Source organism: Melospiza georgiana, chromosome 3, assembly GCF_028018845.1.
Source record: "Melospiza georgiana isolate bMelGeo1 chromosome 3, bMelGeo1.pri, whole genome shotgun sequence".
In the NCBI taxonomy this organism is placed as follows: domain Eukaryota; kingdom Metazoa; phylum Chordata; class Aves; order Passeriformes; family Passerellidae; genus Melospiza; species Melospiza georgiana.
The window spans coordinates 112,925,632-113,051,787 of NC_080432.1; the positions used below are offsets into that span (position 1 = coordinate 112,925,632).

The window sequence follows — 126,156 nt, forward strand, 5'->3', positions numbered from 1 at the left end:
TTTTGTTGAGTGAGTGAGAAGTAAAAATAACTCCCGTTTAACAGTCACCAGGCACATCAGGCAACATATGAGGGACAGGAGGTAGGGAGGAACCTTTCAAAAGTGACAGGGGCAAGCTTGGCTTTGATGTTCTCCATCAGACCTGATCTGCCTGGAGCACTGAGGCCCAAAGATAACCAAAGGCCTGGCTGTGGAGCCTTCTTTTGGGAAGAAAGGGGCTGTGCAGACTAGATCAGTCTTGGGGGCTATTCTAATACAAATCTACAATCTTATTTAAATTAGTCCCTAGACCCTCCTATATTATCAAACATCTTGAAAGGTAAGTTTTCTAAAGCTGCTACCTGACAGAGATCAGAATTTCTTCTATTGCTATGTCTCTTGATTAGATATTTCCTAGCTGCAGGCAGACATTGCTGGATTTGAGCTGATCCCAAAGTATTTTTGTTAAAAACCTATCACCAAGCCTTACAGTGAAAAGAGATGATTTATTCTCTAACCAAGAATAGTAAAGGAGAAACAAAATGTACACCAGTTATTTTCCTACTCTCAGAGTTTTGTTGTAATTTTATAACTATTTCTTCCTTGCTACGAGCACCAATGCTTGACAAACATTGCTACTGACAACAAGGAGGGAAATTATGCCCACCTGTACTCTTTTGTTTGAAACTTTGTTTAAAAGGAACAGGAGACAGATGGGGACAGAATAAATCTGCACTAAGAAATTAAGTGCAATAACAAATAAGATGACAACACTGAACTCCACTCTTCAGGGAGCACAGCTACATTCTTTCCTAACAGCATGTCCCTTTAATGATAATATACTGGAAACAGTTCAAAATCCCATTAATATAAAAAATAAGTTCTTGCCTTCAGTTTAAATGACAAAGCTCTCTATTAATGTGAAATCCTTACTATCTCCTTCCCTGGATGAGGATGTCTAATTTGCAACTCCATTATCCTGGGGATTTAAGCTATAAATGACCCCACCTGATGCTGCAGTACTTTTACCCCCAGAGGGGTGGGAGGGTGAGGAGCAGGTTCTCTTCTGAACCATTGCCAAACACCACAGCACAGCAACTTCAGTACCTGATCAGGCAAAACCTCTTTTAAAAGGCAATAGTTATTTACACAGACAGCAAAGAGCTGAAAGAACAGAGCTCTGTTGAGTGGCACAGCCACAAGAAATTACACTGTGTCTCTTTGCCCAAAGATGAAGAACAGCACTTACAGAAACCACAGCAAAACTGGTCAAGTCATCCTCTATCCATCACATCTGCAGCTACCTTTGCAAGGCAGCCAAGATGATGATAAATATGGTGCAAGGGCATTAAAGTGTGTCTTTTTCCTGAACCACAAATAAAGCTGCCTGCAGGTTCTGCCTTCCCAGAAATAAATGTCAAGGAGAAACCCAGGGAAAACAAAGGGAGCTGGTTAATTGAGCGATGCCCACATCACACACCAGACATGATCCTACAGAATGGAGCATGCAGTTCCAATCTGGCACTGTTTACAAACACGATGTAACTGGCATCATTTCAATGTTGTCACAGGTGAGAACTCATACAGCCTGGGGAGGAAATAGCATTTTTATTGACTGACAGATTGTGGGACTACATTACATTGAACATCCCTACGAAAAGAAGAGTGAGCCCTGCCTAAAATATGGCACTGCCCTGTGCAGAGGTTGGCAGTGCAGTGGTCACTTTATCGAGGTTCAGGTTGACCTGCAAAGCTTTGCTGGAAGAGCTGTGTTGGTTATGAATGTTAAATAAATAAGTAAATACAAATCATATCTCACAGCTTAGCTCTGCTAACCCCTGGAGCAGGTACAGACATGCTTTTATCAGATCAGCTGGGCTGCTGGAGGAAGCAGTGTAACAAAAGCAGAATCTCTCTGTGTGTGTCTGTGCCGCAGGGCTCAGCAAACACCTGGTGCCAGCACAGCTGCTGCCCCCACCATCAGCAGCCCCAGCACAAGCTGCCTGCACCTGTGCACCCACACACACAACGTGTGTCTGCAGGCACATTCCCTGCCCCTCAGGTGCGGGCACAGCCCTGCCCCTCACATGTTTCTGGAGCACACACAGTCCTTGGCAGTGCCAAGAGCCACCCCACTGCCCCTTCCCTCCAGGCTGCACCTCTGCCCTGCCTAAAGCCACATCGAAGAAGCTCAAAGCAGAGAAAAAGTTCTTAGGCACAAATTTGACACTTCAGATTTTTCAGAGGTCTGAATTGCATCTCTGCTAATTACACATCTAGTTTTTCTTACTCTGACAGCTTCATGGCTGACATTTCTTTGTCTCAGATTTCTGCACTGATCTTCCGCCCCTACAGCAGCCAGTGCTCAGGTATTCATTGAGAATCATTACTCATCAAATACCATTGAGAGTAAATGTATAAATCCTGTAGACTGGCCAAATAAGTCTGGATGGAATGACTTTCTGGTCTTGCAAGATTTCAAAGGTCTCAGGTTTGGCTTTTTTTCACGCACTCAGATGAAAAGTGATTTGGAAAAAACTAGAGATCACATATTTCTCAGAAATTACTACTGTACCAGTCAGGTAGTGTATCCCAGATCAGAAAGATGTAAACTAAATCCTCATTTTGCTTCTTTCAGAATAGGAATTTCCTTCTAAAACCATTCCATCTGAGAAAGATATTTCACAAATAATTTTATAAAAATAAATTTGGAAGTTTCTTATATTTCTGATAAAATTTTTTCCTCTGGACTATCAGACAAGAAGGAAAATTATAGCAATTTGCATTTGGCTTAGAAACATCTATATTTAAACTAATCTTTCACTGAAAGAAGACTCACCCTGAGGGCAGACAGAGCTGACCATTTCATCACCTGCCTGTGCTCATGTATATGTGAAGGTGGATGGCTGAAAACCTGTCCATTGCTGTCCCTCAAACAGCAGCACAAGAATGAAGCTCTTAAAATCCTCGACCTCCCCTCCCATGCCACTTGTGCCTTCCCTGAATCCAAAATCTCTCTGTGCCTCCCTGAATGACAAAGCTGATGTCAGCTTCTACTGCTGAGCAGCTCAGAGCCAGCCCTGACTCCCAACTGGCCAGGAATTTTCCTGAAACAATAATGAATGAAAAATTGGAGATATTTCTTGTCATGTCAGCAGCACGTATGTTGGCCTTGCATGTGCTAAGGAGCAATGAGGAAACATCATCAGAGTATTCACAAACCTGTCACTCCACCTCTTCACACGCTGCCAGCCACTGGTACAGCAAAAGCTTCACAGTCTCTCCTGGGTTCATAAACCTGAGGGCCTTTGTAACTCCCAGTATCCCTTAAACTCTGCCTCACATTTACACAGACCCAGCAGAGCATTTCTTTCATGAAATGCAGATTAGGCAGAGCCATAAGACTCCTTGGATGAAGCACAGCTGGAATGTATTCTGGGCAATGATACCACTGCTCAGGAGCAAGGACAGAGAACATCAATGCTTAGACAACTAAAAAAACAATATTTACTACACACGGACACCCTTGCTCAGTTATAGCCAGTAACTTCTCCTGAGCTTGGGGCTCTGATAGCAAATGGATGAGTGGAGAGTGGGATCTGAAAATAAATCCCTGTCTGGGAAGCTGCTCTCTTAGGCAGTGCACACTGATATTTCTTACAGGAGAGAGAAATGCTTTCTTGGCTTCCCCTTTGACACAGGTAAGCCTGGTGGGAACAAAGAGCAGAAGGAAAATCCTGCCCCAGGTGTCATGCTGTGCATGCAGCTCACACTCCATCCAGGGTCATCACTGCTCTTGGTTTGCAGAAGCCTGCACATTCTTGAAGAAACAGGCTGTTTCATTAATAAAATCCCTACAGTGTTGAAAAGATGGAAAGCATGAAAGCGTGCATGGAAAAGTAGGGGGGAGGACTACCAAAAGTGGTTTTCAGTCTTTAATTTCTTCCGTAGTCTGAAGAAAAGCTAACCTATATTAGCTTTATTAACTGTCTCTGCAGTTGCTTCAGCCAGTTCTTGTTCTTAAAATCCATGGAAATAATAATTTTCAAAAGTGCATTTAAAGGCCAGACAGGATTCCAAGCCTTTTCTAAATCATGAGACAAAAAAAAAAAAAAAAAAAAAAAAAAAAAAAAAAAAAAAAAAAAAAAAAAAAAATTCAGCAGATCACAGGAAATAAGCTAGAAGGAACCAAAACTCACTGAAGTTTTAAGATATCTCCAGTAGATCCAGAAGGATTTGGTCCAGAGTTTGCCTTGTAGTCTAATCATCCTAAAGGCTGTTTGCAATGACAGAATACAATTTCTCTTTTTTTCACAGTGAGAGTCACATGAATTGATGAATGCTGCCTCATTTGAAAGCTGGGTGCTTAGTCCCTGGCTCTAACAACACTCTGCAGACTTAGGACTGATTAATTGACAGGCATTTGGGATACCTAGGGATAAATATCAACAACAAAGAGAAATGTCAGCAAGTGAGTGAAATATATTGCAAGGCTTGTGTGGATTATGAGAAGCTGTATCATCAAACAAGAGAATTAAGTCAAGGGATAAGCAAGTGTAGAATCAGAGCATGCAGCAGGATAGTGATAATTAAGTCCACGGAGATAATTTTGTAAATGTAGATTTAACAGCTTTAGTCAGATGCTCATCTTTTCTTGTATAACCAGCAGGTTTATTCAAAGATCATGTTGGTAATCAACTCAAGTACAGGTAGCAACGTACCTGTTACAGGTAGCAACAGGAGAAAAGGGGTCGCACAGTGGAAGGGTTAGCTTGAAGAAAAGCAGAATTACAGTCTCCCTGCTGCCTGCTAATGACTTAACAACCTCAAATGTGATCCATAGAGGGCTGCAAAAGAAGCTGTCTTTTGAAATTCAGGAAGTTTCACATCTGTTATGCTCATTTCCAGACATAGTTGTCACCAAATTAATATATAAAAAAAAAATATTTTGTCTGTCACTTTGGACTCGAGATACAATCCTTTTCAGTAAATATATATATACATATATACTATATATATATACATACACGAGCAAGTAAGCAATAATGTCCCTTAGGTTAGAATTGTGACCTCAGTGTCACCCAGAAAACCAGCTGTGTTAATCGCCCAGCTGCAGTGCCATGAAAATAAACACATCCATTTGTGAGAACTGCCTGTTCTTACATACCTGGTACTGGGTGCCCCAGAGGCAGCATCTTACTTTGATAATGAGTCTGGCCAGAAAAGAAAGCAAAACAAAATGAAATGTTTTATATTTCATCACAGAGTTTTGCCTACTGCAAGCACAAGCTGGACCAACCGTGCATGGCTTTGGGAGAGGACAGGAGAAAAGCAATAACAAGATAATAAGTGCTTATTTTACAGTAGCTGCTGTGAATATCCAGTGTTAAACCACCATTCCTTGAGGTCCCTGGTTTCCCAGCAGCTCCTCAGGCCCAGTGCCATGTGATCATTGCTCCACACTGCATGCACAAATGAAATTATGGGCTTCCAGTCTGCAGCCTCCAAACCCATAAGGAGTCCATGGAGTGATTTTAAGATGTCCAAGAAAGGGGATTACAAAAGCAAGCTCCTATACTCTCTGTATAGGTTGGAGAGGGAGTTTTTTGGCCCACAATTGCTAGAAATTAAAATTCTCTGAGTAAACTCTTTAAACAGCCTATGGGAGTGATAACCACAATCACAAGGCATGAGCTGTGGTCTCATAAGAGCAGCACAACTGACTGTGCCATGAGAGGACCCCTCAGCCTTTCTGCTGCAAACACCAAGCCAGAACCTGAGAAGCCTTTGCAACAGACATCTTGCTAAAAGGTGTGCCCAAAACTTCAAAACTTGCAATTCCAACAGATGATAGTTTCCCTACATCCATAACTTGTAAATAGTAATAATAATAATAATAATAATAATAATAATAATAATAATAATAATAATAATAATAATAACAGAGACATAAGCAGTTTGCACAAAGCACTTCTGTCTTGGCTTTCATAAATTTAGAATCAACTAGAAAACTGGAAACAAACTTCAGTGTAGTGAGAGATTACAACCAGAATTATCATAAATTACAATGAGAATAAATGGGTATTTATTTTAAAAATTGCAAAGTCTGATTTTACGTTTAAGCTATTGTTTCATTATGATGAATTTTAAATACCTATAATTACATGTTAGTTACTATTGTTCAGACCATTTTCTAAGAACACATAGGGAAAATGCTCAGAAATAAATCCTGAGCACTGATTATTTTTAATAGTGTAATCCTTCTTCTATGGTAATTACTGGGGTACAATACTCATTAACCTACTCAGCATTCCTAGAGGAATTTAAGTCAAAAGCAATCTGATTAAGGTAAGGGCTTCCCATGTCTGCTTTCTCTCCCCCTTCTCTGCTCAAATAAATATAAATGTGTGTTAGCTATGCAGAGAATCAATGAAATTACATTCAATTTGCAATTCAGCCAAGTGTCTGCAAATTCAACTAATTATTTATATTTTGAGTCTTGTTGATGCTGCAGTTATTGTAAAGCTCAACAGTCCATCTCTTTATTGTAACCAGTACTTGAAGCTTTTACATGTCCATTTCATTAAATTTGAAACATTTTGTGACCTAGTTAAGTGCCATAGGCAGTTTTCTAATCATTTACCAGAAATTGTGAAAAATGGTTTAATCTCCTGAAATGCATTTTACAAAGTAGCATATTTTTAATATGTGCCAATAGCTTAGTACACACACTTTATAAAAATATTTGGATGTTTGGAAAATCATTTACTGACTGAGTTTACTTCCCATAGGACTTCTGTGAAAAGCTTTGGTCCTGAGAGCAGCAGGTCCTTTCAGACTCCATACAGCAGGCCCTGCTCCAGGAAACTGTGAAAATACCCAAAAAAAAAAAAAAAACCATCATTCTCCCTGTTCCAATGGTAAGAAAGCAATTAGCTTGATGTTAGCAAATCCTGACAGGGAAAAGGAAAGCCTGCCCAAAGACACTGGGCAGCCCTTTTCGATCTATAATATGACAAACATCGGTGCAAATAATTCAAACTTGATTTGAATCCACAAGGAATAGTTCACTGCAAAGACCTCCTGTCCGTGTTGCTGAACACCCTGCAACATTCATCAGAGGAGTAACAATCTCACTTTTCCTTGGGAGACATCCTGGCCCCCTGAACTGAGCTTTAAAAATGTCAGTCACATTACCCATTTCCAGCTTGAAAGTGTGCATTATTAGAAAAAATGACATTTTGGTAGAGAGAGAAACTATTTCAATGTAATCTACAAAATGATTTGCAGGGATTTTAGCAAAGCAATGAGGGGAATTTCTGGACTACAAACACTGCAGTGTGTAATGCGAGATTTCATCTTGACTGATAGACCTGTTAGGATTCCCATCCAAAAATACAGCTGTGTTCCCCTCCTTGCCACACCACCCTTTAATGAATTATATGTGAAATTGTTTCTTTCCTGTATTTTTTATTAGCACCTTACCCAACTTTAATCCATTTCAATCCTCCTGTTGTCCCACTGAGCAGAGCAGATGTCCAGCAGGACTGCAGAAAAAGGGAGAAACTGATGCCTACAGGGCCCAGGAGCCACCAAAGAGAAATGCAAACCAAATTAAACCTCTAAAACTTACCAAGTGCTCGTTGGGCAGGGGGAAGCAAGGTGAACCAATCTTAAGTTCATAAGCAATCATAGAATGGCCTGGGTTGGAAGGGTCCTTAAAGATCTTCTGGTTCCAACACCTTTGGCTGCACTGGGACACTTTTCACTGGACCAAGTTGCTCAGAGTTTAATCCAGCCCAGCCTTGAACATTCTCAGGCATGGGCATCCACAGCTTCTCTGACCAACCTGTTCCAGTGCCTCACCACCCTCACAGTAAAGAATTTCTCCCTAATGTCTAATCTAAACTGTCCTCCTTCAATTTAAACAGCTCCCCGTTGTCCTGGAACTATGTGTCCTTTAAAAAGTCTCTCTCCATCTTTTCTGTAGGCCCCCTTCAGACACAAAGGCCACAACTGGGTCACCCCAAAGCCTTCTCTTCTCCAGGCTGAACAAATCTGGTTTGCCTTTGCTCACAGGAGAGGTGCTCCAGCCCTCTGATCAGCTTGGTGGCCTCCTCTGGCCTCTCTCCAAGGAGCTCCATGTCCTGCCAGCTCTGGGCCCCCAGGGTGGGATGCAGAGCTCCAGTTCCTCCTGCCTGCACGGATGGTGCTGCTCTGTGTGAGCTCAGCCTTCTGCTCTGCTGTTGGCTGTGACAGCCAGCTCAGACACAGCCGTGCCAGCTGCACTGGGAGGGAACACAAGCACAGATAAACAGAGCTTTCAGAATAATTAGATACCCACAACACTGCAAATAATTTAAATAGGGGTTTTCACACGCTGAAGAGTGGGATGGAGCTGTTCATGGCACATTTTTAGTGGCTGCATCTGAACCTACTATTAAAGCAAACAGCAGAACAGAAGAGTGAACTCAAAGCAGGAGCAGCCTGCACCATCCATGCAGCCAGAAGGATTTCCCTTCCTGCCTTATGCATCCCGTGCTGCAGCCCTTACACACAGACCATGCCCAGCCCTGATGGCTGAAGAAGAGGTTATGTTGTGACAGAGGAGTGGGAACAGCTCCAGGTGCACTGCTGGAAGCACAAAGATTTGAAGGTAGTATCAAATGGCAGATTGAAAATCCAGTACTGCTGGATCAACATGAAATCCAGAACATGACAGAGTCAGGAGCTAGGAGTGTCCCAAACACCCAGAATGCTAGAAGAGGCTACCTGAAACATTTGTTCCCATTAAAATCCAAAGTTATTGTTCAAGTAAAACACCCCTTTACACATCATATGCCTGAAAAGAGAATTTTCATCATTGTTCATTGGCGTTGCAGGCAGATGAGACACGCTTCTCCAGATGTTACACAGGAGGAGAAACAATACCTGTGGTACAGACTGATGCAAATGGGCCAGAACTGGGGTAAGGAGGAATAGTTCTCTCTCCCTTGCAGGTGAGACAAGTAGACAATCTGCCACAAATCACCAGGGAAATTCAGGGCCACACCTCAAATTGAACATAAGCATTGACTGTTGTCCCAACATATAAGGGTATCCCCATAAAAAAGTGTCTCTGCCCACTGCTGGCATGTGACAGAGAGATTAAGAGATTAATGAAGCAGAAAAAGATGGTGTCAACAGCAAAATCTGTTACTGCAGCTGTACCCCTCCAGAGCATTAATTTGGGTATTTGCCCCCTTCCCCACAATTTCCCTGGGAGACCACACTAAGAATACAATGAGCAAAGTCCAGATACAGGCTCAGCCCTGGCAAAACTTCACTTAATGAAGAGAGAAGAGAGGGGTTTGCAATCAGCTTGTAAATCTGGAGACATTTGGCCTTAGGCTCATATCTGGCATTAAAATGTGGTAGTTTCTGATAAGCAGGCAAGACTATGTTTTTCTCATCATGACTTACTGGTCTTCCCATCATCTTGCAGTTCACTGAGTCAAAACCCTATTCTACCTACATCTGACAGCATTTTAACCTTCTCTTTCTGGCAGGATTGCCCAGCTAGTCCCTATTTACCTTCCTTCATAGTGCAAGCTGGACACTGCATCTGCTGGCACATCCTGAACGTGTGACTGCAGTTTTTCATTACTGCCTCTGAAAAACATCCTGCATCCTTTTGTGATGCAGGTAGATAAAACTGTTCTCTCCCTCAAGGCCCTATAATATTTTATTTTTTCATATCTTTAGTAAAGCCACTTAAAAATCCTATCAAGTGGCTTGTTTTGCTGCGACTGATACCTAAGGTATGCCATTTTGTGGTGCATTCATAAGAAATATGTATGCCAGAACAAAGAATTCCTAAGCTTCACCCACAGTGCATTGTGACCATGCATTTATTTCTGGCTGTATTCAGCCACCACCAGTGGCTCACAGTGCACCCTGACAGCTGCCACTGGTGTGTGACCTCCTGAGCAGTCCTCACTAGCACAGCTTCTCAGCCTATCATTTCACAAAAAAGAAATTACTATGGAACAGCTCCCAAATGAGCACCTCTCCCTGCAACTCAAATTCAAGGGATGAGACAAGAGACAGAACAGCTGCCAGAGAAGAGGATATTTTGTATGTTGATCAGCAGTGGAGAGCAAATAAAGCATCTTCTGAAAATAGAAAATTGACTTCCCCCAAATCAGGAGAGCATCTATGCTTACTCTGGAAAGGAACAGCAAGTGACTGACTCTGCAGAAAGGAGCACCCATAACCAAAGGGAAGGCAGCTCCCCAGCCTTGGGGGAACTGTTCAGGCAGAGGAAATGCTCCCTTTCCCACAGAGGCTGAGGTTTCTGGGTGATGGAAACACTAGCCCTTCAGCACAGGCATTACTTTAAGGAGAAAAATTTTAAAAAAATTAAAATAAAAAATTTACCTTTCTGACTTTTTTTTGGTTGGTATCTTTTAGACTCTTGTATGCCCCGTCCTTGGAACTAAAAGCTCAAATGCGACTGCAGAAACAGAATTTTTTTTCTTCTTCAGCCTTTTGTCAGGAACAAAAGCTTTTGCTTACTGATCTACCTGCAGAGAAACAAAGCACTACTTCAAATACCCATTCCAAAACGGAAGCAAAAGAGAAAAGCCAAATAAGTGGGCACCTGCTCAGGGTTCATAAATTTCTTTAATTGACGTTATTTCTACAACAAGCTTCTTATCCTGAAAGTACTATTTAAACCTGGAAAAAAAATTCTCTACTGTAAAGCAATTATGGAATGGCAGAAAATAATTAAGTGACCAGAATACTGTTTTGAACATGTTTCAAGTGCTCATCATGAAGTTTTTTGAATGTATTTGACTGGAAGCTCTGGAAATAAAAACTAGGGCTAGAAAGAGCAGAGCAGGTAAGAGAACATGCTGGTTGTTTCACCCCAGACACATCTCTTAAATCAAACACATTATGGGAACATATCTAGAGTGTGGAAGACAGCTCTGTCATCATGTCAAAGAGGACTAAATAATCAAATAATAAATTAAATTAAATTAAATCAAATAATAAAATAAATATTAAATAAGAAAAGGAATAAATTATCGTTACATTCTGGATATTCAAGTGTTGAAAAACTGTTGCTAATTATTAGGCTGCATGTAAAAAGATAAATTAACAGAAAAAAGAGTTCTCTTATTCCTTAGTCAACCAAATCTGTCAAACAAAAGATATTTTCATTTATTTTTTTGGCTGGGTAGTATTTTTGTATATTATAAATTGTTAACTGTTAGTTATGATTATAAAATAATTACTAAAATATTAGATCCGTTTTATGGCATCAGTCCAAAATCATTTGCTGCAGCACATAAGCTAGTATATGAAATTTGCTGAAGCCAGGGTTTCACTCCAGCTATAAAATCACAAGACTAGAATACAAAACAGACCGTTCAAATCCAAAGACATTTATGAACATTACCTGCCTGTATTTAGAGAAGGAGAGCAGCAACACTCAGAACAGGAGGAAGTGTTTACAAAGTACACACACAATCCTATTCTTTGGTCAATCTGTAATAACAAAAATAGTTTATTTTTGGGGCATTTATCCAATCTTCAAGATCTCTCAGAGAGGAGTACAATGATAAAACATGGGGCTGACTTTGGCTTTCACAACACTGAAATCAATCAAGTACCTGTATGCAGTCCAGAGGGATGATAAATCGTGTTTGTCACACCTAAAACCAATTTTCTGGGAAGAAAAAAAAAAATCTAACAATTTAGAGGAGCCTAGATGCCCTATATTCTTTCCCTGAAAGCCAGAAGTGAAGACAGAGCACATCTCTCCTATATATATATATATATATGTATATATATATATATATACACACACATTTATAAACATCTTTTTAAATAGAGCCTTTCTTTTTAGAGCTAGACTTCTTACTACAGCTGAAGCTTGTGCTTAAGGCAGAAGCTATTTGAACTGTTTGAAACAGCACTCTGGGCTCCATGTAGTAGCCTAGGCTATACTTCATAAAATGAAGTTATATTAATCTCAGCACTCATCAGGAACCATGAAAGAGGTTAAAATGCCTTGGATTTTTTATTAAAAATAATATAATGAAAAATCCTTTCTATTATATCTGTTTAATTTACTACCTCCTTCTACATATATATTCTAGTTACAAGACACATTTGTTTTCTTTATTGGTAAATATTAGGACAATATGAGATTTTAGATTAGAAAATATGTGCTGTTGTGAGCTCTTAGTTACAGAATTACTTGTTTCCAGTAGATCTCCTGGACACATCACTGATCTACATAACCCTGATAAATATTCGAGCAGGTCAGTCTCAAGCACAGTTGCTGACCAGGCAGATGATGTTTCTGGAGCCAAGAAAACACAGGAGAGTAATTTTCTCTGCAGCCTGTCCAGCCTCCTTTGGCTGTCCCCAGGCAGAACCAGCAGGAACACAGGGGTGTTCCTCAGGTTGGGTATGAGGGCTGATCCTGGCTCTGAGCCCCCTCAGCTGCCCTGCAACAGTGACCAGACAAACCCTGGAGCTCTGGGGCTGGAAACACAGCCTGCAGCCCAGCATGGAAACAAGCCACACACAGAAAAAGGCGCAAGAAGAAGAAATAGGAGAGACAGAAGAACATCCGTGTGCAGAAATATCAAACACAGTAAGACTCTTCTGTTTACAAAAACCAGGACAGCTAGAACCTGCTATTTTGAGAAGGTGAAAATTACATTTAACATAATACAAAATCATGCATTATGGTAATACAAGAATGCCAAGACTATAAGTGTAAGTAACTTTAAAAAATGGCCTTAAAATTCACGGATTACCCAGAGAAGGATCACTGCCCACTTGTTTCCTTCCTCTCCTAAGCATCCAATGAGTTGCAGCTGCCAGGAATGAGGTATGGACTAGAAAGATCTAGGACTCACTCAGCTCCATCAGGTAGCAAAAATTCATTTCAATTCAAATGCTGAGGGAGTACAAAGCAGCAGCAATAGCAATGAAAATTTAAGATTTCCCTATCAGAATAAACAATATACAGAATAGGCAATAAGAATATATCAAGCCTGTTATTGCCATTCTATGAGAATTAGAGCTGGGAATGAGACATGGCAAGTAGCTCCAGCAATCATCACCTGAGTTACAGAGCTACTTTCTAACCAAAGGTCTTTAAAAACAGAAGGTATCATGACTAGTTTGTATGCACAGTATTTATTTATTTTTATTTTGACTGAAAAAAGCAAAGAAACCCAGCTTTTAGATGCCCTTGAAAACATAAATGCGACTGAGTACACCAAACCCCAATATATTAAAATAATCTTTACCAATAATTATGACCTGACACCTAAGAGCTAACATGGCTGAAATGACAAATTGTCATCTCATGATGTGGATTAGCCTAGTGTCACTCAAAGCCAATGTATTTTAACCCATATCAAATTAGAATTGCCAGCTACTGTGGACTTTTCTTTCCTTGAACAAGGTACAGGTGAAAGGCCTGCCACATTTCTTTTGGAGCAATCTGCAAACCACCTGCATGTGCCACTAATGCTGGACATGGGAGCACAGCTGCTGCACGTCAAAATGCTTCTGTGGAGGAAGCACTGCTTTGGAAAAAAACCAGGCTAACAAAAATGTGTTTTATAAGCTGAAAAAAATATTACAAAGCTGAAGGAAAGAGACTTGGACAACATCAGAAACAAGATGTGGACTGCTCTGTCTCCAGAAGTCCCAGGCAAAGAAATAAGTAAAGCTTTCAGAACACTGAGAACAGCAGGATTAAAGACCTTGTCAGACACAAAAGCATCATCTCATAGACATACATGAGAAATAGGCACATTGCTGTGCCCTTTGTTGTCATTGCAATGCCACATCAATAATCCAGAATTAGGAGTCAGAAAGTGAAAGCTCGTGTTGATACAAGAACATCTGCATTGTCAAAGATCATGCAAACGTTTGTGGACAGCAAGAGAACACAGAGTAAGAGAGGTACAAACTTCATCTCAGGGTTATTTTGTATATTCTTTGTATTCATTGATTTAAAATGCTTCCTCAGTACCCAATTGCTCATACTGGATAGACAAGTGGCCAGGGAAGACTTTGGACGTAATTAACATTTTAACAACCCACCTCAAACCTCCAACAATACATAAATGTAAAAATATCACTGGTCACAGTGCTTGCCATTTTATATTTTAATCATCTGCCCCTCATATTTGTTACATTCACTCATTACCTCATGTCATAATTTAAACTGTAAACTGGGGACAAAAATTATTCTGTCTTCAATATTCTTGTGCAATGATACCACAATGAGACCTCGCCACAATAGCATCTTTGGAAATTAATACATGTAACAATATTGTTATATCCTTCCAACTTTTTCTCTATCATTTTGAAGTATGTTTTTTGCTTTATTTCTTTAGGAGCAGCAATGGAAGCTGCTGTCTGGTTTGCACCTCTTTGCATTTTGCACAATGTGCCCCTTCCAGCACGCATCTTCCATGGGGAAAGTGGGTGGTTGGAGCAGCAGAGTAAATGAATTCAGCAGGGTTTGTCCTTCAGGGGAGGATGCCTTGGTTTTGTGGTGCTCCAAAGCCACAGGACAGCAACAGCAGCCTTCTTTACACCGGCAAGTTAAGATTTTTACTAGTCACCTACAAACATCCCACTGAGACCAGTTCAGAAGTGTATCTTTAATTATTAGAGTTCAGTCTTCCACCTGGCAGAACAAACATGCAAAGTAACCCATGGCTTTAATAATTTACCCTCTGCAACCACAACTGGTCATACAGCTAATTCATGCTGTAGATTCTGTTCAATGAAGCACCACAAATTATCCACACAGGCAAAAAAAAACAAAAAAAAACCAAAAAAAACACCACTTTCAGGGTGTAGATTTAGGTTAAGCAACATTCAAGCATTCAAGGATTTGCATGCAAGACTCACCACAGTGAACCATGAAAAAACACCATGATACATTAGACACACCAAATGCATTCATTTACTCAGAGCACAGAAATAGTCAACTCTTCATTCCCAAAACAGTCATTCAGCAACTGTTAAAAATTAAGACTCTTCTAAAGTAACCAGGAATAGAATGTGTTGGTGTTGTTTGTTTGATTTTAATTGAAATATTTAGACATTTGGATTTTAAAGGAATGCCAGCAACCTTCAACTTACTGGTTGAAATAAGTCCAAACCAAGTTTCTTATCTCCTTATGCAGCTACAAACTGAGCATTCAACTTGTGAATGAATTCTCCCATGAATTCAGCATGTGAGATCTGAGTTTTCTAAGCAGTTGGTCAAGGCACAGAGCACAGCTCACCTGCCTGTCAGACCCAAATTCCTGTCCTCACATGAAAACAGTCACGAAGAACAGGTCAGTCTGATAGTAGGAATCTCAGCCCCGTTGAGACATAATACCAATTGCAGAATAAACCTTGCTCAGTAAAAGGGGTCTAATAATGCCAATTTAACAGCCGTTAAAAGTGGTTCTTATTAAAGCTTGGAGTGCCCTTATTTAGACAATTCTTCCAGATTTATGGACAGCATCAGCTCTTAGGAATTAAATGTTCACTATAGTTATGATGATTAAGAAGAGGAAGAATAACACTGTAATTCAATGTTATTCAGAAAGTAGAATAGCACTACTTTCTGTTCTAAGATTTTGTTGTTTCAAGCTACAGAAAGCTCCTCAGGTGATTATTTTTATTTTTTTTTTAGAGAAAATTATAGCAGTCACTCTCATTGAAGAAGACTCAGGCAGGTTTAGGTCTACCAACATGAGTAAAAAAACTAACTTATTAGGAACAAACATCTGGCAATAAGCTCCACTGAATTAAAAAAAAACTTCTGTAACAGACTGTAATTAACAAATGTAGCAATTTTTTTCAGTTTAAATGTATTAAAAACTTTTTTTAACAATCATTTCTTGTTAAGATTACCACAAAATACTGAATCACTACAGCTGAAGTGTGCAAGTGAAATTTTTGAAGCAGCATTAAATTCTATATGGAAAAAAACATTTCTAGAGTTTGCTACTTGGTGAAAAATAAGATCAACACCCCTAGAGAAACTGAATCTAAACTGTGAACTGAGAGTGCTGGCGGCTGACATTACTGCAGAGAACTGGGTTTAGTGCTCTAAATCTGCACAGCAGACAATTTAATAAATACTGAACTTATAAAGTTGTGAAATAATCATGTGCTAAGAACACTTCTTGCAAAAATATGACAAGGCTGTTACAGTACAGCTGTTGTTATTCAGACATAAAACCCATTTAGAGAAAGCACTTTAGCAGAGCCAGTTATGCAGCTGGGTGGCATACACAGAGATAGGATTTTTCCCTCCCAGATAAGCATTTCAGCACCTTCAGTAAGTGTCACACAGGCAAACTGGCTTAAATAAGTCCCAGCCACCTACAGGAGACAAGTGGCTCTCCTCTGCCATCTGATTTGATACATGCTGGGAGCACACACTGCAGTTAAAAAGAGTGAATATCCCATCAAACTTGCTTGACAGCCAATTTAGATATTCCAGCTTGATGGTTGTGCTTCAGATAATTTTGGCCTTCAGGTTGGAAGCAGTTCAGCAGGCTGAATATTCTACTATTTTCATTTCTGATAAGGATAGCGAGGTTGGTTTGGTTTTCCCTCACAAATGAAGTCCCATTTACATACGTTCCAAACCAATTCAGAAATCAAAAGAAAAGCTTTGCCTCAAGAACAGGCATAAAGGTGTCATAAGGCTTCCTCAGTGTGATTACAGCCCCTGTTTAGAAGAAAATTTACTTAATTTCTTTACTTATCATTTCTTTTGATGGAAACTTTAGAAGGTCAAAGGGAGGAGTTTATTTCATTTGGCCTATGAAGGTCATCAGAATTTTCATTGTGTAGGGACTTTTTTCCTAGGTGAGGCATGAAAAAAAAAATTAAATGAAGTCAGATTCTTTAATCCAAAACTACAAAATCCTGAGAATTCAAGGTAAGGCCTTACCTAGCTCATAAGAGGGAACTTAAACCAAAACATAGAGGCAAGAGACAGAAAATCTATAAATATCAGTGATGAATTCAAAAAGGATATTCCAATGTAGTTTTTCTACTGCATAACAAATCTGAAATTTTTGCAGAACAAAATTATAATGATCTTTAAATGAATGGTAAAAAAGGGAGAAATATACTTTTTGAGGCTCATTTCTAAACACACCAAGTAGAAATAATCTGGGAAAGCAGATTATTCTTTCACATATGCTTGCACTCACCAGATTACTGTGACTGCACTACCAACATATTTGACTATTGTAACTGATTACACACCCTACAACTGACATGACAAGTATATTTAAATCATTCTTTTTATTTTTCTTATTTGTATGTTGATTCAGATATTTGTACTTGTTATTCTTGAGGTACTAAAGTACTGATGAAACTGAGAAGAAGACCATAGGTAAATACCTAAATTCAAGTGAAAAAAACTGTATTTCTATTAATGCCAGGTCCTGGAAAAGGAAGTTTTACAACTACTCCTTAGGATATCATAATGGAGAGAAAAATTGGATCACTGTAGATAAAACCACTCTTTAACAGTGCCTCCAGATTTAACCAAGAGACAATGTAAGAAAAGTTTCATCTCCTTCCTAAGCCACAGTTGACAAGGATTCTCCTTTTCTCCCATTCAAAGTCATACAGTAACTGCAATATTTACTGGTTTTCACCTACAGCATGTTAAGAACTTCACATATTTTTAATTATGCTCCAATACCAAAGATCAGCTCAGAATCAAAGTAATTTAGCAGGTTCCCTGGTATTTTTCTACAGCCAACAATTTCTCTCTGAAAACTGAAGCTGGCCAAACCACTGACAATTCCAAGACCCGAACACTGAGTGGGTGAATCTCACATCTCTGACTCTTCCATCTCTCTTAGACTGCCTCTACATCCCACCAAAAGCACTACAGAAGCTGCCTGAAGCAGGGACACTTTCAGCTTATAAGATTAAATTTGTATTAAGCATAAAAATAAATCCACATGTCACAGACTTTAAGGGCCAAAAGGGCCAGCCAGGCCCATGAGAGACCATGACAGAGACCATGACATTTCATCCAGGGCATGCATCCATTGACTGGTTCACTTTGAGCAAAGACACTTCTGATCTAAATTATTTTTTACTACTTATGAAGTGAAGTTCAATTTATGAGTCTGGCCATTGAGCATGGCAGAGATTTTCTGTTTGCATAACATCTCCCATGATACAGCTCTGATCCTGAGTAGAATGCAATATTCTTCTGAAAAAATAAACATTGCACCACATCATCTTCCACTACACTGATTTCATTACCCCATTTTCACAAACCATCTTAATTAAAGCTTATGATTATATGACAAAACATCCTCAATTTGGCTGAAAACTTTCAGCTAGAAACACAGCTTCTCATGATGCTTCCATTGTGGTTGTAATTTTTATTCTAAGAGAAATTGAGAGTTCATACATCTTCCTTGTTTTTGCAGCCTAAACACCCATCCTGCTCTCCCCCAACAGACACACACTGATACCACCTTCAAGTCTCCAGCCATTGATCCACTTTTCACCCACCCTAACCCTCTTCTAAAGTCTTGCAGTGCTTCCTCTATTAATAAGTTAGTATTTAGGTATCTATTTGTAATATTTCACAGCTATAATTCATTCTTGACATTATCCCAACCATTTTTATACTTGTTTTTCAATCAATTTACCTATATAAACATTTCAGGTTCCTTGTGGGATTGAATTATACCCATTGATCATAACCTTTGTCCAAACACCGTAAATCCTTCAGCATTTGAGGGATTTAGACAAGTCTCAGCAAATGTGTTAAGGGGTGAAAGTCTTTATTTTTCTTTCTGTCAACTAGATACCACAGGTAGAAGTTTCAATGCTGAGATAATGCCATTACCAAGAGTAGCACATGAGTACAAGAAGAAAAAAAGTGATTCTTCTGTGGGTTTTTAAAGGACTCCAAATAAATATATATTTTAGAGTATGCTATATATGCTTTAAAAAAATAAATAACAACTGAAGTATCATGATGTGAAATACACCCAAAATAAATACACTTAAATATGGAGACCTTGAATACACACTTCCATCTGTAATTCATTGGATTTTCCTGATGTGTACTTGGGGAAAACAAGGAAGGCATCTCTAATTGCTTGCTATCAGTAAGCTTACCTGAAAGCTCACACAGACCACAAACTCCTGGAAAGGGATGATGGGAAGGGGTGAGAATCAAAGAGAAAAAAACAAAAAAAACCCCAAAAAACAAAAACAAACAAACAAACAAACACAAAAAAACCCCAAAAACCGCATGGGTTGAGATAAGAACTGCTTAATAACTGAAAACTTAAACTGCTTAATAACTTAAAACTTAAAAAACTTAACATATTATTATAATAATAGTAATGGACATAGAGGAATAAAACCCAAGAGGAAGAAGTGATATACAATACAAATGCTCACCACACACTGACTGGGAATTGGTGACTCCCAGTAACTCCCCTGAGTTCACACACTGACCATGACATTCTGCAGTATGGAATATCCCTTTGGCCAGCTTGGGTCAGCTGTCCCAACTGTGCTTCCTCCCAGCTCCTTGTGCAGCTGCTCCCTGGCAGAGCACAGAACACTGGAAAGTCCTTGATTTAGAGTACACCCTGCTCAGCAACATCTAAAACATCTGTGTGCCATCAACCTTATTCTGGGTCCAAAACACAGCACGGTAACAGCTACAGGAAGAAAATTGCCTCTATTCCAGCCAAAACCAGGATAAATTACATGGATTTAGGACTGTCTGAAATGTTCACATGTGCTAATAAGCTTTTAGCTTCTTCATAATGAGTCAGTTGCTAGAGTATCTTTTTTTTATTACTTTCTTACATACAGGTGTCTAAACTCTGATTAGGTTCTCTTCCAGCTATCAAAACCAGCTCTCTAAATTTAGCGCCAAGGTACAAATTAGGAAGCTGATTTCCCTCAGCTTCTCATACAGAAGAGCCAGATAGACTCCTCCAGAGGGTAATTTTGATCATAAGAACACCTACTTAATTACCATCCCAGTATAGCTAAAAAAATAACACAAAAAACTTTTGGTTTGCAATTTTTTTATTACGATGATTCACAGAAAACTGATCACAAAAGGGGATGAAAATAGTTGAAAATTTTGAAGAAAATAAAAAAAAGGTAAATCAGACAAAAATTACCTAATAATTGTGAAGAAAGTTTCATTTCCCACCCTTAAACACACCCTAAAAAACAGCTTCCTAAAGCAGTAAGAATAAATACTGGATGCAATTACAGCTTCAATATATATCTTTCATTTTTTCAGCCTTCTCAAAGCACTAAATGCTTCTGTCCTCCAGGTGGTGAAGTGCATATTCCTCAGTACAGGGACAAATCCAGCTAGAGAAGGGAAATAATAAAAGAAAGAAAAAATAACCCAAATAACTCAGCTGCTTAGTCTTCAGTGAAGTATGCTTCCAGTCCTTCCAGTTCAGTATCAGCTTTTTCATTTGAAGAGGCAGGAGTGGAACTTGAATTTATGCTTTCCTGACTATTATTTTTTTGTTGAAAGTTTCCTGAGTTATTGAATTCCTTCTTCGGTTCTCTACCACCATTTAACAACTTCTGACTCTCTGTGAAGTACTGATTAGGATGATTCAAAGAAAACCCAATGTCCTCAATCTGCACATAGAAGGAAAGGAATACCAAGTTATTACACTTACTTCTAAAAATCATCTTCATATTCAAGAACAGATTAATTAACAATTTAGTAAGTTCCAATTTTGTTGAAGAAAAAGGCATCAGTTTGTAAATAATGCTTCAGTAAATGTTAGCATAACACAAATCTAGTTTCATCAGAAATTTTCTTCCTTCATTGCAGAAATAAAATAACTTTGGCATATTCAAACATTACTTCACAGTCTTTACAATAGTAAAAAAATAACACCTCAAAGCATCTAAAAGCACACAAGTAAAATGGCATCTCTTTAGAGATGTAGGACTATTGAACCTACACCTTAAAATGGACTTTCACCATCCAAAAGAAGGAGTGGGAGAGGCTCAGAGTGCAAATGAAAGTGAAAAACACTGCTAGAAGTTGCAGCAATTGCACAGTATAAATCTAGATCTTAAGTATAAGAGTGAAAGTGCAAATGGAAAAGGGGAGCTTCATGTCTTTCCCTGGTTTCCCAAGAAGGCACAAATGCAATATTTACAAGGGAGTGAGCTAAGACAGAAGCCCCAGAGATCAAACTTATCCTTGCTCCATCAGTGCCACCATCAGCACCTGACTCTAGATGCACAACCAGTACCACTGAACATTTAGTCTTCAGTGCTAAAAATACAGAAAACTAGCAGCAGATGTATTACTACTTTTTACTTCAGCAGATGCATTCTTTCAACTCTGGAATTATTTGAAAAATGAACATTCACTTGATGCTCTTCAAATATTTCAAATCAAGAAAGCTTTCAGCTTTAATAGGAAGCTATTTTATGTAATGCCCAAGAAGCAGAGTTATATAACTTTTGTATTTCTTTTGGGAGGCCCAGAAGTTGGAAATGCTTACTTTAAAAGGTGCTTTCACCTCCTATTCAAGGCAACCTGCACCTTTCATCTGCCTGTCAGTTCATGTGAATTGTAGGAACATTTAAAAAAAAACACTGCTCTTAAAATACATTGGAAGACTTACCAAACATGGGGTACAACACACCATGGAACACTCAGAGTCATATACCTGTTAATTTCTGCTCCCACTGCATTGCTCTTTTCCCAGAAGGGAGTGGCCAATTCAGGCATAATAAGCAACTCTGCACACACACTGAGTCTCCTGAGGACATACTGTGGCTAATTTAATATGCCAAACCCCACCAATTTAAATTTCAGCTGCTTGTGAATAATCATAAAGCAGAGGATCAGTGTGTGCTCTAAATGGAACCCTGATTAAATGCATTACCACTGCCTAGCTTAGCTCCATTAGAAAATGGTGACATGGATAACAAAATCTAATTCAGACATGAATTAGCAACTGTAGTCAGTGACCTTGCTTGAAAAATCTTAAAAGTAACAGTCCTAGCACTCTAATTTGGTATTCAAAGGCATAATGAAACAAAAAACCCCAAAAAACCTAACCCAAAGTCATCACTGAATTTGATTTTAGTTTTATCTGGATGAGTTTCATCCAGCCAGCTTTCATCCATGCTCAAATTTTCATTAGATGGGAACTAAATTACCTCTTTACATGAAAAAAGCTTAAAAAGAAGTGATATAGTGAAAAACTGGCTTTCCCTTAGAAGTTGTTAATGAGCTCTGGTTGTTTTAACCTTAAAATCTCAGTTCTCATCAGACCAATTTAAGAGTTATTTTGTAACTTTTAATTTTATTCTAAACTCTTCTCTCCCCAACAGTCTGGAACAAGCTGTAGAAGCAGCTCATTGTATGAATGGAGCCTGCAACCATGTCTTTAGAGGTGATTGATGGTATTTGTGGGTTTTAATTTGTGTGTTTTTAAAAGTTATCTATGGGTTGTTAGTTAAAATTGTTGATTTGATGATTCCATGTACCATTTTTTCCTTTTCAAACTTGAATGCTACTTAAATAAAACTCTATCAGATGAAGCGTAGACAACTCTTAATTAAAAGTTTCAAACCATCAAGTTTTTCTGAGAGCTTTAAAAGAGAAGGGGGAAGATTTTTTCATTATCTTCGTGTATAGTGATATAGAAAAGTCTGTTCTCTGTAATTTTCAATAGGGTTCAGTAAGCATTTCTTTGAATAAAAATTTTCTGCTCTGCCTGGAAATTCACAAGAAATTTGAATACAGAAATTGAAGTATTTTTTTACATTAAACTGCCCATACAACTTTATGCAAGTGTTACAATGTTTTTAAGTAATATAGATCAAAGCATATTAATTTTAAAAGCCTCATCATTAACTTAGTTTGTAAGTTAGCTGAGACTTACTACAAGAAATAGAGAAAGCAGATTTCTCTAACAGCTTTGCCAATTCACACTGGTAAATCTATCTGGAATCCACCATAGCCAAAGTAAAATGCATGTTCTGTGCAGCCAAAACTTTAAGCTTTTAACATGCAAAATTTTAAACCTTTATGCTTTTAACCAAGCAAAAAGACATGGCACTTCAGACACAACTGTGTAATTCATCTAAGTAGGTGATACTAACACAAGACTTTGGATTCAGCACATTTTACACATACTGGCTCTCATACAAACTCCAGGTTAATATTCCTGCTATAGCAAATATTGTTTTGAAAATCCTGAAATAATCATTGTGAAGCTATAACATCTTAGAGTTTTAACCAAGAACTTTTAAAATGACAGCCAATAATGCTACAGCTGATATTAGAGAAAAACCAGTGGAGTGATGATGGTGCTAGAGCTTTCCTTTTGCACCCTTACTGAAGAGTTAACAAATTGTACCTTAGCTCCTGCCAGGTCCATGCACTGGGAGACACAAACAATGTTTGCTTTTGTTCTGTGGTTGTGAAAAAGGGCAACCAAAGCTCAGGAGAGGTGTAGCACTGAAGTTAAGGAGCCCAGGTTACACAGAATACCCAGAGCAGCAGTTTTTGTTAGCCCACGCTGCTCCAACACAGCACGGACGTGCAAGGACACAACCCCCATCACCACCCCCCAAAAATCCATCTCAGCATTCTCACTCTGGTCCAGCTGCCTGTGTTAGCACAGCCTTGGTGCCAAGCACTAAACTATTGAAGCTGACCCTGTGAACTTGGAGAAATAACATCTTCAACAAGTCTCCATTACAAAGTCATTCATAGTCAATCTTACCCACATAAACACCATAACTTATAAGAATAAGAATTGCAGGCAACACCAATAACTCTCCAACACTTTCTTTATAAAATTTTTACATAATTTAAATTAAATTTCTCCATGTGAGCAAGTCCATTACTTCCATGAAAATTTTACTTAAGATTGTTCCCTGGCTCAAAGAAACAATCTAAGTTATGCCACTTGATTCTTGTGAACTTTCCTTCAATGAAAAACTCTGCTAGTGATATACAGGAAAGGAAAGGTTTGATTTCAAGTAAAGGTCACCAGCTTCAGAGACATATCTTTTACCTCCCCATAGGAAAAAAAAAATAAAGCACAGAGTTGCAGAATAGAAAAATCAGTCCAAGCAGGCTGGTAACAAGTTAAGCAGCTAAATTCTGAAAAAACTGCCATCATAAGCATGTGCTACAAACTACAGTGTGTGTGTGTGTGTGTGTGTGTATTTTGCTTTCTCTTACTGAAATGATATCAAGGGCAAAGCAGAAAGATGATTGTGAATGCAAGCAGCAAAGACAGATATTTATATTACCACAAAATTGATAAAAATAATGCTTTTCTGGAATTTCCTATAGAAGAATGGAAAGACAGCTTCCCTAAAATGCAAAGTACTGATTTATCTTTTGATGAATGTTGACCTTGGGGTCCACAGTCGTCTTGAGAAATTATTATTTCTACTGACATGAGCTTACACAGAGCAAGTGTTACCTAAATTTAAAACTGTACATTATTTTGAATTTCCTTCCAGATTAGTAGAGTTTTTCTCACATTTTCCAAGACCATAAGACAAAGTGTTCCTCTCAAAATACAGCCAAAACAACAGTGGACACAGGCTCAGGCTACACCTTTGCTATACATTCATACATATGACATCTGGAAATATGTGAAGACAAACAGTTCCACTTAAATCAATTGTGAAAATCAGTTAAGAACAAAAAAATCAGTGGTAAATGCCTCTGGGTGGGTCATCTAATCCTCATCCATATTCTTAGTAAGGCTGTTCCCTAGTCTGCTGTTTGAAAGGGATGCTTCCATTTTTGGTTTGTGAAGAGAACAAAGCCGTAAGAAGAGCTGTGCTTCACTGGGGTTTTTTGATGACAAGGAATCTTGAACCAGTAAAAACACTGGTTCTTTGAATCAAGAAATCACACAGGAGATGGAGTGTGACCATTTATTATGTTAAAATTTTTTGGAGAAAATTTTAAGATAACTTTGCTTACAATTAAACAAATGGGAAAGCTCTGAGAATGCCCATCTTGATTTAAAAAAGTAATCACACACGACTACATATGTGAATAAACACCAAATAAAAATTAACAAAAGGTACCATGAAAATGCTGGGAGATTTAATTAAGAGGTTTTAGATACTTTCCCTTTATTTTTCTAAGGTTTTTATGTGTTCTATCTAAACACATCAAACTTGCTCGATGTATGAAAGCCTACACATTTGATTAAAAGCAGGATCTTGAAAAAGCTAAATTACTTGAAACAGATAAGATTCAACCATACTGACTTTTTCAGAAAGACAGCATAGTATTTTACAACACCTTGTAATACTGAGGGTATTAATAACATCAATATATAAATGCAGAAAATTACAAAGGAATATCTGAAATTACTGAAAGGATAACTAACAAGGTATTACCGTGCCTGTGTGGGTCGCAGCTGGTGAGAGAGAGATGGTGAATCTTGTATCTTGATCAGAAGGCTGATTTATTAAGATATTATATATAATACATTATGACTATACTAATAGAATATAGAGAGAGGTTTGCAGAGCTGCTAGCTAAGCTAAGAATAGAAAGAAAGAATCCATAACAAAGTTGTGGCCAAGGACTCAGTCCCCTAGCTTGCACTGGTGATTGGCCCTTAATTATAAACATAGAAAATGAGCCAATCAAGGTGTCCCTGTTGCATTCCACAGCAGCTGATAATAATTGTTTACCTTGTCTTCTGAAGCCTCTGGCCTCCAGAAGACGCAGAAATCCGAAAGAAAGGATTTCTGTGGAGAAATGTCTGCGACACAAGGCAAAACTAATGATGCATGGGCAAACTGAAAACAGCCTCTGGGCTTCATTCATGATTTCCAAGGCCTTCCTCAAGACTAAGTGGGTGAACAAAGAGGAGCAGCTACTCACATCATGGGTCAGCTCGAAGTACTTCTGGCAGGCCAGCTGGTAATGCATGCCCTTCACCAGCTCCAGCACCTGCACGGGAGAGACACGAGACACTCACAAGCAGCACACATAAAACTTACTGACACCTGCAGCAACAGGGAGCTCCAGGACAGCCCTGTACAACAGCCCATGGACATCTGCAGCAAGCCACACCTGAGAATCCTACAAACAGCTGACAGCATTTTAAAAATGCCCTGGCTACGTTAAAAACAAGATAAAACCACAGGAAGGTACGCCCGACCCTTAAAATGCAATTTCAATACTCTTAACTTCAAGAATAAGTTGAATCTATATTTTGGTAATATCATTGTGACAGTTATTGTCAAACTATCATACTGCAACATCTCTTCTATAATTGCAGACATAAATCTAGCAATTCAAGTGGTTGAAGCATGAAGCAATCAAGGACATGATTTGTATTTTTATTTTCCCCATTACCAGTTTATGCAGATGCACAGCAAAATACTACTGTGCTCCCATCAAGAAAATTTAATGCAAATCCTTTAGACAAGTATCTGTGAGAGGGGAATGCTTTTACCTTCAATCAGATTTGTCCTTTTAGAAATGAAGCTATTTCTAGTCAAGCTCAGCAGAATATGTGAGTGAATAGGCTGTTTTGAACACGCATTAGGAAAATCATGCCATCTTTTGTAAATACAATTTGCTTTCCAATTCTACTTCAGGTAATCTCTTCTGTGCTGCATGAAGTCCCATTCTTATCACCAGAATGCAATGCTGGTTGAAATATTTTGAAGTTTCATTACCTCCTCCCTCCTTTATATAATCAAAATGTATGCTCTCTCTGCTTATCAAACAGAGAAAATTGCTGGAATTAAGAGATAGCCTCTGTGGAAGGAAAAATAGTTTTCAAGAAATGTTAATTTCAAGCCATTTCCCAAGGCTGACCTTTGTGTCAAACACAGCAATATACAGCTTAAATCCCTGCTGTCCTCATTATTGGATGGTGCCTTGTATTTATTGACAGATATATAAATAAATTACATTTGCTGAATGGATAAAAACAGCAACACACTGCCAGGAAAGTACTTAGCCCCATTATTTCTCTGTAATAGCCCAACTGATTACATTTCTATCCTGCTTGCCACCTCCTGCTAAACCTTCTGTAAAACACAAAGGCCAAGGCCAGCTAGGCAATGAAGTCTGAAATCTGCCACTATCTGTGTATATAAATATATTTCCATTTTTCTCCTTTCCTCGTTGAAATTGACGGAAAAAATTAGTAGTTAAGGATTGAAAAACCTCATCTATTCTTAACACCTCAATTTCCTATTGTCCTACATTTGCTTGTTTGTTCTTTACAATATAATCTATGCCATACAAAAGAGCCATCTCTATTTTAAAGAAAATTCTAACCATGTTATATGTATATACTTTGTTAAAAAGTGTTTTACACCTAATATGAAATGATTATCAGAAGACCTATTTGTCTGTTGGTTAGATAAAAGAAACATTCATGATATTCTGTAGCATTCAGACCTGTCTAACCTCAATTTCCCAGTTGAAATAAGTCAACTAATTCAATCTAATTCATAAATATTCACAATTTTCCCCAAATTCCTCTTATTTAATCAAGATTACATGCAATAAAATGATATAAATAAAAAGTTTTCTAAATTTAGGTGTAAACATTTTAAATCTCAGAACCCTAATTGAGCAAACAAACTCAGGTATGCACTAATTCTTAGTGTAAACCCTAAAAGAGATAAAAAAGTTAGTGTATATATATATATCTAAGTTTCAACTGTACACATCATGGAGGTCCAGGTTCCACTTTGCACATATGAAAGGGAGGGGGAATTAAGGGCACATTTAACATATTTGAAGAAGAATAGCTTTAGTAGATTAACGTGCTTTATCAGGGGAGAAGCTGCTAAGAGGAAACAAAAAAGGTTAAACCCTGCAACAGAATGAAGCCCAGCTAGAAAGGAGTCTTCTGTATGAGAAAAACTATTAAAATAAAAAAGATTTACCATCCCTAATAAATATTATCTTTTCTGCTACATTTCTGTCCATAATGAAAGCAAGCTTGCAGCTGTTTTTGCCTAGTATTTCCCAGAAACAGACCTGCACTCAAAGCTTCATTCACAGCAATCTTTTGCCTCTACATACATTGAGCCATTTACACTTTATTTTTGCTTTATTTTGTAAGCAGAGGTACACACTCAAGGACTTTTCCTGTTAGTCCTTATGTGCCTTTTTCTTCCCTGCCATCTGCAACTTGCTTTTCTGATGTTGCTCTACAGACTGCTAATGAGGCTGAGATGATGTTTGGCAGATGTATGCAGCCACCTGCTCTTACAGATCCTCAGCACTCAAAGTGAAGATGTTGCAGAGCAGGACAGTTGGGGCTCTATAATTATCCACTGTTATTTTCAACTTACTCAAAGTGAGTTTGGGTTGGGGTTTTTTTTTTTTTACATTGCAGAATTAACTTATCATGAAAATCCTTCTACCATAGACTCAGTTGTGTGTGATTAATTTCTAACTTTTCCTGGAAACTTTCTTTAGCTGCAAGGAAAAATATTTTTACAGACAGCAATATCCTAAAACTTTTACAATATTAAATCAACAAGGAAAGTGTTATGTTTTCTTCCACCGTGGTGGTCTTGTGGTGGGTTTTTTTGCAGGTTTGGCAGTTCTTTTCTTTGATGTTTTGATGGGATTTTTTTCATTCATAGAAACGTACAGCTGTATCAGAGGCCTAGGCACAGACTGGTTTATTTATTTCCATCTCTGTGAAGAATCTCCAACCCACCAAAACCCTAAATCTGTTGAAAAATATTACACAAAATTCAGTGAGTGACTTTATCAAAACCTTTAATTTAACCCTGTTATGGGGGGAGGAAAAAGATTTTTAAATTAAGAGGAAAATTCTACTAGAAAGAACAAGCGTTCTTCTGAAGTTATCTGCTGTTCACCAACATAAGGATTTTTCCCTAAAATGCTTTTACTCCCAGTAGAAAAGCAAAAAGAACTAGTCTAGACTCTCTGTTTCTCCTGTTTGTAGAACCAGAAATTTTTACTACTTTTTGCTTTTGCTATTGTTATTGACATGATTTGGGAAGAAGGCAATTTCTGCAAGAAAACTTTCTGAAGCAAATAATAGATATTTTGAAATAACTAATTCAAAGCCTATCATTTCTATCTCTCTATATGTAAGATGTGCAGGCAACAAATTACAGTGCATTTAGTACAGCATCAGAACAGATGCATTAATCACAGAATCATAAAATGGTTTGAGTTGGAAGGAACATTAAAGGTCATCTAGTTCAGACCCACCTGCCATGGATGGAGACACCTTTCACTAGACCAGATTGCTCAATGCCCCATCCAACCTGGCCTTGAACACTTCCTGGGATGGGAAATCCACAAATTCTCTGGACAACCTGTCCCAGTGACTCATCATCCTCACAGTAAAGAATTTCTTCCTTTTATCTAATCTAAACCTCCCTTTCTTTCAGTCTGAAGTCCTTCCTCCTTGTCCTGTCACTACGTGCACTTGTTCATGTCTCATATGTAAAAACATATCTGAACATATTTTTAATCTTTATATTCTTCAAATTGATTAGCTGTTATCAAACCTGATTTCATGAGGATTTTACCTAATTAGCAGTATACCAGAGACAGAAATGAAAAATTATACACTATAAATTCAAATGCCATGCACTTACACATCCACACATCAGATGCTCAGCCAATGCTTCTTGTCCAAGAAGCATTAAAAAAAAAAATTACTATCACAAATACAGACTAACGTAAGGAAAATGTGAAATTAGTTAAATAATTCAGTTCTTGGAATAAACATCAGGATTAGCTCTCTGCCTCAAGCACTTAGATAACTAGACAAGACCTGTAAGTCATCTGCTCCATTACTTTGAGATGATTTCTTCAGCAGATACAATCCTAGACAAGATACAGCCTCAGAAAATATGGACTGGAACAACAGGTCAGATCCAAAAACTTAATAGTGAGGAGAGTCACATACTCAAATGCTTTGATCCCTTTTTTCATTACTGACAGCACTACAAAATGAATGCAATGTAAGCAGTCTAATGCTCAGACTGACTACTGAAGTCATGTGAGGTTTGGCAGTATTTGCTCTTTACCATCATCACATCATCCTTCCCTTTTCACACCCAGTCTTGTGAAAAAGCCCTTTAGGATGGGGTTTGTTCCTACCATGCAGCAATCAAATGCTTCATCTGAATTGGAAAAACTCAGAAATTCTTATGAACCTTAAAGGAAAGGGTGCATGGCAAGAGTATGGACAGCCCCAGAAACAGAAGGCTGAGAACAACACTAAAAAACTGATCACCTTGGGTAAAACCATAACCATTAGGGCTAGACACTAACCCCACTGTGGCTCACATCATAACAGCCATGAGGAACAAGCTGCCAAGACAAGGAAGGGCCTTGTTTGTGGGTTTGGAGGGCAGACATGGAGCACTCTAACCAAAAGATGAAAATCACATCGGGAGACCAATTCCCCAGTGCATGGCTAAATTCAAAATAGATGTTTGAAAAATTATGCATCATTCCCAGAATTCTGGAACAGAACAAGGAATGAGCATAAGAGGTCCTGAGCCCCAGAAAAAAACATACTTTTTATTGAAATACAAAGCTGAAAGGTCAAGCTCCAAGCCATTAATTAAAAATAGGTATCTACCAGTTTGTAAGGGAGCTTTTGTTGGACCTGGAGTTAACAGGCAGCCTAAGAGTCAGAGGGTATGGTTTGAGTGAATGCCAGGCTAGCTACATGAGACCATTGAAAAATTGGTAAACCATCCACTCCTAATGTCAATTCACAGAGCTAAAGGAAAAAAGCATTTCTGATACTCAGTAACCATCATCAACATCAGGGAAGACTCCTAAAAGCCCCATCTGGACTGAAGGATCCTGACCTGTTCTTAGTCACACAAACATTACTGGACCATGAAAACAGAACAGAAAGGAGAGGCAGCAATAATGACAACTTGGAGACTGATGGCAAATATTTTTCTTCTTCTTCTTCTTCTCCTACTGGATATCTCAAAGACTGTCTGATGTAAAAGATTAATTTCTCAGAAGCCAAGCACAGCCAACATTTTTTATTTTACATTATTTTATTTTGTTTTTATTAGGTTTTGCATGGAGGGTATTTAATTTGGCGGGGTTTTTTTTGTTTAAAACTAGGAGTGGACACTGAAGAGCACTTTACCCTAATTGCACTTAAACACCACAAAAGTCATGGAAAGGACAATATCCATTTCTGGGCAGACAAGATGTTGATGGAGACAGTTTTTCTTAGTCACTTTTGATAAAAAAATATAAGACTGCTAGTGAATTCAAATTCTACTTTACAAGAAAAAAGCAAAAAAAAACCCTAAACACATACACACACAAAAATAAAATCACAATTCACATTAAATAAGGAACTACATTAAATATGAAGATACTGTCTTACTGTGCAAATTCACTGAAGAAATAACCTTTACTAAATCTGACCCACACATACAGCAAGGGATCTAAGCCTGTAAATCCTCACCAATCTTTCCAATTATTAGCAGGATAAAAAATCCTAGACCAGCATCAATTCTTTAGAGATATATATATATATATATATATATATACATATATATATATGCACACATATATATATGGAAAAAAGCCAAAGGAAATGATCTCTAGGGCCAGTCAGATATACAGATGCTTATTGATATGAACCAGAAGAAAACATGGAAAAAAGAGAAAAAGGTAAAAATACTCCTACAAAAAATATGAGTATTTCAGGAATTTATCAAGAATTACTATCGTGAACAATAAACTCTTTAAAACTATTCTCTTTTAATTTGTATCTTAATTAGCCCTTCCAAGAGGGAATTCTTTAAGTGGAACTTTCACATTCTTTTCCATCTGGTACAACAGTCTGTTGATGCCTGACAAACAATGGTGACATTCCAAATGAACTAAATACGACAACTTTAAGCAGGTTTTTCCTAAGGATCTAAAGCAGGTTCCAGCCAGTAAATACACAGAACTGTTGGGTCTCAGCTTAAATCTCACCAGTACCTCTTCTTTCAATGAAAATGATGACATACTCGTACTGCCTTAAGATCTTGCTAGAGAATGCAGTGGGAGACACAGTTCTTCAGGACACATCTCAAAGTTCCAATTCCTACATTTTATTCTATCTACAAGACAGATTTTTCAATTTAAGTATACTGATAAAAACTGATAAAAACTTCTGCTTAATTTCATTAGGGGTTTTATATGCTTTTGTTGCTCAGAGGAAGTCAGCACAACTGATAATGAGGAATGTATGGATTTTAGAAGTTTATTACAGAAAAGAATTACATTTGTGTACTGGCTACATAATAGTCATCCACCAGTCACTGCAAGAATAAAAATAAATTCTCTAAAACACTGCCATAATTATTTAAACTTCTTTTCTAATCACAGTGCAGTAAAACAAAGTATAAAAAAATTCTGGATTGTATCCACTATTGGAATAAACCTCCTCATAATATTAAACAATATAAGGTAGTGACAATAATCATCACATCAGTGGGAGCACTGCAGCCAGAAAGTTAAAATTTGTGTATAAAACCTTTATAAGAAGAAATATTTCACAATACACAGTGACAAATTGCATATGGCATTCCTACACAAATAGAAAGTAAAATTGAAAAGCAGAGCCTTATTAATGGAAGTGTCACATGCCTTACCTGAGCTATTCCACTGGGAGGGATCTTGTATGACTGCAGCTTCTGCCTCAGCAGCTCGGGATCGCTGTGGCGGAATGGGCACCCTGACAGTAAAAAATAAGCAAGCTCACAAACAAGGCTGTTTACTCAGGAGTTAGTGCAGTAAGGCACTCAAGAGACCAGCTAAGCTGTTCCTAATTGTCTAACAGCTTATTAATAGGAAAGTTAATTACCCGTGTGTACAACTGCCTTTTTTTTTTTCTGTAAATAATTACTTTACTGCAGAGTTATCAGGGCACCACAGGCTCAAGAGTCACATAAAATATCCCACCATAAAGAGGTCACAATTCTTATTCACTGACAGGAAAAGAGTTTAAATTAGTTCCTTACTAACAGTGGCAGTGTTGGTACATTTAATAGCTGTGGAAAAAACCCAAGAAAATAAAAGTAATGAGGGTCAACTGGTCCTTAAAAGCATAGTCCATTGTAAAAATATCACCTCATAAGTAACTTAGAAAGTTCCACCACTTGAGTGGAGGAAAAAACTCCTAGAGTGAGTTTTGAGACACAACTGAATGACACACTCAGTTTTAGCATAACAGCAGTGAAGCAAATGTAGGTTTCCCATGTCTAGTCATACAGTTGTATGAGTTCTTAAAATACCCTAGCAAACTTCAGACTTCCTGTATGACTGAATTCATGTCTCAGAACACCTCTAATTGGTAATTTCTTAAAAAATCTGCACATTTAAAGTCTCCTTGAGCTACATGACACAATGTAGGTAAAAACAGCGGTTATCAAGTCTGATCTAAAGAGAATAGTTCAAGACCACTATGGTCTGGAAATTCAATACACAATTTAAAAGACTACAGGAGGGAGTAACTTCTCTAGCCAAGAGATTCTGTTGTTTGTAAATGCTTGGGGTTTTTCCCCTTAAGGAACTCACCATGATAATCCCCTTGGCTTGGTGGATTGGACATGATGATCTTCATGCAGCTGTATGGGGTATAATCAGTCCTCTTCCCTTCTTTCCCATAGTTGTGGCGAATGCTGTAAGCATATCCTTTGTCAAACTGAATAAAAACAGAAGAATAAATTCTTATATATTGGGTCAGGAATGCTACCTTCTCTGCAAATAGAAATATTGATTAACAAAATAATTTTTCCAAACATACTCAAACTGAGGAAAATAAAAACCTAGTTGCTTGCTGCCAGCTTTTTTACATTACACGAACACACATTTGTACATAAATGTGCTTTACAAACCCAACTCAAGAGAAGTGTGTAACTTCATTGATTTAAGGTCTTTTCAGCTGATTCTGTAATGGCTTTAAAGATAAGATGATATAAGGATCAAAGTTTTGGACCCCACAGTATTAGTAAATGGAGACAACATGGTAATTTGAAATATTTCACAAATATCCATCAATTGACTGCCTGATCAGGAAAAAAAAACAAACAGAAATTCAGATTTCTTTACTCAGGTTTATGTTCTTGTTCTCCCAAAGTATAATGCTGCACCTAGACTTTGCTTCAGCACTGAAGTTCAATTTTTCAGATTCTAAAATGAAGTATACTTTGCTTGTATAAAAAAAGATTTTCTCTTATGTCTACCAATAGACTACCAACTCCTCCAAAAAAATGAAATCTTCTAAAGTATATAGATGTAATCAAACATTTATCTTTACAGCTGAGCACAAAGTTATCAGTATATCATTTTAGATAAGTCATGTGGAAGCCATTCAATTACATGAGCTCATGTCATTTTTTATGTGGTAATAGGCGACATAAAATCTGTAGAGGAATTAATTACTTAATATACAGATTCCATTAAATTGCATTAGCTACTGTAAGGCATCAAGGAACATTTGTTCAAATAACATACTTTAAGTTCTAAAAACCACAAATATGATAAAATAATGAAGCATCATATTTAGAATTACACCTTTTCAGTATCTCTTTGCCTTAAAAAAGAACCATGACAATACATAAAAGGAACAACTCTGCTTTTGCTCAAGTCAAAATTATAGCATTAAACTCAAATTCCCCATCTAAATATAGACAATACCTATAAGAATTTAAGTTTTCTTCTCAAAAAACTTTTTAAATTAATTTTTTTTACTCTAACTCTGGTATTTTACTGATAGAAGACAATGTAATATACTGAGAAAAATCATTCAAACATACCACTGCTAACACTACTACTGCAAGGATATTCTCATTTCTACTGATAAAAATAGAACCCTATTTGGCCTATGGATGTCCAAAGAGTACTTCAGAATATTCATATACCTATGAAATCTCTTGACTGGTCTAAAGATGACAAAAACAAAATAGAAACATAAATGTACTTTTTTCATATAAAACACTACAATGATTTTGAAAATATAGCTACTTAAAACTCTATAACATAATATGCAAATATACATGATAAATGTGTATAAAATATACACAAACTTTGAGAATAAATCCTAAATTGCACCTGACTCAAAGAGTAAAAAAGAAACTTCTCCATCAAGATGCTGCTCATAATCAAGTCAATACAAGAAGACTAAAATTCAGCACTCATCCCTAGTAAGGCTTAAGACATCCAAAGCTCTGAACAAATATTGACTAATTAATCTATACTGTGCATTTGACAAAGTGACTTTACTTCAAAAGACTTTTTAAAAAGCAGGAAGGGGAAGAAAAGAGAGAAAATAGCATTTTGTTTTCCAGCATAGCCACAGGCAGGATCAAGCAGGTGCGAATACTCCTTCCTATCTAGTGAACATTTTGCTCAGGAGATAAAAGAACTGGATGGTTTAATAGCAAATGAACATCACTTTTTCCAGCAACAGAGTTGGGCTCACCAGCTCATCATTAGAAAGATTCCCTGGGTGTGTGCTCTCACTTGGAAGGGTCAGGGAACAGCTCCCCACCCTTCACAGGACACCAGCAGCTGCTGGCCAAGCCCTGCTGCTGCTCCTCCTGGAGCTGCAGATGCTCTGGTTACTCCTGAAAAGCAGCAAAGATCAAATACAAAGATGTCTGCATTTTAATTTCCAATCTCTGCATGAACCTGTTAAACTGAAGATGGAATCTGTGATCCCGCAGCCACCTGTTCTTCTACCCAGAAGCTCTGGAATATTTCCTCCTTTACAAAAGATGAATTAATGCACATTTCATCTTCCTAACAAAGGATATTTGAGCAAGCAATTAAGTTAGACTAATTTTTTTTCCCCAAGGGTAAAGCAAATCATGAATGCTTCAGGATGTACTGCTTAGTTTCCTAGAAAATTAACATCCCTCTTTAACAGCTCTGTACACTAAAATCTTGAGCTGTACTTTTCACATCACTTGCCTTAATGCCCACAGAAATTACTTTTAGTACCTAACTCATTGCTTTATGCTGAGAAGCAGCTCTTGCAGTAAATAGGAACAACAGCTACATAATAACACAACACAGCCTTGGGACAGGTTGGATATTTTCTTGCTGCTTTCTTGTAATCCTGTATGTTTCTCTCTTTTTGCAGTGGCAGATGGCAGAGAACAACACAGCTCCGTGGTGCAAGCTGGCACATGTACAGTTACACACATCACTGAGAGCTCCCTCATCCCTGTGATTCAGCTCTTCTTATCTTTGATCAAGGAAGCAGGATTTTAGCAGGGCCAGTATCTGACAGTCTGTGTGGTCATTCTCAGTGGGAAGAAGCCATGAATTGGGACATTTCATTACAGAAAACCATCCTGCAGAACAGCCTTCTTGTACACTGGGGAGTGAACTCCATGGTCAGCCTCATTGTTTCCTAATACCATTACTCTAGGATGTGCATAAAGAAAAAAAAAAAAAAACAAAAAAAACCCCCAAAACATAACGAGCAACCTGTTTTGCTAGAAAAAGTACCAAGGTAAAATTAGACATGTTTGAAATCTGCAGAAACAAGAAGGCAGAGGGATCTGTTTCTTCCTGTTTATTCTAATGCTCCAAATTGAAGCGGTTCAATTAAAGTTCATTGAACAAAATAAATTATAGACGGCACATATCACACAGGTAGATGCTTGCAGGATCATTCTAATTGCTTAGTTTTAAACTATTTTAGAGAAACAGCTTAAAACCCCACAAAACTATTACCATCCACTCTAATTGCAATCTATTAAAAGGGCATTATGGCAACAACCTGTAAAAGATCAGACTCAAATTAAGTGATTTGAAAAATCACCAAAAATTTTTTGTGATTTTTGTAAGAACTTTTGAGGGTCTTGTTGAACCCTGATATGAACTTGCTCAAGAGTAATGATGGTGCAGGAGCAAGTACATTTTCCTTGTACTGTGCTTGACAGTTTCCACAAAACAAAAAAATTATTCACAGAAAAGCTGAGTATTATCTATACATTCCACCAAAGTTGTTCTAAATATCAATAGAAATTGCCAAAGTTACTATGAAACAGTAATACTGAAGCAACATCATGACACCATTGAGATGACTTACCACTGGTCACACTTGACAGCAAGGATTCTCTCCAATTTTTTAACTGTATGGCACACATCAGGACTATCTCACTTACTTTGCCTCTATTCAGCTCTCTGAGCTTTCTAAAATCTACAACATTTATAATTTATGTGTGAGGTGAATTTATGTGCCATGGCTTTGGCAAGGGAGAAAGAGATCAAGAAATGTATCTTGTTTAAGCAATGAACTGATTCACACTGAGGCCAAAAAGTTGAGACAAAGGCAGCCCTACCAAAAATTGTGACTTGGATCTTGGAATGTGCAAGTCTAGGCATTAGCAGCAGTGTGAATTTTTGTTTTAAAAAAAACTGCAAGTCAACTCTCCAAGCTTTAACTCGATCACTAAAGACACAGTTTTTTAGGGACCTCTCTTTCCTTTAGGCATGGCTGTAGGATGCAGGTGATGTCACAAGTGGTCTGAAGTGAGGTTTCTGAGGTTTTCTGAGGTTTCATGCACCAGTGTCTGCTGTAATGAACTGACACATCCATTGTATGACACTGAATGTGCTAACAGTGATACTGGGTACTCTGGTGACACTGAGGCTTTCTTAGACAACTCCTCCCTATGAGAAACAAAACTCTGGGTAATGATAAGTGGGACAAAAACAATGGTCCAAAGCCAGAACCAAAGAGGCTTAGGAGACAGATCACTTGGTGTAGATGAGTGTACTGTAGCAAGGAACTTATCTTCTGCTTTTATGTGGTGCATTCACATGAGTATCTGGGTAATGCAGATTAATTTGTCTTATAAATGTTAGTTAAGACACACGTACTGTACTAGATAGCCTTCTCTAGAAGATATAAAAAGTTATAAATTATAGTAGAAATAAAAAGGGACAGATATAAATACAGACATCTAAAAGCTATAAATCTGCAACTGGTGAAGCCTAATACCAGATTCCCATATTCCAGATAGGAAGTTCCAGATAGGAAAAGCTTTTTTCAACAAGTTCTGATCACATAAACACATACAAGATCTTTAGCTATAGAATGAGGATGGACCTCAAAAGGACCATTTGGCAGGTGTCTGCTCTCCCTTGAAGGAAAGTTTTCAACAGACAGAGCAGGAAAGCATGGGTCATGTGTGCCCCATAATTATCAGTTTGATGTAACAGAATATACACTTTCAAAGCTACAAGAAATTATGTTCCCCAGCCACTCCAGTCACTGAACAATGGGCATCATGTCAGCACTGACAGAAACCGTCCTTATACCACCTGCCATATTTGCAGATTAGTATCTCTACATATAACTAGGAGCCCCATTAAATTTGTTATCAAATCTGATATTCAGCATTCATATTGGGATGGAAAATAATTTGCTAAAAGGTCTTGCAAGCCCTGTATGCTCAGGTTCACACTTCCACAAAACTTTCATATTTGAGTTAAAACTATTTTTATGTATTCTTTTAAGATTTTATGAATCTTTTCCTTTCAGTACTGAGAAATTTATTTATTTAAAGTCTATTACCTAAGCAAAATGGTGCACTAACTTTGTCTAGCTTCTTGACTGACCACCTGATTAGTTCCACATCTGCAAAATTCAAAGAAGTAATGGCTTAACACCTTTTTTTTCAAAAAGTCATTGGGTAATTTCCTGTCTAAAACTGTTGAGCCTGTGTAGATAACAGCTTCAGATTCATAAATTTATCACACACAGTCATGTATCTGCTGAAATAATTGGTTCTCTTTTTCATTCATTTCCTAGGCAGTCACTCAAATCATTACTATTGACACTGCTTAGTTGGCATATCTTTCTTTATCCAAGCAACCTTTTTTAAGCTCATTCTTAAAATAACCTCAACTTGAGATTATCGTTTTGCAAGCACAGTTGTATTTAGGAGCACAAATAAATATTTCTCTATCTGCCAACAACAAAAATTTGTCCTCAATTACCACCCTGTAGCCCAATTTCTACCTCAAAGGTACAAATCAGAGGCATCACCTAAAACCGAGCTGGAAAACGATTACATTGTGCAGCAGTCAGCACAGACCAAGCCACAGCAGTATAAAAAACCTTTTCCCCTCCAGTTCCAGGGTTACCAAAGTACATGAGGCAACAACCATTTAGTGCTGGAGAAGGTTTTATCTACTGTAAGAAAATCAGATAATTTTTATATCAGTCAAACACCTTGTGTACTAACTACCCATATGAGCATAACATGTGGGTCTGAGGAACTAAAATCTGGCATGTAGGATTTTAATTTCAGCAGTCAAAGCTTGCCTTCATATAATTTAGCTAAATACACAATTTATGTACACAATTTTTTCACACATTTACATGCACCAAGACTTGGAAAAGGAAAAGTAAAACATAAACCACAACAGGCTGTCTTCTGCCTCCAGACACTGCATCAAATTATGAGCACAGCATATTTTAAAGCCTCCTCTATAACAATTTAATTTTTCTTAGGCACATGCTTGGTCACCTACAAAAGATTTTATTAGCTACTACAAAACACTGCAATATTTCTTTCTGTATCTAAATTATTCTGATGGTTTCAGTTGGGATAAAGTTAATTTTCTTTCCAGTAGCTGGTACAGTGCTGTGTTTTGGATTTAGTATGAGAATGATGCTGTTAACACATTGATTAGGGCTTACTCTGAGTCAAGGACTTCTCAGTTTCCCATGCTGTGCCAGTGAGGAGGTGCTCCAGAACTGAAGTTAGCTTGGGGATATTCCAGACCACAGAAATCATGCTCAGTACACAAACTGCTCTAAGCTCTGTGGGTGCTGCTGGTCACTGCTTAGGGACTGGGGGGCATTGCTCAGCACATTTACTATGGATCACTTGTGGCTTGTTGGGGGGTGGGGATACAGGGAGGGGGTCCTCTCTCTATTTTTATTCACTAAGAAAGTTCAACAGAAGTAGAATAGTAACTAAGTGCACCTGAAGAAATAAGATTCCACTCCGAGCATCTAAATCCAGACATCTCTCATTATCATCAATGGTGGTCAATGCAATCAGAGGAGTCTGGGGAGCAATTCCATTTGCTCTGGAGGCTCATTAAATAAATCATTCTCTAGACACTATTGACTGTATAGGCTAGATTTCTATTGGTCAAAATGACAGCTTATAACCCAAGTGTAAAGAGAATGTATACCAAGGAGAAGTTTAGTTTGTCTGTATCAAAACTGAGAGAAATCCATACTTACATGTACACCACAGCACCGTGTGTTACAGATTTGCAGAGAAGAGGGATGAAGACTGGCCAGGGACCCAAAGTCCAAAACTAATTTCCTACTGCTAGTGCAAGCCCTATCAATTCCCTAAACAGGAATGCTCTCATATGATGTTCTATAATTTTATTTGAATGTTACCCTAAGCCTTAGACTTTTAAACATGGCATCATCACTCAAAGACATCCAGTGACTGAAAAATGAAAAACATCCCTTCAACCAAAGTGACACAGTTATCAAAATTTGATACAACTGTGACAAAAACCCCTGGCTTTTACTGAGACTTGGTTAAACCTTTTCGATCAGTGACAGAACAAAAGGATATTAAGTCCCAATCACATGTTTCAAGACATCAGCAAATCCTCAGTATAAGTGCAAATTTTAAAAAATTTACTTATTTTCTAGATTAATTGATCATTGGGGAAAAAATCAAATAATTCTTAAAATAAAATTACAAAGAGACTGAGTAATGAATGAATTTCCTCAGGCTGATATGTATGTTCCTTATGTCTACTCTAGAAACACATACACTTAGCTTTTTTGAGGCAGTCATAAAAGAATGACAAAAGCAAGGAAATGAAACACAAAACAGTACATGGATAGTTGATGTTTATTAACCCTCTTGAACATAGAGTAAACCAGATATTGGTGCTCTCCTAACAGCATCGTTTGGCTCAAGATCACTGGCATTCTCTCTCTAAAAACTCTGCTGCAAAACCAGATTTTTTTATTCATTAACAAGACAATAAAAGACAAAAATCACATTTTAAGATAATGATCAAACAGAAGTGCAGAAAACCAGGTATCAGCCCTTGCTGTCATAATGAAGAGAACTGCTTACATACAAAGAGCATTTTATATTTTATCTATGCAAAGTGCACTATAATCAAGATATATTTCAACTCTAGACTGCAATTTCAACAAGAGCCTTTCTGCTCTCAACAAAAGAAAGCTTGTTTCAAAAATACACAAGGCTATTTTCCTATCCTTTTAGGTTTTTTCTGACTAAAAGATTACCTGACTGGAGAGAAAATGGGAACAGAAGAATAAAGAAGCTCCTCTACAGACTGCTCTGAACTGTTTCAGAAGAAGTAACACACATCTCACTTTCAGTGCCTGCTGTAAACTTCTAAAAACAGGGAAATAACTGTGGTAACAAAGTACAAAAAGAAGCCCAACTATTGTAATTGATTTTTTTAAGTTTGTTAGAATTCACTAGTATTGCCCCAGTTCTCATGATCCAAATTCAAATCCATTAAGCACATGAAAAAAACCCAAAATAAATTGGAATTTAAACAGCAAAACTTGCCATAAAGACCACGTTTCCATTCCTACATGAATAGAAGGTGACCAAAAGAAAAACAGGGAAACAGAAAACAAATGAACAAACAAAAAACCCAAAACCACAAAAACTCCACAAAAAAAACCATATTTAAGGACATTTTGTTTTTCTTCTTTGTAAGTAGACTTAAGAGGGAATGCAAGGAGATGTAAAAGTCTAGCCTATAGAATTCAGTTTCACAACTAAATAGCATTATACATTTCATACAAAATTAGAATCCAATCTTTTTTCAAGAAGTAGTAACACCTTTAACGTTGAAATACTTGAGCCCTATAATCATTTCCCTTTCCTAAATCTTAATATATTAAATTTCCAAAACATAAATTGCACACAGAACAAATAATGCATGAAGAGCTGTTCTGTCTTTATTCATGAGATCCAACAGATTTCAAAAGACATGAGGCAGAGTGTTAAATCAACTCTGAAAGCAAAAGTACATTTTTATTTACATCATGCCTATTGTGATATATCAGCAGAGTGCACATTTGATACAATATGCTGCTTTTCTGGATGACTGAATATGAAACAGTCATGATTTATTGGCTGAGCATAGACTGAATATGACAGCTATATGATGTTACAGCAATTACATGGACATTATCAAAAAAAAGTATTCAGAATCCTGGGTTTTGTTTTTGTAAACAGTTTATACAATTCCAAGATACCTGAATTTTTGATAAAATTATTTTAAAGCATTGTTTCAACGAAGAGCACAGGAACAAAACTGGAAGACATCTGCTGTGTCATTCAGCTTTAGCAAAAAGATGTGGATGAAAAGATTTGCATCCCAAAAACCACTAACCCCTGTGTCAGAACTTGGGGTAAATAGCCAAAGAGCTTAAATACATTACCAGTGGTGTGTGCAGCAGGCATTTTTCAGCAACTGGTTAGAGTTGTATGGTTAAGAAGATATTCAAAAGAGGCTGTTGAAAGCTCTACATTTAGTGACACTCAGATACTTCTAAACTTAGAAATTTATCAGCCACATAGCCAAATCCATCTATTACTTTACTTAAAATGTCATGGAATGACTTTCTTGCTGCTGCTGCAAGGGCCAATAAAACAGAAAGCTCTTCTGACAAGTACAGTCCATCTGCACTGAAGATGAAGTGCAAGGACTGACAAGTGATTCAAAACTACAAAAGGAATCTTAGAAAATTAAAGGTCGGGCTTCACCATTCATTTTTCTACATGCAGTTCTAACAAGACACTACATCGAGCAATATCTACAGCAATGTGTGTTGTTGAGAATAAAACCAGTCATAAGAGAGCAGATTCTGATCTAAATTAGTTTTAGTACAGGAAAGATAATTATTGCTTTCACTCTTCACTGCAAGAACCTTATCACCAACCAGCTCATACAGTAGATGATTATATGCAGATTTCTGTGTCTAATATGTAATATGTAAAAAGTGATCCTCTTTCTTTTTATGGTAGCTAGCACATCACTAAAACTATGCCAGTACTGTTAATGTCCTGGAAGACAGATTATAGTCAGAGCTCTCCTCTACGCCTAAGACATGCCACAATCTGAAAGATTGCCCAAAATCTTCCCTTTTAACACAATTCAGAAGATGAAACCTGAAAATCATACATTTTTAACAGGTTAAAAAAACACTGAACAAATTAAAGCACATTAAAGTGCATCATCACTGCCAAATGTCAGCACAACTTCAGCGTTGCAACAAAGACTGCAGAGCTCCAGTTTCGACTAGAATAATTGGGAAAACTGAAAAGGGGATTGAGTTTGAAGTGAAAGAGTACTCATTTCTAGTATCATTTACTACTGTGTGTCCCCAAATATTTATGTGCACACTATAGCCTTCATGTATATTACAGTCTAATACTCTTCAATGAGGCACTTTTCTAGTGCCTCATCTTCAGTTCGGATTCATTGGAATACCACCAATGAAACAAAAATATGGTGAAAAATAATGGGTCTATACCAGATCCATTTCATTTAAGAAATACTGCTTTAAGACTTTTAATCTATTATGCAAAACGTAGTCATTTTTTAATTAGAAGTTTCTGTAACAAAAATACTTTCTTATGAAAAACAGTTACAAAATATTCCTAAACGTCAAAAGCTGTAAGACACTGATATGCTGGTTTTTGGCTTAAAAAAGGAAAGTTTCAGAGGAAAATACACAGAGATATGATTGAGTATAATCTGCATCTACATTAGCTACAGGGCATAATTAAAACATAATTATGTCCCAAAGACATTTCTTCCTTAGCATCCTTAACTTCACTGATAAACCTGTAAGCACCCTGGGTTTAAGAGGTCAGGCAAATCCGTTTAAAATAAATTCTTACAAGGAAAAGGTAAAAAAGGTTTTGCTTTGTTTTTATTCCTTCTAGTGCTCAGAACTTCCAGTGTATCAGTCAAAACACAAATTATATGCAAACTGAAAGAAAACAGTATCAAGTGAAGTTACAGATTATTCCCTTGCCAAAAGCCACTGGTGCAGCATCTACCCTTGGAAGGGGTATGCATGTGTATTTATGTATTTATGTTTACATAAAGTTGTAAGTTAACAGTACCTTTACAGTGTTGATTACATATATCCTATGTACATATATATTACCTTTCTGCATATGGGCAGAAATGATGAAAAAAATTACTTCCATGTTAATTTCCTGAAAAAAGTGGAATATGTACTCTTACATTCACATCTAATTTTTCATCATCTGACTTCTTATGTGTCAACTGAAATTATAATGTGCTCTAATTGTCTAATTTGGAACCACAAGTAAAACAAACTGTAGGAGAAATCCACAGAACAAGTCTGTGTTTTTTTGTTTAGTAAAGAGGTTAGAGCAGCAATACCTACAAACATATTTGTGTGAGAACTGTGAACAATATAGATGATACTGGTAAATCTCTTTGCAGCAAAGTCAGATGTTTTTATCCATCAGAAATGGTTATCAACTGCTTTGTAAAACTTGTATTATTAATCACATCAGGCAGCAACATCCACAAATGCAACATGGCATGTTATTTTAATGACAGCAATTCCACACCATTATTTATATCTAAGTCCTAATAAAAATCATTATCTGATACAAACAACTTTAAACAATTTTGATTTGATCTCACGATGCTTAATTAAACAGGAAAAAAGCAGCTATCTCTAGCTCTGATTAGATGAGCTAATTTTCTGCAGTCTTTCCAGAATCACTGTGTACACAAGACTAAACACAAGTAACACTGACAACCCTATCAGGGACTTCCCTCTAGGCACAGTTATATCTTTACAGGCATTGCTAATCATCTCTCCTTCTGATACTGCAAGGCAGGAATCTTGTCCCAGTTCTTTCCTATGATCTGGCAGAATTTAACACGACTCTGCAAGAAATTATTGAAGAATGTTCACAAAAACATGGAATCATTTATGTTAGAAAAGACCGTCAAGATTGAGTCCAACCATAAATTTAACACTGTCAAATCCAACACTAAGCCATGTCCCTAGGCTCTCTCCTCCTTGGAATGCAATCAAATGCAAGCCCTGTGAGCCTGTTTTCTCAGTCCTCTCACTTCCAGAATCCATTACAGATCTCCTTCCCGCTGCTGTAGTCAATAGGCGCACACAACAAATTGACAAAATCAAATCATGCAGACCAGTGTGGCAGTAATCCACCAACAGGACTGCAACGAGCTTTCACAATTCTGAAGCACTCCACAAGAAAGGGAAACAGAATGCTAGCAAGCATAAGCAAATGTGCCCAGGACACACAGGACATGAAGGAAACACAGGACAAACTCCCACCTATAAAACACAGCTTCAGATAATAGTATATGACAGCAAGAATCTTGCACAGACTTAACATACATACTGTGATAGTTATAAAGCCAAAACCAACCCACTTTTAATGGCAATTGAAGCTTATTTTCATTCAGCTAAGGAAGGATATTATGATTTTATGATTCTATGATTCTAAACTCAGTGGCCAGATGACAGAGGTTTTTCAAGAAAATCCTACTTGTCAGGCTCAGCTCCAACTATTCATGTGGAGCCAAATGGTGGAGAACAATAGTTGCCCACAAAATAAGTCCTCAGGATTTTCAGTTATTTTAGTCTTACTCCTCACTGCTAATTAGCAAATTACCATAGCCAAAGGAAAACAAAACAAACTCATTTTCCAAATACAACCAACAAGAATATTACTAATTCAGCTTGACTTAAATGTAACACCAGTAATCCATGTATTTATAGCTTGAAGTCATGCTTTTAAATCTCATGCCTGGTTGTATGAATTTTTACTATAAAACACATTCACTCAAAAGACCTCTTCTGCACATTGCTTATTAAAATACAAAAGGGACTCCAGCCTATCCTCTTAGCCAGGATCAAGGCAGCTCATCAAACTCAGCAGCCATCTGTCTTCATGTGAATATCACCTACAAAAACAGTTATGTCCCATTTGAACAACACACTCATTCTCCTCCAGGCTGCAATTTGCATGCAAAAAAAATCACTCAGGAATTATGTGAAAGGAGTAGATCTCCTGGTGTTTGACTTACTGATATTAAGCTGATTTCTGGAAATCAACATGAATAATTTTTTAACATATTAAGCTGATTTCTGGAAACCAACATGAATAATTTTTTAACTTGGTGTTCAGTGTGTCACTGTCTCAGAGGCCGTTCAATTCCTAACAAACATCTCAGAATATAACTCAATATCTTGGTCAAATCACTTTGCAGTTATGCCTAAATATCCTGATTTCATAGACTTGGCTTTCTTTTCTTTATCTAAGCTCTTTTCTTTAGCCTTTGGGGTTAAAATTCAAACTAAATATTAATTTTTAGTCAAGCCTACATGCCTAGTATGCAAGCTTTGGATGATCTACTTATTGTCTTGAGACCCCTAACAACTGCACATTACTGTATTTTTCTTTGAACTTGCATTGAAAGAAAAGACTTAATGTAAATTAAACATAATGTTTGGGAAAAAAATGAGTCATGCAAATGAAAAATGCATTTTCATGTTTCTTCTGACAATTAAATCACTTAAAGCCTGTTATTAAAGAAATTTCAAGAGCTAACTTTGTAGAATACAAAATGCATTTTGAAACATACTGTTTGAAACATACAGTTATACTACATAAGCACTGCCATTCAACATATAATAATGTTATGAATGGAATGCAATTTTGCCAAAACATAATAAAAATTATTCACTCAAAATCTATAAAATTAACTTGTTCTATTTCACTACAACTAGAGTATAAAATCGTAAATTCCAAATTTACGAAGACAAATACAGAAGTGGTTCTACTGAAGCTAATTTTTACAGTCATTGGTGGAAGGAAAAATACTTTGTGATTTTATGGTAAGTTTAACACAAACCCACAAGTTAAAAAATAATGTGAATATCTAGGCCCCTGATAACCAATGAAAGCAATAACAACATTCTTTACTATACTAATACTTGTTACCATGACATAGTCCTTCACTGCAGAATTCAGGAAATAAGATCTTACTGCCAATATATGCTGCACTTTTATTACAATTTTGTTTTAGATGTCCTAGAAGAGAAAACAAAACCTTCTTCAAGTTCTATTTCAGTCTTTATACATCTCAGGAGTATTCAAGCCTGGCCACCTATTTACATTACAGTACTACTGATGTACAATTTTTTTAAAAGGAGATTTTAATCCATATAGAGGCATTTCAATTTTACCTTTATCTCTTAAATGTTAAATATTGTGGCTTGCTGTCCAAAATGTCATTGTAGCCTGCAGATTTGTACAGTTTAAACAATTAAAGAATAAAAATAGCAGATAACATTCAATTAGAGAATTATAATTAAAAATATGAGATAAAGATCCTTTGCCGATTTACAAATCAAAACTTTCAAAAAATAGTAGCCAGCAATACCCAATATAAAGGGGGCGAGTAAGAAAAAAAATCTAAGAGCAAAACAACACAGAAATCTCTAAGAATTGAGAGATGAAAATATCAAACCCAAATGTAACCAACTGACTCATAGAGAAAACATTCCTGAGGATTTGAGCAGGTGGAGGTTGTTTTAAAGAACCATCCAAGCATTATAAATTGCACTGGGGATAGTTGTATGTGCTCAAAAGCACTGTCCCGAAGATTGCCAAGTGCCTACTTCTACTTGCATTTAAATACAAAGGGCTTTTTAAATAATTGTGTAGACTCACACACATTAGAGCAAGAACACTTCTAATTTACATCTATACGTTATATTTGTTTATTCCATACTATTTTGTCTCCCTCTAGTGGCTCACTCTCACAAACACGGGCTTCTACCCGGCTTCAGCCCTGCTGCAGAATCTCAGGGTAATTCAGGCTGGACAGGACCTCACGAGGTTCCCAGTCCAGGCTCCCCTCAAGGAATTTCTGGTTGGCCTGGGTAGAAACATTCATCACCAGCTCTCTGCAGTCAAGGTAAAAACTCACTCTTGAATTCAGACTCAAGAACCTCCTAAGATCATTTGGAAAAGAAATCATAGAGCCAGGAAAATAAAGTCACTGGAACTATCACTTGGGACGTATCATCATCCCAAAGTTTTTAACAGAGTAGGAGACATATGTCTTTGCGTACTGATGCAGTATATGGCTGTCTCATTATCTGTTCTCAGCTTCATACATGACCAGTGTGGAAGAAACATGTAGAATATATCAATGACCAACTCAAGTTCAAAAGCTTCACTGTGAAGGGTTTGCTTCTTTACCAATAACAGACCCTGAGGAAGGCTGAATTTGAGTGAACTCTCCTCTTTCTTCTTCCAGCAAAACATCCGTCATGAGGACCTTCACTGGCAAGAAGGGATGAAGAGGCTTACCTCAGACAACTAGAAAACAACCTGCTCCTTGCCACTTGCAATCACTGCAATAGAAAACAACATAATAGAAACAACATCATAACTTACTGCAATAGAAACTACAGTAAGTTAATCTGGAAGGCTGAGTCGGGATGAATAAGAGACTTTGCCAGCCTGAATGCCACCACATCTCTAAAGAGTGCTAAAACACAGGGGCTAAAGAGCCATAAGAAGTCACAACAGACAAGAAAGCTGTTCTATCACAAGGATAATTTTGTAAATATAGTAATACTTCAGTTTTGGAGATTTATTGAATAAATAAACCCCCACGCTCTTGCACAATTTTAAGATGTGCTTCAGTAGCTTATGCAACAATAATTAAAACTAGTGCAATGTCAAACTGCAGCACCAAAGGAATTACTTTTCAACAGGGAGTATACAACCAGCAACTGTTACTTCTGCACAAAGAGGTAAAAAATCAGAGTACTAGAAGAGGGCATTTTGTACCACCATGCACCAATAACTGCTGAGAAAAAAGAACATGCATCACAAGTATATGTAGCAATGGGAAGCAAAAAGTGAGGAGCTGCCTTAAAGCCTTCCATCTGTATAAAAATCTCAGATCCAGGCTGTTAACTAAAGAAGTAACTGGATAACACCTTAAAGAAACTGATTCTGCATTCCTTCTTTCCTTTGTTTGAAATACTGCATTAAATTTCAACTTCTCCTTTTCACATTCACAGGTTAATAATACAAAAATATCTGAAAACAGTAACAAACTCCACTACTGTGATATCTGTTAGAGGACTTATTTTCAACTATGAAAGCATTGTTACATCTGCACTCTAATTATTTAATTTGTCTTGTCATCTTACTACCTTTGTGCATTTTTATATCACACTGGAGTTACATCCCCCCACCAATTTTTGGTGGTCTTTTTTTGGACAAGGTTGGGAGTTACTTTTTAAGCAAGAATAGTGAAAGAATCTATGAGAATCAATATTTTTAGAGTAAGATTTCAATTTATAGAAAAAAACCCCAGTCTTAAAATAACATTGAAGTTATGAAGCCAACTGGCATAACCATTCATTCAGAAGTAACCCATCTACTCCTATCTGGCAGTTAATCCTTTCATCTGAAAAACAACAATTTACCATTTAGGCACTCTTAACCTAGCAATTTGCAGAGTAATTTTAATTGCAGTGCCTCAATTAGAAAATCTTTTATTTTGCATTCTGCTTTTATCCCTGTTGTGAACATGCCAATACATGACCATTCCCTCCCTCACTCCACCATCAGAGCATCTCCACCTTCCTTCTTTGCAGGTGTTACTTGATTTTTTCCCCACTGACTACATGATTTCACACTTCATTCATACTTCACGGATTCCTCTCTAAAGGCAAAACATAATTTCTTTAAAGCTTTTCTACAGTGTTTGTATCAATGAGGCCTGAGGTATGCCTGAATCAGTTTTTCAGAGCACAGGAGGAGTTCTTTTTGGTGCAAATTGTCCATATGCCTATGCTCAGCCTGGAGACCATGCTTAGCCAGTTTGTTGCTAATGCGTTCATGGTAACTTCCTTCCTGCTGAAGACTGAAGGTGTGTGCCAAGAATTCATAGGATTGAAAATTGCCATAGATGTTGCAGCTATTAAAGACAAAAATGAACAAACAATTTTGAAATCATAACCATTTTCAGCAAATTGAACGCTCTCTCTCTGCAATGTAAGAGTCAATAGGTAATACAACATTAACCTTAATCTTTATAAAGTATCATGCACATGTCTTCACAATGCTCCAGTAAAATGAAACAATGTAATTAATTATCTCCACTCTACAAGAAAGGAACAATGGCACAAATGCTAGAAAATAAAAATGTCAGAAGAAGAAAATAGCAATAAAAATTGCATTAATCTTCCTTTTTTCAGGACATTAAACACTGTATGACACTACTGTGAAAAATCACAGGCCACCAACCTCCATTAGAGACATGAAAAATTAGTTTTCTCTTTTATTCAAGATTGAAGCTGGTTATCTAGAACTTGAAAAGGACCAAAATTACATGGATGTAGCAGCTTGCTTGTGAGAAATGTAGTAAGCAAACTCTTTGTTTGATTAACAATGTGCTTTCTAACTCTTGAAGCTAAAACACAGGATCATAAAACTTCATTTATTTCTAGGGCCTATCAACTCAGATGCTATAATAGAAAGTCATAACTCTGTGATTGAAAACAGGATCCGAGGTGCATACAGGTCTTCATACATGTGCATGTACATATTTGGCCAAAGCACAAGTAGGTGGAATCAGATGTGTTACCCCAATATTTTTTGAAAACAGAAATAACTAATGTGATGCTATTGTTTCTAATAGTTTAATTCTTTCAGTTCTTTTACACACAGGATATGTCAATAGAAAATTCTGCATTTTCCTGAATTCAGGTAGTGTTGTGGGTTGATCCTGGCTGGATGTCAGGTGCCCACTCCCCTCCTCAGGTGGACAGGGCAGACAAAATACAACGAAGGACTCAAGCACACATTGGGATCATTCATCGGTTACTGTTACAGGCAAAACAGACTTCACTTGGGAAAAGTAATTTGTTACCAATCAAATCAGAAGAGGGAAATGAGAAATAAAAACAAATCTTACAACACCTTCCCCTCATCCAGGTTTGACTTTACGCCTGATTTTCCTCCCTCCTCCCACAGGTGGTGCAGGCTGACAGGAAATGGGAGGCCACCATACATTTCTGCCACTCCTTCCTTCTCAGGGGAGGATCTTTACACTCCTCCCCTGCTCCAGAGTGGGGTTCCTCCCACAGGAAACAATGAACTTCTCCAACGTTGAATCTTCCCACATGCTGCAGATTTTACAAACTGCTCCAGCACAGTCCTTTCCATGGTGTGCAGTCCTTCAGGAGCAGCCTGCTGCAGTGTGAGTCCCTGTGGGGTCCCAAATCCTGCCAGCAAACCTGCTCCAGAGTGGGCTCCTCTCTCCTTGGGGCCACAGGTCCTGCCAGGAGCCTGCTCCAGCATGGGCTTCCTACTGGGCCACAGCCTGCTCCAGGCATCCCTCTGCTCTGGCGTGGGGCCCTCCAAGGGCTGCAGGTGGATCTCTGTGTCCCCACGGCCTCCCTGGGCTGCAGGGGCACAGCTGCCTCACCAGGGCCTGCACCAGGGGCTGCAGGGGAATCTCAGCTCTGGCACCTGGAGCATCTCCTCCTCCTTCTTCTGTTGCACTGCCCTTGGTGTCTGCAGAGCTGTTCCTCTCTCATATCCCCACTCTCCTCTCACTGGCTGAAGCTGTTATTGTGAAGGGGAGTTTTACCCCCTTTTCTCAAATAAGTTATCCCAGAGATACTACCCACCACTGCTGATGGGCTCAGCCCTGGCCACAGGGCTCCCTCCCTCTTGGAGCCAGTTGGCTTTAGCTCTGTTGGACAATAGGGGAAGCTTCTGGCAACTTCTCACATAACCTAACCCTGCAGCCCCATACACTACCAAAACCTGCACATAAACCCAACACAACTAGTAATTAATTGGCATTCTACTGCAAGATTTACTGCCAGTCTTCTGAGATGTTCTAGAGACTTTTGTAAAAAAAATGCTTTTTGAAGTCTTTTTTAACAAATTACCTATCTCCTTTTGAATCAAGTTATATTTGAGGAACTGGATAAACAGAGGTTTAGATGCTCATTCAAATCATACCTTTAAATCACTTTCTCCTTTCAAAAAAAATTTGCAGACAAGTTGATCTATCTTCTGGGTCTTGGAAGAGGCATATGTACCATAATTCATTTTAGCCAAACTTGTTTTTTTCCCTGTATCTTCTATAAATAGCAATGGCCCAGACAACCTAAGGTAAGGAAAGATTGTCTACCAAGCACTCCAAAAATACTTCACGGTACTCTGGAAAGCTGAGATCTCACAATATTAAATACTAAGTACACTCCACCCAAAACAGATAAAGTCTGAAACTCTGCTCTAACACACACCACAGGCCAGGCAGAGCAGGATGAGGGAGGAAGCCTGCTTCATAGTACCTGATATGTTCAAGATAAGGAGCAGTCCACAATCCTCCAAAAATTAGACACTACTTCTTCCTCACCCACAATATTCCCAAAAATATTGGCAAGAGTGAGGCCAATGACTAATATGTCAGTAGTACCTCCCATGCACTGAATAGTATTTTCTCACTATTTCCTTAAACACATTCTTCTGTCTTCTGTCCCCAGTTTCTTCTTTCATTCTTCAACTGTAAATTTGCTAAGGCAAGACTACTTCACACAGAGCTATCCAACTAATATATTTTTTTAATAAACAACAAAAAAGTTTAACCTTGTCTTTCAGACAGTATTTGGTTTGGTCTCTGATCTGCTTGGTGAATTAATTTAGTCACATAGTACCTGTATTTCCTATAAGACACTGGCTTCCTAGAAATTTACTGGTAAGGTTTTTCTAGTCCACACTTATAAAAGCCTCTTTATGGTTTGCCTTTTTTCCCCATAGTTCAGGTCAATACCCAACAAAATGACTAAAACTATAAGCAAAGAGACCAAAAAAAAAACCCCTCCCATCTTTAAAAAGGTGTACATTTTGCCCAATTTTCTACTTCAAAAAGCATCTATTCAAATCACCAGCACAACGTACACAATGAACTACATCCCCACGTTTACATTTGGCTCAATTACCTTGTCAGCATCCACTTTTCCTCTGATAAACTCTTTCTTCCAGAACTCCAGGGCCTGCTCCAGCGTGAGGCCGATGCCCTTGAGGAAGAGCCCGTACTGCATGCGGCCGCCGTGGCGCAGGTGGTGGCTCTCGCGCAGGGCTCTGTGCAGCTGCCTCATGCACAGGGGGAACGACTTCACAGAGAGCTGACGGGAAAAGAGCTTCTGTTTAAGGCACACCGATCATTTAATTCACAGCTTATGTGTGTACTGCGATTAGTTAGCTCCATTTGAAAACACCAATGGCTGGAAGAAAAGATAGGCATGTACAGAGAGCCTTGGGACTGAATTCATAACACAAGTGAGTCCATAGACTATCCAATTCAACACCCATCTCAAGAACAAAATCCAGAGGACAGAGTAATATAGCTGGTACTATCAGACTGTCTCCAGCTACAAAGTTACACAGGTTTAATTGCTGTCAGGAAAAATATACCCACATTTGCATTACAGTATTTCTTGACTCTGGTTTTTTTCGCATCTGGAATGGCCAAATGACCTTTTACAGAATTTTGGGGGTAGGGAAGGGGAGGGGATTTTAATTCACTGCCAGAGAAACACTATCATGGTTAAGATGGATGCTGAAAACACTGGGTTCCTAAAATTCACATGAAGGAGCTGTAATATGTTTTGGATGGACTCTGTACAATTTATCCATGGTGTTTTACATCCCATGTTTTACTTCCATTTTATTTACTTCCTTGTTTTCAAAACCCTGCCTGTAAGTCAAAAATCAAAAACCAGCATTGGAAAGACTAATACTGCAACACAGTAATCATAAACTTCATGGTTTGCAAGATTGTTTAATAAGAAAATTTTGTTGTATTCTGCTTATAATTATGTTAAGTATTTGTAAAAGTACACAAAATTGAACAGCAAATTAAGTATTTCACTGCAACTGCACCCTGAGTCTGAATCCTGATTAGAAGCATTTTAGCTAATTCTGCTCCATCTTGAACTTCAACGCAATTTCCTTCAACAGTTACAAAGCAAACATGAATATAAAGGTTTTATATCTAGTTTGTACATAGAGTACTTGAATTTAAAAAGTTATACTTCAACATCGTATATGACTCCAGAAACACAACTTACAGCATCAATTTGCTCTAGAGAAATTTTTCCAGTGTTCTTTTGGATGCTGTAATCTGGGCCAACATAGGAATGGCTGAAAAAGAAAGCACATGGTATGGCATCACTTAAAGCAGTTCCAAAATATTTTTAAAGTTTAAAAATTCTGAAAGAAAAAATTTATCAATTATAGGCTGCAAATATTTCGTATCAGGCAAAAACTAGAAACCCGGTAATTAGGCCTCATAAAACATGAGTCATAAAATAATGTCCTAAATCATTAGAGCAAACATAGCAAAGAAACCCTCTTTGCCTTCATCTGAAAGGAGAGGTGAGGGATCATACAGGGTTTAGATCAGAGAGACCCCTGAAGATCATCTAGTCTGACCCCTCCTCAAAATGATGTTTGCTCAGGACCTCATAAAGCTTGCAGGTTGCTTAGGATCTCATAAAGCTGGATTTTGAGCATATCATGTGAGTCTTGCTGAGTACACACTCAATTCCATCACCCAAGGCAACAAAGTAGAGGCTAAGAAGACAGGACCCTAGGTACTCCACTATTACGGTACGTAATAGATTTTTTTTTTTCATCACACAAAAGGGATAAATAATTTAAAGTATTTTAAACCATGTGTGTCTATTATTACTAATTTTATTATAGAAGCATCTAAATTCTCTTTGGTCACCTGTCTGTTCACTGCCAGAGGTTGCTTTTCAAGTTGCAAGATCTGATATATTTTGTTAATTTTAAAGGAACTTCCAAAGGGGCAACTTGAAGCATTTGTATCATTTTTTTGGTTGGTGACAAAATAAACTGGAAACAGTCCCTCCATTTTCAAAAAAGCAAAATGGAAGTGATTTACCAGCTGTATAACACACATACCCAAGATAACATAAGAATGTACAAAAATACCAGTTGGCATAAATGTGGGGCATAGCGTCCCTGTTGAAGTACCTTCTTTTGGAACCTTTCCCTTTTTCCATATTAAAAAAAAAAAAAAAGCACAGACAGGACTGATGGTGATACTGAAGGACTGTTCCACTTACATAGAACAGAGCATACATCAAAAGAAATTTTCAATTTCTCAGTAATTACTCCTAGAAAGCAGAGTTTATAAAAACCTAACTTAATTGCTCTTGATCTTCAAATTAAGAAAGGAATACCACTGAGGCATATTTTTACAACCCCAGTAAGATGTAGGGTACTAAAATCATGGAAGGTTATTGGCAATCAGAAGTACCCCCAGCTATGTAACAGTAAAAATAACACTGCAATCTTTGTTTTCATTCATTGCTCGTGAACAAAGTTCAATCATATGTAAATAAGCAGAGGTATGAAAGCTATTTTTCCTGCTCTGATTTACACTAAAAACAACAAAACATAAAACTCTTCTGATATAATAAAAATTATGAGACTTTTAAAAATCAAAATAAAATGTCAGGGTTTGGGAACAGATAGCTCAAGTAGTAGAGCACTGTAGAAAATAAGGAGCAGGATCCAGCAAACTAGATCTGCATCCCAATTCCCCATGCAATGGTGCCATGATGGAGCCTCAACACTTCCATTTCTAATACATCCAACATAATTTCAATAATCTTAATGCTAAGGTGTGTGTGTTCAGAAACTGCTTTCATTGCTGACATCCCATATTTAAGTAAATTTCTATTCTTAGACATATTAAAAATTCCACAAAAAGAAACACCTGATCTAACCAGATCTGCATTGAACATGGGCTTGATTAAAGCATCTCCAGTTCAGTTCAAGCTAAATTATTCCATGATTCTAAACCAGCTCCCTCTAATTGTATGGACCTTGTCCTCCTGCATATGACCACAGTTAGAAAAGTCTCCCATATAAAGTGGTAAAAAGCAATCATATATAAATATATATATATATATATATATATAAGAAAGAGACCAGAGTTCTTTACCTACCAATAAAGTAGAAAGCTTATATACATATACATATATATATACACACACAACTAAGAGGGAGGCAAACTATTCACTCTAATGGCTTGCACTTTCAGCAATCTACATAAGTCCATTAAAATAACAAATTAGTACTCCATTCATCAGTGACAGCAAAATCTTCCAAAAAGAGCAGGGAGCACAGAATATTAGCAACAAGGAAGGCTCATGCTCTGAGCACTGTAATTTGGAATCTGTTTTTGTTGAAAAAGGAGCTTAACAATATTGCATTTGCTATTTAAAAAAAAATCAAATCAACCTTTATAAAATCAACAATTTTTTGTTACTTAAAACCAACATTACTTCTATAAACTATTTTCCATGTAATTTATAAAGCTTTTGTTAAGTTGAAGAATTACTTTTGGGGTTTTTTTCAAAGCAAATCACACAGATGAGGTCTGTAAAAAACCTGTACCTAAGGCATTCTACCAGACCCATTACTTTAATCTGTATGAAGGAATGTAGTCATGCTTTCACTTTATACTACCTGAGATGATTAAGCAGAGGTTGAAGTCTCTCATCAGACTGTATGGAAGGTAGTGATCGTGCTGTCAGCTGGAAGAAAAAATGAGTACAATTTAAAATATTAGCTTAAAAAATCTGATAGCACCAGGCAGGAATTATGTTGGAATTCATACTGCATTGTTACAACTTTATACAACATTGGGTAAGACGTAATTTCTCCTATTAAAAATAACTAAGCATGGCCTTCCAGAATCTGAAGCTAGCAGAAATATTTACAAGTTAACAAACAGTGAAAAATCATTTGTCTAAAATTAAAATGCTATTAGAATTAAATAGCAAGACATCATTTAAAGTGGAATATGTTTTTCCAAACATATTTGAATTAAAAGTGATGTTGTCCCTAGACAGACTTCTACCTATGTAAATATAAATCATGAAGTGATATTATATATAATTTACATATGTATAAAAGCAATTTTACACAGTTTTTAGCACTGTTTGACTTTTATATAAACATGCCTTTGTGTACTCTGTTTTATTTTAAATGGGCATAACATGTTTTACAATTTGATTGTTCTAAAACACTTTTTTTCTTCTAGCTCATATGACTAATTAAAAAATTCAACCTTTTCCACAAAAATAAACCCAGCAATCTGTATGTCACGCTAGTATAGAATATTAGTTGCATTAACTAAAATAACTGGAAAAATGCATGTATTAAATTTGCTTAGTATCTCTATATAAGGTGGCTACCTTCACCTATAAAAGCTACAAACATAGCTCTTTGGATAATTCTGACATACATCTAACTCAAAATACTGAACACAAACATGCATTTCAGGGTTCTGTGGCTGCCATGATTCTTCAGCTGTATTTTGAAAACTACCTCTGAACGAAGTAGAAATTTCAAGATATTTCACACTGTATAAACAAACATCAAGGTCTTAAGTATTTTACAGGTAACTCAAAAATAGCATGCAGTATTAATTAACTAAATTATTATGCATACTAATTAGAAATATCTAACTCCTGAAATACCACCCATTTGTTACACCCATTTCACAACGTTTGCTGCTGGCAGAAGTCAGACTGGGATCAAATTTGAAACGTGCACCCCAAGCTTGCAGCACCGAGTAAATGAGAGGGGGTTGGAAGCAGCCAGGGGGAGGCTGAAGCCACTGAACTCAGGGAGAGCAGGGAAGGAGGAAGGGGCCATTCCTGCTGCTGAGGGAGCCCTGGACTGCAGCAGCCAAGGTCACAGCACGGCTCTTCTCAGCCCCAGGTGTGCCAAATGCCCTCATCCAACCTGACTGCTGCAGGAAACACGAACCTGGCACACCCAGCAGCCCATTCACCCTCCTCTCAAAGAAGGCAGCTGTCTTGGCAAATACAGCGTGATCCACATTCCCTTGTTTTATGGAACTAGACTGAGATGCATATGATACACTAAAACTTCAGTAAACTCTGCATTTATTCAGAAGTTTCTTTTAATTGAAAAAAAAAAAAAACAAACTCATTTTCCTACTATGCAGTATTAAAGGTCAATATAAGTATTCTATATTCACATCTCTTGTAAAGTAACTCTCTAACTTTGCTTTCAACACAATCAGAAATTATTTCTGAAAAGAACTTGGAAGCCTTCTAAACACCAACCAAAGTTATCAGAACAAAGGCAAAACTGCCTGAAATACAATATGTTTCTTTCTCCATTATTATCTTAAGAGATACAGAAAACAGTATTTGTGTGCACACTCACAGAGCCACAAGGTTGGAAGAGACTTTCAAGATCACTGAGTCCAACCCATGCCCTAACACCTCAACCATGGCAGCAATTAGACTGAGGGGTAGTTTTTCCAAAGTTGCCATTGCTCAAGACCTGGCTGGGCATCAGTCTGTGGCTGGCAAGCATTGCTTGTGGGGTGTTTTGGTTTCCTTTTTCATTTAATAAACTGTTTTTACCTCAGTCCAGTCATGTCACTGGTCACAAGACTGAAGAGATCAGCATCTGCCCCTCCACTTGCCCTTATGAGGATGCTGAAGACTGCAGTGAGGTCTTGCTCAGTCTCCTCCAGGCTGAACAGACCAAGAGACCTCAGCTGCTCCTCACACAGCTTCCCCTCAAGGCCGTTTGCCATCCTTGCGGCCTCCTTTGGACCCTAACAGCTTCATGTGTTTCTAGAGGTGTTTCTTACATTGTGGCACCCAAAACTGCCCCCAGCACTGGAGGTGAGGCCGTCCCAGCCCAGAGCAGAGAGGGACAATCCCCTCCCTTGCCTGGCTGCCAATGCTGGCTCTGATGTCCCCAGGACAGGGTTGGCTGTTCTGGCTGCCAGGGCACTGCTGGCTCACATCTGACCTTCCACCATCCAGGACCTCCAAGTCCCATTCCATAGAGCTGCTCTCCAGCCTCTCATCCCCAGCCTATGCAACAACGAGGGTTGCACCATCCCAGGTGCAGAACCTGGCCCTTTCCCTTGTTAAAATTTCATGGTTGGTGACCACCCAGCCCTCTAATTTGTCAAGGTCTGTCTGCAGGGCCTGTGCCCAACTCACTGCCTGACCTATGTGTGCCCAACAAAGGCACTCTGTGGGCTATTTGTTCCCATTAAATGCATCACCCAGCTGAGTATGGGCCTGCACAGTAGCAAAGTGAAACAGGAAAAGAAGGTAGAAGCTTCTTTCCATAAAAATGGAAACTAAGACAAGAGTAAAATATGACATCACAGTAGTACCTGGCAGCAGTAACTCATCTAAAGGAATGGTATACAATTAGAAGTTATCTTTAGTGGAATGAAATAAAATTACTTTTGCTCTACTAATGCAGGACTACTTTACCTATTCAGGTCCTCCTCTTGAACTTTTTGAAACAGAGACTGCCTTTAGCGATAGCTATTTATAACAGGCACTACCCTTGTTCCAACTAACTCATCAGTACTAGATAAACTTTATTCAAAGATCTGTTTGGCCAGCATTTTAAGACGTTTTCTAAATGTAACCAATCTAACAGAATATCAAATTTTATGTAACCAAACAATTTATGGTTTTTTTTTACTGAGTATACTGTAGCCATGCCATATCTGAAAGTCAGAATTACAGATCCCAGTTCTTCCTTCACTGGGAGTAACTGAGAAACAAAAGAAGACAGTAAGATGCTTTCTGTGAAAGTTTTTACCTTAATTACAGATTTTGTCCTTAACTCTAGTTTATCTAGATTAGCTATCCTTCTGAAGCATACATTTGATCAAAAGAAAAAACAATCTTCAGGAGATGCTACAAATGCCTAGGGAAGCTTTCCTCTCTTCATTCCCATTTTAAGATATGGAGCAGGTTAAAAATAATGCTGTAGAAGCATTTTAGTTCTACTTACTTAAAGACTGTGTCATAACATTCACTATATTGTTATAAATACACTCCACACATCTCAGAGTACTCTTTACATATTTATGGGATCAACACAGAATCACAGGACAGTTTGGGCTGGAAGGGGCCTTAAAGCTCATCTAGCTCCAAACTCCCTGTCATGGGCAGTGACAGCTTTCACTAGACCAGAGCCCCATATAACCTGGTCTTGAACATGAATTCTGCAAATATCCAGCAAGATTATAATAAATAACTGGCCTTTAAGTATCAGTTCCACTTACACAGAGTCCAGGAGTCCATATATAAGGCCATGCCTTTTACAAAAATGGAAACTCTACCATACAATGACAATTGAAACATAAATCATTCATGTAAAATCTCTTCCCACTGCAATCTGCCTTCAGCAGCAATATAGTTTTCATGTACATTTTATTCTAGAATTCAGCCTATATAATCTAATAATCTAATAATCCGGAAGTAATAGTTACAAAAGACTTAATCATTTCTCTCTGATTAGAAGCATTGTTGATGAATAGAAAGTCTAAAATTTTAAAACAAAATCTGAATTTTAGCTCTCTATTCTCTAAAATGCAGTATTAAAGCATATGAATTCTCCAGTAAAGCATTTTAATGCACCAGGCACCAAAATACTTGCTTTAGATTAAATTTCAGACTCAATGTCTAGAAAGGTTTTGTACTTCTGAGAAAAACCTTAATATTACTTTAGCTTGCCTTTATTTATTTTTTTAAAAGACATTTCAGAATTATATTACCTGGTTTGTATGATTTTGCAGTAAGAAGTCATGAGATGCAGATATTGCCAGAACCCAAGAATTCAAGTTAATTATGCTCCAGAGAAACAACTTCAACATCCAACTAAGGGGCAGGCTGCCTCATACCCAGAGAAACTGATTGATTTTGAAACATCAGCTATGGTGCTAATGCTGTTAGAAAATGTCACAATGCAAATGCTATGCAGCTGGGGAACCTGGAATGAGAGAGCAGTGTTTGCATGCCAGTAAGCTGCTGTACCTGGACAGCTGACATTTTAACACTGATCAATTTTCTTTTGAAAAAAGTTGGGGTTTAACCTTTCACAGCATCCTACAAATCTCAAGCACTGTACAAAATTAATAAGTAATTTTTGCCAAGGCTTCTTCAGCTATTAAAAGTTATTTCAGCAGCACTTACACTGAAATATGCTCAATAAAAACTACACCAAACAATTCATGTTAGATCTATTCCACAACACACAACCTATATAACAGCAAATAACATTCTTCAAAATTAACAAAACTATGAAAAAAAATGCTTTCAACATTATGAAACTTTTCTTTTTAACTGGTCAATATAATTTAATACATAAAGCATTTAGATTATTTCCATCTAGTACCACCAGATTTATGAAAGGAAGGAAATAATATAGACTAGCATTACTTGGCTTCTAGTACAAATGTAACAATTCTGACATTTCTAAAGAACAGGAAAGAATTTCCCTCTTGAATCCCCAGTGGATGATATGAGTGTCAGTACAAGGCTGAAATTGGTTTGGTGGGTTTGCTTTTGTTTTGTTATTTGATTATATAAAATTCCTCACACACACACCCCCCTGTTCACAGTAACACAAGCTAGCCAAAAGAAAATAACACACAATACTAAGTGGCCTTCTATGCTTAAGGAAAGCAAAACAAAGGCAGTAACTAACTTTTTTAAAAAACAAACAAACAAAAGAATTAAAGTTATATTATTAGCACTCTCATTTTCTTTTTGGACTCTAAAAGGCAGGGCACAGTTGTTATCAATGTTGCTTAGATGCTGTATCTAAACACTTAAAACCTATACACAAGTATAATAAAATATAAATTACGTTGTAAAATATATATTCTAAATTATAAATATTATATATATTATGCCTTCTTTTCATTTTGCCAGGTAATTCAAGCTGTCAAATGAAAAATTTTCCATAAGAGAAGAAACAAATTAAGAGTTGTGAAAAATGTCCTTGCTAGCATGTCCTAGATATTTACCTAATGCTTTAAGAACTCTGAAGAAACTGAAGTCCACTAATTTCAGCTCAGCATTTGTCAAATGCACTCAGAATAATAATTAATGCTTTCCTGAGGCACTTGCTTCTGAAAGTAATTGATTTCTTTTTCCCATTTGCAAATGTCTAGGCTTTCATATTCACACTGAGATGTAAATAACACCTGGATTAGCGTTTGATATTTAGTCTTTAAAGCAAAATTTTTCAATCATTAAACCTTGTTTAATTGCCAAATGAGCTGTTGCTGGGTTTTGCAGCATTATTACTTCTGCATATAACCATTTCACTTGCATTTGAGGGTGACAGCATGCAAATGAACTCATCTCTTGTACTTTTTTGCATATTAAAATAAAGCTGAAGTTGACAGTTATGAAGATGCTCATTAGATATTTTCCCCCCAAAATAAGTTATTGATTCCACCTTTCTTACAATAGTGCATAGTGTGTTTCAGGCTTTAATTATATGTAGATTGAAGAAGACATTTAGGAAGCTACCTTGTCAGCAAACTCCAGATCTTCTGTTAAATAATGCTGCTTTCCACAGTTGTGAACGCTCTTCAGTGATTTTATCAACTGTTTCACCACTGACTCGGCCTTTACAGAGAGCTTTCTCAACTTTTAATTTAGTCCTGAGTCCTTTTTTAGCATCAGCTTCCAGATACCTAGTTATTTTCAAACCAAATAAACAGTGTCCTGGAACACTCGCCTTCACAGCAAGCATGGAAAATGAGATCGTTTCTTTTATTATTTCATTTTATTTCACCATGAACTTCTGATTCATGCAAACAGTTCTTCATCTCTTCATTACTGTTTACTATTCTTTGGCTGCCTGCAGATTTTTTGTTTCTTCTTCTGGCATAATTTATGAACAGTTTGCTGCTTTCCCAGTCCTTCTCCCAGATTCACAGACTAAATGGTGATACCAATATTCTAAAGTAACCTGGAATGTATTCCTCAGTCCAGCTATACAATGATGCTTTAATTAACTTGCATCCATGGAGCATTACTGATATGGGAGAAGGTAACTCAGACAGCAGTGATTTCCCCAGGGTGTTAATGTTATGATTTTCAAGTTTCACACATACACCCTGCCCCTTGCACTTCATTCGTGAGAAGGAAATTAAGAAAGCCAAAATCATCATAAAATCTCTTCTTGGTAGAAGCCACTAGCCAGTATCACATAAGAAGCAATTGGTTAGAACATATGAAAGATTATTATTTAAAGACCCTCAAAGTCACTGTCACAAACCATGGCAGGTGTTTCCCATCACAGACCTCATCAGTCCAGCACTGTGCTCCAAAACTGCCTTAAGAACAACCACGCTAGCAAAAGCTCTCTGATGCTGAAGACTGTATTGTCAAAAAGAGAAGAAACAACTCTCTACATACCCATCCAAAATACTTGATTAAAAGCTCATTTTCCATAGTCATCATTACTACTACAGGACTTCATCAATGTAGGCCTTCATAAAAACCTTCAGTTAAAAAATCTTACATGTTTTATCTTTACAAACCCCACCACTAAAGCCCCGTGCACTACAGGAAATAAATGTCTGCTACTACATAAAAATCAGATACTATAAATCAGTTTTATTACAGAGTTTCAGAAGAGATATTTAGATTTTATTAGCAATAGGATTTTACTACTGGGAATCAATTATGTGTCCAAGTTCTAGGCTCCCCTCTAACAGAGAGATGGACATACCAGAGATAGACCAGCACAGATGGAGGGACTGGAGCATTTGCTGTGAGGAAAGGCTGGGAGAGCTGGAACTGTTCAGCATGGAGGAAAGAAGGCTCTGGAGGGATCCATCAATGCATATAAATGCCTGAATGGAGGGTGCAAAGGAGCCAGGCTCTTCCCATGGGTTACCAGTGACAGGACCAGATGAAATGTGGACAACAAACTGAAACACAGGAGATCCCATCTGAACACCACAAAAGACTGTCTGTATTGTGTATTGTGCATTTGGTTTTCACCAGCTGGGATTCACAACGTGGCTGAGGTTTGAATGCACCTCTGAAGAGCATCTGGTGCCAGCCCTCAGACTGAGCAGGGCATCTGCAGCTGTCTGACCTGGACTGTCCAGGCAGGGTTTGATTATCTCCAAGGATGGGGACTCTGCAATCTCCCTGGGTAACCTGCTGAAAGTCAAATACATAATACAGCCCATAATACAGCACCAAGTATTCCTGAACTCCTAAGCCTTCCTGTTTTGCATGTAACAGTCTCCATTCTCTAAGCAGCCTCCAAAGTCCACATTTTCATCTGCATTGTAGGGAAATTTTAAAAATTAGTCATGATTTTCCTAACAAATTCTAAAAAGATTGTCAAGTCTTTTTTCAGGAGGATGAAATGAAGGGATTTTTTTTTGTTTTTATAAACAAGCCAGTTTTACTCTTAGATTTCCTTAAAGGAAAAATTATTAACAAAAGATCTTTAAAATCACTTGTTCCTAAAGACCAGGAGTACTTCCTGAAGTTGGCTCTTATCAAGGCTGTGCTCTTAATTCAGTCCTTGAACAATAAGATAGAGACACTAAAATCTAGGGAAAAAGGATGCTATTGTAAAACATTTTTCTGTGTTTAATGAGCTTCTCAAATCTCCATAAATATTTACTTCTTTCCCTTGACAAATTTACAATACAATTTCAAATAAGTTTAAATAATCATTTGGAATTCCATACCTGATCTTTAGAAACAAACAACATAGGAAAGATTTTATTACAACAGCCTGCATGACACCAATCTCTTACTTTCAAAACTCAGAAGGCAGCATTTGAATTTAAACTGTTTCATTCTCTCAATATGCAGCACTGCTTGAAAATTAATTGCTTTGTTCTTAAAACTTGGGAAAATATCCATCTTTTAAAAGCAAAAAGGTATTTGGACCACTTTTGCTCATTTGTGCATATTTTAAAATATTGATTATCTGTTATTAAGAAGCAAAATCAAATCTTGCCAGCCTTTGACAGGGTTTTAAGCCCCAGTTTCCCATATGTTCAAGTACCAGTGATTACATTCTTATCTTCAGTGAGTAGAGCTAAAAACATAACAGGCACTCATATTTCAAACAGCTAAAACCCAGCATTAATCTGAGCCTACTTATCAACATTTTCCAACATTTTACTTCATCTCAACTCTCAATTGCCAGTAACAACTCCTCAGACATGAGTAAGAGTTAATGTTTAAGTCTTTTCTTTCAAAAACAGAAAAAGACACTTGTATCAAGGAAAACTACTATCAACTCCAATGACATGCAATGCTCTAATTTTTTTAAATGGTTATTTGCATTTACAATTTTTACAAATTTTCTGAATAAAGAAATACACTCTGACACAAGAACACTTCCCCCCAGAAGTAAATTCCACAAAGCAGAAAACCAAGCCTTCAAAACAACTCCTTATTTATAAAACAGAAACATTGCTGCCTTAGAACTAAACTATGGGAGTGGGGCCTGCGTTTGACCCTCATGGAGGCCTGCGGCTCAGGGCCTTTGGGAGCAGAAGGGCACACAGAAAGCTGCTGAAGTGACACTGATGGCTTCAAGCCCCAAGGATGTCCTCCTTCCCAGCCCCTGACCACGTACTCCTCATACACACACACTGTGCAGGCACTGCTGGCCACCCCAGCAGCTCCACACACACAAAAACAGGCACCAAAGGCTGTGGGGTCCAGCAACCAAAAGCACAGGATTGAAAGACAGAAGTTGTTTGAAGCCAGATGAACGTGCAAAGGAAAACCGACCCAAACATACTGCAAGAGCATGTCAGAAGGTAAGGTAAGCTACTTTAAAGTAATGCCTTCAAATACAGGAAGTACTAAAAAAGAGTTTTTTAAGAATGTACTCTCCTAACATTACTCTTTGAACATATCTGGTATCCATTTTCTGAAGCAAGAACATATTGTTAAGCAAAACCTGTTACCAAATATCCTTTGTATTCTTGTATCACTCTAACATTCTTCAAACCACACTTTATGATCCACTGGGATCATACATGATAATATATCATCATCCATGAAAATATACAATGATATTGGCCACAGACTGCAGAAGTTTGGTTTCTCCTGAGTCACACCAGTTCAGCACCCTCAGGGCGGAGAAATGGAGGATGTAATTACTACTGGCAGAGGATCAGAGGCTGTAATCAGCAGTTCAAGTATTTATATTAGCCAAGGAACTCTTGCTGCTAGCATCAAATCTGTTTCACCATGGCTGCTGAGTAATTATAAAGCCCTAAAGGATCTCTAAGCTGCTCACAATTATTTGCAGCACGCTCCCATAACAGAAAATAACCCATGTAGAGAGAGTATACATAAAATAGATAAAAAGCTACTTCCTACATAGTTCAGCAAAGTCATTGTTAAATATAGTATAAAACAAGTAAGGTCTATACACAATTAAAAGTTAGAAGTTACTAGATCCAAATACATATCATACCAGTCATGTTCTGGGTAGTTTACCAACACAGCTACAGCAAATAAAAATTAAAACATCACTTACCAATGAGAGTCAGCATACTAATTTTTTTCCAGATTGGTTTGGCATAACCCTTGGACACCAAAATGGCTCCAAAGCTCTCACTAAACTGGGATCAGGTGAAGTGAGTGACACTTTTTTCATATATACCCATTAGCTATTTTCTTATTTCTAGAAACAGTGTTCACGAGTCCTGAGCATACTTCCTACAGCACTCACTATATTGCATCATGACCATAAAAACACAGATTCCAAACCTGTGCACTTCTTTAATTTTGCTTTTTACAACACTTTCTCTAATGGCTACTGAAAATGATGTGAAAGCCCACTGTCCATTTTGCATAAGAAAATTAGCTTCTTTTCATACAACTTGTGACTTTACCATGACTAAGCCTGTACAGAATACTCAAGCAAGAGGAAAATTATCTGGGACAATAAGGTTATGAAGGTTGGGAAAGTCATATTGTTTTCATCTATGTGCAAGAGATAATGGAAGAGGTTAGGAAAAAGCAGAAAACAATTCTCACAAAATGTCAGAGCAATCACACTCACTCCTCAGCCTACATAGAATATTGTTTTGGAAAGCAAAGTTAAAAGAGAAATTATCTAAAATATTATCTCTTTTCTTTAAGATCAATTCACTAAGTGAAAATAGAAGAACACATGCAACAAACCACCCTTATTTTCCTTTATTCAAACCTTCTGTTCCTAATGCCTTCAAGAAGCGACAGAAACAACAGTGTATTGTCCAAGTGTGCTTGGAAGTGTCACTCAGAAGACAGGAATTTGATTACATTTGTCCAGCTCTGCTTTTTAGATGATACCAGTCAGATGACTGGTGTAAGCTTGCCCAAAGAACAACATCTACCTCATTCTAATGGTTTAGGTCAGGCTGGGACAAGAAGAATGGATGGATGAACTCATAAGAGCTTTGCATTCTTACACTTGGACCAAAATGCAAACCAGTGACAGCACTACAGGTAACATCAGCAGATGGCTTTAGACATAGACAAGATCAAAAAGACCGCATCACCAAGGAGGCCACTGACAGCTTATGCCAAGTGCCTAAATTAGAATGCAACAAATAAATAAAAAATAATAACCCTGAACAGCAAGCAGGAGGTGACTCACCCATGAACACTGAGCCAAAGGCTGAGCCCAAGAAGGAACCACTATGCACAGAAGCCAAGGCACCAGCCAAGACCTGACCTTGCTGGGAGTGCCCTGCTCAGAGTCCATGGGACCAGCCACAGCTTGACAAGAGGAGATTTGTCTGATGCAACTCTCTTTTCTTCAAAGAATGTGAGAGCTGGTCATAGAACCATGTGGTGGGTAGACCTTGGCTAAGCACCTGACTCCCACCCAGGCATTCACACCCTTCCCCTCCTCAACAGGAAGGTGGGAGAAAATACATCTATAAGTCCATGGATTACTTATCAATTTCCATTATGGGCAAAACAGACTCGACCTGGGGAAATACTCATGCATTGATATCTATAAAAATAGATTTGGGTGGTGGGAAACAATGACAAAAATCCAAAATGCAACCTTGCTGTGACCCTCCTCTTCTTCCCAAGCTCAGTTTCACTCCTGCATTCCCAATTTCATTACCCAGCCCTACCAAGTATACGGAAAAAGGAAAATGAAGAGACTAAATCAAAACCAGAGTGCAGTGTTTTAAGAGACTGCAATGTTCTTAACAGTATGCTCTTAAAGACATACTACATTTTCATGCAGATTTTTCAACTGTATTTTTTTGTTTTAATTAGCCAATAATTTATCTTTTACTCTATTTTTCAATGATATAATCTATACATGAACAAAAAGTACAGAAAATTTACTACCAGTGAAGCAGTATTAAAGATGACTGGCTCTTCTGGAATACCTGGCAAGAAGCTGTTTTCTGCCAAGTAGGGCCAAATACCTCTTATTTTCAGAAAGAGCCACTTCAGCTCTGTCTCTGACATCTCCTGCCACTTCAGTTGTTCTTCACTGAATGTATTATCTATAAAGTACTCCAGATGAAGAATGCAATGAGTATATGAACTATATAATTTTGTATGCCTGAGACAGTCTGAAACTTAGATAAAGATCACAATTTTCACCAAACTAGGCCCCTTTCTCTACAGCACAAAATGATATTGTGTGGGAGCATTTGCCTTGCTCTCGAGCTGACCATTGCTAAAGCACTTTTCAACAGTGTGAAGCTACCATGGCCAGATCAATGTTTTTCAAGAATATTACCACTATGGAAATACAACTGGATAGCAAGATGTGCCAGCCTTGCACCAAACAAGCATCAAAGAGACCAAAAGAGATCAGAGACCAAAAGCAACACACAAAGAAACTCACAGAATTCCATCAGGGCTTCGGGGTAGAAACGGGTGATAGAACACAAGTTATACAAGGCTGAACAGTCAAGTCTAGATGCCACAAAATTTAAAATAAAAACCAAGAAAATCTCCATAAAACATCGTTGCTTAATTCAAATACTACAATTCAAATCCTAAAAACACCAAGTATTTTTTGAATCAAAACACAGCAAAGATGTTTAAAATAGCATGCTTAATTTTTGCATATCACCAAATAATCAGAAACAAGATTCTGTCAAGATTACGTGTTTTTAGTAAAAACACAAAACTATATTTTTCATACAGTCCTAATGGTCAACCAAGTACACTTAAACACACCCACCCGAAAAACCAACCAAACAAAAACCCCTCCACTCAAGAAAAAAAGAGCTTTACATAACAGTCTATTATGCACAAAAAAAACCCCCCCAGGAATCCCTATCAAAACCCCATAAATTTTAAGTTCACAGAATGAACTAGGTTGGAATGGTTGTTTGAAATAGTCTGTTTGGATTTAATCTTCCTTATGTGTTAAGAATTTTTAATGACTTAGTTGATATAACAAAGACTGAGTAAATCCTCACCTTTTCTGAGAAAAATACTCAGGACCAATGGGTAACATGAAAAGGTAAAACAAGCCAACAAAAACATAAACCCTTCTCACAATTCACCTTGGTTCATTAATGAGGCAAATCTTGCTTAAGGAATGACACTTCCAGAACTTCAATACTGAAACACTAAGTGAATATGTCTTCTCCATAATGACTGTCCGACCACAGCAGTTACACATATCTTCTATTTTAATTAACAGTGTACTAAATTCAGTGACAAAACTGATAGGTATGTTTTATTTTCCTAAACTTACATTATTACATATTGTTTTGATTCAAGTTTTAAATAATAAAACACAAGAATAAAAATATTATATTTGTATATATATATATCTATGCATATATATTAAAAACTCTGTTTGTTAGTCATTGCAAGCATTTAAGTTCACTGCAAGATACATCAACAAATAGCAATTAAATTTTTTTGTAAGAAAAATGTAATTTACTAGGACTAGGTTGAGAAACTTAGAATACCTGTTTTAACTCATAGTGTAGCTTTAAAGTTGGTTTAGAATCACTTCATATACCAAAGATCTTTTACTTCATCTTGCAGATAAATAAAGTCTTTTTAAAAAGAAAAGCAAGTAAGTAAGTATACCTGGCACTGCTCTTTATTACAGATCTGCAGTTTCATGGGTCCACGACCAGCAAGAGGCATGAAATAAATCTTTACAAGGGCTCAAAGTCTATTCAGCTGTGTTTTTTTAAACAGATGCCTGTTTCTAAATACTTGTGGGGTCTACTAATTTAATGCTGCATAACCAGATCATAAGAGCTGATTAAACTATATTTTAAATTCAACACAGCACACAAGCGTACACAGCACTGCTACTCTGACTGAAACTTCACAAACAAGGCTTAAAATGGCAAGTCCAGGAAAACACAGAAAACAATTTTTATTGTGAAGGTATCACTAACAGGATTAGGATTTATAAAGTCAGATCTCTACTACTCAGGAAGTACTATCCCTCTTATTAGTTTTATCTTTCTCTATTTTGAGAAAGACATTGCAAACTGCAGGAGGAAATGTTGTTACAGGAGGAAAACAGCAAAACTGAGCTATATAGGAATCACTGCTTACAGACAAATTACGTCAGAAAATGTGTCAAATATTTCTCAAAGCTACTTTATTGCTTTATCTTGCTGCAAGAGCAGACAACTGCAGCAGCATTTCAAACGGATATATTTTTTTACTCAAGCCTCTATTTCTTCATTGGTTTACCAGCTAGAACATAGACAGTAACAGGGTTTCAGCTTGTTCCTGATGTGTGAGACAACCTCAATTTATATTGCCATATAAATCAGGTAGACATGAGCTGAAGCAGAAGCAAATCTGAACCATGTTTGTGCTATATTAAAGTTCACATGCAGAAAATCTGTATTATGTGGAATCATTTTCAGAATGTACATGCCTCCACATGTGCTGAACACACAGAGCTTTTACTAGAAATACCACCACAAGTCCTAAGGATAAAATCATCATGTTAGCATGCTACTATGTCGTTACTTTCATCTACTTCTCAGTCTTAGCTTGGCATAACACAGATATGCTGTGCAAGGTAATAGAGCCACACGTCACTAATTCTGTTACCTCTGCAGTAAGCTGCACAGTTGCCACCTAGCATAACCATTTTTTAAGGCTGTGGCTCTACAAAGAATAAATAACATGGTTTGCTTATATGCTTTATTGCAGCCTATAGCAGAATTGTGGGTTGGTTTTTTTAAGCTTGCTGAAGAAGTGGATTTGTTGCCAGGCGGGGAACACACAACTCAACATAAGCTAGATTTGACAATGAAGAGAAGTCAACAAGAATACAAGTCTGGGAGAAATAAGATTGTAAGATGCTACATCCCCTCCTTGAAAAGTTTTAGACATAAGCTTAAGATATTAGCTAAAACCTGGAATATTTCTTTTCTACAAGGAATCAGATACACAATTTCATAGCTGACAAGAACAAAAATCTGTGACTGAACCCCTGTGCCACTGTGGCTCCAGAGTACCAGGAACAGGCTGTGCTCTTCTTACAATATTGAATGCAGGACAATGCTCTAAATATCCAGCTGGTAAAATGCCATCTATGGAGATCCAATACACAATATTTGCATGAAAAGATCAAACACAGAGATCTTAAACTAGAATACTAGTCACATTAAGGTTAGGTGTGATGAATATAACCATCACATTGAGGTGAAAAACAATGCTCTGAACAGAGGATGACTTTTACAGCCAGCTGTCCTCTGATGATTATACATCTGCAGTATTTCAGGTTATAGAGGACTTGAGGGAAAATGCTCAAGCAATGACCTCAGAAAGCTGAAAAGACAGGCAAACAGAAGCAGTTTTTGAAACAAATGAGTAGCCAGTTAAGTAGTAACAGTTTTCTGCTTTTTTGGTAAATCCATTGGTAAATGGTAAATCCAAAATAGCATTATTTTTCAGGATCAACACTAGTTGGTAAAAAAATATTCAGAGAGAAAGAACCACTCATCTTTTAAAGATGACAAAAAGCTTTTAATATAGATTATTAAAAAAGGAACATATGTCCATTTAGTAAAAAAACTATGACATCAGGAAGAAAATTAACTAAAACAAAAGAAAATAAGAACAAGGGAAAGAAAATAAGAACAAGGAATTGACCATAGAAATCAATGGCGAGCAGTCTCGACAATAATCAACAAGAAAAATATAATTGCTCATTTATGGCCAGATATTTCGTTTAGCTGATGCTAAGTCTTATGAAATGAAGTCCAACGACTGCAAGATTAACCTGTATAGTCCTAACATCACGGACAAAACAAAACATTACCTAGGACACCGCAAACTTTGAACGCCCCAGACGGAAGAGACGGAGCCGCCGCTTACGAACGCGCCGAGGCCCGGGGAGCGCCGCCCCGGCGCGCCCTCTGCCGGCCGCGCCCCGCACCTGCAGCCAGGCCGAGCCCCGCGGCGCTTCCCTGCTACGCGGCGAAAACGCGGCGAAAACGCGGCGAAAACGCGGCGAAAACGCGGCGAAAACGCGGCGAAAACGCGGCGAAAACGCGGCGAAAACGCGGCGAAAACGCGGCGAAAACGCGGCGAAAACGCGGCGAAAACGCGGCGAAAACGCGGCGAAAACGCGGCGAAAACGCGGCGAAAACGCGGCGAAAACGCCGCGAAAACGCCGCGAAAACGCCCGGGCAGGCTCTGCCGCAGCCACAGCGGGCTCACAGGCAGAGGCTCCCAGAGCGCACCCATCACCCGTGTGCTGACCAGAACTAAAGCTGCCGCCGAGGCTTATAAAGAGTCAGCTCACAAAACATGCAATGAGGAAGCCACTCCAAACTCCACGCGCCGTGGGTTAAAATGTCCGATTGGAACACATAATCTAAGTTGTGGAACTACGGCAGCCTGGAGACAAAATTCATACAAAGAATTTGATTTTTAGTATTTTGCCTGAGCTTGCTTTTCTGAAAGTTTCCATAAATTCCGGCCCGACACAGAAAACAGTACATTCACAGAGCTCACTTAAACAAGCTGAATAAAGACTTCAGAAGGCAATCTAACAATCTAACTTGAAAACAGAATCATCCAAAAAGTCTTTTGAAATTCCCACACTCTGCCTTTTGAATCCTGCAAATACAGGAAACTTTTGTGTCCAATTATGCAGCCACTGAAATTTAATTGCTATAGCATTTCCATGTAATATTTAAAGTGCATAGTTTAATTATGTTTGCTAAGTGACAGGACATAGTAAACAAAAAAAAGGAGTATTGCATATTGACTTTCCAAATTTCCAAAAGTAAACAAAAATCAATTAGATCTTAAGTATTTTAGCTTCTAAAAGTAATGCCACAAATTAGAGACATGCAAGTTGAAAGCAATTCTAACCTTCACATTTTTCACTCATCTTTATGATAAATTTCCAGACATTTACACCTTATAAAGATTATTTAAGGAAGCAAAGAACTACCAAGCAGTCAAAAAGGATTCAGTAAGTGATCTACCAAGAAATGTCCTCTAACGCCAAGTCTGTGAAAGCTGACAGGATGTACCTGGGGTACTGAGAGACCAAGTTATGAACCACTCTCCACCTTTGCTGGAAGGCCACTCTCGTCAGGAGAGGCTCCCAATGACTTGAGGGCAAGTCCTCCATCCACCTTCTGATGGAGCAGTAAGGATGAGTGGGGAACAACAGGCCAGGCAGACTCACTCGAGGCCCTGGGAACGTCACAGAGCTTACAATTCTTGAAATGCACTCACAATTGAATTTGGTTTTAACCAGCATGGTTGCCTTCTGTCACAAAAACAAGTACATGTGTGAGTAAGGAACAGTGGATCTCATTTCCCTTGGCTTTGACAAGACTTTTGATAATGGAACCCTGTATTTAAGCTGCAACTTTATAGTCTAGGTTAAATTAGATGGCTGAAAAGCTGTTGGAAGGCTGGAGTGATGCTAACCAGCTCACTGTAAAATGCAAGCAGCTAAGGATTCTATTTACAGTAAACCTGAGTAAGCCAAGCCTGGACTGTTCTGCACTGCATGTGTTGCCTGCGCTTGTGTTGTGCCAACCATATTCCTTGGCTGCAGGAGAAATTCAGGTGACTAATTGTGATTGAAATTCACCAAGCACAACTGAGAAGTCCCCTACACAGGATGATGGCCAACTCACTGGAGAACAGCTCTTCCAGAAAAGAGCTAAAAATCTGGTAAGCCGTAGGTTCAACTTTGGCAGTAAAGACAGGTAGAAAACACAGAGGGCAGAATTTTAAAAAACTTGCCCCAGTTTATCAACATCTTGTACTGCAAGCCCCCAGATTAGACATAATATTCTAGATGTGGTCTATTAAGTGTAAGGGAAAGGGGGAATCAGCTCTCTCTACCCACCTGCCACACTTCTGTCAATACCACCCAAGGTACTGCTGACCTTCTCTGCTGCCATACACTGAAACTCCTGTCTGCTTAGATGGGAGCTACACTCAATCCAAACTGCAACACTCGTACTAAAAGTTTAAACCACAGCATAACATAATCCCACTGTGGTTGCTTTTGCTATGCTATTTAAGAGGCTGAAGGAACACACATCAGTGACCAGTGAAAATCTTGGTGACGCTGACTTGGATTTCAATAGTGCTACCCAACATTCAGAAAAAAAACACATAAGGAAAAGAGTTGAAGAACTAATCCTGAGCTCAGAGTAATCACTTATCAGATGAGAGTACGTTACCATTTACTATATAAAGTATTATGTTTCTGTGGTGAGCCACATCTTAGAAATAAAAAAAAAACCAAAAGCTGCCTCTTTCCCAGAGACATTCTCTATGGCTTCTAGACACTGTCACAAAGGCAAAGGATGTTATGAAAGAAAATAGAATGTATTTCTTTTTTCAAATACCTCATATCCTTCTCCTGCTTGTAACAGCACTCATGCCTGGGGAAAGGTTGCCCACCTGAAGAAGTGCTCTCAATGACCCTCACACAGCCTTGGCACAGATTTGCCAGCAGTGCTGGCAGAGCACCCTGCACCGAGCAGGACAGGAGCTTTCATCCTCCACTATTACCGCACCTGAGTGGGCGCAGCTGGTGAGAGAGAGACGGTGAATCTTGTATCTTGATCAGAAGGCTGATTTATTAAGACATTATATATAATACATTATGACTATACTAAATAGAATATAGAGAGAGGTTTGCAGAGCTGCTAGCTAAGCTAAGAATAGAAAGAAAGAATCCATAACAAAGTTGTGTTCAAGGACTCAGTCCCCTAGCTTGCACTGGTGATTGGCCCTTAATTATAAACATAGAAAATGAGCCAATCAAGGTGTCCCTGTTGCATTCCACAGCAGCTGATAATAATTGTTTACCTTGTCTTCTGAAGCCTCTGGCCTCCAGAAGACGCAGAAATCCGAAAAAAGGATTTCTGTGGAGAAAAGTCTGCGACACTCCACTACTCCACATCTACTGCTGAACCCCTCAGCAGCAGAGCACAGGTTTGTGCCCACACCCTGTATGATGAATTCTCCTTGCACCAACTGAATTCAAGTGTCCCACATCTGTGCCTGAAAAAATCCAGCTCTCTTAAGAGCCGAGCACCAAGTTGTGGTGCTTCATTTCATAAGAATTACCCATTGTCTTGGAGCCATTATAAATTCCCAAAGCCACAGACCTAAACATGGTGCTGGTTTGAAGAACATGTAGCTTGAGGAATTTTTTATTATTGCCTCTCTAATTATTAGTTCAATCATCTCTGTTCTTATTGCAGGCTCTAACAGCAGTTATCCTATAACATAAAAAAATACATAGATTAAGAGAAGAGTCTAATAGTTTTCCTCTAGAAAGGGCACTAATGACAAAAACCAGGGATTATTATATAAACCAGCCTAAATTTTGGCAAAAGCACATCATCAGATGAACCACTACACTCCTCTCTTCATTCCTCCTGAAGTAACTTAAGATCAAAAGTCCAACTGGATTTGCTATTTAAAACTAGTTAGTCTAAAACTGGCTTGTTGTACTACGAGTGATGAAAGCACTGACAGGGAAGAAAGAAAGAGTAACTGTGGGCATCAAGATGCCTGCTCTCCAAAACCTTTTGCTTCTTAGACAGTAACATCAGAGATCATACCAAATTTAAAAGCAGATTCACCCCAAGGTATTTGTTCAGTAGCAACAATCTAGAGAAAGAATTTCAGTGAAGTTTAGAATCATGTTTCAAAAGAAATAGTGTAATTTGCATTTGAAATTATACATTAAAGTGTCTAACACAGCAAAATGTATTGTTTGTGACAAATAAGAGACTGATTTTATATTTAAATATATGCTAAATTAATTCATAGCTTTTATTTTTCCTATTACATTTCTTTTATTTACTTGCTCATGCAATATCATCAACTTTTATTTAAAAACAAGTATTTGCTTTCTGTCAACAAGGGGTGTCACATGCCTAGCATTCTACAATACTGCCTGGGAGACTCAACTCCTCCAAAAATTACTTTAAAAGCCTGTCATCTTGAGTAAGAAGTGATTAATAGTTTTATTCATTTACTCTGACAACTGGTGGCATTCTTCTCACTTTGAAAAAAAGTAATTCTACATTTCCACCATCCCCGAAGAAGATTCTCCTGATTCACGCTTCAGTTTTAAAGAGAGATGGTTGGGGGGCAGTGTGTTGGTATTTCCACATTTTGAAATTTTATTTTTACTGTCAATAAATCAAAAGGATGGAGTAAAAAGAAACATAAATAATGTTTGGGATTAAGAAATCTGGTAACAGAACAACCTTCACCTCACTTTGCCATCATAGCTACAAAAAAACAGGGAAAATGCATTGGTTTTTCTTAAAGCTTAAGCAGTACTTAAAGCTCTTAAGTACTTACTTAAAGCTCTAAGCAGTACATCCAAATTTAATCCTTTTTTTTAATGTGTACATACATAACAAAGGCTGCAGTCATTAATAAACCAAGTCATTTTGCTTAACTTGCAACAGATGGTAATAAAAAGACCTTTGCTTTCTGATATTTGTTCATGAATACAGATTATTTAAATTAAACATACTAGTAAATACTAGTATTTACATGAAAAGGAATTTGTTTACATAAATACAGAAAAAAAATCCAGCCAAAAAGATCTTTCACAAGCTACATGTAAATTGGAACTGAGTATCTTCACTGGACTGGTTTTCCCTGATACTTCACCTTATTTTCTGCATTCCTACAATCAGACACTGGACAGCGAATTCAGCACCCCTCAAAAATCTACAGAGCACATGCAAGATTTTACAAATTTTCACATAGAACTGGAGACTTTTAAATACATCATCACCTTCCAAAATCCAATCTATGTTACAGTACTTTGCTGTCTCCTCCCTCAGACAGATATCATCAGACCAATGAGATGACAGAAAACATTTATGTTTGTTGACACTACCAAATGAACATAACTCATGTAGGATCTGTGGAATAATCCAAAGGGAAACCCACTCAAAAGAAGCCCCAAATCAAAGATTACCCTACTTTAAAACATCCCTGCAGTCCAAACACGCAGGGATACAGCAGGACACCCCTGAACAGGTGAACAATGGCCACTGGAGGCAAAGTGATGATCCAGGAGGAGCCTGGCAGTGGTGCAGAGCACCTGGTGCTTTCCTGGAGACAAGGCATTACTCAGGCAGGGACCTGCTGCTTTTCAGGCCAGAGTGCAAAATGAAGCTGGCAAGGGAGAGGGGGGCAGGATTCCAATGCTACAGAGCCAAGTTTAACAACTCTAGCTCGTGTTTGCAGCCTAAATAAATCATGTTTCAGGAATATTTTCTGTTGTAAAAATTCTGTTCAATTATACAGCCTCTGAAACATTCCCTACTTTCCTACTATTAGGAAAAAGTTACTCTGAAAAATAATCTTCATTTATAAAAAGTATAAAAAAGTCCACTTCCTCTATAGCACAGGTATGTAAATTAGCAATTAACTGAAGAAGCAATTCATTAACAGATCAAATATCCTTTGGGAAACTGCAGTAAAATGGAAAGTCATACAATGAGGCCACCCAGAAATTAGCTGCAATAGCAATGACAGTGACAAGCATTTCTAAAAATACTCAATTCATCTATATTTAATGTCTGAAAATAAATATTCAGTAAGTTCAAAAACATATTGCTACTTTTTTCTTAAAAGACTTCAAAACACTTGAGTTGTGTAATCAGTAAAATTAGTGGGGCTTTTTAAAATTAGTTTACAGTAGAATTTCTTTTAAACACATCTTGGCAAAGGCATTGCTGAGATAAAACTTGTGCATACTTTATTCTGACACTCTCTGCTTTAAGGAGTGCTCCAGCCTCTAAAAAGATTCTCTAAGTTAATCTGCCAAGACCTGAGATGACTCCCAGGTGCTCAATTTATTTCAAGTCTGATTTTGATCTACTGACAGTCATTTCCAATTTTTCCTTCTGACTGAAAAAATTATTTAAAATTTAGCCCTTCCCCAAAGGTCAGCCAACCTTTATCATTAGTAGGAACGGCAATGAACATGTAAATGTCACATGTGCAATGTACATGGACATCATGTGTGTTAGGACAGCCTAACACTTTACTAAGGAGAACAGCCATTCTCCATATTTTATTGCAAAATATGTGAAAAAAAAATCATGTAATTGGAGAGGTAGTCATCACAGTTTTTAGTGATTCGACCCATTTCTTTTTGCCTGCTCCATAAACTTGCTAAGCCAAAGCACAGTGGATGAAATTAACTCCAGATAGATACTGCTACAGTTATCACATAGCCAATGGCTGTGGGTCACAGGCCACACAGAAAATAATCAGGAAAAATGCAAATTTGTAGCACAGTGTCAACCTGAGATACAAACTTTTGTTTACTCACCAACTGCATGTGCCATTGCAGTTCCTTCTCACTGACTAAAGTGCATCATTCACAAATTACTGTCACCAGCATATTAATAAATGACATTTAACAGTGCCACATTCACTGATGAGTTTTCAGGTTATCATACTACCACACAACATAGAAATAAAATTGCACTTGCAACTAATATATTCAATTCCAAATTTTTTCTGAAATTTGGGAAACAACTAACTTAGGCAAGCCTTCCACATGCTTCAAATACTGCAAATCTTGTTTTGTTAGCTTGACTATCATGAAATATCCATGTGGATTTGAAGATTGAAGAATTTTCATACACACCAAACAAGACAGGACTATGTAGAGACCACAGCAATTGTTTATGCTGCAAATTTTCTACTTAACAAACTCTTACACTCTGTATGAAAGATGCAAGAAGACAAAAGAAGAAATAGAGAGAAAAAATACTGAATACAGTCAAATTTAATTTAGCCTCCTAACATTATTTATAATTACTTTATGATAGCAATCTATGTGGTCTCTAGAAGCAACACATGTACTTCAATAAGTAGAGGAGATAAAACATTGAAGGATGCATTTCAAAAAATAGCAATGGGACAACAGCCAAAAGAAAAGCCACAAAGGAAAGTCCAGTAATGAGTCCACATCCAAGCTTCAGTCTTCTCTTGACACACACTCACTCTAAATAATATCCCTGAAGATCACTTCTCCCACTCCAAATATCACCATTCTATTCAGCTGACCTGTGCCTTAGACCATGACCTTGTAATACCCAGAAACCAAGGGCAGCTGCTTCTCTGCAAAATTGTCACTGCAAACTTTGCCTGAAAGTCACTGTAATCACGTTTTACCTTACACTGCCTAAGTTATTACCTTACTAACCTTGTATGTGCATATTATAAAAATCATCCATTTATGTTACAGTGAATTACTTTAAGTTAACAGTGGGAACACAACACCTGAAATGAATTTCAAGTGACAAGACCATCATCAATCATACTTTCTCAGCATTAATGCCACCACATAAAGCCTTCTGCTCCACTGCTTAAAAATATAGGTGTTTCAGGAAGAAAATGGTTTACAGATGGTTCTATGTATACTGATACTTCTCTGAATTAGGAGGGTTTTTGTAACTATAGCATAAGTCAATCAAAATAGAATCTTAAAATGACTAATATTTCATTTTAAAAGACAAATCATTACAAATATTAGTAATGCAACTTATCTGATTCCCATCTCCAACTGTTTAAAAGATTACATGCCAAATCAGGAACAGAATCAGGAAAAAATGTACAAAATTAGAAAACACCAGTGAGGTCTTCCTTTTGCAGCAAGTCCTCAAAACCCAGCAATTTTATTTGTAGACATTTTTTCAGATTACAAAAGATAGTAATTCAAAGTAAAAAAGTGCTGGTATTAAATTAATAAGAAAAATGCTCTATCAGGATTGTATGTATTAATATTGGAACAAATTTCTTATGGTGCCAATTAGTGCTATTTCTAGGTTCTATTTTAATTTGCAAACAGTAAGATGTTATATGATGTTCTGACAAAGAGTTCTCACAAAAGCAACTTTTCTGCAGTAATTTAGAGACCAGCCAAATTATTACTGCAATTGCTAGGCAAAAAAAGGGCAGTATTTAAAAACAAGTATGATAAATCTATGGCTCAGTTATGCTAGCACAGATAATTACAAGTCTTTGTAAAATAAACTCTTCAACACACCACAAAAGTACTCACACAGCAGGAATATTTACACAGTCTCAAGCATCAGTTTACAGCTTTAAAATATGTTTTTCAAAGACCACTAAAACTTTAGGACAAAGCATTTTCTGAATTAAGGTAAAACGACAAAGATTCTATCAATTTGATTCAAACACCACTGGGAGGCATCCCAGTCAGAGTCAGGTTTTTCAGTATCTAGGATCCTTACATCTTGAATTTATCAGGGAGCCGTTCCAGAGAAAGAGCCCAGGAAACACAAAAGCTAACATGGCTGTGTGAGCTGGAACCGGAGTGCTGAGCCTCCGTCTCTCCAGTATCCAACCCCAGATTGTAGCAGAACTACAAACATCACCACAAAACACCTCAACAGCCACAGATAACCCACCCCAACCTAAGGGCCAAATTCCCACACAGATAAAGACAGGGAGACTGATAAACAATTACCACTGCAAGTGAAACACTGCATGTGAGGGAAATAAATGTAATTTACTGTCAGTTAGACTCAGGTGGTGAGGAGCAGAGAGAACCGAGGCCGTTGCTGCCCTCTCTCCTCAGCTGCACTGTGCCCCTTCACCCACACCTGGCCCAGGGCAGCTGTGACAGGTCCAGCACAGCTCCTCTCCACAGCCCCTGCCTGCTCAGCATCCCCCTGCCCTGGCGTGGCTTTCCCCCATGGGATGCAGCCCTTCAGGAAAACAAAAATGCTTAAAAGCATGGCTTCTCCACAGGCTGTGGCTCCTCCAGGACTCTCCACCTGCTTCTGTGTGGGTTCCTTCTCCCATCCTTTGTCCGTGTGTCGGCCGCTTCTTCCATCCTCTCCCCCTTTTGTCTCACTTCAGATTTCTCTGGAGCAATCCTCTTTTATGCAGTACTGAGTCCAATACAACTCTGATATAGGTCTGTGATTAGTGTCTGAGCCATGACACGAAGCTGAATCTTCTGGTTTTTTTTTTTTAATCAAAATTTAAAACTACTTTCCTCAAATATGAGATGCATAATTCTGTATGTTAGTGTAAACGCAGTGAAACCCTCATGAATAAAACATTAAGCAAACTTCTATGAATTTAAATTGTGTTACATTATAAAACAATTGTTGAGCTAACATCACAGCTCACATGTTACAGAAAATGTTTCTACAGTTTAATCATCATTAATGGCACAAGGAAATTATTTACTATCAAATGGGTCAGAGAATACATAAAGAAGGCCTTTGCAGTATTGATTTCGCACATAAAATTAACATCTTCAGTTGTACTTGGAACTGCCAAGAAGGCTTGACTAATATCAACTCCTCTCATTATAAAGCCTCAAGAAATAGCCACAGCTGGGATGTCAAACTTGTTTTTAAATGATGAAAGAGAACATCTGAATGCTTCATGGGCTTGACCAGTAAGTGATTAAAGTGTAACTGACTGAACTGAATTTCTGCCAGTGTCAACATAAACCTTTTTTAAAAAGTCAGTGCTATGAATTATTTACTGTTCTTTCAAAGCTCAGTGTCAACACATCAATTCACTCCCATTCTATTCCTCCCTTACAACCCCAACTAGAATCACTCTAGTATGCAGGATGGTGACATACATCTGCAATGTAGCGAGCAATGTAACAAGGCTAGGCAAGGACCCAAATTATTCAATCCTTTGGAGACCTAAGAAGAGCATCTTTAGCACAAGCACATTCCCATAAGGTGTACAATTGCAGAACACCTTGGAAAAGACACAGCAGGGCATCATAATATCATTCCTGCATAGGCATAACTCCTTCCCAAAAACCTGTGCATGTAACTACTTAGAGTAGCACCAAATCAGCTCCACGAAGCAAAACATGGATCAAGTATCAATAATCAATAATATTGCACAAACAACCTATTCTGGAAAACTATGGTGCTTTAATATTGAAAATTTGTGCCACTAATGAGAGCTGTAAGAAACCACATGCTTGAAAAACCATCTCCCCAATATCTGTAACCAGGGTATTCTGTCCATTAGAAGTATACAGCAGACTGTCAAAACTAGAAGTTTTGCCCGAAGTCACAGAATCACAGAATCAATTACACTACAAAAGACCTGTGAGATGATCAAGTCTAACCCATGACCAAACACCACCCCATCAAACAGACCATGGCACCAAGTGCCATGTTCAGTCTTTCCTCAAACACCTCCAGGGACAGTGACTCCACAACCTCCCTGGGTAGCCCACTCCAATATCTAATCACCCCCTCAGTGAGGAAATTCCTCCTGCTATCCACCTGAACCTCCCCTGGTGCAGCTTGAGGCCGTGTCTTCTTGTCCTGTCACAATCACCTGGAAGCAGAGGTCAACCTTGCTACAACCTCCTTTCAGGCAGTTGAAGAGAACAATATGGTTTCCCCTGAGCTTCCATTTCTTCAGGTTAAACAATCCCAGCTCCTTCAGCCATTCCTCATGGGACTTGTGCTGCAGACTCTTCACCAGCTCTGTTGCCCTTCTCTGGACACACCTCAATGTCTTTTCTTGAATTGAGGGGCCCGGAACTGGGCACAGGACTCGAGGTGTGACCTCACCAGTGCTGAGTACAGGACAGGGACAATCACTGCCCTGGGCCTGCTGGCCACACTATTGGTGATACAAACCAGGATGCCCAAGGCCTTCATGGCCACCTGGGCACACGCTGGATCATGTTCAGCTGGCTGTAAAGCAGCACCTTCAGGGATGTCTGCAGGGCAGCTTTCCAGCCACTCTGTCCCCAGCCTGTGGCACTGCCTGGGGGTGTTGTGAGCCAAGTGTAGGATCCAGCACTTGGCTTTGTTGAGCCCCATACCACTCATCTCCACCCATCTATCCAGCCTGCCCAGATCTGCAGAGCCTTCCTACATCCCAGCAGATCACACTGCAACTCAACTTGATGCCATTCATGAATTTACTGATAGCATACTCGACTCCCTCATCTAGATCATCAGTAAAGATGTTAAACAGAACTGGGCCCAATACTGAGCCCTGGGGAACACCACTAGTGAGCAGACACCAATTGGATGTGGCTCCATTCACCACCACAGCTGGGACCTGGGAATCCAGGCAATTTTTAAGCCAGTGACATCAAAATATCTAACAAAAGATACAATTTTTTAATTTAATTTTACAAACCCATTCTTTAGAAATAGCATATGCCTAATTCAGATTATCACACCATTACAGTCTTAAATTCTCAAATTCTAATACAAGGACTGTCCACAAGAAAATGCTGAGAACAAAGCGTGAACACCTAGATGCTGCAAAACCACTAAAACAACTCCCAAAAGAACAAACAAGTAATGCTTACCAAAGTGGCAATGTTATCAGATATATTCATTAAGAGACAAATTAAACAACAAAACAGGTGATGATGTTCAAGGCTTTATTACTGCTTAATTAAGTCTGGCCATGATGCACAACTTCTGTGCAAAGTCATGAAGACCTCTGTATCACCAGAGTGCCTGAAATGAAACACATTTCCCTTGGCTGATTCCTCTTTTGCAGTGGACACCAAAAAGCACCCATGTCCTAAAAAACACAGCTAAACCAGCTGTACTTTTTAGTACTATTTGATCTAGGCAGAACTTGGGCCTAGATCAAATAGTATTTCAACGACTACTTTTCACAAACAATACTTGAATTGTGCTACTGTGTCATAACTTCTGCCTCTTCAGTCGAGATATGGCTGAGGAAAATCGTTAAGATTATTCTCTGGACTTATATATACACAATCCTTTCTTTAAAAGTGTATTCTTACAGTTTCACTAAAATGTAAATGATTTTTATAGCTTTGTTCCAGTGAAAACTACACTAAGCATCCAGCTACCAAGTATCCCACTTCAATTAAGCCTCTGAGGTAACAGAGTTAACATTAGACTGACCTCAGTAAAACATGCTGGAACTTCAGCCTTCATTTCCAAAGACTCAATAATATCCCTAGCATCTCTCAGCCATGCACTTTCCTGGCTAAAATTAGCTGAAACAACTTACTAAATACAGTTTCTAAATTAGTAATCAAAACCCCCCAAGTTCAATTCGGAGCTATGGAATAGGACAGAAATCACTAATCTTTTATCCCTTACCTAGAAAACATGGTGAACTTTAATAAACAAAGCTTATATATTAAAAGACTAATGTGAACCAAGAACAATGTGAAGCACCACAATAACTTCTAATACAGCAATTCTGTAGAAGATCATTTTCCTAGGTCATGAGTGTTCAAATTTCTAAACCATGACTACTAAGTATCACATAATAAAGAAGTACTTCTTTCCTATAATGCAGTTACTGCCTTTAAGGAAGCAATCTGGGTGAAATTAATAATATGTAAGATAGTGTGTGTGTTCTCAGATTTCTCCTCAAACTAAGTCAGGGCCTACTCATTGCAGTTCTTACTGGTTTTCACACTTCTCATCTATTCACACAACACACAAATTTCAGACGTTCACAAAGCTTCTCAAAAGCATTTTGAATAGATGCAGATAATGTGCATATTTAGCTATATTTCTGTGGAATACTTCCTTTCTTTTTAAATCCCACATAAGTGTTATCAGCTTTCAGCAAAAACATTATGCATCAACTCAAATACAGGCATCTCTAGTTGCAGTTCTGTTAAAGAGTTCTAATGAAAATGTTCACATACAACTATTACAATCTTCATTTTACATTAAATAATTCCACAAACTCCAGTTATATTCAAAATTGATAAGACTGCAGTATGCTAATTTTCTAATTTGGTAAAGGAATGCATTTTTGCTTCCCACTGTTTGTTTACTAAATGTTTGTGGTCAACATTGGCATTAATGTAACATAACAATACAAGGCTTTGAAAACATTTTTGAAAAGCATTCCAATCTGTCTTCATGTTATTCAATGCTGCATTTTCTATGACTAAAATTTTGTGTATTAGACATGATCATCCCCTTTTAAACCCTGTGGAGAGTCTCAGAGATATTGTAGAACAAGAAATTCCTGAACTGATCACTAAATTACTAACAGAAGGACATTCACATACAGTGTTTACCACAGACATCCTAACTAGATATAACTCAAATGTTCATGCAACAAAAACTTTACCTTTGCTTGACATATTCTGGCTTATCCTCATTTGAGTTCATAGAAAATTCAGTGTTAAAAGGGACCCACAAGGACCTCCAAGCCCAACCCTTAGGTGTGTGACCTGTACAGAGACTGAACTCATGACCTTGGCATTATTAGCACCATGCTCCAACCAAGTGAGCTAATCTCAGTCCTTACCAACAGAAAATAGAGTCAAAATCCACAACTATTTCACTTGTTCCAAAAAAAGCTGTTGGAAAATGTTTTGGGAGAAAAGATAGATACTAGCAGAAAAAAAAACAGTTGTGTGCATACAGCTAACATGCTGAATGAAAGGGCACATTACTATCTCTGAGCAAAACAATTGCTAAAATCATCTACGCAAATTTCTTTAGAATGCACATTATATGCTAAATACCATTTGAAATTAATGACACAGCTCACAACAAATGTTTTTAGTGCTACCAGTACTGGTAGTAAGGTTTCCATTCTCCAGATGGAAGCATATGCATTTTAAACCCAAAAAGGCTACTGTCCAGGAGTGTCACCAAATAATAGCACAAGAGTTGTGAAATTCAGACTTCATGTGACTTACCGCCAGTGCTTTGGATAATTTTGTTCTATAGTTATTCAAAACAATCACATCAATCTCCTTAAATGGCACAAAGGCAAAGCCATCTTTAATAAATACTCTTCTGGCTCTAAATAAATCCACAGCATCTGCAAGTCCAACCTGAAAAGAAGAAAAAGCCACATTGTGGAATAGCAAAATAACACAGTAACAATGTTTACAGCCCTAGGATTCAAGACGAGCCAGTAAAGCTCTAAAGTAATTTTCTGACTTTTAACAATGTCTCCAGGCAAAACTCACAAATCTGGGAAATTAAATCATAATTTAGGAATAGCTAATCATTATTTTGGTGGGAAAATATTGCTTGCTTACAGAAAGTCATGCAACTAGGCAAAATAAGGTACTTCAAAGTTTGTGTCTACAAGTATTGATCCAATTATGTAGCTTTGCATCACTTACTGATTTGATATTTGAAAATGGATTTCTGTTTCTAACATCTGGAAATATTTGATTCATGTAAACTACATACAAAATGTTTGCAAGCCCATCTGGAACCCAACCAGCTTCACTCCAAAGAATCAGTGGGCCACATTACAAACTTTTTCCTCTCCCGTTGCTCTCTTGCAAAATGAATTTCTGACTAATACAATCAGACCAAACCTAATTTCAGCAACAGATATTTGACAATGTCTTCATCCTGAACAATCTGACAGCCAGGTAAATTAAGTCATTTGTCTGGGAACATTAAAACTTAAGATCATTTTTGTGGCAAAAGTAAGGGATGGCAGAAGAGGACAGAAGGCATTATTAGTAGTTTGAAGCTTCCTTCATTTTCCTAGTCCCTCCCTCCACCCTTATAACTCACATGAAGCAGAGGAACTCTCATTAGTCTTTTAGATACTTGCATTTACTGTGGCTATTAGGTAAACTTAAAATTAGTATCTTTGCATTTAACTGAGAGAAAATGAATGCAGATCTGTGGGACTCAGCAATTTTTTACTTACCTTATAGAACATTTGTTCTTTTACTTTAGGCAGAGTGAAGCCAGGAGTTGACGCAATCAGCTCATTAGCCAATTGATTTTTCAGGTCTTCACCAATCTAAAATTAAGAATTTGTTTTAAAACGGTTAAAATACTTTAGGAAAAAGGCTTCTTTATGTTAGCATTATCTAAAATATTACTTAACTTGCAATATTATCAGTTTCGTTGAAAAGAGAAAAAGAGGTACATATTCAGTAAGTGATCACTAATAATTAAGCAGAAACCAGCAAAACATTAGTGGTCAATAATGTTAAGCAACCTTACCTCCAAAGTAGAAGGGCAGATTTTAAACTACAATAATTTTAGGCATTAACAAGAACTGTAAAATACACTTTTTAGAAGTCAACTTCTCTAAAATAAAACTTGTGACAATCTTTGCTCGTCTCTGGATATGCATTAAAACAAAGCACAGTGAATAAATAAATGGGAGTTCGTAAGGGCTTCATGAGATTTTAACAGAAAGAACAGTTTCAGCTTATTTTTAAATACAGATTTAACAAAACTATATCTAATCCTATATTCAGGAATTTAACTTTCCTTTTTCTAAGGAGTGAGAACAATGGTATCTTTATTGTCCTTTAAGCCTTATTGCTTTTGCAGTTCTTGAAATGAGTAAAGCAGCAATGCTTTAATTTAACAACTTGAAGTACTTGAAAATCACAATGTTACATTTCCTAATAAAAATGCTTAAATAGTGCATATACATAAATACACATAGAATCACAGAATACGCTGAGTTGGAAGGGACCCATCACAACCATGAAATTCACTTCCTGGCCCTGCACAGGACACCCCAAGAGTCACTCCATGTACCCAAGAGCATTGTCCAAACACTTCCTGAACTCTGTCAGGCTGTGCTGTGACCACTGTCCTGGGGAGCTGTCACCCTCTGGGTGAAGAACCTTTGTGTGATATCCAACCTAAACCTCCTCAACAGCCATTCCCTTGGGTCCTGCCACTGGTCACCACAGAGATCAGTGCCTGTCCCTCCTCTTCCCCTCAGGAGGAAGCTGCAGATCCCAATGAGGTCTCCCCTCAACCAAGTGACCTCAGCCACTCCTCAGACAGCTTCACCTCCAGACCTTTCACCATCCTTGTGCCCCTCCTTCAGACACTCCCTAAGAACTTTCTATCTTTCTTACATTGTGGCACCCAAACCCACGCACATTTGCATAACATGCTTTTGATGAAGTATAATGGGAGTAGTCCCTGAGTGCAAGCATTTGAAATGTTAAGGAAGGCAGAATGCCTTCTCAAAACGCAGACAGACAAAAGTGTCACCAAAGCATCGCACGCTGTGTGACACTGCTCTCCACAAGCTGGATGTGTGCTCCAACACCTACAGAGAGCTGATACAAGGCTGCAGTCAGGGCAGTTTTTAGATATGGATATTGGGAAATGTTTGTCAGGAACTTTGGTCAGGAACCAAGCCCAGGCCACCACATGCAATAGATGTGCAGACCCCAAATGTAAGATAAAGTCAACAATGTCTTTCCTCGCCATGGGAGGGGATGTGCTTAAGTAGTTTTATCTCCGAATGGAGCAGAAAAATTTGTTGACCAACACTGATAATACGGTTAAATGGGCATTTCAACAAAACTTTTTTCCTTCTCACTTGAAAAACCCAACAAAAAAAACCAAAAAAAACCCAAAACAAACAAACAAAACAAAACAAAAAAAAAAAAAAAAAGAAAGAAACACTTCTCTTGGAAGTCACAGGAAGGACCATTTAATTTCAAACTTGGACAAGTAGCTTAGTGAAAAACAGTGATTTGAGATATGCATATGAAATAGCCAAGGCAGCAATGTTGAGAAGGCTTATGGTTACCCTGTCTGCATCTTGATGCAATCTGCAGTGCTCTCCCAGGAAAACTAGCTTTAAAAAATAACAAAAGATGACAGCAAGGCAGAAGAATTGTAGCTGAAGAGAAAGGAAATACCCAACAGCATTATATTTCTGCATGTAAAAATGTAAAGCTCAGCAGCCTGTAAAGAAAGCATTATTCTTTAATGAAGCAGCTGTATCAAAACAATTACATGTGCTTCTGTAAATGAAACGAGAAAATACTTTCTACAAAATACTCCCATTAACAATCTTATTCTTGTTAGACTTTGAAATATTCCTGCTTTTCATGACACATCTAAACTATATACAAATTTCACACAGTGGTACCAGAACTCCATTATTCCTTCCAGATGATCTATTTCTTGTCTAAGTAAGGATAAATCTAAGTCACTGCATCAGCCTGCAGCCTGCCTTTCACCTACCAGAAACCTAAGTTTTCATTTCAATTCCAAAATAATGGCTTCCATTTTTTAATGTAACAGTTTTGTGCATTCTTATTAGATATCCCTTAGGAGAGCCTGTCCACCATGTCATTCCAAATCCTCACTGACTGTGTAAATACATTGATCAAATAAAAAGAGTATAACATGTTGTACATCAATAGTGGTTACAATTCCACTATTTCTCCTAGGATATCTTACTAAAAATAACTCCATCAAACAAACTAAGCCAAGGACAAAGCAGAGTTTTTTTCCAGAGAGCTATTAAAGGAGTCCAGAAACTGTTTTACAGACAGGCCAGCAATATTGAGGGGAGAACAAGAAGAGGGAAAGGCAAGGATTCCTTCTTTATTTGTTCTTCCAAAAAAAATCAGCTTAATTTCATCAACAAAACCGCTATTTTCTAGTATTACATTTTATTTCAAAGGGGATTTATTGCAAACTTCACAAGCTGTCTACATCCTTCTGCATCAGTAATTTGACCATACAAGTTTTGTATAGATGTAGTGACAATCTACAGTGACAATCATTTTAGATTTTCTTGCATGTCACTAGCAAATAATTTAACATTGTTGGGGTAAAACTGATCCTGGTGAACCCTCACAGAAAACAGGTTAATTGGCCATGACTAAAGATTTAGATAAGACTGTGGACAGTGTAACCAAAAATACAGCTTTATCTGAAATTTTTTTTAAACTAACACAAATATTGTTGCAAAGTTCTATTTATTATATACATAAATGATACACATAAAGCTGTTAAATAATTTGCTTCTTAAAGGCTCAAGTATGTTATAGGTTAGGCAAACATTCAGCAGCCCCACAACCACCTTGCTCCTTGCCTTTTCACCAAATTCACACTGCCTTCGTGTTTTCAGCTAATAGAGAGAAAGAGGAAGAAGAAACAAGGATAGACCTAGCTCCTACCTAAAGCTGGAAAATGACTCCAGAATGCATTCAAAAATAAGACTGAGTTCCCTAAAGACTGAAACATGAAAAATAACCTTCCATTTGCATTAATGATTTCATCATTTTCACATCAGATTGACTGAGGTGCAATGCAAAGAAATACACTACCTATAGTCTAAAATCAGACCCAAGCTTTCAGTGCAGCCTGTATTGCTGCATCCAGAGCATCATAAAACATGTATCCCAATTTTTCTTGGTTCAGAGAAGCCAGAAAAGCTTCTTTTTTACTGTTGCTTTTGGGGTTTTTACTTATTTAAATAAGAGCACTACAGTTTGTATATTTGATAATTTCATCCTAAAACAGCACCTGCAAATGCACATTCCAGTAATCATTAAAAAATTAGATATAATTAAATACAGCTTTTAGGATTCTAATCAAGATTAGAAAGATAAACAAGCTGCTTAACTTCTGACAGAACTTGGTGATCTTCACCAGATAAAACACTGTTGCTCAAAATATTAAAAAAAAAAAAAAATAGAGTCCTTCTGAGGGTCTCATCAGGTCATCATCTGAACCTTCCACAAGGAACTGATTAAACTCACCTCACAGAAAAGAGTTCACTAGTTTTGCCTTGTTCATCTGTAGCCAGTTTAAAAAGCTGCTTATCACTGTGTCAGACTCTGCTTTGCACAAGCAAAGAGCACCAGGAAAAGGACCTTCCCTTTTCAGTGACATGGGTCAGGGATCATAGCTTGAAACAATTCAACAATTCATTGCAAATCCCTGAGACTTCGGAAAAATAAAGACAGAAAAAGAGAGGAAGGAAAAGAAGCAAGCACCCAGGACAAGTTCCATTATTTCTAGTTTTCTTGCTTTCTACATGCAGTTTATTCATTGACTTTTAATCACAGAACTGTCCTGGAAACACAAAGACACATAAATTTAGATTAAAATATGAATAATTTAATATGCAGGGCTTGGTTAAACAAACACAATGAGGTAGTCCAAAAACTTCAAAATAAATTTGATATCACTACTCTGTTTTAATGAGCAGATAAAGATGCATGCACACATTATACTGCTATATATGTGCAACACTTAGTTTTACTAAGTCTCCCAGTAAGGAACAAGAACTCCATGCACAAAGTCCTTTCCTTTTCCAAGACTCAGCTTCAGGTATTTACGTGCACATGGCACCAGTGTCCTTAGAAAGTGAAGTTCCTGAAATTTGCTTTTAGTTACAAAGTACCTGATACTCAAGTGGCACAACACCCTTCCCAAAAACAAGTGTTGTCAATCCGTACTTTGCTGAATTGCAACTCTAGGCATGAAGGAGAAAAAAGAAAAATTTCCTAATCAATCTTCTCCATTGTCACACATTACAAAACAAAGTTAGCACTAGAATACCAAATTATGAACCTAGACACCATTAAATTTGAGAATATAAAGTGTAATCAGCCAGTTAATGAATTGCATGATTAGCAAAGGACAGTATTCCCACCTCTCCTACCAATTAAAAGAATGAAGAGCCTTAAAGAAAACATTCCAGAGGCTTGTAAATCTGTCATTCACAAACCTGATGATTTTCAATTTCATTTTGGCCAATCACAAATTAAGAAGAAAATTTTATCTTCCAAAATACTAAAACTTTGTATCTTAGCTAAAGTTCAGCTTGCTGGCATACCTAAAAATATCAAGGGCAGTACTTGGAATTATCTATTCTTATCCATCAACTGAAACATTGTTTGGGCTTTTTTTTTAGAGTCAAGAGTGGGCACAGAAAGAACATTTTATGATCTGCCTCACTATGCAGCTCATTCATGGTTACCACAATGACAGAGAAACTCAGTGATACAGGTTCAGTCTCCTACATTCCTGACAAACATTTCCCAATATCCATTTAAAGGACAGCTGAACAAAAGAATTACTACAGAATTACCTAGAAACACTACCACATACAAGCTAGAGTCACACATGGCTGTAGAGCTAACAGAAGACTCTTCTGATAAAAACATCAACAAGTTTTCTTTCATTTAAAAACCTGGATAGTAACATCAGATGCAATTTTAAAGAAACTTGTTAACAAATGTTTCTCTAGACTCAATCACAGGATTAGCCAGGAAGAGTGTTTCCAAGTTGGCAGACCATTTTCTGAAGCCTATCCCAAGCAGCAGCTAGTAAATTCTACTTGCAGAGTAATTACATCCTGCACAAACCATCCTGTCAGCTTTTATGCTGCTGTATTAAGGAACAATATAAACATCTCCAAAGCTACTGCATTCACCGCTATGTAAAAAATAAATTCATTTTTCAAACATTATGAACTTCAACCACTACAAAATAACACTTTGATTATTCAAAAAAAAAAAATTATTCTTGTACAACAGATGGGTATCATTTTTAAAAAATACAGGACTGATTTCCCAATTTTGTCTTTTCTCATTCCCCCAAAGAATCTCTAAAATATTTACAGAAAAAAGAGAAGACACTTGATGACACCTTTCTGCTAGTCTATACTAAGTTTCTTCCAAGAATCCAAAATTACCAACTGCTAAGAACTAAAAATCTGTAAGGATGAGGTTAGGATTTACTTTTTTTTCAGCTTTTCCAAGCCTTTAGATAAACGGCAGTCAAGTATGATCTGCTCAACTACTGAGGGCTAGAGCACATAATCCCACAAGTAGCGTGGTTCCCCTTTCTACTTCTTCTACCTTTAAGCTCAAGAGCCTGGTGTACAAGATCCTATTTTCCACGACATTTTTGGCACAGCTGCCATTTCAATTTTACTTTAGAAATCCAGAGTTACAGCAGAACTTCTGCCTCAGGATTCAGACTGTATTCCAAATGTTGTCTAGCTGCTTTCAGCTAGATTGAGAGGAAGAATGTTTTTTTCATTGTTATCTTTACTGCAGCCTTTCCTGCAACTTTGAATTAAAAGCACATAACTTTGTCAAAGCAGTTAGAGATGTACTTCACCCAGAAAGAGCATATACAGTATCTAGGGCAGAAGGATGCAGCCTTGCAGTGGACTGTAAAGTTCCTATGTAACTCAAATGATGAATTACACAAAGCTATTTAGTGAGAATCATAATGCCCCAGTGCTCTAAAGGGGCCCAAGTAACTGCACATTTTGTGGTGCAGTTTGACTTTACTTCAAGTCAATTTTAAGCAATAAGGAAGACCTTCTAAGGGTCCATTTAGGTTTCTGCAGATAATCAGCATCTGCTTCTAATCAAACTGAGATGATTAACAAATTAAAATTTTAATTAGCATTCTGCATCATTTACAAACTGTTGTTCATTAAGTTTATGAAGGTGAAAAAGGGCATCCCCAGTAGCTATATATTCTTTAATCACATCTATTACTCAATTCTACAATTTCATAGAGTATCACCAACATCATATGTGCAAATAAACTCATGCAACTAGAATTACTGCAGCAAAATGCACCAGTTTTCTCCATAACTAATAATAAAGTAATGCTTACAGCTCAAGGATCCATGAGAGAAGAGTAAAGCCCCCATACATCCTGCCAGTGCACCAAAAAAAAAATTAGTTTTTTTAATCAAGCTTTACTTTAAAAGTCTGTGAGAGAATATTACCACTTATTTTAAGCTTAAATATTTTAATAAAAACTCATCCCTTCTATCCATCACTCAAAATGTTAGCTCACTAGAATATCCAGGCTGCTTGGCAATCAACCCAATTACTTTCAGATGAGAATAACTCACAATGTTTGTTAAAGCACTAATAGTATATGTTTCACAGTCTTATTTAACAAACTCTAGCACTTAAAATCCACCCTACTCCTAAGCCTTTCCACATACAATTTTGTTTCTGTTATGACTCTAAGCATGAAGTTAAATGACAGAATACATACTTTTGGCAGTAAGGCACATTTCCCACTTAGGCATGCATCCCTTATGACTTTTGCTGTCAACTGTAAGATAGGCATCACTGGTTTTCAAGCAAAGGGACAAATACAAGATTTAAGTAGTGGAAAAGCAAGATACAATTCAGAACCATTTCCTAAGCAAATGTAAACCATAGCCTGCTTGCATAGTTATTGTCTTATCTTGGCATAAGTTTCCCCACAGCAGTACAGACTCCAGACAGTTTCCACTCTTCCCTTCCTGTAGTGAGAGTCCCTACAAAATCTATATATCATAACAAGAGTATGGGACTCGAGAAATATGAAATACAATATAATAATTGGTGACCCCGATGTGATGGAAGTATGCAGCCTGAAGAGCTGTGGAAAATAAGGACAGCCTGAGAGCTGTAGTAGCCTGAAGAGCTGTGGAAGATTGTGTGTATTGTACTTGTGTGAGGCCTTTGAGTCTTGGGATAAAACATGTATTGTAAAGGAAATGAATATATTTTACTTGAATATCTATATTGTATTTGAATAGAAAAAAAGGGGGAAATGTAGTGAGTCCCTACAAAATCTATATATCATAACAAGAGTATGGGACTCGAGAAATATGAAATACAATACAATAATTGGTGACCCCGACGTGATGGAAGTAGGCAGCCTGAAGAGCTGTGGAAAATAGGACAGCCTGAAGAGCTGTGGAGATGGAAGGAACTGCACAGCAGAGAGGAGCTGCATGGTAAAAAACCAGCTAGAAGGTATGGACTTTAAGAATATCATAACAAGAGTATGGGACACGGGAAATATGAAATACAATACAATACCTTCCTGTTTGGGAAAGGAAGAAATATTATTTGATGCCCCTGAAATGAAAAGCCATAAACCCTATCAGAAGAACATCCTGGATTAAACACCTGTTCCAAAATGGATATAGTCACCTTTAATGGTTAGACATGATACTGAGTATTCTCTCAAATGTATCTGTCCTTAATAGGGACACAAACTAGTCCCCATTCTCATGACAATAATCCACATCTGACTTTAGGATCTTCTGTACCAAATAAAGGCAGTCAGAAAACGTTTTCTCAAGAAGCTGAACTACGAGTATTTATACAACTGCCCTACTACCAAGATAAATATTTTTGAAGAAAGCATAATAGTGATATCAGAAAGTCTCTCACAGGACTACTCTGATCGTAAAAATGGAAATTAAAGAAGTTTAATTTCTACTGCTTAAAGCAGCTAAAAAAGCACTTCAACTGCATCAAAGAGCTACTGTAGAAAAAAAAAATCCATTGCTAATGCATTTTGCTCTTTCCATTTCATTTTGCAGTTCTTATTCCTTCCTCTCAAATGCCTGCAGATGCACTGAAGACCTTTAGCTCCCCCAGCTGACTATTCCCATCTGCCATTCCTTCCCCATTACTATAATCCAAAGCATTTCTTAAATTTAAAGCACCTAAAAATTAGGACATGTAATTTTTCTGATTCTGCAATAACTGGCTGTTACTCAAAAGATAAATAACTTCTAGTTTAGATGCCTTAAAAGGTCACAATATTTTTTAAATTTCAAGAGGCTATTCAGAAGTAAGAAAGTTCAATTTAAACATGAATTTTTTTCTGTTCTGTGGAGTGAAAACAGCAACGCAGATGTATCCAAGATGAAATATACTACACTTAGAAGTTTTTTTATTTTGCACAATGCAGAAAGATAACAGTGAACAGAAGCACTGCAGGAAATATAAATCCAATCATACAACATCCTTACACCACAGATTAAGACATGATAATGCCTATTAATTTTCATTTCTTCTGGAAGCAACAAAGAAGTACTAACAGTCTGAAGATAAAGAAACCTGAACATTCAATGACACAAAAAATAAATTCAAAATTAAAGTTTGCATTCTACTCCACTCCATATTCCAGTATGTAAGTTAAATTCCTGGAAAGGTGTAGCAACAAACCAAAGCATCCAATAATACTTAGGAAAAAACATGAGACAAGCAGCAACGCACCTGTGTCAAAAAATTCCAACTGTGATAAGCTGATTTCACAGCCTTTATCACAGTGCACAGACCTCAGGGGCCTTAAAGAAAGCAGGTGTCATGTTGTGTCAACACCCTTGAAGTCACCAGAACACACTTTCACATGCAAATGACCCAACAGTTTCAAACAGTTCCAGTGCATTTTCTACACCTGGGTTCAAAACCCATTGGAAAAGACAAGTGTAGAAGAATTTAACTGAAAAGAGAAAAAGGATGTCTTAAGCCAAGTTCCACAACCTAAGTAAAATTCAACACTTCAACTTCCTAACCTGTACATTAAACAGGAGCAGATCACATACCAAAATGCCATGAGGCTGGGGGCACTGCAAGAGCTCTAAAGAATGGGATCAGAGAAGAAAAATCTAAATCTAAAATTGAAGGCTGTAAAAATGGCAAAGGACACTCACAGAAATGACAAAACATCACACAAAGAAAGGCTTAAAGAAGAAACAAGAAAGAACAATGATAGATAGAAGGCAAATAAGAAGAGAAGGAAAAAAACAAACAAACTAGCAGGGAAAAAAAGCCCTACCCTTCTCAACTAGTGGATAGAACAAGAAGAAATATGTTAGGTTTGACATTATTTTAAAAAAGTTAAAAGGAAACTAAAGCAGCAGAATGATGACCACTACTGCGAGACGTGAATTTACAGACACAGGGAACTTTGCAAGCAAAGCTGTGACATTTTCATGGACACGGCAAACGGCACTACTGTCATTTTCAAAATGCTGTCAAAAGTGTTGAAGGGAAAAAAAAAAACAAACCAAACAACCTCCCCACCCCAACACAGCACTCTGAGAGTAAGCACTGAACATTTTGTCCACCTGAACAGAAGAGACCCTAAGACCCCGAGGGAGAAAGTGTGACTGCTGAACCCGAACAGGTTTTGTGGCAAGTTTTCACAAGAACCAAGCGGGATGGACCCAGAAGTTCATTAGATGCTCCAAATCAGCACAAGATGTATCACAGACCTACAGTTGCAGATGCTAAAAGGACAAATCTTCCATTTGATGTCTAAGAAGAAGTGGCAGGTCTTGGAGACTTAAAATTATGTGAGGCAAAGCAGACAAAAGGCTGAAACTCTGAGGGCTTCAAAGGAGATATTTATTACCATGCCAAAATCAGCTTTGTAGTTGAAGTCCAAGTATCAGTTACCTGTAAAACTATTTATTTTATATAATTCCTTCATATCCTGAACAACTTAATTGGAGATTAAAATATTTTCTTCAATGACTATATTATTTTAAATATTCACAAATTTCCCTTTAAATATCTTTAAATCTGTTAGTGCCTTTTACTGCCAGAAACTGTCAGGCATCATTGATGTAATTACTCATTTTTAGTAAGATTTTAATACTTTAATCTCCTAAATTGATGTAAATCTCAATTACACACCTGTGTTTGCATATTCTCTCTGATGTGCTCTGTCACCTGAAATGTCAGCATTTACTTCTCTTGAGTCCTGCTTAAGGATTTCTGATGTTCCCTGCGTGACTGACTTTGCACATAGAGTATTTAATATGCCTTGAGTGCTGCAAATTACATGCCATACATAAAAAGCTTCCGTATTTATCTGGATGATGGGAGTACTGTCCCTTAAACACCTTTTTCTTTCCTTTTTTTTATTATTTAAAGCATAGAACAGACTGAAACACCTTCAGAACCATTCCATTATTCTCCTTTTACTGTGATAGAAAACCAATCAACGTATCAGGGGAAAACACTCTTAAAGCGCAGATTTACTCTTGCCTTCCTTTTACCCTTCTTCTTTCTCGACATTTTATTCAATACCATGCACTCCACCTCTTGCTCATGCTGGCATACATTGGTAGGTATAAAAAATAATATTTCAGAGTACTGTAAAATTCTGAGCACCCAAGCAATGTCCCACTAGGCTGGGCAGCACCAGGCCAGGCATCTTCCACACCTGCCAGAGAACAGGCTGGCCAAAGCCGTTCCTACAAGTGATTAAAATGCAATCTACGTGTTACTAGCTCAAAAAAGTATCTCAACTACAAACTCAAACCAAGCTTCATTTTTTTCCCCAAGAAATCCAGGTCCCAGAAGCTTCCTACAGAATACTAAAGATGGACTAACTTAATCCAGTGCCAGCTTTGTAAAAACTTTCCAAGGAAGAACTTACATAACCTTCAAATTTCCATGATTTATATTAAATGTAGAGAGGCTTATTTTCACAAATATTGTAAAAATTTTGAATTGTAATAATCCTATGCATGTTCACACATAGTCATCATACTGAAGTCATCATGTTTAGCTTGTTTATCACAAAGCTTACAGCCAGCCTTCCTTTTTCAAGTGAAGGGCATCTTTATAATCAGGTAAAGCTCCCCAGAGCAGGCATTTACTAACTGTAATAAACACTGTGGCACATATTTTGCTCCATCAGCAATACAACTGTCAGCCACTAGACAAAAGAAATCCTATTAAAAAATTAAAACATTAGTTTTCCTTACATTCCATTTCTATTTTTAATTACAGAAAGCTCTTGCTCTTTGATTAAAATTTTCTTTTTAATCAAAAGTTTCTCATGAGATGAGAACTATTATCATACCAAACTCTCTACAGCTAACTATCATATAAAAAAAGCTTTGGAAATCTGGTATTTTTTTCTTCTAGTTGTTAACAATTTCACTCTTCCAAAATTTGCTAAATAAGACCTTTTTGTTAAGTATTCAAAGACCCTAGATACGGAAAGATCTTAACAACTTCTTAAGTATTATCCATAAGTGGGATTGAAGATGACTTGATTCTGTAAAGCAATAATTCTCAATCCACAGTTCAAAAAATCTCAGAAATTAGTCTGCAAAACATATATGCAAGTATCACTTTCACATGCATGTAAGCAAATAAGAAAAGGTGACAGGTGACAGTTATTGAATTCTCAATTTTAGGTTCATTTCGTTCATACTGTAAAAGATGACAATGGTGACAAAACTGTACAAGACAATCCATTTATTCCTTCTCCCCATAAAAGAGTTGATTCTTTTAATAAATAGTGAGAATCACTTCTTAGAATTGTTAACATTGCTATGCCAGACTACACCAAGGTCAAGCTTTAGCAGCTGTGACCTTTCTCAGATTACAGTTCTGAAACCAGAACCAGTATCTAGAAAATGCAAGGCACCTCTCTCTTCTGGTCAAAGAAATTTAACTACAAGTTTCTTAGTGCATCATAAGCAATAAAAAGATAGAAATATAATTTCTATCCATTTACCCATATAGAAAAGAGATTGTAACATCAAAACTTACTTCCTTTTTCTGAAGATCACCTTTTTTTTCTAACAGGTAGAGCACAAAGTTTGATTTCTGTCTTGTTTTATGCATAATAAGGCATGAAAACATTCTAACTTCTAACAGGGAAGCATGAGGAGAATAGTTCATCCTAATTCCCTTTTCAAAGGAAGTGTGTCCTTTTACAAATAGAACATTGAGAAAAATAATATTGCTTTTAGAGTGGCCTTACTTTTGTAGTGGCCTCTACATAGCTCCAAAGCATTTTGACCTGTTTCAAATACATATGGAACTCATTAGTAATATTCAAATGTTTTAGACATGATAGTGCAAGGAAGGATTAGTTTTGCCTAAATTTCCATGAGAATTGGTAGCAGAGGGTGAAAGCAGAAGCAGGGAAGTAGATTTTCAATGAAATGATGCTTTTTTTTTGCCTCAACAGGAGTAAGGAAATAACACCTTCCTAATAATTTTGACATATTGAAGGCACATTGAGCAGCACGGAATCAAGCCATACTCCCAGCTATTTCCAGCAACCTGCAAACATTTATTTATTTTTACAAGCCCAAATGCCAAAACTGTGACAGGAGAATATGAGGCTGGGGAATAAGCAACAAAAATACAGTTCCACAAAGACACCTTTCACTGAAAGGCCTGTTGAAGCAGAGAATGGCATTTCTAGTAGTCTCTCAAAGACACAGGAAAGCCTCTGTTACTCTTAACACTCCACAAATCCTATTTTACCGAGATGCACTGACACCAGATATTTCAGTCTAGAAACACATCAGCCACATATCTCAGAATATTTAAGTCATTCTAATAAGCAGTATTTTAAGAGAAAGGCTTTCTCAGTGGAGTGATGATTGCACGTCAATTTTTATTCACTCAAGTTTACAAGGAGAGCTACAGGCAAAGCTGGAGCTTCCCAACAAAACAGTTCACAGCTGAAGTGCAAAATACTATTAAAATCATTAATGAAGACACTGCAATAGACATTTTCCTTTAATCAACTCAGACAAACAAAACAGCATATAACAGCAGGAACTCTTTTGTAATATCCCTAAAATACCAACAACAGTTGTTTGTCTAAACAGACTTTGCATTTTCAAAGTTTTTCATCAAAAGAAATAGAACGAGTTTAAGTCAAAAGGGAAGAAGTTTTGAATCTAAGTTATAATGATAAAACAACTGTGGAATGAGAGCATTCACAGAATTTTGGACAACTTATATTCTGCATTGTCCATAGCATGTACTTAATGAGCAAAAATCAAATTGCCTATTAAAAGAAAATAGGATAATTCACATGTATATGCATGTATAAAGTCTAAGTTACAATGAAACTTATATAATTGTACATAATCTCTTTTAAAATTATAAATAATAAATAATCCTGATATAAATATAAATAATCCTTAGCCACAATTTGTAACTACTCTACTTAATACCAGCCTCTAATTTCGTGCTATTTAAGCCACGTCATGGTCTTGGTTATACATCTATAGCTCCAGTAACTCCATAATATGCACAAACAAGAAGAGTCACAATGGTTTTTAGCATGCACAAACATTGCGTGTCCCCATGGTGCCAGTAACACAGAAAACTACATTTCTGAGCAATCCAAACAGGATTTTCATACTTGGATTATTAAAATTTAAGTACATCCTCAACAGCTATCATAAGTATTCACTGAATGCACTTATTTTTCTCTTCCACACAGTTTTCCAGGAGTCAGTGTTCAGAAAAGGAACAATGCACAAAGTCCCCAGGTCACTGTAGTTTGCTGTGGTTTCTACAGCAAGAAGCCACATCTTAATAGTCAGAAGATTGTAAAGGTTCTAGAGCAAAGTTCATGAAAAAAAACATGTTTTGACCACAATTGCTTTTCAACCAAAGTCAATAATATAATGAGAACAGACTGCACATTCAATTCAAGCAAGAATCAAATGCAGTCACTGCTTTTCTTATTACTGAAACGTTTAGGGCGAATTATCACACAATTCACCAAGAAAACAAGGTATTATTAACATCAGTGTTATTTGGTCCAGATGGCCAGCTAAGGCAGATAAGACCTTATCTGAAGAACACAAACTAAGGACCTGATAAGATGCATCCCAGAGTCCTGAGAGACTTGGATGATGCAGTTGTCAAGCCACTCCCTGTGATATTTCAAAAGTCATGATAGTCAGAAGTCCCAGGTGAAGGGAAAAAGGCAAACATTGTACCCATCTATAAAAACCTTAGAGAAAACCGTGTGAACTACCACCCAGACTGCCTCACCCCTGTGCCTGGAAAGATCATGGAACAGATCCTCCTAGAAGCTGTGCTAAGGCACATGGGTAACAGGAGTGATTTGGGACAGCCAGCATGGCTTCACCAAGGGCAAGTCCTGCCTGACCAAACGAGTGTCCTTCTATGATGGAGTGACTACATCAGCAGACAAGAAAGGGGCTACAGATGACATTTATCTGCATTTCTGTAAAGCTTTGACACAGTCCCCCACAACATTCACCTCTCCAAACTGGAGAGAACTGGATGCAATGGGAGAACCATTCCATGGATAAGGAATTGGCTGGACATCTACATTCAAAGGGTAGCAGTCAATGGTGAACTAAAATGCAGGAAGTTTCTACATGAGGAAGAACTTAATGCTGAGGGCTGCAGACCACTGGAACAGGCTGTCCAGAAGGGTTGGGGACTCTCCCTCTCTGGAGACATTCAAAACTCCCCTGGTTCCTGTGTAACCTGCTCTAGGTGACTCTGCCTTGGCAGGGTGATTGGACTGGATGACCTCCAGAGGTGCCTTCCAACCCTAACAGTCCTGTGATCCTGCCCCTCTGCTGAGACCCCACCTGCAGGGCTGCATCCAGCTCTGGGGTCCTCAGCACAGAAAGGACATGGATTTGTTGGAATGAGTCGAGAGGAGGGACACAAAGATGACAGAGAGATAGAACACCTCTTATGTTAGGAAAGGCTGGGAGAATTGGAATTGTTCAGCCTGGAAAACAGACGGTTTTGGAGTGACCTAATTGTGGCCTCCAGTACTTGAAGGAAGCCTAAAAGAATGAGAGGGGCTTTTCACAAGGGCCATGTGGTCACAGGACAAGGGGGGGATGGATTCAAACTGAAGGAGAGTAGGTTTAGATTAGAAGTAAGTTTAGAGGAAGAAAAAATTCTTGACTGTGAGGGCAGTGATGTCCTAGAATAGGCTGCCCAGGGGAGCCACGGATGTCCCATTGCTGGAAGTGTTCAAGACAAGGCTGGATGGGACTCTGAGCAAACTGGTCTACTGGAAAGGGTCCCTGCCCACAGCAGGGAGTTAGATTATATTTAAGGGTCCCTTCCAACCCAAACCATTCCATGACCTGTGATCTAATCCACCCAAAATTTTGATTCAAAAATACTCAACAGCTTTAGTAAACCTTGTTAACTTACCTGTGTAATTTCACATTTTTTCAGCTCTGTTTGTAGACTGAAGCAGACTGAGCTTCTCTTGTTGCAGCACAAAATTACATCACTTAATCCTCACACACACTATTCCCCAAGTTTGGAAGTCCCGTGTGGTTAGGATTTTTAAAACTATAACTGCACTTTCTATTTTTAAAATGTGATTGCTAAAACTATCTTAAGGAGAATTTTAAAAAACAACAGACATGTGCAACATAAATACAGAAAGTAACACACTTACAGCTTCAAATGATAAGTTCACATGTTCCAGAAATTTCTGCATTAAATTTTCAGTTAGTTCATTGAAGCGATATCGGAAGAGATCCATTTCTTGTTGAAGAAACCAACGCCTGAGATCCTCACTGTAAAAAAATAATTAAAAAAAATTCTGAATATACTTTTTTTTTCTTGAAAACTAGACCACAAACCTAGCGAACACAACAGCAATGCTGACTTTGGCATGTGACCCACACACACTGAGAAGCTTGGAAGTAAAGGCAGGAAACCTTCAGTAACGCACACTCAATCAGAAGAGACTTGAGGAGAGACAACACTTTTTACTTGTTTTGGATAAAAATAATTGTAGGTAACATTCTCCCTTGGTAAAGGACAGTTTTTTTCTACAACATGGCACAACACTTCATTGTACAATTAATATCACAATTAATGTGATGAGGCAAATATATTTTGAAGGCTGCTTCTTTTAATTCTCATTTTTGCTGTATTTCCAGCTGAAGAAATATGCATACATCTCAGTAAATGACAAGAGTGCGCTCTGTTCTAGGCAACAAATAGCCTGGAAACAGGCAAAAGGAAAACATACGGCAATGGAGTTGGGTGAGGAACACAAATATAGCTTTTAACTCCTGACAGAAGAGAAAAAGGGGTTTAACAAGTGCAGGTGAACAAGTAGAAGAACAAACAGGAACACAGGGACAGGAGTCAGAAGACAAATTAAAACAACACTGAAGCCAATCCAAGTACTTTAAGTACTCATGGAACTCTTCACATCCTAGTGCTCAGATTCCCAGGCATCAGCACGTTACTCTAGGCTACAGCAAGAAGGTACCAGTAAGAAAAGCCACCTGACACGTGCAAGCACAGAATGCAGATGATGCTGTAGCTCACCACCACAGGGCACTCTCTTAAACTGTCCTCTGAGAGCTACCCTGTGGGCCATGCCCGTGGAAGTCACAGAGCACAGAAATACTGCACTCTTATATATGGTCTCTTTACAATATTTAAGCATCTTTTCCCATAGGGAATATGCAAATCACAACAGAGATTTTTGTGGTTTTGGCGACAAAACCACTGCTTGAAATACGGCTTGAAGAAAAGTAATTATTACATAGAACAGCCAAACAGAAAGGCTGTTAAGGTGCTTTGTAAAATGTATTCCTGTGGACAGTCTCAGTGCTTGGGATGTAACAATAATCAGTGCAACTTGAAATGGAAGTTAATGCTTTAATGACTGATCTGTTGCAGTTCTTCTGTGGCCATCTTGGACTGCAGTTAAATCCTGGCATATGACAATTTTTTCCATTTTCCTTGATTTACAGCACATTTGTTTTCCTGTTGGGGGAACCAAACAAAACAACACCACCACACATACACACACATAAAAAATAAACCCCAAACATGATCATATGCAATTTCTTTGGAGGCCAGCCAGTCTGTTGTTCCTTTCCTTCAGGAAAGCAGATCAAACGCTGTAATCCCACCTATCCACTTAAGTTACCATAACAAGAAAATATTGTTTTATCTTTTATACACACATCTACGTGGACTCTTCCTACAGCTGACAAAATAGCTGACAAGCTGACCTCACACTACTGTATATGTCCAGCAAATACTTTTAAACTGACTTTCCTAGGATCATCATAATTAGGGCATTATGCATCACTTCTAAAGCCAAACCATATTTTATACTCATTATTCACATGAAAAAAATTGTAAACTCTTATCTCAAATTCATGCTAAAGAATAATACTTATTATCAAAACCCCACACTTAACTGAAAAGCAATGCCACTGTCATTAGCTTCAGCAGCAGCTTCGTTAGTTAAGGGAGTAGGAGGTCACTGAAGTATAGACGTTAGGAATATCTCCTCATTTTTTGCCACTTAAATTTCTGGTGTGCAGATTACTTAGCAGTTTAAACCAGTTCATAGCTTCCCAACTTTAAAAATAATATAAGAAAACAGTCTCTTTCATACAGGGAAAAGCACTTGTGGGGCTGGGGTTGGAATAGAAATACCCTTTGCCCCAAGGAGGGGTAGGAAAAATCAGCATAATTGGTAGGAAGCATGAACATAGAAGTACTTTAGGGAAGGTATGCAAATGCTGGTAAATCTGGGATTTAAAACTAGTAGCTCCCATTCCACAATCAATACAAGAGCTCCAACAACTTAACAGTGATTTATGAAAACTCTGGGCATGGGCCAGATCACTGCTTTACTAGGCAATCAACACCAATACATTACTCAGAGTTCAAGTTTTAAAGACTAGACAGCAAGGAGAACATGGGGACAGATAACACACAAAAGGAAATGCTACTCAACATAAAGAGGGAGCTATTTTAGCAGAGAAGTCTAATTTATCATTTAGAAAAAAAATGTCAGGGAGCAGTGAACAGGCCTTGCTAAGTCTAAAATAGAACTTATGTCCTTGTTATGAGACACAGACACAAAAAAAAAATACTTTAAAAAGGTACAAAAGCATGTTTGAAAGTTTCCTGGATAAAAGAGTTTTGCTGTCAGAGCCAAGGTAAAATTTATTTCTTCCATGTTAAGAAAGTAAAGTGAAAATTATGCTCCTGTGACTTTCAAGGTTCTTCATAGCTGATCTGCTGAAGTGACGAGAGCTGCAGTAGAGAAAAGCAAAAATGCACACTCCCATCCACATGCAAATAAAATTATCTTTACATCTGCATCTGCCATGAAAGCAAATTAAACAAGACTATTCTATTTCCTGGTCTTGACAGATGTAAGTGACATTAGAAGAGGTGTGAAAGAAGGGTCTGATGAGACTGTAAATACCCTGTCACATGGAAATCAGCTTTAAAGTCTTGGATTTCAGAAATCAGAAGAAGAAAAGTCAAGAGATGATGACTACCTTACAAATTTAACAGAACAGTGGAGCTGGTTACTTCAGATCATGTGAAAACCAAAATCAAAACAATCCAATTTACAAGTGAGGACTAATAGAGACTAGAAAAGCAAAATCGATATAAACTTTTACCCCTGGATGGCACTGTTGGCCAACTGAAAAAGCACTATCACAGGAAAATGTAAGCACACGTACACCCAGCTCCCTCAGGAACTGAGTTCAACCTAGTTTGCAGTTATGTCTATTTAAGTGCACTTTTTCAATCACTCCTACTTTCTTCTTCAACAACTTTCTTCTTCAACTTTCTTCCATTAACCTTATGATTTGTGCCAAGCTTATTTTTCTGACCTAGTATGATAAAAACTTGAAGGACAGTATATTCTGTTTGCCTCCCAGTTTTATCTTTTGGGAACTTGCCAGTTGTAGGTGATAGAAATATCCCCACAATAGCTGCCTTTCAAGAGAGAAGAGAGAACCCTGGGCTACAGGCTCACCTCATAGTTCTTAGAATGCTGTTTTCCATGTTATGAGTAAGCACTTTCAAAGTACAAGTAGAAAGCCAAAAAGCTGACCAAAAGCTGCTTTATCAAAATGCAGCAAGTACATATACATGGGAACACAAAATGGCAATTGCAAGTTGTCTAAACAGCTCAGTATCCCAGAGGTCTGTTCAAAACCCCTCCTCTAAAGATGTCTTTCCCCCCAGATTACAAAGCCAGGCTCTTTCCTGCTGATTCTGTGGCCCAGAATAGCTTGTATTCACTTCTGCACAGCATTCACCTTCATCAAGCTGCCCATTTCTGCCCTGCCTACAGTCTAATTTTTAAGATACTTCCCTGAAACACAGGGTTTGAACAGAATCTGCAGTTTATTTACTAAGGAAGAACTTCAATCAAATTCTCACCTTCCACAAGAGAAGAATTTTCATCAACTACCAAGACCCTTAAAGCATCTCACCTCCCACAAAAAAAAAAGTAATGGTCTGAATAATAACAAAATGTTCAAAGTAAAGTTTTGGCTTTGTAATTAAGTCAAACTGATTATTCAAAATGCCACTAATACAAACCACTACGTTTTCAGGGACCTTTTAGACCCCAGACTGCTTGAGGATACTACCTTTCAGGGGGTTTTGGTAAACTTACAATACATGTAAAGAAAGGTATTATCAAAATCAGCAGGATTAGTATGATTAAGGGAGTTTATAAAAAAATAACAAACAGGGGCATTAGAAAGAAGGCAATATTACACTTATTCACAATCACAAATTATACATGTAGAATACAAAAGTATTTCAGTTGCAATTCTGCTATTCAATCTGCTCCCTTCTTTCAGGATTTTGAGTTACACTACCAGAGACACTGGAGTGAAGGCTGGTATTGATATCCCCACCCACAACCTGTTCCTCATGGATCTAGCAGGCTCATGGATCACACACATTGACAAACTGCCTTCAGCACAGCCCAGATGCCTTTTGAGAGGACAACGGGATGGGATGTGAACGATCTGGAAGATTTCAGGGTGTTCAAAAGTCACCCAGGGCCTGTCATGGTGAGGTTTCATCCACCTGGAGGCAGGCTTTTGAGACCTTTGCTACTTGCTACTCTGATCAGGTGTTCTGCAGCTGGAAGCCAAAGGCATTTCAAAGCAAAGCCCCGTCCATTCCAGCTCCATATCCCTGCCTGGACAGTATTCCAAGCTATCCCTCCTACTCAGCTTTCCTGCGTGTTTTTACTTACAAATCTGTATCCACAGCAGCACTTCAGTCATGTCAGCTACCACAGCATCATAATATGCACTCTATCACAGTCACTTAACTTAAATGAACTGTACTGCAGCCTTAAGTGCAATTGAATCAACAATTCAACACACTTCATATCTGCCAGTTTTTATTCTAAAAAGACCACAGCAATAAGAAGAGTTCACACAAATGTATAACAAAACTACTTGCAGACATGAAGCACTGGCAACCTCTAATTTCATCCAAAAACTACAGGGGAAACAAAACAATGTGTTTTACAAAATTGATATTTTGCATTAAATTTCACATAATGTGAAATCAGCCACAGCAATGACTATGAACAAGAAGCAGAGGTAGTAGATGAAACCTCAAACTCAGATGATATTTTTAGTCAGTCAGAAACAGTGCTCTCTGTACAGTAATAGTAGTAGTAATACAGTAAAGCCTATTTAAATAGTCGGGTCCTTAGTCAGTTATCAACAGTTAGTATATAGAGAAGTTAAACCATGCTATCAATCACTGCAAATGCACGACAAACAGTTAATAATGTGCATTCACTTAGAAAAAAGCTATCAAGGGACTCAAACCAATTGCATGTGTTTAAAAGCCAAAAGTTTGTAAATTTATTAGTTAGCACAAAATCCAGATCTTAATTGATGACACATATCCTTTTTCATCACAGTTGACAAAAGATTCATAGCAAAAAATCTTCTTTGAGCCTCTCTCTTTAGCAGCCATGTAACTCTACAGCATCTGTAATGTCTATAATAAAGCACTGCAGTATCTGTATACATTTAAAATTAATAACAAGAGTACAGCATAATCCACAAAGTACTTACGACTGGCAGTAGGCAAGGCGGAGTATGAAATGGGAGATGTGATCTTTTCTCCTTGCCTCATAATCATCCTCAGCCAAAGCCTGTAGAACATATGCTTATTATTTCTGAGAAAAAATCTCTCCCAGATTAAAAAATTCACAACCACTTTACTGCTGTTTTCAACAGTGTGTTAATAGTCATCGTTTAGACAATAAATGCCAACTTATTGAGGAAGGTGGTTACCCTAAAGGAAGAAAAACTTCAAAGAAAACCCTTCAAAGAAAACCTACACCTCTGACAAAATGACAGAACAGCATTTTATCACCTCTACTTTTATTTGTTGTTCTTGAATGATATAAAGAAAACAAAGTGCAAGAGAATTCTGTGTCTTGATCTTTACTTACTCTGTAGGGAAACTTCAGTTTCCGGAGCTCAGCCTCCAACTTAGTTTTGTATGCATCAGAACTTCTTACATAGCTCACACCGAGATTTTCAACTACCTTAAGCACTGGGCAAAAAAAAGAAAATGTCCATGTTAGAGACAACATGCTGAAATCAAACTAAATGTACGACGGCTTGGGAAAGGCACAAACTGTGGTAAGGCCACAGGAATCACTTTTAGTGCCATGAGGAGCATAAGGGTGAGAAATAGGGAGGATAAAGTGTGGCCCGTGAGTCCTGAACAGCTGGCCCAATTCTGGGATCCATACTGCCAGCATGGAAAAGGGAGACAGCTAACTCTCGATGGACCAGTCTCAGAACATCGGTTTCAACTCTAATGGAAATCTGGATAACCACTTTACAGGACTTCGGGGCAACCCCTGGCTGCCAGCGACAATGTCCTGAAATGCAACACTGAGACATCAAATATGTCACAACATCTACAGAATGTGAAACGCGCTCATAAAGCCTCCCGTGTAAACCAGAACTACACAGTCCCGAGAGCTACACTAAATGCTCATTGGGAAATCGGTCTCAGCTCTCCGAAACGCCCAAAGCAGCGCGAGTGCCTTTAACGGGAGGGAGCGGGCGGCAGCAGGGGCAGCCAGCCCAGCTCCAGTTCGTGCCAGGCGAACAGAGCTCCCAGGCCTGCCAGGAATACACACAGCCGTCCCGGGAAGGATTCACAGCATCGAGGGAGGGAAGGGACGGGAGGAAGGAGAAGGGAAAGGGGAGAAGGAAGGAGGGAGGGAGAGACACGCTACTCACGCCTCAGGCGGTCGATGGCAAAGCTCTCAAACTCCACCAGGGAGATGCTTTCCGTGGGGGGCTCCAGGTAAAACTGCAGGCTGTGAGGGTACTGCTCCCTCCGGTCTCCGGCCAGCCGCGCATGCCTCTGCCTCGCTCGACTGGAGAACTCCATCTCCCTCGACCCGGGGCTCCCTCTGCCCCCGTCCCCACCGCCTGAGCCCCGCTATCCCCGCTCCGCCCGACGCGACCCGCCGGGACCCGGACCTGAGCGCGCCCGCTCCGCGCACCGGCTTCCCGCGCTCCGCCCGCCCCGCCCACTTCCGCACAGGGCCGCGCCCCCTGGGCGCCCATTGGCTGCTGCAGCGGTGCCGGGACGGTGAGGGCAGTGCCCACACCTGGTATGGCGGCTCGGGCACGGGCAGTGCCCACACCCGGCATGGCGGCGGCCACGGCACAGGCAATGCCCACACCCGGCATGGCGGCTCGGGTCGGGTCGGGGCTGGCAGTGCCCACACCCAGCATGGCGGTTCGGGCACGGGCAGTGCCCACACCCGGCATGGCGGCTCGGGCACGGGCTGCGCCCACACCCGGCATGGCGGCTCGGGCACGGGCAGTGCCCACACCCGGCATGGCGGCGGCCCCGGCACAGGCAATGCCCCCAGCCGGCATGGCGGCTCGGGTCGGGGCGGTGCTGGCAGTGCCCACACCCGGCATGGCGGTTCGGGGACGGGAAGTACCCACACCCAACATGGCGGCCCCGGCACGAGCTGGGAGATCCTGGCAGGTGTCCACACCTGGCAAGGCCGCTTCCAGAACTGGCACATTGTCCACTGTTCTACAGTTTTATAATTTTGTCACTTTTCCAAGACAACTGCAGGGTTTGCTGGTTTTGCTGCTGTGTTGGCAATTTTGCCGCAGCTGAGGGTATGTTGCTTTATGCCCCTGCCACAAAATGCAATTTACCAATTTTTCCGTAGAAGTTGTTAATGATCTTGCAGGAAGTTCGGAGCGTAAGAGCGGGAAATCAGAACTGGCATACAGTTTGTGCCAACAAAGTGAGGAAAATCGGTAGTTTAGGCTGCCAAGTTCTTAAGAGCAGCGAAAGGATGATGGATCAGGACATGGACTAGTCCCGTGTTCGGGGGCCACTCCCGGGCGATCTGACAGAGCGCGGCTTCAGCAAACCCTGCCCTGGGAGATCTGACAGCGCGGCTTTAACAAATCCTGTCTCTGCACCAGCAGATCAAACGTGGTGCTGAGCTCGGCTGAGAGGGATAATGCACTCCACCTTCAGAGCAGGTGGCCACATCCACACTGCCCACAGTGCGTACTGCTGTGCTCCTGCTGATTCTCTGGGCGTCTCCTCTTTGCTCTCGGCCAAACCACTGCCTCGGCAGTATCGGAACGTTTTAGCAGGACAGAAAGTCAAGTTTCGTTGTCCAAGATTCCTGTGTAATTTCCCAGGACAAAATATACTATTGATATATTTTTATGTATTATGTATTTTTTGTAATATTTAGTATTTAACCGGAAGCAAATTCTTATCTTATATATATATGTATTTATAGATGAACTTTAACCTGAAGCAACGTTTTCTCAAATAGCCACTGCTTATCTCACACAGTTTCTTCCCTTCACCACCTGGCTGCAGCCTGAGTTGCTTAGGAGTAAAGAGTACATCTGCCAAAATCCTCCTAATTTTTGTAAGAAGGTGGAGCTTTTGCCCTTGACCAGTGTGTTAATACCCAAGAGATCTTACAGAGACTGGCAAGGCACCGCCCCGAGCAGGTCAAGGAGTTCCGTCAGTTCCCACAATGGCCCAGAGGGGGAGAAGTACGACAATGCTGAGGAGCACAGCAGAAACCAGAGATGCTTTTCATTTTAATTTAATTTCTACTCATGGTTTAGGGTTTGGCACGTAAGCAGCAGCACACCTGTGCAAACCATGGTTTGCAGTTTGCTGTCCATCGCTAATTCTACTGAGCCACGTGCTGCTGATTTTTGACAGGTCAGCAGCTATGTCTACCTATGTTGTTTTCTTGTTTATTTCACTTCTAGGGATTTTTTCCTTTCTTGCTGAATACTAATTCTCAAATTGCCTGCAAGTAGGCGAAGATCTACCTTATTTATTTAGTCTTTTTAAATTTTAGTTAACTGGTGGCACTAACAGCATTGCTAAAAGATTACTCCAGCAGAAATTAAGAATCAAAATTAACATCTGTATTACTAGACTTAATTAGTATATTACTACACTTAAATAAAACTTAGAACTCAAGACCTTAACCCTTTCACACAAAAATCATTTTCTTGGGAAAAGAAAATAAGCAAGGGAAATTTTTTCACCATGGGGCAAAGTCTCCCCCCTCCTCCCATTTCAAGCATTCTTACTGATGCATCTATTGAAACCTACAGATGGTAATATTTTGCACTATATTTTGGTTACATTTTTCTAAATGTATTTTCATGACTCCCGCAGTAACATTACTACTGGGGGCTGATTTTTGAAGTAGTTTTCAAGAGAATTGTTGATCTTGTAATGACCCACCTCACAAATGTTCTACAACAACATCCATATGCTCAGCTGTCAAGCTGCCCCCATCATCCCATGCAAACACAGTCCAAATCAACATACCCCAAACTGTAAACTGTTCTGCTGCTCAATTAATGCACTGTTGGGACGACAGGGTTAAAAGTGGAAGAATGGCAATGAGGAGGAAGATGAGGATGGTAGATTCACTCAAGTGACCCTGCAGCTGGGAATGTCAAAGCCTGGAGAATGAGTGAGGGAAGGCTTGTATATTATGTCTACTGTTTATACTCTTTTTTGAGAAGCTTTTCTGTGCAGAGATCATATGAGTGCTTTGAGAGACTTGGGGGCACTCTCACAGACATGCTTAAGCTCCCTGGTTTTGGGAGAGAGAAGGGCAAAGCTCAGAGATCATAAAAAAAGCCCAGAGGAGATCACAGCATGTTGGAAAACTACACATGCAGGACCCTTGATAAATTGGTTCAAACAATAGCTAACCTGCCTTTCACTCAGATGGACTGAGCCTAACAGTGCCTGCTTGTGTGTCTCTGCCAGGGTGCTGCCTTGGGATCTTCCAGTTAGCATGATAATGCAATAAATTTACTCTTTGCATTTTAACTCTTGTTTTTGTGCTTGTTCCAGCTGCCTGCCTGTGTCAACGCAGACACACAAACACCAAACACACTCACACAAAACCCTTATTTGCATTAAATATGTATCATTGCACAGTTGATACTCCCACTTTTGTTATATTAGCTAGCAGAGTGCCTAATGCTAATCTGCCAGAGCCCAATTGTTCTCTATTTGTTTAACTACATCTGCTAATAAAAGGGTAAATATGGTGATGCTGATAGGTAGTCTTTCAAACCCCATTCATCCCTCATGTCTGGGATGTTTGGATCTCTGTGCATGGCAGTGATCAGCGCAAAAGGTTCCTTTCCTCCTTCCAGCTCTCATTCAGCTCATATTTTTAATTGACAATCTTACTGCATGCATCTTCAGCCTGACTGAATTCTCATGTAATTCTGTCTTCAAATATATTGTATTAATATCTTGGACTTTTGGTCTTTTCACCTCTTAAAATGTTCTTCTCAAAAGGTTTTTTAACTTTTGTTGGTTCGAAATATTTACTTACATATTTTCCCCTTGTCTAACTCTAGTCCTTCACTGAGCTGACCTTTTCAGAAATCTTTTCTTGTAGTCTATTGGTGTAATTCCTAGCCCAATTCCTATTTCTTCTATTCTATTTTGCAGTTCTCCTTGTTTTTTATTACTTTTTTAAATGTTTGATATCCAGGTTATACCAGGATTTTACTTCTGACTAAAATGTACAGATACCTCTATATTTACTATAAATACCAGGGTAAATGTTCTGAGCTGGCCTTTAAATTTCTGCAGGCTCTGAAGTGAATAAACCATAAATCATGCAGGCAAGAGAGGTTCAAAGGGCTGCTTTAGCTGGAATATTGTCTCAATGTTAATTTATTCAAGTGGGGAGTAACAATGGTCACATTCCCATGTGACACTCTAAATCTCTTTGGCTCCACTTACAGGGCTTACAAATCCTAGATTTATTCCCCAAATCTCCTCTCCAAGACTCTAGTGCAGAGGCAGAGGAAATCTAGATATAACCCTAGGCAGTAAAAGCAGCCTTGGGTAAGGCTGTTTCCAAGGAAAAATTATGGAACTTCAAATGGGCTTCCATTCCAGTCATTTTGGGAAGGAAAACGACATCTTGCAAAAGAGAAGAAAAAGGCTTACAAACACTCTGGAAAGGAGATATGATCAAATGAAATGCAATTTAAAAAAAAAACAAAAAAAACCCAGAAAATTGGGAGATTTCGTGACTACAAGAAAGTGGGAGAAAATGAGGTGCAGTGCAGAGGACCAAAACATGCCAAAATTACCCTGACAGATGTTGTACAGTCAGGGAAAAAATCAAGGAGGAAGACACAACTTTGAAGGGAAGATAGAAGGGACATTGCATGGATACTTAAAAAAAAAAAAAAAAGAAAAAAGAAAAAATCAAAAATCAATCTTTCCCAAACTTAAATCCATCAAAATGCATGGCATACTATCAAGTGCAGGGACATGGACAAAAGCCTGCAAAAATGATCAATTAATTTCCCAGAAAGAGAGAAGAAGGTCTTACAAACACTCTGGAAAGAAGATAGGATCAAATGAAGTACAATCCAAGGAAAATTAAAAAGGAATATGGGGAGATGTAGTGACTACAAGAAATTGGTCAGCAAGAAAATGAGGTGCAGTGCAAAGGACAAAAACATGAAAAAAATAACCTGACAGATGTTGCCAAAGCAGGGGAAAAAATAAAGCAGGAAGACAAAACTTTACGGAGAAGGTATGAGGGACATGGCATGGATACTTACAAGAAAAAAAAAGAAAAAAATCTTGGACAAACTGAAAGTAATCAAAAGACATGGCTTGTCATCCAGTGCAGGGACACAGACCAAAGTCTGCCCAATTAATCCCCATTGAACACACAAGATTTACCATCCCTTGCGGAAAGAAAATAAAATTTACTTTCAAGAAGGGAAACAAAATCTAGCAAAATACAGAAGGAAGACATACACCTAAGGTTGTGGTTAAGAGTCACAAAAAACACAGAGCCCAGAGCTCCAGGCATGCAGCAGCTGTGAAAGGCATCCCAAGGGGATTGCAAAAGTGCCACAACAGGGCTGCATCCTCAGGTTTTTCCAGGAAAATGCTAACCCCAGGCTGATTTACCTGCCTAGGGTTCAGATTAAGTTTATGATTAGTTTATGGTTACTGTCTCAGAAACCACAAAGCCCTGAGCTGGAAGCAAACTGGAGCTGCAAAAGGCATCCCAAGGGAAGCACAGAAGTGCCATAACATGGCTGCCTCCACAGCTTTTTCCTAGGGACCATCCCTAACCCTAGCCTGATGTACCAGCCTAGGGTTAGGGTAAGAACTAGGGTAAGGGTTTTTCAAATAAGGAAGCTCTGAGCTCCCGGCCCACTGGAGCAGCAAAAGGCATCCCAAGGGGAGAGCAAGAGTGCCACAACATGACTGCCTCCACGGCTTTTCCCTTGAGACCAGTCTTAGCCCAAGGCTGCTTTTACTGCATAGGGTTAGGGTTACACCTAGGTTTAGGGTCTCAGAAACCACAGACCTCAGAGTGTGCAGTGTTCACTGGGGTTTTCAAATCAGGGAAGAGACGAGAGTGTTGACTCCATATTTCAGAAGGCTCAATTTAGTATTTTATGATATTCATTGCATTAAAACTATACTAAAAGAATAGAAGAAAAAGTTCTCATCAGAAGGCTAGGCTAACAATAGAAATGAATGAATACAAAGGCAGCTGTCCCAGACTCTCTGTCCAAGCCATGCTGTGCTTGGCCATTAATTACAAACAAGCACGAGACCAATCACAGATGCACCTGTTGCATTTCACAGCAGCAGATAATCATTGTTTGCATTTGTTCCTGAGGCCTCTCAGCTTCTCAGGAGGAAGAAATCCTAAGGAAAGGATTTTCATAAAAAGATGTCTGCAACACTCAGATCAGTATCAATTGGGTGTATATGTACAAATCACAAACAGGACGGGACTGCTAGGGACATGCTTTGAACTGTTTTAGTTTTCAGCATCCGTCTCATTACATTGTTATGACAACGGGAAGATGCCATTTTACTTTTTTTTTCTTAGAGACTACAAGAAAGTGGTCTGGGAGAAAATGAGGTGCATTGCAAAGGACCAAAGCATGCAAAAACTAACCTCACCAATGTTGCCAAAGCAGGGGAAAATATCAAGGCAGAAGACACATTTTTGAGGGGAAGATATGAGAGACATGGCATGGATACTTACAAAAAACAAACAAACAAACAACCAAACCAAAACAAAAAAAAAACTACTTCCCCTAAGGGAAAGCCATAAAAAGGCATGGGATGCCATCAAGTGCAGGCACATGGACCAAAGCTTGCCAAAATTGATCCATTAAAATCCTGGGAAAAGAAAAGAAGGAGTTACAAACACTCTGGAATGGAGATCCCAGCAAAGGAAATGCAATTAAAAACAAACCAAAAAAGGAGGAAGACACAGCTTTGAGGGAAAGATGTGAAGGACATGGCATGGATACTTCAAAAAAAAAAATAAAAAAGAAAATGACAACTCAAAAATCAATCTTTTACAAAGTGAAAGCCATCAAAAGGCATGGCATGCTATCATGTGCAGGGTGCCAGACATGCCAACAGAGTGCCAGATACTGAAAATGAAGGTGTGCAGTGTCAGGCTTGTAACATGTTAGGTGAGCTGTGCTACAGAAGAAGTCAGCTATTTTTTGACGTTTTCCACATAATTTCACCACGGTTTCTTCTTCCCCCCTTCCTAACCAGGTCAATGCCAATTATATGAATCCATGCATGTACCACTAATGCCATCATGTGTGGTGGCCATTGAAAAGAGACACTGAAATATATGAGCAAGCACAAGGCACATCACCAGGAGGGCTGTGGCACAAAAAAAAAATCTATCAGAAAAGTTTCAGCAGTTCACCAAGGTGGAATAGATGGCAGAGGCAGTACTTACATGGTTTTATTTTCAGATAAAATAAAAAAAAATGGATGTACACTTTGTTGCAAGCACATCATCAGATGGCAGACTTTAAAAAGTATTAGGTAGACTATAGAAGAGGAAAGCCTTGTCAAAAACACAAACATAATTAATACAGTCCTTGCTATGACCATTTTGGTTTCTCACATCACTGATTTCTGCACATATTTCTTCTTCCACACACTTATCCTCTTTAGCCTCTCACAGCCAGCGCATTCCCTAGTTCAACCTCTTGCTCTCATTCCATGGCACATCCAAGCCAGAGTAAGCAGAAGTGAACAAGCTGCAGCAGGACAGCACGGCCCTGAGCAGCTGCCTGTCCCCAGGACTTGTGTCCCCATCAGAACTGCCCCACTTCTGCCACCAGTGCCATTTGCTTGTGTCCCACCTGGGGACTGACCTCAGGGATGAGGCAGGATGGGGGTAGGCCTTACACCTAACACTGCACAGACAGATTAAATCCTGGAATGGCGGTCAGGGGAACAGAATCACCTGCAATTTTTCTTTCCATTACAGCACAGAGACATGGAGGTTAAGGAAAAGAAAGAAGAAAATCTTGCTGTCATTCACTCTATTTTTTCATGTGTTTTTCCATCTGGAATACCAGCTTGGCATTCTTTCTTTGCCAGAGCCTCAAAAACTGCCATAGGCAGCTGCATTAGGAAGCTACACCTCTCACCAAGAATAGGTCTCTGCCTCTTGGAGCACAACACAGGCAGTGGAACTGGCAGGGGCATGGGAAGTGGTGGGGACAGGGTGACAGTCAGGTAGGCAGCGGCTGAGGCAGTGGTGCTGAGTGCTGGAGGCAGCAGCACAACACCAGGCAGTGGCAATGCAGGCAGGCTCCCACCTGCTGGCCACAAGCAGCTCCACAGCCGCTTGTCCAAGCTGCCCGGTGCCACCCTGTTATCATATATAGTGCAAGAGTTCTACTGTCATTGTATTGCAAGGGTTCCATATTGCTAGAGTTCCATACCTCCTTGGTGTTTCTTGTAGGCAGCTCCTCTACACACTGACACATCCTTGTCCTCACAGCAGCCAACTGACTCCAGGTCCCAACAATCCACTCTTTTATAACACTCTTCTGGTTGGCTACACGTGTGGCCTGTTAACATCAGGCCTTATCCTAATCTTTAGTAATTGGTTCAGCTGCAACTCTGTAGGGGATAAGATTACATTCCATACCACCTTCATTTACCCATCCTGTATCCCCCTACACCACCCCAGCAGATGAGGACCTTGCACAAGTGACCACACTGTAAAGCCCTGGGGCCAGGGTGGGTCAGCAAGGAGGTCTGTGTCTTGAAGTTTAGTGTATCAGGGGAGTTTATCCCAGCATGAAAGAGACTATAAACAGATGTGTGTTTGTATCTGGAAGGAAATGATATCTTCCTGACAGCCTCTGAGGCTAGGGAAAAGGATGCTCACTGCCCAGGGTGGGGGAAGTGTGAAATAAGATCCAGATTGCCACAGCCCACACTCGCTCCAACGTGTGGGTAACTGGAGGCTTCAGGAGAGTAGCTAGGGGGTTCCCATGGGTGGTAAAACTCACCCAAAGATGCAAAAAAACCCCAAAATAAAATACATCTATCCCTCCTTCTTCACTCCCTCTTCAAAAGGCATCACTCTCTAGCTGTGGAAAGCTGCCTAGCATTAATGGCTTTGGTTTAAATGGCAGTTTTTCTTTCCTCCATTGAACTCTCAGGCACCAGAAAATGGGCTCTGATTTCTTAGGCTAAATCCTTCCTACTCCCTCTCTGGCAACTGTGAATTTGTTATCAGAGGTTTGATACTAATAGTATTTGAATGGTTTATGTTTAAAGGAAAATAATGTCATTATTTCAGAGAGAAATCCAGAGCTAATAGAAGGGGGATAGTGGTTTGAGATGCTCTGGGCAAGGACCCAAAAAGCAGACTATTAGCATGGGTAGTAGCAAGTTTATGGCTTTGCAGCACAGCATGCTGATGTCCGTCCAGAAACAGTCCAGGAAGATCAGGAATCTTCTCCAGAAATTCAGTCTGTGGTGTGTAGGAGAACAATGGATGATTTTTGTGCTGAACATATAAAGCATAACATGTATGGGAACATATGATGCCTTTTCCATGATTGTCATCAGTGGCCAGTGCAGGGTGTCCTATGCTACCACCCAGAGCTGAGCTCTGAGAATGCTGTTTCTCCAACATAAAAAAAAAAAAAAAAAAAAAAGAAAAACAATCTTCCCCTCTACAATAAAATATTTCTTTTCATTGAAAGCTTTTCAAACCTTTTCCTTCTGTTGACTTTCTTCATTTCTCCAGCTTCTGAGCAAAGGCTGGGCAAAGAAACTAAATAAAAGCCAAAAAATATAGAGCAGACATATCTAAAGCAGCATGTTTCAAGACAGAATATGTTGGTGAAATTTTCTTTAAGACTCCTTTCTTTTAAAATTGCAAAACTCAAGATTATGTTGAGATTTCTAAAAAAGGTTGTCTGGGGTTTTCTTGTGTTTTTCTAGTGCTGGAGGTTGTTATTAATCTGTACATGCTTTTTGCACATGTTTTCTCTAGCTCCTTATGAGAGCTTATCTCTCCATTTGGCTTTAAAGACATTGTCCAATGTGCCAGAGCCAAAAGAGCAATTAACTATCTTCAGACTGGCATCCCTTTAACAGTAACCTCTTTCATAGCCCAGACAAAGTACTAGAAAACATTCAGCATTTTTGAGAGATGATTAAGATGATCTAATGGGGCTGTTTCAACTCTGATGTCAATAATTTGATGTTTTCATCTCATTGCTCACTTTGTATTGGTGTCACAAATTTTCTCTTGGTTATAAATGTGTCCTGTAATTTCCATTATAGCATATGCAGAGTTGTCCATGAGTAAAACACAGTTGGATTTTGCTTTGTGCTGAGAAGCATAAAGTTGCTTGGGACTTAACTGGTAAAAAAGTCTCAGAGAGGGGCAGTTGACCACTTTATCTGCTCACATTAGTACCCAACCCACATTGCTTGCACGGCAGCCTGCTGGGAAGCTTCCTTTGCACACCCAGGTGCTGTCAGCTGAGAGACCTTTGGTTGTTAGGGACTTGTGGCCATGTATTCCCTGGGCAGCAGCCCCGTGGGGCCTTTTTCCAGCCCTCTCGTGGGCCACAGTGTGTAGTTCAGGCTGCAGAGCAGTTTGGGGTGCTGCTGCCTGGGCTGTTGTGTTGGAAGTGCAGTTGTGGTGCCCTGTCCTCCCATCCTCAGGAGCTGGGGAGATGGCCTCAGGGGCACCATCATCTTCCCCCACATGAGAACACTTCCTTAACACCAGTGTACATAAATAGCAAAGTCTTTAAGGAGCCTTTTAAATAGAAATCTGCAGCGTTCAGCCTCACTCGTGTACCTCGCTGTGGCCACGCTGCTCAGCTGCAAATTCAATCACCTGCTGCACCTCTTTTGAAGTCTCTGCCTGTGACAGTATCTCTGCCACCAGCCTTTCTCCCTGTTTGAAGTCCTTTGCCTGCACAGAGCTTACTTTGTTCTCGCACTTCTTACAGATTTAATCTGCTTTCTGCAGCTTGGCATCACTGCAGAAACACAAGGTGGAACAGAAAAGAGATGAAAGAAAGCTCCAGGATCTGAGAGATCCCATTTTACCTGCTGAGCATCCCTGCTGCTCAGGAGATATGGGTCTCCTTTGCCTTCTCCTGTTCATGTGTCACAAGCTGTGGAGCTTCTCCTGTTTTATGCACATTTATTTTGGTTAAGTCAGTGTTCCATAAAAGATAAGATGCTGAATTAAAATCGAATAATTCTTGCTTTAAGATATTATTTTAAAATAAATAATAATATCTCGGCTCATCAGTAAATTAGTAGGAAGATTCTTATCAGATAATGAATAAAACTAGATGTAGTAGGAAAACAGACCTCACAATTACAAGTTGCCTTCCTGCATGTGAAGCAGCTTTATTGTATCCATGCCCTTAGGACACAGGGTAAACAACAGTGATTTTACTTTTTAACTGGTAATTACTGACGCTATTTATTGGTTTTCCAGGGGATTTAGCTTTTCAGTGAGTTTAGCTTTTGGTCCCACAGCTTTGGCAGAATATCTCAGACCCTCTGCTGGGGTGGGTGCAAGCACCCCTGCAAGTTCCCTCTGCGAGGGTGACGCTGGCACAGCCTGGAGAGAAGGTGACGCCTGAGGCGCAGCCCGGGAGCCAGCAGCTAAGGCATCATCTCAGGGAATGCCTCAAGGGAGGGAGAGGAAAATCCATGGGTCAGTGGAATGCCTTGCAAGTGGAATAAAGGTCCTGGGAGCCTCCTGACGGCTGCGAGGGTGAAAGTTTCTGTGTGTGCATCCACTGCAGCATCGGCTGCCTGGATCTGGGCAGCTGCTCTGTCCCCTGCCAAAACCCCTGCTGCTTAAGCTGCCTTTGACCTCCTGCTTTTCACAGCCCATCTCACAGCCCGGTTCAGCTCTTGCACCTCTCTCCTTTGACACAAACACCCCAAACCCCCGTGGCTGAGTCAGGGGGTCGGCACCATCCCTGCAGCTGTGAGAGCCTTGGTGTGTCCCTACACATCTTCTGCATCCCTGGGGCAAAGGTCCACACAGTGCCCTTCTCCTGCCTCACACCGCCTCCTCTGCCACATCTGCACCACCAGGCCATGGTGTAACATATTGGACTCTTTAGGAAACAAGCTCAGCACTCCTGGAATTAGAATCTGAGTGATGCTGGCTGAATCATAACTTTTAAAAAAATAGCAGGGTTTGGGGTTTTTTGTCTATTTTTCCCACAGAAAAACAAAGCCGGATTTAAAGGTCTGCTGTGGGTGGATGATTGCAACCCTTGATCCCCAGCCAGAAGCATTACATTACATAAAGAGTTTTTTTCTTCATTAAGAATTAATCTGTGCTAACCAACTGTCAGCTGCTGGTAAAGACCCTTTATTAACATGCTGCCCTTTCTGGACTAGGGGCATTTAACTGACTTATTACATTAGATGTAATATGAAAATGCACTTATCCATATCCCAGGCATTCACGTGGCCCAGCTTTCCTCCTGTGCTGGTGCAGGGGAGCCAGGGCAGCCGGGCAGGGCAGGGCAGAGCCTCACCATCCTCCTGCCTCCTGCTGCATGGCTGCAGGGTGAAACCTCCAGCTGATGAAAGAGACCTGTCTCTAAAAGGTCCTGCTTTGGATTATGCTTGGGAGCGTTAGTTGCCTCCATGTCAGGAATCAAAGTTTGCAGCAATGCTGGAGGCATGGAAAAGCCCTTCTATGCATTTATGGAATGCATGAGTTCATTGATGGTCAGGTCATTGGTTTATTCTGCCTGGTGGGAGTTTTTTAGATGTGCAAAATGCGTCCCTTCTGGGCTACCAGGTAATCTTAACAGGTGTTATGGAAAAGCTGGGACTGCTGTTTGTGAAACGACCTCTCCGCAGTATAATTAAACGTTTCATGAAATAGATGAAAAACATATACGCAAAAAAAAAAAAAACCCAAGCAAACCAAAAGAAAACCAACCAAGAAAAAAAAATGAAATTCCTATCTTAAATCATACCACTTCTGGAGAAGGAAATGGTGGATGCAAGCAGGGCTTGTGTAACTTGATAGCATTAGGACAAGGGGAAACAGTTTAAACAGAGAGATGGTAGGTTTAGATTAGACATTAGGAAGAAATTCTTTACTGTGAGGATGGTGAGGCACTGGAGCAGGTTGCCCAGAGAAATTGTGGATGCCCCAATCCTGTAGATGTTCAAGGCCAGGTTGGATGGGGCTTTGAGTGACCTGATCTAGTGGAAGGTGTCCCTGCTCATGGCAGGGGAGTTGGAACAAGATGGTCTTTAAGGTCCCTTCCAACCCAAACCACTCTGGGATTGAAGTAAGGCTGTTGTGAGATTTTCCTGTAAAAAAACTGAGGAACTCTGAGGAGGATCTCAGACAAAGTGGAGGCCACTTAGTCCAGGGAAGTGAAGAGCAGGAGAAACATGAGATGTATCTGCGCAAATTTAGGTACATAAACTGTGCATAAACTTTACTTCATACCCACAGGGCTTAACAGACCCAGCAAGGGGGATTCAGCTGGGTTATCGGTGAAAACTTCCTAATTTTAAGGCTGGTACCCCTGGTAGGAACTCCCTGGGGAGGCTGTGGTATTGCAGGTTTTTAAGAGCAGTCTGCATGTGCCCCTGCCAGAAATGGTTTAAATGTGGCCAATGATGCCTTCAGGCACAGGACCCTCGGCTGCCTGGTCCCTCCCAGCCCTGCTTGGCCTTTGTGGCAGCCTTGTCCTGGTGGTGGGACATGCCCCAGGACCATCAGTCCTTGGCCAAAGAGGTGTCAGTGCTGGAGCTGTGCTGAGCCTCTCTGTGCTGTGCCTGAGGCCTGGCTGAGCCCTAGATCCAAGTGCGTGTACTCCACCCAAGCACTGGGGACCCAGCTCAGCAGCCTCACCCTCCTTTTCAGCCTCTTTCTCTCTTCAGCCTGTTTCTGGGTGACTCCTGATCTCCCGTCACAGCCTTATGGGGAGCAGGAACAAGGATCAGGGTAGACACCAGCAGACAGTTGTAGGGGTGTCTGCTTGGCAGCAGGTGCACGTGAGGCCTTTCACTCCATGAGCTGCTCTACTGACAGCAGAAGGTGAGGAGGCTGCAGTGGGAGATGGATGAGCTGCTTGAGGTGTTGGGAGACTTCCAGGTTCAGGGAGGCAGCTGGGAAGTGACACTGGGGCAGTTTAGCACCACAGTCTGGATAGGCAGCTGAGCTCGGAGACTCATGAGATACTAAGGTTGAGGCATTCTGCTCCATACAGGCTGAGCCAGGGCCCAGAGACTGCAGTCCAAGTCCAAGTCCATGCCTTGGGCTGGCCATGAAGTTTTGGGGCAGCCTCCGTTCTGGAAATGGATGTGCCTGGAAGCAACTGTGAGCATTTTATAGTTTAGGTGGCAGCTTGGCAGCATGGGATAGAGTGACTGAGGAATGAAACTCTGGGTCTAAGGCTCATCCTGGGTGGCTGCTCCCATGCTGGCTGCACTGATGGTGCTCCTGTGGGCTGCCTCCTGGACCTACATCCACCATCTGGCCAGGTCATGACTCCTCTCACCATTGTGTGTTGGGCATCCACACAGCCTTGATTGAGATCTGAAGGGAAAGTAAGACTAAGACTTCTTTCTGAGGCTGCCTCCTCCTCTGTGAAATCAGAAATTTTTAATTAAAATTTAAAATTTTAATTTTTATTATTTTTACAAGGCTGTTTTACTTCTTCCCGATTAAATTGCTTCAACTAATTGGATTCACATGGTAAGAAAACCTTACTGAGTTTGTATTTGTGAGTCAGCCTCAATGGTCCCATCCCTTGGCAGAGCACCAGCACAAAGGTTTTGCACTGGAGCTGTTAGTCACTTATTTTGTCTTTTGTCACCAGCTGAGACGTGGGAAGAATACTGACGTTCTGTAATATTTACGTCAGCTGCCACAGAACTGAGGAGGAGAAGGCATTAACGTTACAGCTGTGATTAAAGAAAAGCTGGAGAACCAAGGAGCAGCTAATGGCTTGGCAAAATACTGCCTTTGACACAGCCACAAAAATACTTTCATTTGTGAGGGAGGACTTTTTTCCTCTTCTTGCCTCTTTCCCTACTTTTTCTTCTTTTTGAAAGGAAGCAAATGTTCTGCTAAGCACAGCTGCATCTGCAGGAGGGCGAGTAAGAGGAGGGGAGAGCCCTTCCATGGGAGACTGAGCATGGGGAAGGGGAAGCTGATGGACAGCATTGTTCCTGGGCAGCATCACTGCAGGGTCACCACCAGCTCCAGGCATTCCAGTGCAGGTTAATGAGGTACAGAACCACACACAGAGCTCCTGCCCCAGCCTTACTCTGTGTGAGCAGTAGTGAAGGTTCTTGGCAGCTCAGGAAGTGCCATTTCCATTTAGCAGCTCAGCTCAAAATTGAATTGCATCTTCTCTGTCATTTAGAGCACACAGTGCCCAAGAGCCTGGGACACATCATTGGACACCAAGTAATCAGCAGGGCCTCCCATTTCAATCCTTTCATTTGATTTCTGTTCATACACCAGCCCTTCTCCAAAACAAAGCAAGAGCTCCTCCTCATCTTCCTCTCCTAGGTCACCACTGATGAAAGGAAGGTCTGATGCAGCAGGAATCTGACAGGAAGGTCCTGCAAACAGACACCACCTTTTCAGACTGAGCACCAACCTCCCTCATGGATGGAACACACAGAGAGAGCCCCACCTCAGCCTCAGCATAAGAGAAACTTCTGTCAGTGCACCACCCTGGGAGCACCTCAGAGACCTTTGGGGCAAGGGGACACTGACCCCAAAAAGAAAGGGGTTCTTTACTGAGGCACAGAACTTGGACCGAGCCCTGAGGAAATGTCCTTTGTCACCTTCCCCAGGGCAGCAGTTGGCATCCATGGTGCCATCACGGATGGGGGCTGTGTTAGGGTGATGACCGCCTCGGTGGTTAGTGCCTCCACGTCTGGCCAAGCAGGAGTTTCCTTTTCTTTGCTCCTCAGAGAGTCTTACAAAGCCGCCCCCAGCACCACCCCTGAGCACCCTGCCATACGTGTTAAATATCAAGGCCTCTCTCTGGTGCAAATGATAGGATCTTTCTCCTGTGCAGCTCCTTGGAGAGCATCTTGTGCCCCTGCCCAACAGGTGAATAACTCTGCCTTTCCTCTTTTGTGAAACAGCAGCTCTCCTGAAACTCTAGATGCAAAATGAGCGGTATTTTTACTTGGAAGAGTAGTATTTTTACTTGGAGGCTGCTGCAATTACAATCTGCGCAGAGCACTGAAAGTCTCCTCCCATCTGTATCAATAAAAACGTGGTCATTATGCACCTTAATAAGAAAGGTTTAAAATTTCATGGTTGAAATTAATTTGGACCCTATTAAAAATCCAGATAAAATAGAAAGAGCCAGGAGGCTAGAGAGTTTTACAGCTCTAATGTTCTGTCCCGTTTCTCAAAATATATTTGTTCAAGTAATTCAAACTGTCATTACAATTAACTTGTCCTTTCATTTCCTGCTCTGAATTCCCTCTAAGCTAAACACACAATTTTTTTCTATAAAT

The 126,156-nt window shown here is 38.8% G+C and overlaps 1 protein-coding gene across 1 annotated transcript; it reads right to left on the bottom strand.

Annotated features, from left to right (window-relative positions):
- Positions 1-20,156: 20,156 nt before the first annotated feature.
- Positions 20,157-110,151, bottom strand: PRIM2 (DNA primase subunit 2). Its single transcript, XM_058020839.1, has 13 exons — positions 109,998-110,151; positions 109,193-109,296; positions 108,810-108,889; positions 103,367-103,487; positions 87,279-87,374; positions 86,299-86,436; positions 56,761-56,828; positions 54,327-54,399; positions 53,196-53,381; positions 33,641-33,767; positions 32,716-32,798; positions 25,952-26,020; positions 20,157-20,688 (listed from the first exon to the last, which is right to left on the bottom strand). The coding sequence occupies exons 1-13, from the start codon at positions 110,149-110,151 to the stop codon at positions 20,461-20,463; spliced, it is 1,527 nt and encodes a 508-aa protein (XP_057876822.1). The 3' UTR covers positions 20,157-20,460.
- Positions 110,152-126,156: the final 16,005 nt, after the last annotated feature.

Coding starts and splice junctions, on each gene's coding strand:
- PRIM2 (XM_058020839.1), bottom strand. CDS start 110,151: ATGGAGTTCTCCAGTCGAGCGAGGCAGAGGCATGCGCGGCTGGCCGGA. Junction 108,890..109,192: donor AACTGAAGTTTCCCTACAGA/GTAAGTAAAGAT, acceptor TATGTTCTACAG/GCTTTGGCTGAGGATGATTA. Junction 26,021..32,715: donor CTCCCAGTGGAATAGCTCAG/GTAAGGCATGTG, acceptor TCTCCCGTGCAG/GTGCTGGAGCTGGTGAAGGG.